This window comes from Tachypleus tridentatus, chromosome 11 (assembly GCF_004210375.1).
Source record: "Tachypleus tridentatus isolate NWPU-2018 chromosome 11, ASM421037v1, whole genome shotgun sequence".
NCBI classification, from domain to species: domain Eukaryota; kingdom Metazoa; phylum Arthropoda; class Merostomata; order Xiphosura; family Limulidae; genus Tachypleus; species Tachypleus tridentatus.
This window is the reverse complement of record NC_134835.1, coordinates 47,866,643-48,010,821: the sequence shown is the minus strand read 5'-3', so window position 1 is coordinate 48,010,821 and position 144,179 is coordinate 47,866,643. Positions and strand designations below refer to the sequence as shown.

Genomic DNA, 144,179 nt, shown 5'->3' with positions numbered 1-144,179 from the left:
TCGTTCCTAAAATAACAGTTCTCTTCTCTGGAACTGGTTCGTTTGTAAACATATTACTTATTTACTATACATAACTAGAGCATGCAACAAAATGAAACAAGTACGCTTAAAACTGATAATAAATATATTTTTCTTCAGAAACCTATAATTAATATGAAAAATAATTATCATATATAAATATGTAAGAAACTCAAGTCACTTGAACTTATATTTTCTTCCAGTTGCATAACAATGTTTATTTATAATTAATGAATTATAAACTTTACACACAATCTGCATTAATTTACTTTTTTATAGCTTCCCAAGTCCTTATTAGTCCAGTACAAAATATTATTGCAAAAACAATCGAACGACAGTTAAGCGTATGTATTACTCAAACCACCACTTTTTGAAATAAACGTAAATAAAACTTAAACAACTAACATCAGCAAAGAGTAGAAATAACTTAGTCGCGATTATAAAGAGTTGCCAGTGACTCAAAATCTTATTTGAAATTAAAGATGACTGAACACCAACAAAAAAAATGTTATTTCTTGAAACTGTTATAATTGTATTATACCACGAACAAGCTAATAGAATTATGTATATTTCGTTAAATAAACCAACTTCGCATTGTCACCGTATTCTATTGTTTGTTTGTTGTTGTTTTTTTCAATTTCGCGCAAAACTACTCGAGGGCTATCTGCTCTAGCCGTCCCTAATTTAGCAGTGTAAGACTAGAGGGAAGGCAGCTAGTCATCACCACCCACCGCCAACTCTTTGGCTGCTCTTTTACCAATGAATAGTGGGATTGACAGTCACATTATAACGCCCCCACGACTGAAAGGGCGAACATGTTTGGCTCGATCAGGATTCGAACCCGTGACCCTCGGATTATGAGTCGAACGCCTTAACACGCTTGGCCATGCCGGGCGCCTGTATTCTATGTTACCATAAACTTTGTAACGAGCCCTTGATTTTAGAATTCTAAATGGCCCGGCATGGCCAGGTTGGCTTAGGCACTCGACTAGTAATCCGACGGTTGCGGGTTCGAATTCCGATCACACCGAACATGCTCGCCTTTTTAGTCGTTAAGGCGTTATAATGTGACGTTCAATCCCACTATTCGTTAGTAAAAGAGTAGCCCAAGAGTTGGCGGTGGGTGGCGATGACCAGCTGCCTTCTTTCTAGTCTAACGCTGCTAAATTAGGGACGGCTAGCACAGATAGCCCTCATGTAGCTTTGCACGAAACTCAAAATAAACAAACTAAAGAAAAGACAGACAGTTAACGCCATCTACTACTAACTCCTGAGCTACATTTTACCAACTCTAAATTGGATTTGAGTCTCACACTTTAGTCCCCCCATCTATGGCTGAAAGGTAATGTTCGGTAATGAAGATACGAATCCGCGACCCATGTTGCAAGTTGAGTGATATAACAGCCAGATCATGTCAGACTTGAGCTAGGAAGTATACGAATATATATTTTTCATAGGGATAAACTATAGTAGATATTCCAAGTATGAAACAGCTGATAGAGAAATTTCGTGTCCTGAATGTTTTAAATGTTAATTAGGTTGAAGTGCAACATTCCAAAACACCTAAACAAACTATTTATTTATATACTTTTAACAAATCAGAGTATTCTATGAAGAGTTTAGCTCATAAATCTATTAAGAATAATGTTTATTGAATGTTGCATTGTTGGTATGAGTGTTGGAAATTTCAGTTCACCTACTTCTACCCATATTCATTGTTCATAACGTACTGAAGACTGCGGAAGACCGCTGAAGGTGTTAACGTAAGAAATCTGGTTGGCCACTCAAAATCAGTCACTTTTCAATCTATTCTGAACTTTGAAAAATGTTATAAAATAAAACTATACATTTTACATTAAATTTAACAACGAGGACTATAAAGATAATTTAGGATTATAGGCAAACACATCTATAATTCTGAATTTTACAGTTGGACTGCAGGTCATCCCGTTTACTACATTGGTTTTCACAGACATGTTGCAGGACTTTCCATTCACTGTGATGATTTCATAGACAAACTATAGGTCACTATATCCACAATGCAAAACTTCACAGACAGGCTTTAGGTTAGCACATCTACTACGCTGGATTTCGAGCTGCAGACCATTCCATTAACAATGCTGGATTTCACAGTGGTAACTGTTATGACATTCTAATAATGTTACAGTGTCTTAACTGATGTAACTTTTACGGAAACTTGCCTATTTAAAGATGATCAAACAACTTCCCACACTACACAGTTTTTTCGGGTAAATAGCATCCACAATCCGTAATGGTCAGCCTAGAGTCCTGACCACTATTGAACGTTTTGGACTGAAATAAAAATTCTGAAATCTCCCTCACTTGAAGCTGCTTGGTAAGATGACTGGGAGTTTACTCCATCACATTTGTATCAACAGCTGGTAGCAAAATTAGTAGTAACAGAGCTCGGTCTGCTAATAATATCCATGGTGCTCCGTTTTCCACTTTTTAAAATGAAACTCCATTTGTGAATACGAAACTCTTTTCTCAAGCTGTGGCCCGTTGGGACAGCGGTAAATTTTCGTATTTACAATGCATTTTGTTGTAATTTCGCGCAAAGTTCGAGAGTTATCTGCGCTAGCCGTCCCTAATTTAGCAGTGTAAGTCTAGAGGGAAGGCAGCTAGTCATCACCACCCACCACCAACTCTTGGGCTACTTTTTTACCAAAGAATAGTAGGATTGACCGTAACATTATAACGCTCCTATGGCTGAAAGGGCGAGCATGTTTGGTGTGACATGGATTCGAACTCGCGACCCTCAGATTACAAGTCGAGTGCCTTAACCACCTGGCCATGCCGATCCCTTTCCTTTTGTATATCACTACGAATTAAGAACGTTTAGTGCAAACAGTTCTTGAATAGCTTTGCACGAAATTCAACAAATAATAAACTTCTTGAAATATCCTGATATGATATCAAAGTCCTTACAAACATGGTAAGTGGTATCACACCTAATTTGATTCACGGAAAGAATCCACAAGTTAAAAGTTTATTTTATTAAGTCTCAATTTGAAACCAAAAATACACTTAACATTCAAATTAATGATTTATATTAATAATATTCATTGTCAGTTGCTAGGGTTCCACATACTATATTAATTAGTTTTATCTTTTGCTTGTTATAACATCTGTAATAATTTACCTAAGTATTTCAATGAAATAATTCATTTCTGTGTAAAATTCATAAGAAACCCATCACTAATAACTGAAATTAACTAAAATATTGAGGGCATGTTTGTTTTTAAAGTGTTATTCATACGAAGTTAGAAACCCTGTAACCTACAAAATAATATACTCACAGAAACAATTTTCACATAAATATTTTCTAAAATGCGTTGAAAAAGAAAATGGGCTCCAAGAACCCCATCACTAGTTCTACGGTTAATGAAACTTGTAATTAGAAAGACTTTGAACTTAAAATTTGAAATTATTAAAAGATATGAGTTCACAAGACGTTAAAACATATAACAAACCTAATAATAAAAAATAGAAAAGGAAAAAAATTAAACCGTAAAAACTAAAATAAATTTCAAATTCTAGAAAACGATTCAAAAGATGATGATAGCACAAGTACAGTATAATATGCCCACAGTTGAACATAGAAAGTGTCATGTCTCAACCTCCGAACTCTCAATCTGCAGCTCGACATGCTACCCGCTGTTTATGAAGAACGTTTATTTAAGTATACTATGTGTCTTAGTAGTTTAATTTTATAACTCTATTTTGAATAACTTGTCTAGGTGCTTTTAGTATCATCAGTTGTTTGAACAATTGTTTGGATGTGAATTAGATTAAATTAGTGAATTATGATTTTATTAAAATCAAATTATTTATTTTATTTCAATAAGAAATTGTTTATTATTAATATTATTTTTTTATTCATTTGACTCATGATCTGATAATCTCGGGTTCGAATCTCCGTAACACCAAACATGCTCGCCCTTTCAGCCGTGGAGGCGTTATTATGTAATGGTCAGTTCCACTATTCTTTGGTAATAAAGTAGCCCAGGAGTTGGCGGTGGGTGGTGATAACTAGCTGCCTTCCTTCTAGTCTTACACTGTTAAATTAAGGACGGCAAGCGCAGATAGCCCTTGTGACGCTTTGCGCGAAATTCAAAACAGACAAACAAACATTTTGAAGAACCATTGAATGGAAAGCTACAATGTGAATCTGTTGTTATAAGATATTTCATTCTGGGTTTAATTATCAGATGAAAACTGTTCAATATCCAGTCCACTTAATGAAAGAGAAACGGTTGATATTCTCCTTTAAATATGTCTATAAGCCTGAGCCAATTTTACATTGTCTTAAAATGTTTGGTCCTATTTACAATCTACGTAAAAATAAACTTATTTGCATGTGTTTTTTCTTATAGTAAAACCTCAGCTGAGTCCATCGAAGGGAATCAAACTCGTGATTTTAACGTTGTAAATCCATAGAATTACCGCTGTACCAGCGGGGGACTTAACTCACTTCTACAATGCAGCGTGATAACTCTTTTTATTTATCTCGATTTACTTGATGTCTCATGAAGTTATATTTATAACTTATATTTGTTCTAAATATATTCTTCAAAAAAAGAAACGCAAAATGGATAATTTTCTTATTTTAAAGAGAAATATATGTATTAACGTTACAAGCTCAGAGTATGTGATGTTACACGTGTTAAGGCACTGATTGTCAGACCAAAATGACAATAAAAGTTGTGCACTTTGAAAACGGAGGAAAACATCGGATTTTTCGCCAAAACACATTCGTGTCCAATAAATTTGTTTGAGAGATCTGCATGTTCTGCGAGTGCAACATGTGCAAAATCCCTATAAAAGTGACGAGTTCTCGGTTTCCATAGCTCAGTGTTAAGCCACCGACACGCAATACAGTTACGCCAAGACTGACTGAAGCACAACGCAACAACGCCATTGGTCGCTTGGAAGCAGGCGAATCTCGATCAGATTACCAGAGCTGTGAATGTCCATCCAAGCACCATCAAAAGGCTATGGAATCGTCACCAACAACATGGATCAACTTGTGACCGTCCACGATCTGGCAGACCTCGTGTGACCACGCCCGCACAAGATCGCTACATCCGGTTACGTCACCTTCGGGATAGGACCACCACTGCGACGTCTACTGCCTCAACCATACCAGGGCTGCGAAGGATTTCCGATCAAACCATACGCAACCGTCTACGAGATTCTTAGGCCCCATGTGCAACCCATCATCGTGAACGTCAACGACGTTTTTCAACATGACAACGCCCGTCCTCACACAGCCTGACTCACCACTGTCTTCTTGAGACACCACAACATCAACGTTTTTCCCTGGCCCTCCAGATCACCAGATGTAAACCCCAACGAACATCTTTGGGACGAGTTGGACCGACGTCTGCGACGGCGACAACCTCAACCGCGGACTCTACCTCAGCTTGCAGCAGCTTTGCAGGCTGAGTGGACAGCCATTCCACAGGATGTGATTCGTCATCTCATCGCTTCCATGGACAGGAAGTTATTGATGCTCACGGGGGGCATACTCGTTATTGACGTTGAGTGACGTTAAACTTCAACTAGTGAGCGTGGACTTCGCCTTTGCATACTTTGGATGTTCAGCAGTGAATGTGTAAAGTTTCACACATGTCATACAGAACTACCCGGAATAAACTTGTTAACAATATGTCTCAAATTTTGCCTTTTGCGTTTATTTTTTTGAAGAGTATATTCCTAAGACTACCAATTTAAACTTAATATCACATTACATAAACTAAACCATGTAGCTCTGCTTAGCAAACACGCTACTACAACATTTAAAAAGCCCGGTTTGCAACACTATATTGTATCGTCAATTTGCAATCTCAGGAGGAGAGTTTAACAACTTGCTGCTCCCTTAAATTTGAGAAGACAATTTCTTTTGCAATTGTGAAAGCTTACTGAACATTAAAGGTTTAGAAGCGACACAAAATAAATAATTATTCTTTAAGATGAAATATGAATCATTTTTTATCAGTAACATAGGCGAACGTAATAACATTTTTATTCTAAAAAAAAATGTTTATCGTATTATGTATCTAAATGCAAACATTTCACCCTTAATTTTTAAAACACTGCCGTAGGAAGGGTGCACGCGTGCTTTCAGATACGGTATAAAGCTGTGGTCAAATATGGCCGACAGACCTGAAAACGCACCAGAAGGTAAGAAGTTTTGTTAGAGGTTTTGAATGGAGAATATAATGATAGTTGTCAACTTCAAAATTGATGCTGAATAGTAATTTTGAATTAATATAAACTTTAGATATTAATCCGAGTCTTTGCGAAAATAACATCAAATATATTTACTGGGTGTTTCTAAGTGTTATGATTAGGTATCACAGTCGCTTGCAATTATTTAGTAGCCATACTTTTAAAAGGTTTCACATTTTATTCATTTTAAATATAACATTATAAGTACGATAAATTTATAGCCTACCAAAAAATTAGAGGTATTATTATTGAAATTAATAATAACATAATTTCATGAATATGCAGTTAAAATTCAAAGTTAATATCGTGGACATAATTTGCTAACTTAACACAGCAAGCCAAACATTATTTCACAAATGACAGAAAAGTAAATGTAATTGACCAATGATAAATTCTAAAGAAGTTTATTAGACCGAGACAAATGTACATACCTAAATATTAAAGTTTATATCTAGTAATCTAAAAAGTAATTGTTGGACTGCACAAGTCATCATTGATCACTTTATTGATTTGCATAAACCTAATTATAATAAATTTCAAGTGCCAGAAAATCTCTTTAAAGAATTTACCAAATTTTTGTACTTTAAAAAACCAGTTTAAGTTGAGCAATATATCTCATTGTTTCTGATTTATACTGTGCCAACTTATTTTTGGTTGATTTACACAACACCAACAGTAATGCTCTATATTTAAAAATAATTTACCAAAACTCAACGTTTTTAGAAGTACATTTGATTGAATAAGGTCACCTAACCCTACCTCCTTTTTTTGTTTTTGCTTGTGTATGGTCTCAACTATATAAATGGTCATATATAATCTCGCCTTTTAATATATTCTTGTGTAAAAACTACATTATATAAACATTAAATACAAATCATGTGCCTATTCAAAAGAAGTTTCAAAAGATTTGAACTAACAGTACGTACCACATCAAGTATATCCTTGTAACAATGAACTATTTTGTCAACACACAGATCTTATTTAGTTGGTATGAAAAAGCTTTAGGAATATTGTGATAGCAAAGCTCTCAGAACAGATTTCATCTTGGTATGTTGAATAAGCTATGAAGAGAGTTGATAAGAATGTTAACTTGTTCTTTAAAAGTATGTTAACACTTTACAAAATCCAACAAAATTGGAGATTGCCATTAATAAAATTTCTTAGATATTACCATCTTATTTCATACTCTGTTAATTCTGTGTTCTGATACAATGAAGTAAATACATGTAAAGGTTTGTTACATGTGTAAAAGTTAGTATATTAATACAGAACAGTTGCATGTATTTGATACAGTGCTGCATTTTAGTTTATTGAAAAAGAGCATGATTGTAATACATCCCAAAGTTAACCTTGTCCACTTAAATAACACACTATATGTTTTTGAGATATGTGTGGTTCATTGTACTTTGTTTTGTAATCAGATATTTTTATCGTTAGTTTAAACTGATACTGTTATTAAAATTTTGTGGCTAGGAAGAATTTCAACTTAAAAACTTGACATTTTGGTTTTGTAGTAAAGAAGTTTTGCCTATGAATTTGAAACTTTAAGGAAACTTTAATGGGATCATTCTTGATATTTTGTGTTATACAGAAATAATAAACTTGTAGTTGTGAAACACTTTAGTGTATATTAAATTCATGAATTTTAGAAAGTGTCAAGAAAGTATAGGATATTTTTTCAGTTTATAAATATTTAAAGAATGAACTATTTAACTTGTTTAATTTGTATTTTAAAAGTATCTTAAAAATCACATTAACATGCTTCCTTCATTAACAGAGTGCCCTGGCACCCAGAGTGAAGCTGCAGGAAAGGCTACACCTTGTCAAGGGTGCCCTAATCAACAGATCTGTGCATCAGGTCAAGCTAAAGGACCAGACCCAGGTAAATTTCCAAAGTTTTATTTTATTATTGTGCTCAAACAAGTGTTTCATATGTATTAAATTGTTTAACATTTGCATAATCCTTTTTGAGTAATTCTACCAGATTGAAAACATGTTCAGGTTATGGTTAGGCTCCAGTTTTTGTTGAAGTGATTCACTTGCACTCTGGCAATCTTTCACTCCTATTAAGCTTTTTGACAATTAATGAAGTAACCAACTTTTTTATCTTGTTCTAATAATAAATGAAAATTTAGTATACAGTGGTTTTATATTTAATTTGTAACAGTACATTGTATCATTAAATCTGATATTTCTAAAACTTGAAAAAAATTGTGTTTAATGCTGTAAGCTTGTTTGTTTGAGAAAAGGATTTCCATAGAATAATTGTACATACAGATTTTTTGTAAACCATTTAGAATTTCATATTACATCTTTATTGAGTACACAAATTGCAGGGAAATGATTGTAGTTGTTTATAACCCAAAGTAAGACTGGGAAATAGAGGAGAGAATGGCCATTATTATAAAAAAGCAGATTTAATATGTTGCAAAGAAGAGGTTAAAAACTTAGAAATTTTGTGTGATATGAAATTTGCACTGTCATGTAGTAAGATGAATTGTCTGCATTCCACATGTATATTTTTGCTAAACATTGTTTTTGTCAGAAACTTTTTAGTAGTATATGTATATAGTAATCTAAATATATGGGTGTCTTTAAAGAAGGTGTCTGACTTGGTGATAAATTCTATAATAAACAAAGAGCATGAACTCCATTTGTTTTTAAAATAAAACATATTTGAAACAAGTTAAACATGTATACAACAATTCATTACACTGTGAAGTTCATAGTTTTATCTTAAACATTATTCAGATCTCTTCTTCTCAAAATGCACTTAGGCCAATTCATTTGCTTTAGAATTCGGTTAGCATATATGTTTATCACAGTAGTATCTGTGTATGGTTCACTTACACTTTCATGTGAGTTACCACAGATGTATCCTGAACTTCCAATCATTTTTAATTTTGTGCTCTCCATACTTCCAATAATTATCTGCCTTTTGTCAAAGTCCACACAGAGGAGCTTAGTTAATTTGGAACATCTTTTTACAAGATAAATTTTTTTTCCTTATCTCTTTCAAACTGTTATTGTTGCTATAACATATTAACCATTAAGCTATTCACTCCCATGATAGTTAGTTTTATGGGTTTTTTAACTTTTTCTCTAACTGAACTTTAACATGACTTCACTCTTACTCTCTTTCCATTTGTTTGGTCACAGTTATTGGTATGTCTATCACTTAGGTCTTTTAGAAACCTTAGCCTTAACATAAATGAATTACAAACACAAAATAAATTAATTAATAATGGTACCTATAACTAAACAGTCTTTTTTTTTTAATCTGACAGTTGTAGTTAAAAAAAACTATGCTAGAAGAAAATCTTTGGGTTTTTGATGTTACATAGTTCTTTGTTTCACATTAAAATTAAACATACTTTTATGAAATGTTTATGTACACTTGTACCATTTTCAGATATTGAAATAATAAAGAAGAAATTATTGTCTGTTCAACACATTATCCTGATTCTTTCTGGAAAAGGAGGAGTAGGAAAGAGTACTGTTACATCCAGTTTAGCCCATGCCTTTGCTGCTGACAATGTGCAAAATGTATAGTATATGAACTTGAACTGTTTCCTAATTTAAGTTTGGTGTTAAATTTTGTTTTTAATCTACAACAGGTTTTATACAAAGTGTTTCTGTAAATTTTTTATAATTAATTGACATTTTTTTTTGTTTTAGTAGTTACTTTCTTATAAGATGATGGAAAATTTTATTGATAAATAATATTATAAGAAATAGACATGTTTCAGATTCAAGTAATCCATACAAGTTACTGTGATGTGCTAAAATAAATGTTGTTAGGTTTTTTTTGCTACAGGGGATTTTTACACATCATAATTATGACTTAGGTTGTGTTATGATGTATTTGACCTAGTAAGGTTTGTTTAAGTTATTTGATCTTTCTTTATTTTTCTTATACAGTAGAAGAATCATGTTGTCATTATCTGCTATAAATTTAATAATGCATTTGTCTGTTTATTTGATAGTTCTAGTGCCAGTTAATATAAATAACATGTTTGCATTTGTCTGTTTAGAACTTTTTGCACACATTTTTCATCAAATGCTAGAAATCTGATACTAGAAAGGCCTTTGTCCGAGTAGTTCAGATTGCATGTGGGCCTTTCCATTCAAAATCACTTCACCTGTTTTTGTTTAGTCAGATGTTCTAATGGAACAAGAATGCTGCCATACTATTGCCATCACATAATGACTGGCTAAATGTTGTTAGGTTTTTTTTGCTACAGGGGATTTTTACACATCATAATTATGACTTAGGTTGTGTTATGATGTATTTGACCTAGTAAGGTTTGTTTAAGTTATTTGATCTTTCTTTATTTTTCTTATACAGTAGAAGAATCATGTTGTCATTATCTGCTATAAATTTAATAATGCATTTGTCTGTTTATTTGATAATTCTAGTGCCAGTTAATATAAATAACATGTTTGCATTTGTCTGTTTAGAACTTTTTGCACACATTTTTCATCAAATGCTAGAAATCTGATACTAGAAAGGCCTTTGTCCGAGTAGTTCAGATTGCATGTGGGCCTTTCCATTCAAAATCACTTCACCTGTTTTTGTTTAGTCAGATGTTCTAATGGAACAAGAATGCTGCCATACTATTGCCATCACATAATGACTGGCTTTAATTTAAACTGTAGTTGTTGTTTGTTTTTTTATTTGCAAAGTATTTGACACAACACTTAACCCATACATAATTTCTTTTAAAAAATGACCATTACACTGTGGGCTTTCTCATCAAATTTAGGTGTAGATATGCATGCTCAATTCTTTCAAAACTATGTGCTCATCACTTTGTCAGCATACATTCAGACATTTCTACACATTCAGCTATGTTTGCTCTCATCACAACTTTACATTTACTTTGCAATAATTTAGCTTTAATTTATTTTATAACTTTTTTCAGTAGCGTGGGTTTAATTCTTCATTTTTGTAAGTTTGTTTCAACTCATAAAAATGTCATATGTTAAATGTTCATAACTTTTATACTTTGTACACTATTATAAATACCATTACTTTATCATTTACATCTACATGAATTTGTCTAACTACATAAACATTTTCAAGTAGTCCAGGATTAATCAGTCTTAATACATGATGTCTGCAAGAAATGTAGCATAAATGGCTTGTGTGGAAGTGATAGAATAAGGAAAAACTACTGCATGTGTTTTGTGAGTTGTCAGGTTTTATAGAGCCACAAATCTTTACAGCAGGTGTCTGTGTCTTGTTGGTGATTAAATTTCAACAATAAACGTATAGAACACAATCCACTTGTTTTAATATATTAAAATGAAGCCAAACATGTGTAAAAATGAAATTCTTTATACTATATTTTATTACAGTTGTATCCAGAATTTTAAATAATTCTTTTTTTTTTCTTGTCAAAGTCTACACAGGCAAAATCAATTAGTGTAGAGCACCCTTTAAAGTAATTATGCTGCTCTGTCTCTGTTGTTAGAAAACAAGCTGTGAAACATACTCCAAGATCACCACAGTAACTGTTGGTTATCATAGTTATATTCAGAGCTTTAATTTAGTTTCCATTTTGGCCAAGACCAAATAAGCTGGTTAAGTTACTCTAAAATACGGTATGGCAAGACAAATCCTTGTACTACAAACTATGAAACTTTTATTTTAGAATTTTTCTGTTATGGCTAAACTGACAATTATACAGTCTAACTTTTCTTGCTTTCTCTATCTGCATGTATTTAAACCATGTAACAGAAAAATCTAGAAAAGTTTAATCCTCTAGTAACAACAATTTTAAATATAATGAGAAAAACTTAGAAGTTTTTGTATGAGGTGAAATCAACAATATTACAACAGGCAAGTACAACACTAAACTGTATACAATTAATTACTCATGCAGAGTTATGTAATAAACTTGTGATAACTAATTTTTTGAAATACTTTGAATAACTTTTAATACTCCTGTTATAAAAACTAAATTGTCATTAAATATTAAATCAAATAAACAATAACTCTTAATAAGCTTAAACACCATTAAAGTTACTGTCATACAAAATCTCTACTTTCTTGACATAGCTATGTTGTGACATCCATCAGCATGCTGTCATTCATGCTTTCAACTGCTTGTAGCTTTAATCAGGAAATCATGGTTGCATATGCTTAGTAGAATATATGTATCTTGTAAGCCCAAAATCAACAGTCATTTTACTTTATTAATCACATATTTCTCAGTTTTTTTTTGCTTTAACTCGCATTAAGCCATTATTGTATTCCTTGTATTTGGTATATTACTGACTTGGTTGATTTTTTTCCTACCACAAGTTGGTTTGCATTACAGTTGGACTGTTTCATTAGATTATTTGTGAAAGCTCCTGATTTCTCACCTAAATCTGCCTGGAGGTCTAACCTACTGATTTGCAGTTGTTTTTTATTTTACTAACTAAGACACTGTAGATTATGCATGATTAGGTAATCAGTCTCTGTTTCAAGTGGGGCTGTCTGCATGTGCCCTTTCAGCCTGATAGACAGTGTATTATTGATGTACTGCTAGTCTTATCAAGTATTTTCTGTATGTATGTAAACCTTTGTGTAACTTCTGTTGGACATACATCTTAGACAGGAACTGGTATATGTGTCATCTTTCTGTCCCTTGACTTTCTTGGATGAAACTTTTCTTAGAACTGTTGATAATTTCTTGTCATAAGAATCAAGCATTGTTTTTCTCTCTACTTGTACTGTATGATAACCTGGCAGATTTGACATTTGTAGTTACATAAGAACATAATGAATGTGAGTGCTTGTGGTATTTCTTTGTGTCCCAGACCACTTCTGTCATTTTCATGTAAATAACTTTATTGCAGATTTTCCTACTGGTGTCCTTTATACTGTTCAACAGATAGAATCTCACATTCAGAATCTTTTCGTTTGTTTCTCCTTTCTAGGGCTATTGATGTTTTCAGAAAAGTCATGCAGCACTTTGAGTTTTTGTTTTTTTTTTAAGTTGTTGCCTCTCAATACCATTTTGTTTGACATCCAAGATATCTGAACTTGTTTTCTTAGCTACATTGTTTGTATTTGTAAGTTTTTCTGTCTCACACTTCTACAGTCTTAGTTTCTTGAGTTGCATTTATGTTGTTCCTTTCCTGAAAAGGTTAATGCTTACTAGGGTTTCTGGTTTATGTGACATTTACACTCTGATAACCAGCATGTGTATAATCTATACACTTCATGTAATGCCACTTTGTATCTCTATTTTAATTTTCTGTTGACAAAATTTGTCCTCATTCTAAAGATACAGCAGATTATCTGATTTCTATATACAGGGTATTTGGAAAGTCACTGTGCACTTGTATATTTATTAACAGACATGGTTCAATATAGAATACAGGAGGTAAATATGAATCACAATTATAAACAATGTTGAAAGTGACCCCCATTGGCATCAATACAGGCCTGGATTCTTATTTTGTTTCTAAACACTGCTATCAGTTGCTGGCTTGAAATAGACTGAATAAAATATGATTACAAAACTGCACAGTGACTTTCAGAACACCCTGTATAATTATCTAATTTCACTAAAATTTAAATCATTAAAACATCTGTTTGTTTTGTTTTTTGTTAGGTAGGTCTACTTGACATTGATATCTGTGGACCATCCATTCCAAGAATTATGGGACTAGAGGGAGAACAAGTATGTATGGTCTAATAATTGAAGCCTAATACTGTTTGTGCAAATGTAAGATGTTTGAGACATGTGCTTAAAGGTTGGCTTAAAAATGACAATTACTAAGTTGCATCAAAATATCACTAGCCTGAGATAATTCTTGGCCAGAAGTTGGTAGTAACAGAATAATGCATGGCCATGTGGTTAGGGCAATCAACTTGTAATCTGAGGGTCATGGGTTCGAATCCCCATCCAACCAAACACATTTTTTCAGCCATGGGGATGGTATAATTTGACAGTCAATCTCATTGTTTGTTGGTAAAAGAAGCAGCCCAAGAGTTAGCAGTAGTTGGTGATGACTAGTTGCCTTTGCTCTAGTCTTACACTGCTAAATTAGGGACAGTTAGTGCAGACAGTCCTTGTGTGGCTTTACTCAAAATTTAAAACAAACAGGATAATGATGATTACCATTTGATGTTAAAAATAAATTGAGAAAATGCTTACATTCATAGGAAAAATTATGTTTAGTAGTAGATATAAAAATAACACCAGTTTAAAGTTTTTCTAAATGTGATAGCAGAATAATGAAATATTTATTAAAATAATAATAGGCTAAGTCTTATGCAAAAGTTGGTACCAAGTAATTATGTTAAATAATAGTACTGCAGAAACTTTGGCCTGAAATTTATGCTGTAGTTTGTTATATGATAACAATATAAGAAATCACTATTTTGTTAAAAGAAAAGCAGGTTTCTTTTACTAAGTCTTTAGAGAGATTAATGTACCTTTATTATGTAATTTACTAATTTTTAGCAACATATTTTTTTTCAGGTTCACCAGAGTGGCTCAGGATGGTCTCCTGTTGTAAGTTTTAAAAATTCATATATTTTATGGTGGTGACAAAAGAGATATTTAATGAGTATGTCATTATGTTATCATAAGGAATCAAACAGTATAAAGTTACACCATCAAAATGTCTTAAAAAAAAAAAGGGCCCAGCATGGCCATGTGGTTAGATTGCTTGACTCGTAATTTGAGGGTCATGGGTTTTAATCCACCCCATCAAACAAGCTCATCCTTTCAGCTATGGGGGTATTATAAGGTTATGGTTAAATACACTACTTGTTGATAAAAGAGTAGTCCAAGAGTTGGTTGCTACAGAAAGTCTTTTAAAATTTGTATTGATTTACTTTTTCATTTACTGGTGTAAACTAGATATAAAAATTTTATTTAATGCTATTTACATTTTTATTTCAAAAGATAAACTTTGTTTCATTTTACCTTGATTCCCTTTTATGAATTTTAATAACTTTAATTTTAAAATTTTTTTTTACCAGTTGTTTTCACTGATAGCCTAGTTACTTTGTGCCATAAAATGCCAACTAGTGAACTAGTAGTTGGATGTGGATGGTGATGACTAGTTGTCATCCCTCCAGTCATTGCTAAATTAGAGACAGCTAATGATAAATAGCTCTTATATAGCTTTGCACAAAATTCAAAAACAAACCAAAAAATCTTATTATTTGCTAAGATGGACTAATAAACTACCCACAGTACACTTCTCTCTTTCTCTGTTTTTTTTTTTTTTTTAACAAATACAAACTTGTAAGAATGTTAAAGTTAAATCCTTTAAGAAATTCATTGAGCTCTAAAATCCTTTCTTCATGTATTTTGTGTATTGAATGTAGGCTTAGCACTTTTACTTTATTTATCCATGTTTTGTATTTCCTGATTTTTTGAAAATATCTAAAATACTAGAATAATCAAGTTTTTTAATCCTAATTTCTTTTGGAAAAATTAAAGGATAAAATATCTGCTTAGTCATTAAATAGTAAAATGTTATAACTGTAAGTATGCTTCTCAGACATTAGTTTCTTTGTACACACAGTATCTGTAATTTCTGGTCAGATGCTCTTGAACAGTTATTTGTATGTATAAGGTACATTGTTTTATAGAATTGTTTTAAGAAATTTCATGTAGTATAAATGCCATTTCTGCAAATATGTCTTAAAATATTTTGCTCAATTGCAGTTTGTTGAAGAGAACTTAGGAGTGATGTCAGTTGGATTTCTTTTAGCGAGTCTTGATGATGCTGTCATTTGGAGAGGACCAAAAAAAAATGGTATATTTTCACAAAATACAGAAATTAAAATAGCTTTTATAACTTTTATTTTTTGGTTAAGTATGATGTGATATGTGGAAGTTACATGTATTTAAAACACTGTGCTGTCTAAACTGTGTTTTTTCTTCTACTGTTACATAAAGGTTTTAAATAAATGACTTTTTTGCAGGTATTTGGTACAGAGACTTATACTATGTAAGGACTTAAATCCAGATAGCATTAAGAATATCCATCACAAATATTTCGATGTGTTTTGCTATAAAACACACACACACACTTCCTGCAGGTGACTCAGAATAGGACTCACTATGTTAAAGTTTTTGGGCAACGTTCTAAGAATTTCTTTTTAGTTTTTAAGGAAATATTTTCTGATTGTAACATTTACAACTGCCATTATTATTCACTAGTTTTTAAAGTTGCCTTGTTGCTCCATAATTTAAACTTATAACTTTATACACTTAAGTTTTATAAGATATATTGTTGAATTTTTTGTTACATAGGTTTGATCAAGCAGTTTTTAAGAGATGTGGACTGGGGAGATTTGGATTACCTACTGATAGATACACCACCTGGTACTTCTGATGAACACTTGTCTATAGTTCAGTACTTGAAAGGGTCTAATGTTGATGGTGCTGTGATTGTCACCACACCACAAGTTAGTAAAACTAATGCATGTGTTCTGTGTGAAAAAAAATACACGAGACTTGCTGAATAACTGGCCATGTATTACCAAACATTTTGGTAAACAAATCATATTTAAGGATTTGTTTTTTAATTATTTTATTCACTAAAATCAATTTTAAACAGATCACTATGACCTACTTACAATATAAGTATGTATGTAACTTTCATGAAAGTAGTTGATGAAATAGTTTTTAATTTGATTTGAATAATCCTAAAATAATGTAGTTTTAGAAAAAATAAGATATTGATTTTTTTCTACTATTTATAAATAAAATATTTATTATTTAATGTAGTTATTTGCACCTAGATTAAATAGTTCAAATGCAATATTATTTTCATTTTAAGTATAAAAGTACTATTTATCTTCTAGTTTTCACATTTCCTTTGCATAATCTCTAGAATCTCCTGAATGAATATCAAATGTTTTTTAAAGTAAATGTTTATGATTTATTTTCCATTTTCTGTATTATATCATCAACTCTAGATATTATCATTAATGCATAATAAAATTAAATAATTAAATTTAAGAAATGGAAATATATATACATTTGAAATGTTCCTAGGATACTTTATAAACATCCTTTTGTCATATGTATAATATCACATCTTTATATCTTTTCACTTACAGTTTATATTTAATTTTCCTTTCAAATTCTTTGCCTTTTATTATTGATGCAGGTATGCCAATGTGACCCTGAGGGGCCTGGCATGGCCTAGCACGTTAAGGTGTGCGCTTCGTAATCTGAGGGTCGCGGGCTCGCGTCCGAGTTGTGCCAAACATGCTCACCCTCCCAGCCGTGGGGGCGTTATAATGTGACTGTAAATCCCACTATTCGTTGGTAAAAGAGTAGCCCAAGAGTTGGCGGTGGGTGGTGATGACTAGCTGCCTTCCCTCTAGTCTTACACTGCTAAATTAGGGACGGCTAGCACAGATAGCCCTCGAGTAGCTTTGTGCGAAATTCCAAAAACAACAACAAAAAAAACAACAACAGTGACCCTGAGAATATTATAGTTATTGTAGGTCAAGGGTCCACAAATTCTTTCACTTACACTTGCACCCAAGAATGAGGCCATATTTAATTAGACCTTTCCACAAGTCAAACTACATCAAGTTGAATGTATACAATCATAAAATTTTCAAATATGCATATATAAACACAAATAATATACAACTAGTTAAAATATAAGCAGAAAACACAACCAAGTTGTTTAGCAAACTAATACATATAAGACGAGAAACACTTGCCAAACACTAGGTGCACCTTAAGAGAACAATGGACTAAGCTTCTTTTCTATCTCATGCTGTAAATCCATACACTGGTAGAGGTTTCTTCAGGCTATAACTAAATAGTGTGAAACCTGCTGTTTTTATTGGTTGTAAGCATGTCTTTCAACTTCATACCATCAGCTAGCAACACAGCTTTGACTTTGCAAGTGATTGTGGCAGACCTTAAGCTTAGACATAATGTAAAACCTCCATCAACAAGTTCTTGGAAATTTTCTAGACACAATTGAAAGACAGGTAGAACTTTAATTTGACCTTCTATGTCAACAGTCTATTCCATTCTCACAGTATTGTGTATAATAGCTTATAAAGCATAGATTTGTAATTGTGAACAGATTACTTTACATCAGAAACTTGCAGTTTTAATTGTTGTCTTAAATGTATCTGGAATAAAACTTGAATAATGTAAAACTTTAAGTTATAAAGTGGTTTAATTAAACTTTGAATCTAACTCAATAACAGACACAGGAGAAGGTTTTAAAATGGTGTCTGCAACAGCCATGATCATAGGACTAAAAGAGCATATCTGAAAAAATTATAACATAATATGTAAACATTTGTTAAAATGTTGGAATTTATATGACTGTATAAACGTTTTATTTTACATGCAACAATATGGCACTGTGTAAAACTTGTATGACAATATTTAAATTGTTTCAAGGTTATATATTTTACTGTACTGTTCACCAAAACTTAGTCCCTCAATAATTGTAAGTGGAAATTTAACATTTGTTAGCTAAACCCAAATTCTGGCAGTCACTCAGAATTCACATATTTTGATACAATAAGAGGAGCTGTTCAAAATGCTACATTCCAGTTGTAAATAACTTTTGATTAAGTGTATATTGATCATAACTAAAAAAGTAACCTTAAAAGTTATAAGTCTATCCTACAACAAATTATTCAACAAAAAGTGCATAATACCAAAAATTTGTTAGAATTATAATGGATTCTGTCATCACTGGGAGGACCTTTGTTACTAATATTCAAAAAATAATCATTATATGTGCTAGTTTTAAATAAGTGAGCTTTGAGCCAAAGATTATGAAAAAGAAGACATTTAGTTAAAATTTTTAATGATATAAAATAAGGAAAGTTTACATCATTACATCTTATGACATTTCATAAGTCATATTAATAGTGCTACTGGGATTGTGATACTACATAAGAAATGCTAACAACATTACAGTCGTAAATTATGATATGATACAAGGAATGTGATATTATTATGCTCTGTCAGAATGTAAACATGTAATACCCATCATGGTTTGTGCTCTCTTTCAGTAATATTATAACTGTTCAGATTTTAAATTATATTTGATTTACCAAAAATAAATGAAAATAGATTAGTAGGATGGTTTTTATGAGACTGTCTACATTTACCCAGTTTGAACAAGAAACTTAATTTCCAATATACCTTACCATATTTTTTAAATGATTTATTTTCCTTATAGCTTTAAAGTGTTTAAAGTAATAAGATTATAACCATACTGATTATTATTGAAGTATACCTAATTCTTAAGACATATATGGTTTGGCAAAAACTTTCCATTTTTATTATTTTCAACAGTTATTTTACAAGTGGAAAAGTAGTGGTAGTTTCAAACACTTATAAATGTTTCCAAATATTCTTGTGCATTGATCCATAGCACTGTCTAGCAAATCTTGAAATGTTTTGAAAATCTCAGTATGTATATAAAACTTAACTATTGTTTTGTAGTTACATTTTGGCTCAGTATTTAGAATTTTAATTTTTATAAAATGGTAGGATTTGCTAGAAATTAATGTTAAAACAAATATTTTACTGCAATCCAACCTAGTCAGGAAAAAAAGTAGGTTTATGAATTTTTCATTGAAATGCATATATAAATTATGTTAAATGTCTAAAGAAGTAATTCAACAGTATTTATTTAAAACCAGAATTTATGAAATATTTAAGTACACTATAGTTTTAATCTTGACAATAGTTTTATAATCTGTTACCATCATGTTGATAGAATGCACGTCACTACTATTTCTTGCGTTCTCTTTTGTGTGTGTGTGTGTAACAACCAAAACGTCTACATGGTTTCTTGTATTAACTTTTTAATTAACTTTATTCATGATGTCCATAAGCTTTGGCAGATCATGTTTTTGGCACCTCAGAAATGAAGAAAAAATTTAAAAAGTAGAACTCGTTTATAATTATTAATTTAAATGAAACTAGGTTCAGTATTGGAAAAAATAATTTAAGAATTGAAAAAAATATGTTCATACTGACGTAAGTAGTGACTAATTTGGTAAGCTTATTTTGATTTTGTTTAGAAACAATCCATTAAGATGAGGAGAGTTTTAATAGTTTTAAAATGGAAAATGGTCTACTCTAATAGTTAATGGTTGTCAAAATAATCAATAATCATCAGTTATAGATATATCTTAGTTTCTTAGTTGTGTAGTATTGTTACTATTTGGTATCTACTACCATGTGAAATAGGGTCAGTTGTTGCATTAATTCAGTTTATCCCAAACAGCCTATAACTTAACAGTCAAGTAGAAAATACTTCATGTGTATTATCCAGTTGCTATGTTGGTTCCTGGAGAAGGTATAACAGATATTAAAAATTACTTTATTTAGGAAATTATACTTTTGTTTTCAGTTTCTTTCACAAAATATATTTTTAATGATAATTGACAATAATTAAGCCCTTGGTCATTAAGAGCTTAATACTTACACATAAGCTAATATTGTGCTAACTTCATGAACTTTTCTGTAAAAGATAGTATATAATAGCTTAACTGTGAGTAAATGGTTTAAAACTAAGCACAGTGTTTCAGCAAGTTTCCATTGTGTTATTTTGTAATTTTTTAAACTATTTAGTTGTATCTTTTACTCTTCTATTAATCATTTTATCTAACTATTTTTTACAAATTTTTCAAACACAAAATATTGTACATTTTTTTGACAACAGAACTGGCATTTAGTATAACAGACATCCTACAGATGTGTGAACTTTTATTGTGTTTCTCAGAAATTGGAATAATCTTTAAAGTTCAGTCTTCATTATTCATAGGAGATTTCATTACTCGATGTTAGGAAAGAGATAAACTTCTGCCGGAAAGTTGGCATTCCAATAATAGGAGTCATTGAAAATATGAGTGGATTTGTTTGCCCTAAATGTAAGGTAGGTTCAATTTATTCCATTTAAGTAGAAACTTGTTTTGATCACTTGGTATATAAGGGTATTTAAAAGACATTCTGTTTAGTTTTTTTCTTTTTTAGAAATTTTAAATATCAGTTTCTGATGATTTAAATAACTTAACCAAGGATGATATGGCATAGTATATTCTATATAAGCTAAGTTCATTTGTATAACACTTCTGGATGATCTTCAATTGTTGTCAGCTGAGACTCACCTCAGCAGGAAAAACTTAATATTTTACATTTAGTTTGAAACAGCTTTGATGTAAACTTACACAGATTGTAATTCAGTTTTTATATATAATCATGTCATATATAATCTATATACATAAAACATCAATGTACACTGCAAACCAAAATCTTACAACCAATGAACATAAAGAAAAAATATGCATTTTGCGTTGTTAGACTCAACCACTTGTTCAAGTGAAAGTTTAAGGCTATACTGAAATGAAACGTTAATCGGTAAAAACGTAATGAAATTTAGTCATTTGTGTTCAAACATTAGCATTGTCAACATCTCCCACTGACATCTATGTTAAATTGGGTAAAAACATGGCAAAGGCTAAAAAGTTGACAGAGTTTGAACGTGGCAAAATTGTTGAGCTGCAAAAGCAAGGTCTCTCATATTGGGGGGGATTTTTAAAAATGGTTTGTTTCTCTTTAGTATTGACCCCTTTTCTATTTTTATCACACTTTTAATGTTCATTATATTAACCCCCAGCTGCAGAAATAAATTATCAACCAATCAAAATTTAGTATTCAGTTGGGTGTGTTCTGCAGGCTGTTGCTCAAAAGAAATTAAAGTGCACCTTGTGGTGTGTTCTGCAATTGCTTGTCAGTTCACATTCACACCATATGGCATGTTCCACAGCTAAGGGGTTAAGAAAAAAAAAAAAAACCACTATTTCCTGTCTTTTGTTACAAACAACATTTTACTTCACCTGTCCAGTGGACTGGCACTCCAGATACCACATTATATATCTGTTACAAGTGGATAGCTATAGTTTCACCTGGAACACAGTTAATTTTGATTATCTGTAAATGCATTTTAAGTTGTTTTTTATAATAAAAGTCAAATGATGTACAAAAATAGTAAACTGTCATTTATCAATAATATAGTGGCTCTCTGAGGGTAATAATTAAATGTTTGGTATCATCTTATGTCCCTAGGATTGTTTTGTAAAACACAAATATTTTTCTAGAACTCCTTAACATTTTCAGTATAATATGTATATATATATCAAGTTTATATAATTTAAAATATAAATACATTGAGGTAAATTTATACATGTTTCACAATAAGACTAAAGTATATAATACTTTGAAACTGCAAGTGTTTTAACCTGTAATAAAAACATAGTTTTATTTTCTTATCAAACACAGTATTTAGAGACAGATGGAATGAAAGTAATCACCTGCCATAAAATCATACTGGCTACATGCATGTACAGATTTAATGTTTTCCAAAAAAATAAGCTATTCTTCACTTCCACATTGTTGTATTGTATAGTTCTGTACTTAGTTAATTTAATGATTGTAATGTAAAAGATTTAATAAGATACATAAATAGGAAAAATTTCTATTTAACTCTATGCATGCAGATGTGGTGATTTTGACAAACTCTGCAATAACTATATAACCATAAAACTATTACATACTATGTTTATCCTCAGGAGAAACAGTTTGGGAAGAATTTCTTGATACATTTTGGTAAAGTCAATCTAGTAACAAGGAAAATTGTCACATAAGTGTGATATAAAAGTGTATAATTTTACAAAAGTAACATATAAATTATTATTCTAACCTGAAAAATCTGCCTGTCAGGTACAGTTAGTATATCAAATTATCTTTTGAAAATTGAACTTGTATGAAATGTAATATTGTTTGATAACCCTTAACCCTTTAAGGGTGCCTATTGCTGTATGATAACTACATAATGTGGTTTGAATTTCATGCTAGAAATGTGAGACAAGCACACAAAATCAATATACAAAGGCTAACCTGAACAGATTCACATCCAACATAGCATAGGTTGCTATTCAAAACACCAGTAATATTTGTGGCTGAATATTGTTTAATTTTTATGAGAAAACAGACCCAAAATGGCATCAAATCACTCAAGTATTTTCACACTTGAAGAGACAATCAAAATTGTGCAAACTAACAATGATTTTGGCTCTTAAATCTGAATTATCACAATATGATTTTAAACATAATACAACTGAAAAAAACACATATAAAGGGTTAATTTATGTTTCTGTTCCTTTTGGTTTTTTAAAATTTAAAATAGCTGAGAAGCATGATTTTCTTCATTGTTTTTACCACCAGACAGAGTCCCAAATCTTTCCTCCAACAACAGGAGGAGCAGAGAAAATGGCAGCTGAAATGAATGTTCCATTTCTTGGTAAAATTCCATTGGATTCTCAAATAGGTGAATTCTTCCATATGTTTTTACTAATTTTAAAACCTTTATTAGAAGCATTACTGAAATTTAATAAAAGATACATTGAAAACTCATCACAGAATAACATAGCTTTGGGCTATTTTTAATGAAGATTTATGACACAAAATTACATTTGAATAAAAACAAGATCTAAACAAATTGCTATTCAAATGTAAATGTTTTAGTTTTTGGACAAAATGAGAAATAAACTACATGTGGTGCAAACTAGAGTAGATTATAGATTACTGCCAACTATAAGTAATGCTTTGGAAGTTGAAGATTATATAATATTCATATACTAAGTATCCTTGGAACTTTGTATACTCAATTTCTTCTTATTAATGATATTCGCTAAAACCAAATATCATGTAGGATTATTTTGCATACACAAAACTACTGACTGAAATCAATGTAGAGTTTTTTTTTATTTTAATAAGGAATAAAAGTGATAAATTAATGAATGATTTGATCAAATTGTAAAATTGTAAAAAAAGGTCTAGATTTGTTTCTTAAGTTATTGTAAAACATCGTTTTGTTAATTAAGTTAATACTGATGCTAAAATATTAGTGCAAACTCCATTCTAATAATTGCTTAAAGCATTCTATAATAATTTTGTACTTGTAGGTAAAAGTTGTGATGAAGGAAAGTCATTTCTTAGGGAAGTCCCAGATTCTCCTGCAGCCAAAGCATACCACATGATACTTAAAAGTAAGTTATTTAATTATAAACTGAGAGACCAGAAACAGTGACTGGAATTACAGGGGTAAATATTATTTTAAAAAATTGCAGATTTTTCCCATATCCTCAATTGAGACTTAACATTTATTACTAATTTGTCACCATACTGTACATTAACAACAAAACTATGATTACATGTTTTCAACACCATAACCCAAAGTCAATAAGTTTATTTTCCTTATTTTTCTGTTGCACCTTTTCCTTTTCTCACTCATCCCCTCCTTTCCTTTCCAATTTTTACTCTTTCCATGACACCAAACGTTCAGAATCTCAAAATTGTTCCTCTACTTTTTGGACACTTTTTGGAAAAATATTTATCCCCTGTGGAATTTGAAGTGTAGATTTCATCAAAGACGCATTTCACTGAATAACACACAAAAAATGTTTTTTATTGTTACTGTTGTTGTTATTATCAATTACCTTATCTTTCAGGTGTTGAGTGCAGATCTATATATCAAGTTTTGAAGTAAGAAGAACAATTCTAATTACTTAAAACCATTTTCTCACTCAAACATATTTTAAAATTGATATATTGCAACCTTGTAACATTTTAATCTTTAATGTAATTCCCAAAGAAAAGTTAAAGGTTTCCAATTTCATATCTCTGTACCTTGGAGGTGTCACACTGTTTATAGATTTTAAAAAAATTATTTTTGTCTACCACAAGTTATTTGTTTATATTTACTAAAAAATATTATCCAATGAAATTATTTATTAATGCCTATATTCTCTTGGGATTTTCATTCTTATTGGTTTTTGTTTACATGTTGTTTTTATGATGTCATTGCAGGTGGTCTGAACAATGAATATTAAAACTCGGTTTTGAATGTTACTATAGCCAGTATTTAGATACAATTAGATAGAGCAAATTATAAACTACGTACATCAGTGGAGATTGTTCTTTAGCAGTAATTAATAATTGCTTAAGATATTGACTAGTCAGAATATTTTCCTGGTTAAAATATCTGTTTGGAATCTTACAAAAAAATTTAATCTGTGGCAAAGTGTCAACTAAGCCTGGTTAGTTGTAGCAGGTACAACAGATAAACACAAAATACACCAGTGCCTCCAACCATCATTTATGGATTGTTATTTAAAACATTATTTATTTTTTTGGAGATAAAGTATATTGATTTAGCATGATCTGAACCAAGAAAATTGTTAGCAAAAATTACCCCTCTTGGGGGAGGTGTGTCAACAGTAAGTTTCTGGACTTGTGATGCTAAAACCTAGATTTCAGTCACCCATATTGGAAAAAGAAAGAAACTGCCTGTTATCTAGATTTGCCAAAAAAAAACACACAACAATAATGAAAATCACAACACATGGTGTGAAAAGTAATAGTTATGGCATTTTAAAAGGGTGAGCCACAGGTCACTAATAAATCTTTATCAATTTGTTTAGTTTATAGGCAAAAGTGATAACTGGTGCACTTAGCAAAATAAAGTATCAAAAGAGATATGTTAAAAATATTTAACCAAGACGAAACTTAAAGCTTTGTGAATAACAATTAAAAATTTAAATTTAAAAATGCAAAGAAGTATGTGTTGTTTTTTTCAAACTGTATCTCATTAAACAATATTTTGGAAATTTTGACTTGAAATTAAATTTTAAAATCATACAAAGTGTTTTTGCAATTTGGTATTTCCACTTTGAAAAGGAGGGAAGGATATTGGGATGTCAGTGATACCCCTCTGGGTCAGCAGTGGTTAATTCTGCATAAATTACATAATGATATACAATATTTACGTATGATTTATAGCTTTCTCATTACTGAAATTTTTCAGAATCTATAAACCATCAGTATGTAGTTGTTTTTGTGTGTGTGTGAAACATTACCATAAAGACAGTACATAAAGCGTGTTTATACATTGTGCTTCAAGTAATCTTTTACATGTATAAAAAAAATAATGGTGTGCTGATACTGTTTAAACAAACATTTTCTAGAATAACTTCAACTGGTTAACCGTGATTGTTATGAAACACATTGGATGAAAAGTTAGTTAACTCTTTCTCAACAGGCTTGATATAATATAAGCAAGTTCATATACACATTTGCACACGTTAAGTATTTGTACTATAACTTTTAATGCAGTATGTATATTTTCACAAAATTCAGTAGACCTTTTGTAAATATTACAAGCTTTTTGTATACGACAAAATGATTTTTTTTAATGAAATACTTTTACCAAAGATTTGTTTGTGAAAATATCCTGCATGTTTCATCACCAGACCAAACATGAAGTGATTTTATGTTATGATTTTTTTATAAAATCCATTCTTTGTCCCAAACATCTCAGATATCCTTTGTATAATCTCTAAAAACCTACTAAATACATTTCAAATATTTGTTTTCAATAAGATTTTATCTTTTATTTTCTCTACACTATGTGGGGTCTGTCAATTTGATTGACCTCGTAACCATCATCATTTTAAATTTATGGTGTGTCTGGATTTGATTGGTTAAAGATCTCATCTTTATGGGGACTGGAAGTGTCATTCTTGTCTCTGGTGGTTTGAGGATGGAATTGATCTCTGGTAGTGAGGACCTCTTCCTTCCAAGGACTGGGCATATTCCCAGTGTCAATGGCTTGAAGATTGAGTTTATCTCCTGATAAGTTGAAAATCTTTTCCTCCTGGGAAGTGGATGCACCAATCCTTGTTCAAGTGGTTTGAGGATGGATTGATCTTCCAATTATGATCAGATGCACTCTAACCACTATTTTATGAATGTGCCTGGCATTGATTGATTCGGGGACTGGATGTATCTTTCCCACTATCAATAGTTTGAGGATAGAGCTGATCTCCAAATAGATTGGGGACTTTCTTTCTGGAGATATGAAATATCTTTCCTGGTCTCAGTGGTTTGAGGCTGGAGTTGATCTCTAAAACACATAATTTCCAATTCTGATGTTGTTTACCTGACTGTCCTGCTTCCTGACTTGCCTTGTCTGTTTTTTTTCTCTTGGGGCATTTTTGCTATTTATTATATAGGCATTCTTTGCTGCCAATTTAGCAACAGTTTTTCATCAAATGTAAAAATATATCTGGTTCAGATGTATTGTGTGTGAGTGTATTTTCCTCTGAATATAGATGTTACACTCCATGGGTTCTCTTTCGACATACTCTGAGGTGGATCAATCTAGGTGATATTACACCAGTCCCTCCACCATATCAATGTAGGATTCTAGCTTTTATATGAGATATTCTATCAGCAGTTGTAGTCTTTCTATAGTCCTCCCATCTTTTATCCCCACTTCCAGAAGTTTTGATCTTGATGCTTGTTCTCAAACTGAGGTTAGACTCAATAATTCAGATAGAGCTAGCTACACAGGAAAATATGCTACTGGCAGAGGGTTGTCAAATGGTTATTTACATGCTACATTGCATCTGAACCACATTAATGATGTGGGGGTAGATGGGGGAGTATCAAAGTTAGTGGGAAGCATTTGAGTGTATTAAAGGCAGTAATAATCAAGAAAAACTTTTATGTGAATGGAGGGTATCTGTCAAAAATACATTTTCTGTGTAGGAGAAGTGGAAGAGTGTGAGAGTTCTTGGTGAAGAAATTAATTTGATGTGTACATAGATGTTTGTAAATTCCATACAAGAAGAATTTATCTACATGTATACAAAAGTTTATGGAAGTTCTCTGTCAACAAAATATCTGGATATGTGTGTAGTTTGGACAAATATGTGCATCTACAACCATTGTATAAGTAAATTTGACATTTTATTATGTGTAAAATAACTAAGAAATTGATTACACTATATTATTCACAACAAGAAATAAAATGGTAGATTCTTATTTAACAACTTGCAGTTTTGTAGATAAAAAAGAAAACTGTTAAATGCTGAATTCTGATTTGATGATGCAAAGATATCTTTTATAATCTGTGTTATGAATCACACAGTAAAATGCTACATGTTTAAATTAAGCAAAATGTTGAATTTTAATTTATTACAGAGGACAGCTTTTTATATATTAGGGCTTATTATGTAATTCCTCTTTTTGTTGAATTTTTGAAATATCCGACTTAAAAGTAGACATAAACTGTTAGAACCTACTAGCAGCAACTTCCACAAGTGTGTAAGAAGTGTATTTTGTATGACGAGCAATTCAGTCAAATGTTATTTTTGCAATAACAAAATATCTTGATTTTCATGATATTGTTTTATGAATAATTCATGCATTTATTGTCTTTTCAGGAATAGTGAACTCTATCAAAGGTGAAATAATGGACACCAATTAAATGTCACCAGAAAACACCTGATCTTTTGTGTATCATATTCAATGATCCTGTTTATCATGATTCTCTAGAGTTGCAAATTATTTTGTACTTCAATTTTTAATTTTCAATAAATGTATAGTTCATTTGAAATTGTTCAATGAATGACCCCATTAATCAATTGCTACAGTTTTCCTCAAGCCATGATATACAATACATACAAGCAAAAAAAAACATTGGAAGTTCGGGCTACAAGTCAGCTCCCTTCCCTCTATTCAATAGATCAAGAATAAGTGCAAGATACTGACAGTGGCAGATATTTTAATTAGTTTTTCCATAACAGAGACAGGATGGACAAGTTTGGTAGCAATGAGAATTGTACCCAAGGGCCTAGGATTGCAAGCCCTTTTCAAATCTCCAACACTGAATAAACTTGAAATAATAAAACAACATCAAGTTATAAAGCTAAAATTGGGTGAAGTATAGATAGCCCATTTTGGAGCTTTCTGCTTATCAACACAAACATAATGGCATTATTTTGATTAGTTAACTATTTTCAAGACATTTGATTTAATTATAATTTTAATTAATCAACTGCTGTAATAATCAGAACCATTGATCACAGCAAGTTGATTAATTTTCTAAAAATCAATTTAATCTTACTTTTAGTGAATCAATTGTTGGAATAATTGCAAACAGTCACAACTAGAAACACTAATTTCAATTAATTGATTTAATCATTTTAATTAACTCTGTAATTCCCGTGTAAATAATTTACATAATCAAGTAATAACTGCTCATGGCAAATCATTTGTATCAACTGATTAAGTCACCCATTTCTACTCATAAACAACTTGTACATATTTCACAAATACACCTACATCAGTTAAGGTTTAAAGTTTTTAATGCTACTTACAATAGAATCTACAACTGTTTCAAACTTAAGACAAAACTGGCAGAGTAGCTTCACATTGTATTAATAAATTATTTATAGCCACTGACCCCAATCTGTACAATTAAAATAAGCACCACAGTTTTAAGTGCTCACTAATGAGTGTATAAGTGTAAGAATATCTGTTAGTTTTTCAATTCTTTTTATTTCAAAAACTGGAATTTTTAAAAAACATATTTCATAAGTTAGAAATCGTCTTCTTTAACTGTGTTGAAACAAGAACTCTAAAACTATCATTACTTCTAACTGAAAATGAAATATTTTACATATAATTAGAAAAACCAAAAAATGTTAAGTGTTGATTAAAACAACTCTAAATAGAAGGTTTGTTTCATTCCTGAAGGTTTGACAGATGGCTTCTCAGATAAAAACACATTTCTGTTGATTTAGAGGTAGTGCTATAATGGTATAACTGTAGGTATGTTGAACATGAAACATTTTGAGAGTATTTCAAATTTACAACAAAGCATAAAGTATGAAAGACAAAGTATAGACATACTAATTCAAGAAGTTATATAGGATGTTACAGCAAAAGTAACAAATTGGAAAATTTTTAATTTTAGCAACAGCTTCAATAGAAAACCAACTTGTACGTATGTAATATATATATACACACACACACATACAAGACCAACTTTATCATACACTAACCATAATTCAGGAGACTAGAAATACAAATTAATGGTTATTAAGAAAACATGAATTAGAAAAGTTTTTGTGGAGGGGTGTCAAAACTTTATATAGATCAGAGTTTGTTTGTTTTTTGTTTTTTTAATTATTAGCAAACTTTCTATAATGAGAAATTGAAGGTCTGTTGGTCAGTTGCAGTTGTCCTATAGTAACTCAGGAGTTAAGGTTATAAATGCAGTGTGGCTTTGAGCTAAAAAGATAAACATTTCTCTGACTGTATTGTGTACAAAGCCTGTCACATAGTTTGTGAAGTATGTGTATTTATTTGGCTGTTAATTTGTTGTTTAGTACTGACATAACCTCTCACTCTTGTTGCCTACAGCATGTGAGAGATAGCCTTAATTCCATGCAACAGCTGAATTTTTGTAAAAATCTAAAATAAAACTAAACTGTAAAAAGAATTAGGTTGAAAATGAGATCTATAACAAAATGTTAATTTTAACTTAGGATATGCACTCGGGGGGGGGGGGGGGGGAGAATGAGGTTTATCCAAAAAAACCAATAAGTTATTTCAGCTTGATAATAATGGTTAACTTATTGGCATAGATTTCTGTAAATATTTAATCTATTACAGTAGATACATTGAAAAATCCTTCCAAGTTTTCTCTGTTAATCTCTATTTTAATTGTCTGCCCAATATTTTAACACCTCTCTAAGATAAACTAAAAAACTGTTTACTTGTTTGACAGCACAATGTCACTGAAGGTAGCACCAGCTACTCTATGAGGTTTACTTACTACTTGCTTGTGTACTGTTCCAATGAATCTGTCTGTATCTCTACAGCCCCTATACCATAGTAACATATAATAAGAATGTGTCTTTCTCTTGGACATATAACTATTTGAGCAAGTAAACAATACTCCTGTGTATTTAGTAATTGTACTGATGTTGATATGAGTTGAGCACTATAAGCTAATAACTATTCACAGGAAAGAATTCATGTTTACTGAAGAGACTGTTGATTTTTAATGATAGTAACTATTACACTTTGAGATAGTTTTAGTAGTGCCCATATAAATTGAAAGCACTAACTTGCATCCATGCAACTTTACAGGTACTACAAAGCCATATTTGGCCCTATAAACATCATACTAATCATCACACCTGGAGATACAAACAAGTGTTTCCTCTCAGATCAATTGATAGGTCTGATTTTTGGCTTACTTATAAAAAGAAAAAGACCTGAAAAGCATTTACAGCCTGTCATCTCCATTTAGCCTTTTGGTCTTTTGTATAAATATGTGGAAAGAACACCTATGTCAGAAATAATCAGATTTTTCACAGCTGCAACAGATATTATTCTAATTTATCTGAGGCAAAATCTCTTTCCAATTATATCATTAGTACAGAAGACATGGAAGGTCCATTATTTTCCCATTTATCTAGTGGCCACTTAACCTGAATCAAGCTGCTATATGTTATTTGTAGATCTGATGCTATCTGTTCTGGATTCCCATAACAAGGTGTTGAACAATGCTGCATTTCTGGTAAAGCCACTGCAGCAACCATTGACAATTTGTTTATTTTGTATAATTTGGTCAAAGTTACTATTTCATACATCACTGCCACAAATACAGTTTCATGAAGGTCATGATATTTCAAATGATGATACACTGACTTATTTTTACTAAGAATTGTTCTGTACTAGCCATTATGCTGGTGTTCACTTTTATATTTATAAGCATTTCTGCTCATTAGTATATACAATTAATATTTTTGGGCACCACACTTCAAGTCTTAAATCCTGCTCAATAAAAGTCACAGTTTTTATTAGTGAATTGTTGATGCAACTCTGTAATCATGGCTTTTTAGCTATAAAGTTCCAAGCCTTACATGAGGTCTGTTATGTTCCCCACTAGTACAGGGTATGTTTACAAATTTAAAACTAAGATCAGGTAATTCAATTCACCTTAGTGGACTCAGTAGATAGCCGAATGGGGCTTTGCTATAAGAAAACACACATCTATCACTAGACTTTCCAAACTATGCAGCAGATGCTGTGTCACTTGTTCCTGGAATTCTGCATAGCTATTTGATGATGATGCTTAATGAATTGTTGAAATATAGCATTTATTCTCATTATTGTTTTGACAGTTATAGTAAGGTCAAATTCAATTCTTTAAGTTCTTTTGTATCAATGACTGCAGAACTAATATTAACACTAGCATCAACTTCTGTAGTGGCTAGAATTCTTACATAATGCTGAATGTTAAACTCCTGTTTATAGCAACAGTGTCAAAAATGCTGGTTGGTACAAAGTACCAACATTTCTCCACATAATGAAAAAAATCCTTTACCACATAATACCTTTTGAAGCAGCTAGTGATAAACTACAGTGGGAGGAATGGTAGTCTTTCACAGGTCACACAATGATGTGCCCTGAACAAATGAGGACCTTTTTCATTATATACTCAAACTAGTTCAACTGTCTGTACACCAAGCTGTGGTCAGCAACTCCTTTCTTGGTGGCTTCCCAACTGTATCTTCATGCTTGACAAATCTGCTGATGATAAACTGAAATTTTAGTAGCACCTGAAGAACTAAATTACAATTTAATCATTTCAGCAGATAAATAAAACATAAAGCCTGCTGAAGTGCAGGAGAGCACTCAGTATTTATGAGAAGACTTCTCCAAGTCAATCAGGGTCGTATGTCCTCACCTTCAAATTGGCATGTTTTCCTCCCTACTAAAGTTTTTTATCAGAATGCTGAATCATCTTGTGGATATTTTTTTGCTAAGAGCACAAGTGATAATGATCACTTGGATGAATACAAAATATAAATTGACAACACCTTCCACAATACCAGTTCTTGGTTGAAGGCATCAAACTTTGTTCAATCCAGTTACACTGTAGTGATTCAGGGATAAACCATGTACACAGCAACCAGATTTCTAGAATAACTAAAAATTTGAGAATTTAGTATGTGGAAGAACAAATGTAACAGTGTGTAGTGATGAAGAGAAGTAAAGAAAACAATAGACCTGAAACTTGAAATAAAAGTAAATATCTTAAAGAAATGAAGATAAAATCTATGCAGTGAAAAGGACTGATGTGAGATAAAGATGGAATAAGTAAAGGTTAGAAAAATACTCTTTATTTTAATAAAAAGAAACGTAATTTCACAGAAGAGTATATCAGTAGCAAGAGTGTTAGAACAATAAGACAGAGAAGCAAGTCTTGTTCCTTTGACACTTGAGTCTGCTCTTCTCAAAAAACAAAAATATAATATCTGTGAGACTGGTAAAAACTATATTCAGAATCTCTATTTTCTACAGATGATCAGCCAAAAAAGTATGTCACAAAAATCCAGAATTATACATTCTCCATGTTCCATCAAACAGATGATACAGTACAGTAATATCATATCAAAGAGCAGATAATTTCCTTGACCATCTACATAAAATAATATGTCAGTAAGGAATGTAGTACTTTCATACCATACCTAAATGAGTTTAAATACGTTTTGGCCAGCATACAAAATATTCACATAAAATGTATCCTATATTTATTCTTTTTTTCATATCTGAAACAGTTTATACATTTGCTAGTTTTCTTTCTCTTTTTCACTCCACAGGTGTGATATCCAACTACAAACTATTCCTTTTGTAACTTACTATATGAATATATTTTTATTCATGTAATTTATATTAAACTTTTAATACAGGTTTCTGGATGTAGTTGTAAGTTCTAGATAAATAGGATGTGCCAAGCCTTGAACTCACCATTCTTTCCCTTAGAAACTATCTTTCAGAATGAATATATAACTAAGTTCAGGGCTTGTCTATACACCTCATCTGGCCTGCTTGTTAGATAAGTTGTTGAGCTATTCTCAGCAGTTTTCTAAATTAAATCCAAAGAAGAAACTGGAAACACTAGTTTCCGTTGTCTATTAATTGTTTTTGTTTAGTGTTGTGGCTTAGAATTGAATTATATTATGAATGAAGTTACTTCTTTCTCAGATAACTAACAAGCTATTCTCAGCAGTTTTCTAAATTAAATCCAAAGAAGAAACTGGAAACACTAGTTTCCGTTGTCCATTAATTGTTTTTGTTTAGTGTTGTGGCTTAGAATTGAATTATATTATGAATGAAGTTACTTCTTTCTCAGATAACTAACAAGGCAGAGCTTGTCTAGAGACAATATGCTACATTTGTATAAAGTTATATCCAGGGTATTATTTTATTGTGAAGCACATTTATTTCTATTTCGTTTATTGTTGAGTTTAAGTTGTTTACACTTGTATTTTTTTGTTATTGTGGTTTGCTTTTACCTGCTTGGATCCAGTTTTACTTGATAATGTCATAAGTAATAATACCTCTGATACTGTAAGCAGTTATTTGTTTTGTTTTTCTTCTTTTGTTTTAACTATTTGCACCATATATATATATGTTTGAGTATGTGTTTTGAGTGAAATAGAAATGTATTTTCCATAGTATTGAAGAATTTATGATGGAAAGAAGCAGCAACATATGTAAGAGTGCTTAAGTGCGTGCATGCATGCAATGTTTAAATTTATAATGATAACTATATCCCTGTTTGTTTTTGAATTTCGCACAAAGCTACTCGAGGGCTATCTGTGCTAGCCGTCCATAATTTAGTAGTGTAAGACTAGAGGGAAGGCAGCTAGTCATCACCACCCACCGCCAACTCTTGGGCTACTCTTTTATCAACGAATAGTGGGATTGACTGTAACATTATAACGCCCCACGGCTGAAAGGGCGAGCATGTTTGGCGCGACGGGGATGCGAACCCGCGACCCTCAAATTACGAGTCGCACGCCTTAACACGCTTGGCCATGCCGGGCCCGATAACCATATCTATCTATACTAAATAAGCCACCCTGCATCAAGATGTCTTAAGCATTTTGGTGTTTTTTCATAAATATTACAATAAATATGTGAATAAATAAACGCAATAGTTTCTAACTTAATCGTATCCATATTCAAAGGAAATGTGAAACATAATTTATGTGTTTCTGAGTGAGCAACAATAAAAGACACAAGTCATGTACTTTCATCTTTTTTATATGTACAAATTTTACAAGAAGTTGCATATTTGTTGAACATCAGTTTGGCGCAAGGGTTTTAAACAATGAATTTTATATTCACTCGCGTAAGCTATTTAGCAAAAATTTTAATTTTTACAGTAAGTTTATGAATATTGCAAGAACAAAAATAACTGGATAGTTCTGTACATCATATTCCAGTATCCTTGAATTAAAATTTTAGTGGCCTTTTTTTTACAAACATTTGATATAGCCACCTGTTACTTAAATAATTCAACATTTTTAGTTTAATGAAACTTCCATGCAGTCTTTTGATTTACATTATTTCATAATTTTCACTTTCAGGCCTGGAACCTCCACTTGAGCTGTTGCAAGAGGCTGTGAATGGTATATACTTATGTGTTTTCATCATCAGTAAGTTTTCATATTTGAGAGCTCTGTTCATTCATATTTTTATCTCTACTGTCCATTTGTTTGCTTTCTGTCGCTATAAGCTCCTTAGGACTCAATTAATCTGTGCTTCCATTCACACTATGGTCTCTGATAGTTTTCCCATTTAGAATTTTATAGTTTTCTATTGTTATGAGTAATTATGGTTTCGGTTTGTCCATGCTTTCACCTTCATTAATTTATTTTTTAGTTTTCAATTCCTTAGATAAAGTTCTTTCTTTGTTAATATATATGTTTCAACATTCTGCTCTTTTGTAGTTTCATCCAAAACAGTTTTATGTTTTCTCTCACTGATTTAAATGCTCTTGTTCCATTAAAATTGGTTTCTCAGGCTTTTATTCACCTTCTATACTGTGTCCTTTTCCACTTTCTGGTAGGTAGCCTCAAGCTTCATTTCTTTCTCTCTCAGTACATTTCTTAGACCCCATTCACCCGTGCTTTCATCTGCATTGTGTTCTATGTTAGGTTCAAGTTTCTATTCTGAATTTCATGATCTGTTCCGATAAAGATTTTTTCTTCTCTATATTTTCGTTTTCATTATTTTGCTCTTTAGTTTTTGTTTTCGAGTCTGAAATTTGTTATTGCTCTGCTGCGATGGATATTACAGCAATATGTTCTTTTGTAGTTTCATACAGAATAATTTTCTCCAATGTTTCATTTGTGTGATCTAAATTTTCTTGTTTTGTTAAAGATAAACTCTCAGGCTTCTCTTTGTTATCTACACTATGCATTTTGTTATCTTATGACTGCTGGCTTGGGGCTTCATTTTGTTCTGTCTTTTTTTTTTTTAAGCTTTTATTTTCCCATGCTTCCATCTACATTATGTTCTATGTTAATTTTAGGTTCCTCATATAGAATTTCATGTTGTTCTTTTATAACGAGTGCTTCTGGTTTCTGCTTGTCTATACTTTTGCCTTCACTACTTTTGTTTTTTACCTTCTAATTCCTGATCCAAGATTTCTACTTGATCTACAGCAGTAAATGTTTCAACAGTTTGTTCTTTTGTATTTTCATTCAGAATAGATGTCTCTACCATTTCACATCTCTTATCTAAATCTATTTGTTCTTTTGAATAAGTTCATCAAGTATCTCTTTTCTTCATATTGCCTAGGCTCTTCTGATCTATCTTGTTGAAGTGAAACTTCTTGTATTGAAATTAACTTTTCAGTCCTCAGTTCTTCCATGATTTCATCTGGAGAAGGGTATTTTGTATGTTGTTCTTGGACTACTTCTGATGTGATTAATTTCTCACGCTTCTGTACATCAGTTTTTTCTTCTGCATCATCTTTTCTTTTAGTTCCTATATTCTGGTTTTTAACATCGTTTTTTGCAGTTGCGATTAATATTTCTTTCTTCAGTTTGTCCACTATTTCCGCTACACTCTTGTCGTTTATAGTGCTCAATTCCCAATCTGGAATTTCATAGTTTTGTGTCTTGACGAGTTCTTCAGACCTTTTTTCTCTACAATAGTCATTTAAAAGTTCCAGTTATTTGGTACTTCATCTTGTTGTGTCATGATACATAATGCAGACTTTTCTTTGTCTTTCCTTTCGACTATATTATGCTCTTTATCAATTTGCATTTCATTGTTTCGAATTTCAACTATTTTTGTCCCAATGAATAATTCAGTCTTGTCTTTGTCTTTCTTTTCCTCTGTTGAACTTATCATTTCTTGATTTGGAATATCTTGTTCATCCACGGTAGGCTTGTTGATAGTCTTTTCTTCCTGACTACATTTCATTATTGTTCTTGGTTTTCTGACTATAAATTCTTGTTCTGTTGTGTGAAGAGTTTTAGACTGAATTTCTTCTGCATATTTGTCTTCATTATACTCTCTTGAAATATTTGTTTTATGTTTTGGAATGATACCCTCCTTTGCTGCGATTTTCGGTTCTTCACCTAACACTTCTTGTTCTGCTACAATGAATATTTTATTGTGTTCTCATATTTTATCATCATGCTTACGTTTTTTTGTTTGTATTACAGTTTCCTCTGCTTTGACAGATTTTTTCTCTTGTTCCCGATAAAATGACAAAGTTTTCAGTTAGGGTTTACATTCAGACAACACAGTTCGTGCTGATTCGCTATCTAAAAAATGGAAGCAAAGTACTTATTTTTCTCAAAACAATTAAAAGTAATTGATATTACATAAAACATATTCCTTTGTTGTTTTTAAGCTTTGAAAAGCATTTTAGTAAATAACTAACATAACTTCAAGTAAAAATAAGTATTACTTTAAAGAAAACAATTTTCTGTAATAGGTTTACTTTGCCAACTCCCGGTAATTTCGAATTTTAGCTTTAGGGTGGTTTAGGGTCTTATGAACTAAAGATTTATGTTTCTTTGTTTTGAATATATGTATGAATATATTGCGCCAACAACTATATAAAGTGACTAGCAATTTGCCGATTATGTTTTTCTTGTTATTACAATTAAGAAATGTTTCATAGCTTTCCTTCTAAGATTATCTTCTAATTTGTAACACAGTGCATAAACTTAAGTTTCCGTTTTACAGTTCACAATATTAAAATTACATACTTAAAAACTTGCATATATATAAAGAAACACGTATACATAGAAAGCGTTTTATATTGTACAAGTGAAAATACATGTGACATATATAAAGTGGAAGTTTTTTTAATAATTTATATATTTAAGAAACCATAATAGTAGAAAACCCATAATAATAATAAGACACTTAATATACGGAGATACTTATAAAAGAAGGGAAAACACATTTTCGTTGACACCGTAGTGTATCTAGGGGTGATTCAGTAAAAATTACCTTAATGTGAAATTGATTTAAATACAAATTAAAAATAAAACAAAAATATGAAACTAAAATATTTTCAATACCATTTGCAAAATTCTTGCACGTAAACAATTAAAATAAAAAGTAGAAATCGTGACCAGCAGTTATTTTGGTGGTTTAGGGAACTGAGATTTTCTGCTTTGATCTATTTTTTCAATGCCGAAAAACGCTTTCTGTACTTTGAAGCCATATGTGCACTATAAGCGTGACAGTCAAATCCTACTATTTAGTCTGAAAGCATTAACTCTAAGAGTGGTGGGTGGTGTTGACTAACTTCCTTCCTACTAGTCCATAGCTTTAAAATAAGCGATGAACTAGCGCAGATAGATCTAGTGTATTTTTGCACGAAAATCCAACAAAGAAACAAAAATGAAATAAACGCCACCTGGGTTAAATATCATCAAAAGGAGAGAAAAATGATACCTACATAAGTACAAAACCTAGGTTTAAAAAAAATAAAGTTTAAAATATAATAATTCATACGCATATGTGAACACAATCTGTCAAATACAAAATCGATAAAATTATCCTTTAACTATTGCACTACGCGTAAAATACGTAATAAAACATTCTACCTGAGCACATAAAAATACATAATAGACATATTTTACACTTGGTATTAAAAGAATAGGTTGACACACACGTGTAAAATACTCGAAAAAAACGGTCAAAACCAGCAATACAAAATAGTAAATATCAAAGCACACTAGGAGTCCAGTAGGTCCGCTCGAGGAGGGGATAAGTAGGTTATCTATGGTCGCAATAGATTTCCATCCTTCTGAAAACATATATCATATCTTTTTTTTTACGTGGCTCAATGTTTGTTTTTGCCAATCCTTGTGACTCGGTAAAGCTGCTAAGCTGAAGTTTTTATTATTATTATTCTGATAGCGCTTCTCTTCTCTGAATGTGAATGCCTGTGTAGCATTCAACATCCCATCTTAACAGTGATACTGCCAATGCATCACTGTCTTGGAATTATATTCTATTGAGATGTTGGTTACAAGTCTCTGCTGGTTAGTCCTAGGTCTCTAGTCATCTTTTCAGTGAGGTTACCAGATGCTTTTCGGAAGTGGTCCAGGCTGTGATTTCTTTGGACAATTCACTAATTCAACCTATCTTCCTATGTTGCTTAAATAATATTTTCTATAGCCGTATCTAAATGTTTGATACAAAAATTAATTCCAGGAACGCATGAAAGAGACAAGGAAGAATATGTTAGGACTAGTAGTCAAAGTTTTCAGATAAGCTACATACCAAGTTAAGCTAATTATTTATTATTATTATTATTACATCTTGTTATTATATTATTTTTAGATTATTTTTTGCATATTAATAAACATTGTTTTCTGTTTCTGTCATAGGAAAGCTGACATGCTTTTTACTAAAACATATGGCATAAATTGTCATTTTTGATGTTATATAGTAAGAGTGACATAACTAAGTTTCTTTGATAGAGTGTAGTGATAGACAGAGAGCAAGTTTCCGTGGGCATAGGAACTGGACAATAATTGGATGCTTTATTTAGTATTTAAAGCTGCACAGTTAAAACTAAGTCAAGAACATTTTCCATCCATAATAATGATAAAAATTGGGACAAAATTATACCTGTCAAAATCACAACGTTGAAAAACATGGTTGGCTTCAACTGTAGCTTGAAAAGTGCAACCAAATATAAACATGTAATCAAGACATATAAGACATCATTTTCGTTGCAAACCAGGGGCGTATATTTTTTGCACCCGATGGGGTGATGATTTTTGCACCCACTTATGTAGACTGTTCAATTTGCAAATTGGTGATCTCTGATTACGTGAACCTGAAAGCTGTAAACATGCGATCACAGAGTAATCTTGTTGCCACGATACTTCAAGGTTTCCATGTAGGTTTGTATAAGTGAGGTGTTGTGAACAGTTTTCAAAATGTTAATAGAATAAAGACAAATGTGTCACAAAGTAACTGCCACATGAATTTATTCCTGCACACTGCACAGTATAAAAGATGGCCATTATACTTGACAAGGTAACAAATAACTTTCATTGCATGAATTACGTTTTCAAATATTAATAAAATTAGTAATTACCCTTGATAAGTTTATTTATACTGAAAAACTGTTCATGTTGTTTGATAAAAATAATTAAAATGTCTTTGCGAACTCTTGACAATTACACATCAGTACAATGTATCACATAATTATTCATACTTTTCATTGAAGTAAGATTCATTTAGTCCTCTAGTCTACATGTTCCCAAACGTAGACATTCTGCAGGAAGTTCCCCTCCGTATCAGTATGTCTACGTAATGATAAACCTGGACGCAGTAAGAGACGTAAACTTCTGAATATTTTGGCTAGACTTCTTTTGCATTCTTCCTGCTGCTTCTTTTTTCCTTCATGTAGCTGGACAGTCACTGGAGTTACTTCAAGTGAACCTTCTGGAGATATAGCGAATCTGTGCTGAGAGGAGGATTGGTGTTCGTTAAATTTCTGTTTTGCCTTTTTCCGGTTGCAAAAACCGGTGGATATGAAGGTATACTCCACTGGACTCTCCAATTTCCCTGTAAAAAGGCCTCTATTTTCCGCCTTAGCACAATGAAAGCATATGACTTTTGAGTCTGATTGTCGAAGTGCAGCCATGCGAACTTATCAAACCACTTGCCTTGGAAGTTGATATTTTGAGATTTTACTTTTTGTCATGGTATTAGTTGTGCGCCTGGAAGATATGGCTTTCCACACTGTATCTGTGGAGTGTCAGATTTTTAATTACTGTACAAACTTGTTTCACAACTATCTGGTGGTTCATGATGTGCAATAGTTGCACAAGCATTTTCAGACTCGTCCTCTGATGAATATGGTATTTCCTCTGTATGGCAAGTTTCTATTCCTTTGCCTGAGGTTGTTGGATTATCTGCATCTGCATTGTCACTTGTAGTACTAGTAACTGGCTTGCAGAACTGTCTAATATCGGAAAGTTTCAGATGCTTGCTTGTCACAATTGGAATCTGTTTCCCAGATGACAGTCTTTATTGAAAAACTCTAACGTACAACGAACGAAGATAGAACAGAATGGAAGTAGGACTGAAGTGTACAATGTATTTAAGTCGAACGCGCGAACCTCACAGTGACTACCGAGCCGACTGATCGCCTGGGCATCGCTGGGACAATAATGTGTGCTAGTTACAACACAAGTAATTGCAAGTTTCTCGAAAAATACTTAAACAATCACAAATATATTATATTCCTGTTAAAGCTCATCAAAAGGCAAACACGTTGTGATATAATGACTATAAGCACGTCTATTAAATAAAAACACCTAAACAAAAACTAGCAATACAATTTGAGTAGAGGCTTCATGCCGTTGAAATCGCTCCTTCTGTGTTCTAATTATACAAGAAAATACAATATTTTTACTATCTATGACAAGAGAATATATTGTTCTTTTACCATAAAGCACCAGCACTTTATTAGAAGGCGGTGATAATCTGAAATTTCATGGATTAATGAGGACCACAAACACAGGTCTAATGAGCCCTGTTGTAAAATCGAGGTTCAGACTAAAGGGAGCGGAGGGGGGATGATGTAGTCTGGATCCGAGAGGCCCGAATCTGTCATTAACGGTACACTAAACGTACACTATGGTCAGCGACTTCGGCAGCTAAGGAGAGTGAAGCGTTTGACAATAAAACCGGCTAGACATGCATAAGAACAAATGGCGTAGGAAAACCGCACAATATACACCTAAGATTGATACAGCTACAAGCTACAAATGGCCTGCCAGATCTAGATCACAGGAGTTTACGCTTGGGAGTAATATTTTCGAATTTCATGCTCTGTTCAATCTGTTGTGATGAAAATTTTACTTAATCTTACACTACGTACAAGACGTAGGTAGATTCTGTGATAGTGCTTGCAAGCCTTGCATGTATACTTAGGCCTACTGACTGATACTTACGAACTATCGCTTAGATCGAAAAGCTTAGAAGCACGCCTATATTAAAAATGTACATTTCGGCTACTGAAAAAGCCTACATCTAGGCCTAATTATGTAATTCGATTGGTAAGAACAAGAGAATCACAAGAACAAACTCACAATTTGTAGGCCTGTGATGCAATAAAACAATTCAACAGAGCAAACTGTAGGGGGATGTATCCCACCATCCCGCCAGGATCTACGCCCCTGTTGCAAACCACATGATGTAAGTTGTAGTGTGTATTACACAGGTTAACAGCATGACTCAAAACTCATAAACCTTCTTGGATCCTGAAATTAGTACTGACGCTACCTTTGTTCATACAGTTTGACCTACTAGTGGCTAGAAGCACGTTACAGGGGAAATAAATCAGCGAAATCTTCCCAGAACATTGAGCCATGTAAATAGACAAGTACTGGCATGTGTTTACCCGCGCAACCTCATCACGCTTCTTTTGTTTCTAATGGTGATAATCTTTATACAGGACCAATTATGTTTCTAATCACTAATTTTACTCTCTGTTTGTCGTAATTATATGGCATGATAAAAATATACTTTGACTTTGAACAATAATTGTCTGAACAAACGTAACTTGTTTTGTTTTTCTCAAAATAAAGGTGTCTTAGCTATCACTTCATTAGCTCATAGTGCAACCTAAGTTGTTGTTTTCAGAATATTGCAAAACACTTGTAAGTTATCATATATATACTGGAGTAGTCTGCTCTGGTTTTGGTTTTTAAGGTTTCACTTCAGAACTTAAGTCACTTAATGCATAGACTATACTTGCAGGTAATTTCTATAAGTCATCTAAATATAAACTACTAAGATATTAATGTTAATTCTCTACATTTAATGACAAAAACAGTGACATAGTGCCGAGTTTCTCCATCTACTGTTTCTTTTTCATTTTTTTCTTTACGAAAGCCACATTAAGCTATCTTCTGTGTCAACTGAGGGATTTCGAAACCCTAATTTTAGTAATAAAAATCCGAAAACTTACTTTTGTCCCACCGGACGACCTTCATCCACTGCATGTACTCTTATCTGTTTTCCATGTATTTTTACAGTTATATATTAGGTCATGCTTGACACTGTAGGCAGTTACATAACTATCATATCACAGGCAGATTCACGTGTTTCTTCCATTCCAATAGTTCAGTTAATGTTATAATCTAATACTTTGGCACTGTTAAAAACTTCAGATGGAGACTTGCATACATACGCACAATTCCTCCAGAAGTTCATAGACTTGGGCAGTTTCTCAATTGGCTGTTGCTATGTTGAGATATGGTTTATAATATAAACTTATCGGACCATCAACATACACAACTAAGTTTGTGTGGGCACGATTTTTATGAACTTTAAATTTCACCTGGTAGGTACCTACACTCTCTAACAGAGTGACTTGCTAATATAACTCTACTACAATAGTTTCTCAGCTGCAGCGTTAATCAGGTTCATGCTTCTGCTGCACTATTTGCTCTTAAACACAAAATTTCCAAGTAGTTACCTGGTAAAATGGCGAAAACAAATCATCTAAATCCTTAGTTTCTAAAACTCTAAAAGATAGAGGAAATATCTATTTCGCCCTACTATATTATGCTGATTTAGTGAGGTATTCGCAGATAAAACTAATTTATCCCAAGAATGAAAAAGATGGCTGTGCTATATAATGGGAGATTCGTCCAGGAAACATTACGAGATAACTGTAAATATCTCTGAAATAAGCTGGGTTTGTGCAATGAAAGAATGAATACAAGTATAAACACACAATAAAAATCATCTTTATTTAATGACAAACCACAGTGAATCTTTTCAACACACAGAACAATCATATATGCTAGAGAACTGTACAGGTTTAATACGTGCTGGATATGTCTGTATCTCTGTTCTCCAAATCTGGCCTTGCATGGCCAGGTAAGTAAGGTATTCGATTGGTAATCAGAGGGTTGCGGGTTCGAATCCCCGTCACACCAAACATGCTCGCCCTTTCAGCTGTGGAGGCGTTATAATGTCACGCTCAATCCTATTATTCGTTGGTAAAAGAGTAACCCAAACGTTGGCGGTGGGTGGTGATGAATAGCTGCTTTCCCTCTAGTCGTACACTGCTAAAGTAGGGATAGCTAGCGCAGATAGCCCTCGTGTAGCCTTGCGCGAAATTCACAACAAACCGAACAATTCTCCAAATCTAGTCTGAGAAACAACGTTATGTTATTAAAATCCATAGCATTATACTTTCCCAGGATGAACAGTGCTACCCACATGATTGGTCATTCTCATCAGAAGGTTGTAAGTAGTTTCGATATATCATCTGACCTAACATTGGAGAAATAAAAATACTATCCAACCTTATCTAATTTTACATGTGGTATCCCAGAGGAACAAATAAAGGATAGAGTTATCTAGGGGAAATTTAACTTAACGACTTTCTCGACCACGCATTACGTGAGAACATGAAATTATTATAATAAACAAAAACATTTTGGAAAATTCTATATTAATATAAGAAGATATGAATTTCATCATTAATATCATATATCATTTTATATGAATGACAATAGATTTGGTGTTACCACAGGCACCGAATTATCTCTAGAAGTTGGAATTCACTTATTCTGCTGTAATTCAAACTCCCACATTTGTCTATTTTACAGATGCATCGTTGTGGATAGCTGCGCAATCGTTCTAACATATACGTATGTAGTCAAGTTGTTCACTCACTGCAACTTCTATCGTACAGACAACATAAGATTACATTTGTGCTTGGTGCTGACCAATGTGACTCACTGTACAAACTATCTCAGGATACTCAGCATAGCCACAGTTGGTTATTCCTCATCATTAACTCTTTGTTCTCAGGCTCAGGTGATTAGACAAACAGCTAACATTATCAATGGTTTCTAGTGGACCAGACTGCGATTCAGTCGTCTTGGTGAATGGGGAGAACATGAAACTGTAGAACCCTGATGAAGTACTAGACAGCATAAAGTATTCAAAAGGTGGGTTCTTTTAGCCAAATGAGTCCTCTGATCCTTGTCGCAGATAAGTTTGACTTTCTACTATAATTTCTTCCAAATATCATTTAGACATACCTCACAATAAGGACAAAACAGAAATAACACATAAGGATCAGAGACACAATACTAATATTGCAGTATTGATATGTATCTTCTACTTTCAGTATATATTTTTTTCAATTAAAAATATACCAATTAAGTCAACTAATGATTTGTTTAACATTATTCTCGTGGCTTACCGATTTGCTGGTCCCGTTTAATAAGTTCAGATTCGAAGTAGCATGCTGCAAATTCGATCAAATCATTTGGTTGTTGTATAAGAACACTTCTTACAAAAGGCTTGATTACGTCATAGAATCCCATCGGAAGAAATACTCTTATTCTTGGTGAAGAGTACATTGTTCTTAATTTTGAAGGGCTATGTTTAAACGATAAAATGTATATATAATAACTACCTTCTAAGTATTATACATATACATTATGCTGTTGTATGGTTCTGATATAAGAAAGCTAAAACTGTCATAATCTATGTGTGCGTATCTGTATTTTTCTTACAGCAAAATCACATCAGATTTTTTGTGTCTACCAAAAGGAATCGAACTCCTAATTTTATCGTTTTAAATCCGTAGACTTACCATTGTTCCCTATGCACTCAGATGGAAGGATACTGTCTTAAGGAATGTTTATTTGTTTATAATTAAGCACAAAGCTATACAAAGGACTATCAGTGCTCTGCCCAATACGGATATCGAAACCCGGTTTCTAGGGTTGTAATTCTCCAGACATAGCGCTGTACCTCTGGGGGGCCTTAGAAGAGGACAATATCTATAACTATAATCGAAATTCAAACCAAACACCAATGAAAAAACAACACAAAAGCAAAACGTTTCAGTTCTTCATATTTATAAACTTAAAATATGTGAATCTAGTTTCATAGCTTTATATTACATCTAATACAGTTGACTAACGCGATTTTGTCTTGCAATAATTGGTCAGTCGACATGATTAGGACCGACTGCATTTCAAAACTCGCGTCTCTTCACAAAAATAAGGTGTCTGAACGTCATCCTAGTAAGAGAAAGATAGGTACGTGATATTTTAGTTCTCTAATGTGATTATTTTCCAAATACGCCAAACCCATTGGAAACATAATAAAGCCAGTTCATATGCACTTAAAAAAAACAGTACAAACGAGAAATTAAAATCATTTAAGAACATCACTGATTTTCAACTAAGCCTACTTTCGATCATTTTATCACAACACAACTTAGTATAAGTTATTGTACCTACCCTCCCCCCCTCCAGTTGGAAGCAGATTCTGTCTAACTTCAACAACAAAACCATGATTCAATATTTAAAGCTTGTAAGTGTTGTAGAACTGTGAAAACAAAAGTTAAGTTTAATGAATGAAGAAATGAAAATTGTTAAACTTTATACCAAAATGTAAGATTTATTTCAATAAAACAAAATAACGTTTGTTACATACAGTTCATGCCAAATCCTCACTTTATGAAAATCACTACCCTAGCAAAGAAATAAAAGAGCGCTTACTAAGCGTGTTATTTTTCCTCTTCAACATATGATGTTTGTATTAGAACCTTTTAACCATAGTATTGTGTCCATCTGTTTCTCCGACAAAGGTTTAAATGCAAGTATATACCACAAAGTATTCTAAGTTTTTAATTTGGCTTATCGATACAAATAAAACGACACACTGGCCAACTTATAAGCTGAAATTTTTATCATAACAAATGTTATGCACCCCTTGCGAAGCAAGAGTTCACTGTAGAAAAATACACTGGTCCTGAGGTAAGAGTTCTGTATTTCGGAACTGGTGATCCGAGTTCTAATATGTTTACCACAAAGTATTCCTCGCACTTTAAGCTATGGGTATATTATAAGAGTTGTAGCCAATCCTTCAACATGGATGTTAGGTAGTAGGGTGCTGTTGACTAGCTGGCTTTCCTCTGATCAGTAGTTCAAAATTAAGGATGACAACGGATAGGTTTAGTAGTTTTACTTTAAATGCAAAAATAAAAATATTACTCCACCATAAGACGTGTTCTGTAAATTTTAGCTAAACGAGATTCAAGATAGCAAACAAAATTTGACCCTGAGCTTTGCGATGAAACATAAAAACAGATAATAACAGATGACTAAAACTATAGCCCGAAAGATTCAAACTAAGATTAGATAAAGAATAGATTTGGTACTTTAAATAAAATACGCTGCTAAATTAAAGATGGCTAGCGCAGACGGCCCTAGTGCAGCTTTGCGCAAAATTCAAAACAAACCAAAACTTATCTCCAAAGGTTTTGTACACCTCCTGCCCGTCCATCGTAATTCCAGGCCCACCCAAGATTTCATATCTATCTGCACCACTGGTTCGTCTAAAGCAGGGGTGTGCAACAGGCGGCCCGCCAAGCCATTTAGTGTGGCCCTAGTTGTTGTAATCTAACCATGTGGCCTGATCTGTAATCCAACGCAAATGGAATATTTTTAAAAGCATCGATCCTACGGGATTCCCAGGCTTCGACTCGACAAACTTCTAAAATTATCTTTGCTAGAGAGGAGCAGGCCGAATTCGATTGGTCGGCCTCCTTAGGGCATGAATAGGTGACGTGCACTAGCACTATTGTCTACGACTCAACGTCATGTCCTGAACCTCGCCTTCGCCCGCTGGATGACAATTTTCCCTAACCTCTGCTGTCCGTCATTCATTATTGGTGAAAATTTTATTACCTTTTACAGTTACTACAAGAGATTGAAGGTAAATTGATTATTATTTAGCATATTGTTGTGACTTTACTGAATTTATTAAAATTTTTGCTTTCAGATGCATCTGATTCTATGTACAGTGTGACCTCGTTATTCGCGGGGGTTACGTTCTTTACCCTCCCGCGAATAGCGAGAAACCGCGAATATTGGATGCAGTTTTAAAACGTATATGTATGCGATTATATACTATATGAAATGCTTCCCAAACACTAATGATACTTATACTCATTGATGCAGTAATAATGTAGCAATATTGCATACTGTTATGTATTTCACTAAATTGTACCGGGCTGTGCTTTGCCGTTTGCGTTGTTGGGGAAGCTGAGGCAGTCAGCCAATAGCAGTCCAATCTTGTTTGGTGAAGACGACAATTGATAAAAACGGCTTGATTGAGTAAATACAAGAGAAATCTCCTCGAAAAGCCCTTTCAGTCTCTGTGACCTACAAAACGCAGTTCGCGCATAACCCGCGAATATGCGGGGCCGCGAATGGCGAACCGCGAATAGGCGAGGTCACACTGTATTTTGCTGTTCTCAATTAATTTAAGTACCGGAAGGCTATGATCGGGATGCCAATTTAGAAACATGTGTTTCTGTCCATAAGAGGTTCCATGTGTAAATAAATTCTATGTTTTTTTCTACTTTGCTATTTTCGTGAGAATAATTTTTGTTTTGATTTCAGGGCTAGTAAAATGTCAGCAGTTAAGAAACGAAAAATTGATGATGAGGGAAGGTTATTCAACAGTGAATGGTGCACAAAATATCTTGTTGTCCCACATAATCAAGGTGTTGTCTGCCTCGTTTGTCAAACTACAATTGCAGTCATGAAAGAGTACAATATTAAGCGACATTACGCAACTAAGCACCTCCCAGTTTGATGAAATTGTTGGTCAGGCACGAAAGGACAAAATTGAACATTTAAAAACATCCATTGAAAAGCAACAAGGTGTTTTTACCACTTTCAAGAAAAATTCAGAACTGGTAACAAAACTGAGTTTTCAGCTTTGTGAATGTATGGCAGAAAAGGGAAAGCCTTTCAGTGATGGAGAATTTATTAAAAATTGTTTAACAATATTCACAGAATATGCATGTCCAGAGAAAAATATTTGGTGGAGCAAACTAGCCTTTCCCGCTTTACTGTCTCACGCAGGACAAAAGATCTTTCAGAGGACATCAAAGAAACTTTGAAAGAGAGATTGAATTCGTGTGAAGCTTTCAGTCTGGCTTTGATGAAAGCACTGATATCAATGACACATCCCAACTTGTCATTTTCATCAGAGCTGTTACTGCAGGCTTTGATGTTTTCGAAGAGTTTTAGATATAGCAAGCCTTTCCTCCACAACCACAGGACAGGATATTTGTGAACAAGTGCTTAAGGTTGTAGAAAAGTTTGAACTGAATCCTTATAAATTATGTGGTGTTACAACAGATGGTGCTCCTTCCATGACAGGTGGGACAAATGGATTCACCAAGAAATTTCTAACTGCAATTGGAGCACAAGACGTAGTTGTAAGCCATTGCATTATTCACCAAGAGAGCTTGTGCACCAAAGTTCTGGATTTTGCAGAAGTCATGAAAAATGTCGTCCAATGCGTAAATTATATTCGAACACGAGGATTAAATCATCGACAATTTAAAACTTTTTTAGATGAGCTGGACAGTGAGTATTCAGATGTTTTGTACTTCTCTGCTGTACGTTGGCTTAGTAGAGCTGCTACTTTGAAGAGATTCTGGAATCTGCGAGAGGAGATTAAGTTCTTCATGGAGAGCAAACGTCAGAATGTGGACTTCTTGAGCAATGAGAACTGGCTGAATGACTTAGCATTCCTCACAGACATTACACAGCATCTGTCTGATTTAAACTTAAAACTACAAGGGAAAAGTCAACTTGTGAATAAGTTGTTTGAGCATATTTGTGCTTTTGAGAAGAAATTGGAACTTTTCCAGGTTCAGTTGAGAAGAGCCATATTGACCCATTTTACATGTCTTGCAACCAGGAAACTGGAATTTCCTAATCTGGATTGCACCAAATATGGAACCAGTGTACAAAAGCTGCGTGATGAGTTTGCAAACAGATTTCCAGATTTCAGACAAACTGAAATTAGATTGAAATTGTTCGCTCAACCTTTTGATTTGGCAGTGGAAGACAGTCCTGATGATTGCCAAATGGAACTCATTGAACTGCAGGCTGACATGGACACTAAAAGGAAATTCTCTGAAAACAGTTTGCTAGACTTTTACAAACTCTGTGTACGTGAAAAGTTTCCCAATTTGTCCCGTCATGCACAAAGAATTGCCTCCCTTTTTGGTAGCACCTACTGCTGTGAGCAATTTTTCTCCAAAATGAAGCTCATCAAAACCAAATGTAGAAGTCAGCTGACTGATGAACATTTGACCAGTCAGTTAAGAGTGGCAACCACTTCTGTCAAAGCTGATATTGACAAGCTCTGCAAGGACTCTAAATTTCAAGTGTCGCACTAAAATGATCACTCATGCAAAAATATAAAATATTATTGCTTGCATTTTGAGATTTTTTTTAAATTTATTGTGCATGTACACGAATAAGCTTGTTTTTTAAGTGGCCCCGCTTGATTGATGAAGTTGGTTATATGGCCCACCGACGAAAAATGTTGCACACCCCTGGTCTAAAGAAATACGGAGAAAACCAACCATGATTGAGTAATACCTTGCATTTTTATTAACCCAAATAAAAGACACACGCCAGAAATATAGCTAACATGTTTTAATAAGTTAAGTTTTTGATCTTATGCAGAGTTTTAATGTATTTGGATAACCTTTAGTAATACTGTTACTATTAAACTTTGCAATTAGGCTCTATACATGTGTGTAAGTTAATACTTGTGCTGTAGCTCAACTGCGCTTGTTTGCGAATTAAAATAAATGTAACTTTCTTTTTTATTAATTTTAACCGTAAACCGACTGAACATAATTCACATGTTAAGCTTAACATTAAGGTATAAATTAAATTTATATTTGCTTAACCATTATTATAAAAACCCTCATAAACATTTTGAATACCTATTTCGGCCATAGACCTAGACCTATCATACAGGTGTTGTTTTTAATAACAAGATTACCTTCTGATAGTATTGGCCTAAATATTTTAAAATACTAATAACCTAAAGCGAGGCCTATTCTTAGGTTATTTTAACATCTCTCAATTCTCAGAAGCTTTTGAGTGCCGTATTTGTTAGCTTACTCCATACATTTTATACAAATAAGGAAATTCTCACCAGCCTGTAGAAATTTCACTTCAAAATCTTAAATTAAGAAAATTTTGTAAAATAAATCAGCGTTCATATTTGTAGACCTTTGCACTATATGATGTAGCCTACACAAAATTTTTAAGCTTATTTGACAGACGAAGTAAAGTTTCTTCGTCTGCTCATAACAGATTTCGTAACATTCAGTATTTATAAAATTAAGTCTTGCTTTCTCAAAATTTCTTATTGTATTCTGTTATTGCCCTCGAGTAGCTTTGTGCGAAATTCCAAAACAAACAAACAAACAAACTATTACACAAATAGGCCTAATTAGCATTAAAATAAGCTTATTACGTAACTGCTATTTCCATTGTGAGTATTGAGAGAAAATCAAAGCATTTTTATATAATAATACTATCAAACACCTTTTATATATAACATTAATGAAAATTTTAACTAGACACTAAACCAAAACAAAAAAGGTATAACACAACACTGTTTGTGTTTAATAAAATGGATTATGAAATAAACTTGTCACTCATATAGAGATTTAATAATTAGAGTTGAAAGATAGAATATATATATATATTTCACAGTCATTTCTAAAAAATAAATATTTAGGGATAACCATATTTAAGTGCATTTTATATTCGTCCTTTATAACAAATTAGTTAACTTAAAATGAAATAACAAGAATTTAACATAATATTCAGTTCAATACGTTGCTCACTAAACATTACCTTGTGACAATATGTGTCTTTTAATGTATAAAAAACACCACTGCGTTTCTGTCATAAAATCTATGTATATATATACAGCTTACTGTACTGATGATTTTCTTAAACGTGTAATAACTGGGAATTTATAAATACTTGAAGACACGTTCTTAAACTAAATGCTTGAAAATCGATCCAAAAAGGGAGTTGCAACAAATGTTAAAACACAGGATATTGTAAAGTAATTAAAGAAAAAAAACAAATTAGGTTGTAATATTCTTAAACTTAATTACTTTACTATTGTACCGGATTTATTGTTATTTATTTTAATATCGACGTTTGTGTGAGTTTAATATATATTTAAAAATGCATGTTACTTATATTGTTAAATGTGTATCGCGAAAGTCTCGCCTGTTCTCTAAATTTGTAGAAGATCCTCGAGTATAAGAGTCAATAATATTTGTTTTACATTGTTGCAATTGAGCTTTCGAGAACATCGCCTAAAGTTTATAAATCGACGCCCTAAGAGTCAGTTTTCAGAATATTGTTGTTGGTTTGTTACAGTTAGTATACTATAAATCTTGGAAGCTATGACTACTATAAACGCTGATTAATCGGAAAACTACAGGTATTTGACCAGAAACGTTTATAGATTTCAAACATTACAAACCATTCAAATTTAGAGAAGTAACTTCGGACGTTATTATTTCTACAAGGACATTAGATATCTTCCTAAGTGAAAAGTTAGCTTGTAATCTGTGTGAGGTTAGCTAATATTATTGCTACCTAGTTTCTCGTCAAGAGAATTGTACCTGTGTATCAACACAGAACTAATTTGTTCATCGTGAACCGTCGATAAAATATTCCGTTCCAGACCAGATAAAATGTTTGTAAGTTTCTAAAACTTTTATATATAAATCAATAAGGGCCTGGCATGGCCAAAATGTTAAGGCGTTCGACTCATCACCCGAGAGTCGCGGGTTTGAATCCCGGTCGCACCAAACATGATCGCCCTTTCAGCCGTGGGCGTTATAATGTGTCGGTCAATCCCACTATTCGTTGGTAAAAGAGTAGTCCAAGAGTTGGTGGTGGGTGGTGATGACTAACTGCCTTCCCTTTAGTCTTACACTGCTAAATTGGGGACAGCTAGCGTAGATAGCCCTCGAGTAGCTTTGCGCGAAATTCCCCCCCCCCAAAAAAAAAAAAAAAAATTATAAATCAATGTTTGTAATAAAGGATATTGCAAATAGTATTATTGTTTGTATATTAAAATATATTTATGTTATGAAAGAAACTGTGTATCAAGCTTATTGGCAAGTGTCATAAATTTGATACATATCGACATTCAATTAATTTCTAAAAAAATTAAATTTTGAGATATTTGAAATCGAAATACTTGACGCATGTAGCAAAATAAATCGGAGACTTGTCTTGGATAAATTATAGCACGTAACACTGTTCATTCTCCAAAATGATAATATACATGAAATTTTAACGTGCTTAATAAAATTAAAACTAAACTTCTACATACTAATTATAATAAATTTCAAGTGTATTTAACTTTTTTCAATCAAAAATGTAACATAAAAAATCGCAAAAAATACATAATTTTCCCAATTTATTTTGTTTGTTTTGAATTTTGCGCAAAGCTACTCAAGGGCTATCTGCGCTAGCCGTCCCTAATTTAGAGGGAAGGTAGCTAGTCATCACCACCCACCGCCAACTCTTGAGCTACTCTTTTACCAACGAATAGTGGGATCGACCGTCACATTATAACGTCCCCACGGCTGAAAGGGGGAGCATGTTTGGTGCGACGGGGATTCGAACCCGCCACTCTCAAATTACGAGTCGAACACCTTAACCCACCTGGCCATGCCGGGCCTATTCCTAATTTATAAAGCTTTGTACAATTTTGGATGTTTGTAGAGATAACTGAGTTCAAGTAATGATTAATGAAATTAACAAAGAAATGTTTCAATTTGTTAGTAAAAATAAAGAAATTGCAATGAATAATTTTATTGATACTTCAAAGAAACGAATTCTAAAACAAATCATTATATATATATATATATATATATATATATATATACCTTAATATTTATACACACACATATAAATCCATTATATCTAAGTTACACAAATATCTTGTTAAATTTAGATTGTTTTTAGCTCAGCTTAAGTAATTGAACAACCAACCATTGCACTTGGTTAAAACTAAAGACTTGTGTTTCATAAGGTTAAAAATAATGATAAAAGTAAAACACGATAGAAAATAATCAGCTTATTTTACTTAAACTTAAATGCTTAAATCAAATTTAATTAGCTAAGTAACTATAGCCTTTTGATTTCACTAATTTATTCACAATGATTCCTTTAAATTATCTTGTACGTATTTTAAGCTTATTAATAAAACAATTTTTTATTCATATACTATACTAAGTTACAAAACATTACCGCTATAAAGTTTTTTGTGATTGTAATAACTTTAATTTGTTTGAAGATCAATTTTTATAAATAAATATTACGTAACTTGATGGGTACAAATTATTTCATCCCCATCGCCAATGTTTATTTCTATGAAAATAATATCAAGGATTCCGATTTATTTAACATCACTTTCAAAGTCCCATCATTATCTCGGTACTTACGCGCCTGTTAATTGTGCATATGTTAACTTCATCTTAATTTATTTTCTGTAATACCAACATACGCAACATAAACAGCGAATAGCTGTATTCGTGGATTTCTTTTTATTTTCTTATGCAATTATTATCAAGATCAACATTTAATCAAGCCAAATCTTCGAAGTTTTTGTTACGAGTGGATAGTGAACCAGTGTAATATTAATCTAAACCAGGAATACCACATACAAAAAAAAAAAAACATCAGAATCGTTTTCAGAAGTAAATAACGCTTTTATAATCACAGTAATTTTCAATATAATATATCTATATATGTTTGTGTTTTTGAATTGTAAACTACACCAGGGCTAACTGCGCTAGTCATCCCTAAATTAACAGTTTAAGACTGCAGGGAAGGTATCTAGTCATCATCATCCACAAAAAGTGGGATTAACTAACACATAAAGTACCCCATACACCTGAAAGGGCTAGCATGTTTGTTGTGACTGGAAGTCGAACTCGCAACTCTCAGATTAGGAGTCGAGCACCCTAACCACATGACCATGCCGTGCCTAGATAATAACATGAGCCGTAGAACAGAGACCCATAGTCTAGTTTTGATCGAATAAGGGCACAATAGATTTTTAGCATGGAACAGCGATCTGTCCCAAAGAGGTGAAAGAGAAGACAGAGTGCATGTTCAGTGCCCTTATACGCTTGACGCGTAGCTGCTTGATGTGTGGAATAAAGGTCAACTTACGGTCAAATATAAGCCCCAAGAACTTTGCCCCAGGGACCATGGGAAGCACAGCATCACCAATACGGAGTTCATGATCAGGGTGGATACCCCGTTGACGGAAAAAGTGCATGCAAACAGTTTTGGAAAGATAAAGGTTGAAACTGTTTGCTATGGTCCACGATAGTAAATGATTAAAGGCAGTCTTTAGCTGCCGCTCAATATACTTCATATTTTACGACTGACACGAGATGTGGAAGTTGTCGACAAAGAGACCGTTTGCAACTTTAGGGGATAGTTGTCGATTGATGCCATTAATCTTTATAATGAAACGCGTGACACTCACAACACAACCCTGTGGGACTCCAAGTTCCTGTTGGAAAGAATGTGAAAGTGTTGAACTCGCACGGACCTGGAATCGCTGATTCATTAAAAATGTTTAATACAAATCTGTAAATTGCCACACAACCCATACGAGTGAAGGTCTCGCAAGATACCATATCTCTACGTTGTATCATAAGCTTTCTCAAGGTAAAAAAATACAGAAACCAGATGTTGTCGTTTGAGAAAGGTTTCCCTGATTGATGTTTCAAGTCGAATCAGGTGGTCCATAGTGGAGCGCTCTCTTCGGAACTCACATTGGATGGATGGCAGGAGGTTGTTTGATTCGAGAAACCAAACAAGACGAGCATTAACCATCTTCTCTAAGATCTTACAGACAGCTCATCAAAGCAATTGGACGGTAGTTCAAAGGAATCTTGGGATTCTTCTCAGGTTTAAGAAAAGGGAGTGCAATAGCATGGCGCAAAGCATCGGGAAAACATTCTTCTGCCAGATCCAGATGAAAACAATCAGAAAAATAACAAGAGATGCAAGAGAGAGATGGCGCACTATTTTGTAATGAATATCATGAGGTCTGACTGATGTGCTACCAAACCAATGAAGAGCAAGTTTAAGTTCCACCAGTGTAAAGGTGTGATTATAATAATGGAGGCGATCAGCCTGAAAGGAAAGAGGTGATCGTTCTGCCCGTGTTTTGATGGCTAACAAGAAGGGGGATGAAGCAGAAGTGCTAGATGCATGAGAAAAGCTTTCGTCGAAAGTATTGGAGATATTCTGGGTACAAACAACTTCCTGGCCACCAGAGAACAAGATTGAAAGGGGGGGGGTAAAAGGATACTAGCAACTAACCTTTCGAATTTTGTCCAATATGACTTTGTGGTTTTGATATCTGACCTGCCAAACATGTGCACAGGCCTGCTGAAATGCAATGCGGTTTAAAACCCGTTTTTGAGCTTTTCTTGTCATGTGGCAGGCAGGATTCCACTAAGAACAAGGATACTGTGGGAAAGGTGTCGAGATTTTAGGAATACACTGAGTAGCTGCCTGGACAATATGATCAGTTCCTACTGCCACACAGTCTTCTATCAATAGCTTACACACGATGGCAGGACCAAGTTCTGAAAGAGTGGAGAGTGGTCCAACTTCCATCGAGGCATGCGGGTCGAATGGCATCGATCACGCCCAGTCTCTCTCAAAATGATAGCAAAATGATCACTGCCCCGTGGATTACTGTCGATTCCCCAAGAAAAGTAAGTGAAAAATGAATGGGAACAGATAGAAAGATCTATAGCAGTAAAAGATTGACTAGGTGCCTGAAAATAAGGACCCATATTAAAGAGAGATGGGTTGTGGTCCAAGAGCATACGCTCTATAACACGACTCCTCCCATCAATACTAGCACCACCCCAAAGAGGATTATGCCCATTAAAATCCCCCAGTAGTAAGAAGGGAGATGGTAACTGTTCAGTAAGGGCATCAAAATCTTACTTATTATAGATCTCTTCAGAAGGCAGGTAGGGAGAACAAATAGTGATGGTATGACCCAAGGAAACACGGATGGCTACAGTCTCCAAGTGTGTATCAAGTGACGAGGACAGGGTGGGCATACGCTGATCAACCAGCAATGCCACCCTACCATGCACTCGTCCACCACAAGGAATATTGTCAAAGGGTGACTGTATCAGCAGGTTTCAGAAATGTTTCCTATAAGGAGAGGCACATAGGATGGTAAGAATCAATAAAATCATTAATGCCATCTAAATTTGATAGAAAACATTGACATTGGATGAGCGTGGCCATTGTAATTCATGTGGAGAAGAATGTGGTGGGGAGATCTGTTTGCGAGCGCGTTTTTTTTTCGTTATTAGACGAAGATTTTTAACCTCCATGGATCCTGTCCTAGGTCGGGTCTCTGTCTGTGAACAAAGATTTTAGTGACTGAGGGCATGAACGAATAGTCGATCTACTTTTTGGGGCTGCAAATGAAGATGGACCTGAGGAAACTTTTGAACCTGAAGGAAGTGAAAGTGGGCAGTCACTGAAAGGAGTGGTAGGGACAGAAATGGAAGTAGACATAGATACGTCAACTTTTTTTAATTATGAAAGGCACAAGATTCTAAAGATTTTTTGCAAGCGACTCTGTTGGAGGCATGAAAAGATCCGTCTCCACTCCCATTGTGGTAGTGGAAAGGAATGCAGCGGCATATGTCCGAAATAGAGTTGGGACAATAATTTCCAAGCGTCTGAGTAGGTGATATTATTAAGTCTTTAAGCATTGCATCTCTTTTTCTTCTACCCATTTAGGGCAAGAAATAAGGTAAGAGGGGTATGGGCCACTACAGTTAACAGTGTGGTTCCAGATTGCATTTGTAAGAGTTGTGGCCTTTACCTCCACAACGAACACATACCAAAGAATCACGACCTGATGTTTTGAATAACCAAATTTCTGACACTGGAAACATCTAAGAGGGTTAGAATTGTAAGGCTGTACCTTGCAGTTAAGATAACCTGCTTTGACTGTGCCAAGAGGACGTGGGGATGTAAACATTAGTAGGTCCATAATTCCGTCTTTATGGGTGAAGATTCGGCAGACCATAGTAACACCTTGGCTGGAAAAACCAGCGAAGATTTCCGACTCGGGAATGTTCTTTAAATTCCTCTCAACTATAACTCCTCTGGAATAATTCAAAGTCGTATGGGAGTAACCTCAATGGGTATACGCCCAATGGCTTTTGATTTCAGGAGGAGTTTGGTATGCTGTTGTAAAGATGTTTCCACCAGATTGTCTCCAGAGCGCAACTTTTTTACTAACTTTGGGAAGCCAGCAAGTACCTCTAATTCCTTCTGGATGAAAAATGGAGACATCTGCCCGAAGGATTTCTCAAATACGGAAAGGAGAATCAAAAATCGAGGTGTAGAATTTGGCTTTAATACTGACTGTACAACAGAGTCGTCCGTACGTGGTCGTTTTTTAATAAACTTTTTTTTTAACTTCTTTCATTTTTACTTATTTTGTTGGAAAGAGAGGTATCCATAATAGAAACGCTACATTTCATTGCCCACTGACCACACCCACCATGGAGCTCTACGAAGAGACGAATTATAATGCCAAACAAGGACACTGCAGGAACGCCAGGTTTTCGTGAGCACTATACCCAAACACCGGCATCAGATATAATGTCCACAACACTCCTCTTCGTATAAAAAAAAAAAAAATCTCAACCCAAACGAGCCGTTTTTACATATATATTTCTCTACAAGTGGGTTTTCTCGACATCACTAATGTCCAAACTCTTGTTGAAAATATCCAACACTGGTATTTGGTTGACCCAAGGCCGTTCGTCTACAGGAATTCAAGGTCAAAGTGGTGTTGTAGGGTTGGACCCATCAACCACCAGGATCCTCTTCTCCCCTTCACGGGTCACCACTTACAGGAATCTATGCTGAGGGGCGTAGCTTTGCGCTTAACTGCAAACAAGTAAAAGCTTACCTACCTATTTTCATGGCAACGTCACACCTATGGAAAATAAAACATTTCTAGAACTAAACTTATCAAGAACGCACTGCAAAAATGAGAATATTCACATTTCTCTACTTTTAAAACTTTCTTGGCATTAGAAAGTAACTCTTTCTTACATGACAAGGTAGGATTTACAGAAGTAAACTTTACTACACCAGCTATAAAGTTCGCATTTCGCTTGACTTCTATCATACAAATAATTATAAGAACTGAATTTGTATAATATTCAAAGCCAGAGATGTACAACATAATGCCCATTGTCTAAAAATGAAGTTACAGCGCTTCGTATGCTCAAGCGTCATTATTTTCATAGTTTTGCAAAGAGATAACATTTAATTTAAAAATATAAAGAAATACAAAAGTAATGTCCTCTCATTCGTTCAGATATACATTCCATCCTTTCATATAGTAACAGTTTTACTTATGCAATTAATGTGCCTTCATAAAACATCTGCAAAATTATTTCGTCTTATGTTCATTATTTAATTTATATCATGACAAAATATATCAAAAATAAAGTATCATTTAAATGTAAAATTATTTCGTCTCATGTTCATTGTTTAATTTATATCATGACAAAATACATCAAAAATAAAGTATTATTTAAATGTAACACCTAATGTGTATACGTTATACGTGAGAAGATTGGTGTGAGATAGCGTGCCAAATAAGACCACGCTATATCAGTGATATTCAACATTACTTAACAACCGCTATAAACCCAAGTATAACAACTAACTATAAAACTTATGCCATTATGCAAAAAATAAATGTGATGGTGTCGAAAGTTTTAAAAACACGACGTTGATAAAACATTCGATACAATAGTGTTAATATTATTATTATGGTGTGAACGCTTTTGTCAAGCTGGAAAAATACGATTACAATTATTTTACTTGTCATGCGACATAAGTATTAGGTCTATTATATATTTTACGCTTCATTCTTTATATAATTCCTTAGGGGTCTTCAAGAATTAGGAAATTGTAATTTGAATCATGTTCGCTATATCCATTGCTGCGACACGTTTAACTCAGTTCAGAGCTTGTCAGGCCTGCTAAGTACATGAAAACCGCAACCCTCGGGTCAAACTAAATGTAAATATCACGGAATGACAAAGGGCTCACAACATGGTAATACATCATGCACAACATTTAAAAAAGCGATGAATGTCCTCATTACAAACACTAAACACACAACAGTATAAAGAAAACCATTAAAATGAGTTGATTATTATGGGCCATATTATACCAACGAAGAAAATTAACATGAGAAGTGTAGGCAGGTCATTAAATTTAGGCAGAATTTACAATTTAAAGACCATCGAGTAAAATCATGTACAACATAAATTGGGAAAAGCAAGACAGTACAAGTTCACAACAGTTTATCACACCAATAAGATTCATAAGAATTTTTATCTCAACATTCTTAAACAGTCCTATACAAGTTTCCAGTATTCTTCCATTGCTGGTTATTCCACACTGCCAATGAAGCTCTTTGCCTCATACTATAGCACATAAAACAAACAAACAAACAAACACACACACACACTTCTCCATTAGGTACCATACTTTACCAACTTCTTTCAGCAATGTATGCACTGATCATTAATTATAACGAGTTTCCTACACACATTTAGCAAGATATATAATAAATCCAAACGTTCAGCAAATATTTTTATTGAACCAACGAAGTACAATAAATGGATAGTACAAAAATAAGCTTCTACTCGACAAGTAAACAAGTGGTGGTGGTGGTGGACATATTTTGTGTAACCCATCTACAGTGGTCAAATAAACTTAGCCTATAATACTGTCTCTGTATTGATAGCAAAATTACGTGCTCTTTGCATACACGCAAATTTTAATTTAAAAAAATTTAAATTCATAAAAAAATTTCATAGAAAAGCAAACATTTCTAGTCTATGGAACCAAATCTATCACACTGGGTTGAAAATTTCTTTATGATAGTCCTAAACTTTCTATTGAAGGTTTCTTATATACACGTATGAATACTGTATACACGAAAACACAAGTTGCGACTTAAACGTGTATACGTGTGTTATAAATTACGCTACATCTGAGTTATTTATCAACGTTATATTAGGCATAAAAAATGTTGATTAAAATGTATGTTATGAAATTACTGAAAATTCTGGAAGTATTACTTGAGTACTGTTGTGAAGGGTAAAGAAAAACTTCTATTAGCAATTTACCAAACAAAAAAAATAATATACAATTTAGATGTCAAAAATGATGTTTTCATGAAGTTTTTTGCACAACACAGTACAATGAATTGACTTATACTGTATCCAAAGAGTCTGCTTTATTTGTTAATATATAACTACAAGTTGCATTAAACAACTCAGAATATATTTTGTTTCCATACATCCAAACAGGGCTTATTATAGCTGCAGAAAGAATTAAACAATATTCCTACTATTTAGTTACTCAATTTGTGTACAACAGCACCATCTTAGCAGATGTAGCAAGTTAAATACTGATTATCACCTTAGCCTGGACTATACCTTACAAAATATTTTTACTGTTGAATAAAGTTAGTTGTCCAAAGGCCAGTCTCACAAAACAAAAATACTACAAGTAGTAATTAAGTAATGTTTCAAATCAATTTTAATGTCAAAAAGATTTAAAACAAACTGAACTGTATTGAAGGTGTTTAAAGACAGAAAAAAGTCGTACATCATTTATAAAAATAGCTTTCTGTGATCTACCACATAACTTTCCATTCTTCATACAAAAAATTTCATGTGTTCGTGCTTCTTCTTCCCATTAATTGGCTCATGTATCTTTATCGTTTTTAACAGATTGGTGAGCAAAAGTAAAAATCAAGCCTGCAGTATAAACAACTGAAACCACTGAAACATTGCAACCTGATGCTGGTTAAATCTAAAATGTTCATTTAGTGATTATGATATTTTAACTGAAAGTGTTAATATACTTTGAAAAGTAACTCACCTAAAAACATAAAACATCTAAACTTACTTACAATGTTCTTATTTTCTGACATTTTTGTTAGCAAGCTCTTACTAATAAATTATAATACACTTAAAACCAATGTTAAAATATTTCATTTACATCAACCTATATATATTTTCCATCAACCAGCAGCATAACTTTCAGCTTACAGTAATATAATGTTTGAAACTTTATGTTTTCAGAGTACAATTTTTAAATATATGGAAATACACAAACTATTCATGTCCAAATCTATTAAACTAAGGCACTAGAACAATTATGTAAAGCATGAACTAAACATTATTTTTAATACAAAAGACACAACACATTTCTGCAGCCCATGATTGCCTTCTTCAGTGGAAAATTTGTTCTTGAATCATATCTTGTTACATTCCTTTGAATACTTTAATTTGGTATTCCTAATTTGGCAGAGGTAGACTAGACCACCTACTGCCAAATCTTGAGACTACTCTTAAACCAATAAATAGTAGTATTCATTGTTATACTTTAATGTTTCCAAAAGTAGAAAGTGTAAGCAGGTTTTGACATATTCTTTGCCACTATTTTCTATTATTCAATAACAAAATTTATATTGATTTTTTCATGACACTTAAGTTTAAGAATATCAAAGCATTTTCCTAATACAGTTATAGATGAATTTTCGAAGTACCAACAACAAAATACCACTGAAAAATGCAACAGAAAACCACCAAAAAGTGCAAGGTCCTTTACATTAAAACTAGTGTTTTAATTTACATTATACAACTTTGTTTTCATACGTTATTCAGATACAACTGCTTTTGCTAAGCAAGAACTTTAACACATACAATATTATAAACTCCTGCTTATTCTCACTATACTTAGATCAATGTTTAGAAACTCTTACAACACAGGTCAATGTATACACATGCAAAATTGTCACTACAATTAAATACATTCACACCTAATGTAGAAAAATTGTCACTTTAGAGTTCTGTTGAAAATGGTAGTTTTTTCTCATGAGTTCAGTTTACTTGCTGTTTGTTCACTAATAAAGATGGTAGTATTACTAATTCTCCAACAATTAAAACATAGAAGAGGTATTCCAAAAACCAAAAATATGTCACAACCTTATAGTACAAAATATAGGAAATTTAATTTTAAGTTTTATCATTCAGCTCTTTCTATAACTGGCAGGAAGAGGAAAAACATCATAATTTTTACACTATACCTCAGAAGGTTGATTGTTGTAAGAAGCCAATAATATTTAAACCTACATGCAGACTCAAAACTACATAATTAGGCTTCAGTAAGGAATGCTCACAAGTTAATATTGATATAAAACAGTTCTTGGTACAGGTGGCTAAAGGGAATAATAATGTTCATATTTCAATAAGGTATCTGAATAGTAACAAAATGTAAGCTAAGTAAACACCTTTCCAAGTTTTAGGAATGTTCTATTAAGATTGTTTAACAACCAGTCTTCAGTCCTTTTTTTAGTCTTCCTTATCCACATACTTTCCAGTCTCTTGTTGTTGTTTTTTCATATTGTAATACTCAGGTGGTAGTCCTGTGGCAACCAGACCAATCAGGTGTTTCATTAAACATGACTGTCGTTAGTGGGGGATTCATCTTGGAGAGAGAGTGTGATGTCATCTACACCACCAGAGGAAGTTAAAGATCCTCGTTTAGTTCCTAAATAGCGAGAAGTTGGTAGAGATGTGGAACTTCCTCCAGACACACCTGCTCCTCGCCTGAAATGTAAAGAGTTCACTTCACAAAAGAAAATTTGTTTTCTGTACATATACAAGTAAAATCTTGAAGATAGTTTTCCCAGCTGCTTGACCAATACAAAAAAGCCTACCAAAAATAAGTAACTGTTACAGATTTTAAGAATATTTTTATTCAGTTAACAAGATAATACCAAAAAGGATTGTATATTCAAATGAAATATTTCATCCACACACATCTAAACACAAGCTTTAATCCCTTCTGCTTGTTGCCTGAGGTAATTTGAGTAGCCCTCCATGTTTTAAAAGCTATTTGCCCAAGATAAGTCATTACTTATTTTTAATTACATGCCCCAGTTAACTTATACATTATCAATTAAAACGGTGTGTTTGTGCTGATCTTTATCAGACTTATTCTGAATTATGTGAGAAACACTGACGAAAAGGGATTCCTATTCTTTACTGTAATTCATTGAAATAATATATAACAAGTATAAATTCAGATACATATTTACTTATTGGGTACATTTTATAAAGAAATATAAAGAATCATACAATAATTTTTGTTTCATTGATATGCAAGTATAGGATAGCAAAAAAAAGCAAAAGAAGTTAGGTGAAAAAAAATTCAAAAAATGTTTTAGCTACACAATTATCGACATTAGTTTATAGTAATTCCACAAATTTATTTGTTATATGTTTTACTCTTACATAACTGATTTTAAGAAATATTCATTCTGTCTTTTAAAATTAAATCAATCACACCTTAACTTATTCTTCAAATTTAATATTTCTCGAGACTTTGCTTCATTAGCTTCCATTATGTCTTCCACCTCACGCTGAGCTTTACGACGCTGGGCTTTTTCCCGAGAACATTCCTCTTCAGCTTCATCCAACTGACGTTTCAGAGCCTTAACCCGACTGTTCACTTTGTCCACCTGAAGGTTACATTATAAAACAAACACTTAATACAGCTAACACTTTTCATAGCTACTCCACAGAATGATGCTTATTATGACATTAAAAAGTAATGTACACTGAGACATCTAATGTTGTTTATATCCAAATCCAAACATAAGGCTGTTTAACTAATTTATATCACATTATGTTGAAACAGACATTTTAAACCCACTTCTTTATATTTCCAGTACTTTCTGTTATTTTCTGGGGTAAGAAACATATTACAAGGACATGCACTATTTTTTGCCAGGATATTAAAATGTGTTCTGCATATTTTCAATGTTTGACTATAATAATGTTACTCAAAATCAGGGCTGAGAACAGCAAGTAAAACATTTGAAGGGTTCTAGGTCCTTTGGTCATAAAGGTTGACAGTCTGAAAGCATAAGCAGACCATGGAAGTCAGAAGGTTCTGTGTAATTTAGTTAATCCTGTATTATTCAGTACTGTTATAATCTGTAAGCACTGGACTTCTACCACTATAACTCACATTACAATGATTAAAATTAGAGATATATTTGAATACAAACTGGTCATACCCCAAAAGAATTAGACAGATACTACATTACAATGCTTATAATTGCAATGATTGGACCAGTACAAGCTGGCTATTTCATTAAATATTGAAGTAATATTTATACATACCAGTATGTACGAGGGTCTTTTTTAAAAAGGTAGACATGAATACTTCATTCATTTAATATAAAAAAACACTATTTAAAATTACACAGTTATGTGATTTCAAGTGTCTGGAACTTCCTGGTTCCACAATTTTCCACTCCCACAAACAACATGAGGAATGAAATGTTTTCAGAATATACAACGTTTAATATGCTTGAAATATGTTTGCATTTGTAACCAGAAAAGTAACTAAAACAATTAAGAAGTCTGTCATATACCTTTCACTGGGTCACATCTTTCCTGTGAAATTTAGGATCCATCTAAATAATTTCACACACAAAATTAATGGAGAATGTCAAAGTGGATTGCAAAAGACTTAAAATATACCTCTATGATGATTATTTTTTATTCTATGCCATTTCACTTTAAGTAATTTCTGTATTTTGATACTTTTAACTCTGTTAATCAATCAGTTAAACAACACAATTTCAAATCAAGTCTACTGGTAATAGTATTTTGTCCTCCCATCCAACATTTTTCTCAATAGATTCCAATGAATTAAGTGGATGGTTGTTTTAACAACAAAAATGGTAGTCAGTTTTCATCCATCGACATAAAAGTTTAGCCTTTAGATAAATAGTTCTAATGTCCAGGAAACAGATAGTTTTCAACCAAATAAAGCTTACCTGGCACACCTTTATGTAACTGTCATATTAATGGCTACATATGACACCTAAAGTATATTATCCTGTGCAACAAGTAAAATGTATCCTGAGAGAAGTGTATTATATATAACACCCAAACTGACAAAACACAAGTGATTACTTCCCAAGCAGCACAAAAACCAATCAATCATAAAAATTAAAGTTTTTGTCAGTATATATATATATATGTATATTCTCCTAACTATTATCAGCTGATCTCTTGATTACCATTAGTTCACATTTGGTCAAATTTGTTATTAACGGTTCCTGCTAAGATGAAACATCTTTTAACTATATTATTTGACACCCTAATTAACTAGCTTTTTAAATTACAATACAATTATCTTACTAAACTAAGTATCATAATTTGAAACTTTCTATTGTAAATGACAAAATAATGATTTGACCTTCGATGTTACTTAAATAACATCAGTTAATCACTGGTTGTTCACATACACAAACACAGATTCATATAAAATTATACAATAAATAAAAATGTAAAATAAAACTGATCACTAAGTGTTGCTCCAACTTTTTACATATTTGGTTCAAATCCATTAGTTGTTTTTTTTAAAAAGAACACTTCAGAAAACATAACTCAGTAGCTACAACAATAATGAACACAAACTCGTGCTTACAAAAACATGTGAAATCGGTCTTTAAAGGTTAATATAAATTTGTCACTATCTAATTTTTATATTATTGAGAAAATTTTAGTCAAGGATATTTAAAGCATTACTTGTCAGTTATTACTGATCTAGATGGCACTTAACACATTACTAACTTTACTGAAAGAGTATTTGAAAAATAATTGTCTAAAGAAGTACACAAAAACATTAAATAACTGTTGAGCAAAACACACTGAATGATCATTTCACTCCGTCATTCATGGTAAACAAGCTTATTCTCAAGTATTTTAATAATAATCATAAAACAAGAATTATTTGGTCCAATAACACAATGTGGCTCACAAGTCCAGGAAGTAGTTTCATTTAGAACAATATCTGTTCCCACACACAAATAGCTTATGAAATTGAAAACATCCAACTAGTGTCAATGATTATTTTACTTCCCAAGAACTCACACTTTACAACCATGAAAAGACTTCTAAACAACACAGTAATATTTTATTTTACTATCTTAATGCTCACAAAGAATTACCTCACAAGAAACTTACTTGTTCTTTATACTGGACTTCTCAACAACACAGAGTGATGTTTTACTTTACTATCTTAATGTTCACAAAGAATTACCTCACAAGAAACTTACTTGTTCTTTATACTGGTCAGCGTGGTGTCGTTCATCTTCAAGCTGCATCACCACTTCTTTCATCTTCTTTTCCATCTTCCGACAGGACTTTGCTGCAGCTTGTCTCTCCCTAGCAACAAAGGTATCCTACATTATTTATGAAAATAACTAAATTTTGGTTAATATACTTTTATATAAATAAATAATGCCAACTTCAGTTGTCAGTGCAAAAAAAGGATAAAATATTTTGTTCTATTAAGATGCAATACCCATCAACAGTTTATGTTTCGTAATGGCATTAAATAATGACACTTATTAAATGTTGCACAAATAAACTCGACAGGACACAAGAATTAAGAAATAATAATACTTTTTCTATAATTTATGTGTATTAAGTCTTTATAGCTGTTTAAAATGCACTATGGATATCACACAGCATAATGTCTCCCTTTAGCTCAAGTTGTCACTCAATTTTTAGTTTGTAGCATTAAGGTTGTGCATTCTCTATTTTAAACCTTCCACATTATTGGGATGTATGATAAAGAACAAATATTTTGTGTGGCCGTAAAAGTAAATGTATAATAGTGTTAGATCAGGACAGCCCTAGAATCCTCATAGAGTAGGAACATTTAAACATTTTAGTGAACTTAATGTCCTCTCCACCAATTATTATAGCAAAAACAAAACAAAACAAAACATGACCTTTAGTGAAAACAAACATTAAAAGAATCACAGTAATGGCAGGATTTAGATATATGATGATGTTGCAAAATGTTTATATTAACTTGTATGGTACTTAAATGATGATAATACATCATTAAATGCTAAATAAATGTTGGTGGGCAAATAACAGAATTAAATCTTAAAAGGTATCATGCATTATAAATTCACAATATGAATGGCTAACCCTAGTTCTATATATAGAAATAAATAAAAATATGCAAGATCTCACTTCGTTTCCAGTTCTAATTGTTCTTCCAGTTGAGCAACTTTTGACTCCAAAGCAGAAATAGCAGATTTTGTCTTGGCACGTTGACAGGTTTCAAGTTCTTGAAGTTTAGCTCGCAATTCCTTGTTCTAATAAATAACATACAATTCATATGATAACAAAACAAATTACCTTTACAAAATATCAACATACATTTATTTCTAGGGTATAAAATATTCTGAAAAATGTTTTTTTTTAAGTGTTTATTTTGTTTTTTTCATTTCAAACATAACCATAATAGTTCTAAACATCATATTTACAGTAAACAAACAATAAAGTCAAGGTTTTTTTTCAGAAATACTGATATTACCAGCAGCTGGCCTTTGAGAGGCAGAATTATTTTTGAAACATAATTATTACAATTTTTGGTTTTGAATTCCTTTCACAACAGGTTGTGGGTCAAAGGTTATGTCATCACATTTGTTGGCTTGGATTCAAAATTTTATTGAACTACTATTTTATGAATTTGTGTCAATACGTTTGAAATCAAATTGTAAAATATAATTCACGCTATAACATTACATAAGTAAATTTTAAAAGAATACACCAAAATAGATTTTATAGAATCACATGATATGTTGAATGTAGCACTATTTAAAATTAGATGTTTCTGATGTCAAAATACTAAGTCTATAGTTTTGCACAAATTAGAAACTCAAATTACCAATATTAACAAGCTAGAATATAAAATAAGAACCTTGTATCTTTTTATTTTGCTGAAATATGGCTTACCTACTGAATCAAAAACTGTTGTCTGGTTCCCCACTTTTCATTTTTGAAAATGGTTCCTTATATACACTTATTTCAATATATGAAACGTGAATAACCAATCAATGGTTTATAATGTCACCCCAGTGGTTTTCTCAGCTATTTTAATCTGTGAAAAGGCTACCACGTTCTTTCAACCAAAAATCTGGGAAAGGTAGGTTGTGTCTTTAGTCTGCTCAAAGGTTCATATTTGTTTAAATTTAAGTACATCTTAGTTACTAAGCTTAATAAATTATAATGGAATTGTATAGTATCAGTACTTATGATTTTTTTGGTTATTCAACTCTAACTGTCTCTGTGTGTGTATATATATAGCATGAAAAAAGCAAAATTTATATTTATTCCCTAATATTTTATGATGGTTAAGAAGTTGGTCAACTGACATATTCCACATACTTAATATTGTCTCCATTACAACAGTATTTGCTACTAATATTACTATCTCCATCAGAACTTCATTTTTGTTACTAATGCTATGATTTCCATTACAATAAGGTGTTGCAATTAACTCTCTTAGCCTAAATTTACTTTTATTATAAAACACTTTGTCCACTATCAAGTGCTAACTTGGTTATTGCTTCCACTTCAATAATACAGCAGCTGCTACCAGTTTGGAATAGTAAGCCTAAATCTGTTTTATCAAGCTACAATACACATTTTTGGTTTTAGAACACCCTTAACACTGTACAACATAAATGCTTCATCCAGATTGACTTACCTGCCTTTCTAGTAACATTCTGTTGTTTTCCAATTTCTGAGAAGTAGAGCGTTCACTTGCTAGATCTGTAGTTAGCTGCTCAATCTAGATTTGTAGTTAAATAATATATACAAGAATCTGTAGAGTTAATACACAGTAAACAGGAATTCTTGTTTCAAACAATAATTAAATAAGCTCTTTTATACATACAACACTCTCAGAGCGACTATTATTTTTCCACCACATTCACAAACAATTTACAATTTAGTCCTTTTCATCAGATAACCTGAATCACTGGCTTTCAGTACTTACTCAGCCCTTACCTATAAGCTCTCAAGAAAACAAGTACCCACTTTTTTGAAACTAAATTAATTTTATTTATAAAAAAACACAGAAAAATTGTACTTTAAGTGATGATTGAAAATCTTCTAACAAGTTTTTTTTATCCAATGTATGTACTGGGACATACTAAGTAACAGCTACAAAATCATGGATCAAAACTTGTCAGTTGGATATGGGCACAAAAAATTCAAATATTTAGTTTAAAAATTTGTTCAAGCACCAAAACAAAAAATTGTTTTATTTAATTTTTATTTGCAAAATGTAATAAACTGGCAGAATGTTGCAGAAAACTTTATTACAGATTACTGCAAAATATAATATTATGTATTATCATAATTTTAAAGAGCAAGAAATTTAGATATCTAATTTAACATAATTTTTCAATAGAGGCATATTTTTATCATAACTCTTCTCAAATATATTTTCTTTGTAGTTTTAATGATCATTATATCAACTGCACTCAAGTTCCCAGCTGAATCCTCATATTCTGACTTGTGTAATTTAGCAAGGCCTATAAAATCAATATTTGAAGAGAAATTGAACTCTCACATTCATTTACCAAAACTTTTGGTTTCTAAATGCTGCACAAGTTCTACACATCACTTTGAAAAGTTTAACAATACTTACAATAATAAACTTATTATGTATTGTAATAACATGCAGTATTTTATTATTTTTTGCTTTTAAATTACCAAAAGCTTATAACCTGATTTTTGCATGGCTTTCAAACACACAAACATTTCAATAAACCATCCACTGAGCCATGTTATACAGAGTTATGTAGATCAGGATACTGTGATGTTCGACCCTCAGAATTCATTAATCAAACAAAAGCTTGGACCTTACAGTCTTCAGATTCAAAACAACAACAACAACATGGTTGTCACATACATTACACAGTTTTAGTTTGGAGCTTGTGAGCTTAAAATATCTTGCAGCTTTATGATTTAGATGCACTAAGACAGATACCTGGGTCTGGGCCTTCCGGGCTTTCTCCATCATGATCTCAGAGTTGCTTTGTTCCTCTTCCAGTTCTTCTTCCAGTTGCTGGATTCTAGCTTCCAGGCGTCTTTTTTCTTCCTGTAGGAGTGAGCTATGACAAAAGTAATATCAAACAAATGCTTCAACAAAAGATTTTAACATAAATTACTTCGTAAATCTTGAGATGGAAACTATGAAACTTCTGCTTCAGTTTTATTTTTTAATTTTCTAAAACTAAATATTCTTGGCAAACTGAATAAACAATTCCAACCCATTATATTTCAAAACAATGTTGCCAATGCTCCAATTAATTAGTTTAATTAAACCTTTTAGATACTTTATATATTTATTCTTTATTTCACTACTGATGCTATGTGTTAATGACATCCCACATGTGAAGTATTTTATTTGTTGAATATCTCTACTTCTTTTACATTTAACTTCATAATATCAAATTAATGATAACATCTGATAATAATTATCTTTTGTTATCACTATCTCTAAATGTAAAACCTAATCAATCTCTTATTAGAATGTTTCTCTGTGCTATTCTCTGTTGTATACATTGAATGTACCATTTTGAATTTCTAGATTAAGCTTATCTCTGACAAAGTATTTTATTGATTATTATGTTCAATATCTAGGAGAGTTCAGTCTAATATTAAACAATTAAAAGTTGAAAAATGTTGGCCAATTCAGTCTAGTGTTACACACTTAGAAATATATAAAATGTTGGTCTATTCACTCTTATGTTATACAGTTTAATGCTGCAGAATGCTGGCCAGTTAAACTTCATGTTATACAGTTTAAAACTGTAAAACAATGGCTTGCTCAAACTTTTCTCACATCTGTTCAATCTCATGCTGTACACTAAGAGCTATACAATGGTGACCTGTTCAATCTCATACAGTTTAAATTAAAATCTCCCCCCCCACAAAATCTAAATAAGGTCTTTGAGGTTAAAGCAATTTGTATGTAGACTACTCAATAAGTTTTTTGTATGCATAAAATACTTATTTCAGAGATGCAAAAGGAAGATTTAGTTGTTCTTAAGATATATCTTTACGAAATTTCTATATCTAGAGCTTGAACAATTTATATACAAAGTAGTTACTATATTATACTTTTGATCCAGTAATTAAAATTAAGTATCATAGCATCACATTTTATTCTTTATTTCATGCACTTCAATAACATAGCAAAACCAAACATTCTGAAGTTGGTGACTGGAACCAAGCAAGCTATGTATATCTTCTGCAAACATGTATTTAAGAGAAACTTTGCCACTGACATATTTTCATTGTGTGTGAAAGAACTGTCTGTTTAATAATATGTTTGTTAAACAACATACTTTTGTAGCAATAACTATAAAATGGGATAATAAATGTGTGACTGTTCACTGTAATTTGTTTCATGGATAATGCCACAGCTCATGATATACAATTGTTGATAGTCTACTTACCCATTCTTCCAAATGTAACTATAAAATGGAATAATAAATGTGTGACTGTTTACTGTAATTTGTTTCATGGATAATGCCACAGATTGTGCCATGGCTCATGATATACAATTGTTGAGTCTACTTGTCCATTCTTCCACATGTAACTATAAAATGGAACAATAAATGTGTGACTTTACTGTAATTTGTTTCATGAATAATGCCACAGCTCATGATATACAATTGTTGATAGTCTACTTATCCATTCTTCCACAGGTGTGTTCAAAAGCAAGAAAAAGTAGTGTTGTTTACAAAATACCAAGGAAGCAATGAACAATTAACTCCTGATGATGGCACCATAAAGCTACCACAACATGTAGACTCTTAATGTTGGCCATCAGCCTCTTTTTTTTTTTTTAACATTGTTCCTGCTTTTATTTCAAAAGTAAGAAAAAACAACCTGGATAACAAATTTTCTAAAGTGAGCAGTTTTAAGTAAAAATATTCAAATTTGAATTATAAACTGGGTTCTGATGCCAAGTTTATTAACATATACTAATAATAAAGTTGAACTATATTTTGAATGTAGCTTTAAAAAAACATCATGTTGTGCACCCTTTGATGCCCTCACCCAAACCATACAAATAGGCTTAATAATAAAAAAAACAAAAAAGGATAACTTAAAAGTGTAAAAAAATTTACCTCCGAGAACTATTATTGTTAACCTCTTCTTGTAATTCGTCTCTCTCAGTTTCGGCAGTGCGTCGTGCTCTCTCAGAGTTTGAAAGATCTTCCTGAAGCTGGATTGTTTCAGCTTCCATATTCTTTAACTTCTTTTCCATTTCTTTTGCCTGGACAATCAGATCATCCCGGGACATACGAGCTTCCTCAGCATCACGCTGGTAATCCTTTAACTGATTCTACAAAAAAAATTTACCATCAAATTAATATAAAGCTCCAATTTTCTTCCAATTTGTACAGTGTAATGCAATCAAAAATGATATTCATTTTTGGTGATTGTATAATTATCACTGTCTACTGGAAAGTACTTGTTTTACAACAAACCAAATTGGTGTCTTTCTGAGCTTGTTTAAATAGTAAAACAAAAAAATAACGCTTGTGAACATAATAGAAAACATTCCACCTAGAAGAATTCTGTATACTATCTATACATGAAAACATAAATGAAATAAATTTTTCAACCCTCTACACATGATTCTTCAGTATCCAGTTCAGCTTCATAATTACTTGCTAGGGATATGTTATAAATACTGCTCAATGTGATAACATAATAAAACTTATGCTTACAACTAAAACTACAAAAACAAAAGGAGTCACATTAATTTCAATACTAGGTAAGTTGTTTTCAATATAAAATTACTTTTTTGTGATCATCAAAAGTAAAATAACTTACAGAAAAAAATCATATACTTGTATAAACACCTGGTAAAACTGTCAACTATGTGCAAAAAATAAGATAACTTCATTTTTTGTAGCACCTGTAACATTCTGATACAAAATAGTAATAAATATTTAATACTTTTACTGTTATTTAGTTGGCCTCTCTTTTTAGCCCCTGTCACAATTAAACAAGGTATAACCTATGACACTAAAAAAAATTTAAAAAATGTTTTTAAATTTTGCACAAAGCTACACAAGAGTTATCTGCACTAGCCATCCCTAATTTAGCAGAGGGAAGGCAGCTAGTCATCAACACCCAGTGACAACTCTTAGGCTACTCTTTTATCAACAAATACTGAGATTGACCATCACATTATAATGCCCCCATGGCTAAAAGGGCAAGCATGCTTGGTATGACAGGGAATCGAACCTGCAACCCTCAGATTACAAGTTGAGTACCTCAACCACCTGGCCATGCCAGACCAGCAAAAAAAAATTACCTGAAGTTTCTTCAGTTGTCTAATGGCATCTTCCTTAAGGCGGTTAGCCATTTCTAGCTGTTGCACTAGGTCTTTAAGGTCTCCCTCTAGCTTCTTTCTGGCATTAATGGCAGCTCCTCTTTGTTTTCTTTCATCTTCGAGCTCTGCTTCCAGGTCCCGCATCTATAATGAATAAATAAAACATTACTAACTAATAACACAGTTAAAAACATAAAATGAACTTATCAAACACTGCACATAATGTTATAAAAAGGGAATCAATTATTAGCATATTGATGAGCACAACTCAATCAAAAATAAATTATGGTGACTACATGAATAAGTCATGATTTATATTAAAATCACATTATGTAAGTAACAAGAGAAAATCTACTCTGCTGTTAGATCTGATGTCAAACATATTCTAATTACAACTGATAATATCTCTTAGCTTGTTTTTTCTGCTCTTACCAAAGTGATTTGAATAGTACATTTTACTGTAAATGAATACATAACTAAGAGCTGATAGCATACATGTACCAATCTTGCTGAATATAAAACTGAAACACATTAAATTAGTACAGACTGCAAACTTATAGTACAGAGACAAATTTAAGAAGAAAAATTATTAAAATTAATATAATTACACAGCTACATGAAAAATAGATATACTTACATACTATGAGTATTTGAATATCTAATCAAATACTTCTTTTATGGGGCTTAGCATGGAGCAGAAAACATCTAAAAACTAAAAGAAACAGCAGAAGAAATCTATCGAAAAATCATTTCAACAAGTTAAGCTATCCCAGCACTAATTAAGTGTATTAAAATTATTATCCAGTTATTTAATACTGAATAAAGTAGTATTAATATTATTATATTTTATTACTGTTGAATTGGGTAAACTGATTTGATTATTTGTGAAAACAATAATAAAAAAGAAGTTTTAATAATACAGATGTAAATGTATACTGATCATCTTGTTAAACTAATAAAAAATATCAAATTAATACCAGAGAGAAATTTAATTCTTAGAGCTAATCAGAAGAGATGAAAATATTTGTTTAGACTAACAAACCTGCTTTATTAATACTCTTCTTTTCTCTTCAGCTTGTTCCTCCTTCGCTTGGAGGTCTCGTTCAAATTGTGACTTAAGAGCTTGCATATTAACTTCCAACCTCAACTTAGCATCCTCTGTCAGCTGAAGTTCATCCTCAAGCTCCTCTATCTGTGTTTTCTGTTCTGCTAGTTGACTCTCCAATACCCTCTTGGCCTTCTCGAGTTCATGCACCTGGAAAACATTAACAATTTAGAAAATATATCTAATGTTTCCAAAAAAATCAAACTAAGAAGATGCTCTAATGCTAAAATAATATTGTTCAAAAGATACTTCTGTAAACAAAAAGTACAAAAGTTGATAAATATTATTTAAGTTGTTATACTCAGTAATGATGACACTTTCAGATAAAACCAAAATTTTGTAACAAACAGTAGAAAAATTGCTTATGCCATCAATAAAAATGAAATGTCATAAACTGCAACTGTGAAATACATTAAAGAGGATTAGCCTTTATTAAAGATGGGTTTCAAAACTCACATTTTTGTCAGCAGTGCCCTGATTATTCATCAGCTCATCCAATTCTGACTGCAATTGCTTACGAAGTCGTTCTTGTTCTTCCAACAGATCTTGCTTTTCATCCAGATCATGTGTAAGAGATAAAATCTTTGTCTCCTTCTCTCTGACTTCTCTTTCAGCATTGTCTCTCTCCTGAGATATTCTTTCAGATACAGCTTTTTCTTCAGCTAACATCTGATCAAACTTCCTTTGTTTCTTTTCTAGCTCTGATACTTTGGATCTCTGACTATCCAGTTCTACAGTCAAGTCCTCTACCTACAAAAAATAAAAATTTCAAAATAATATTTAATGAATAAAACATATCACCTGTTTTAAAACTAGTTAATTTAAAAAAGGAAAAACTTTACAAAATAATCATGAATTTTTTAATTATCAATTTAGAATTACACTCCAAAAGTTTCCAAAGATGAAAACAATATTTAAACCAGCTTTATAAAGTACCAATAAAATATTTTTTCTACAATTCCTTCGTATACTACACAACTTTTTTTAATTTTTGCACATTAAAGTATTTCAACAACAATTTTTAGAGCTTCTGAAAAAAAATTAATAACCTTACCTCAGACTGAAGTTTTTTCTTAGATTTTTCCAGTTTATCATTTGCAGTCTTTAGTTCCTCAATCTGTCTCTGAAGGGCTTCCATATCTTTGTTCATCTTCTTCCTTTGTTCTTCCAGCAAAGTGGAAAGTTCATCTGCTTCATCTGCTTTTTTCTTCAAGTCTTGCATCTGTTATAACCATTTACTTTTTAAATTTCTTTCATCTCTGATGAAAGAAACTACATTTTTATTATAATGCAGTTATTTTCAAGAGTTTTTACTGAGACTGTCTAACAGTGAAAATAATACAAGTTGTTTCTTTTCTATTGTAAAAAATACAGATTAATATTATTATAAACTAGACTTAACCATTTTTAACTGTGTAAAAATGTTTGGTATATTTCATTCTAGAATATTAATAAATTTCTGAAAAGGTTTATGTAGTGATGCGAAGAATCATTAGATTTACATGCACTATAAAAAGAAGAAAGTATCAGAAATCTCAGTCATGATTCTCATATTTATTGCTAAAACTCCACAAATCTTTATCCATTACTTTTTATAAAATATATTAATTTACAAAAACTACACACAGAAAATAACAATATACCTGTTGACTCATTGTAGAAACTTGCTTTTCTAAATTATTTTTAGCTTCTTCCTCCTCTTCCAGTTGTTCTTGAAGATTGTCTTTGTCACTTTCCAACTGTCTGAGTTTAGAACTGAGGGCCAGTTTCTGTCTAGTCTCTTCTTGTAGTAGATCCTATATAACAATAAGTAAAAAATTATCTACTTTTAGCATGTAATAAAAGTACACAATTATCCACTAGTTTAAAACCTGTTTCATTTTTTAGGTGATCCTGTATAACATGTAAATGATTATTCAATGGTCAGGAATTAATTACAAGGCCATCTGTACTACATCTATGTCTGTAGTATGCCTTGAATAACAACTACTAGCATATGTAATGATATTCATGTGCATACAGAATGCTAGTTGCTACCAAGTCTGTCTTAAAGTAGATCATGTGTAGCAGTCATTCACAGTGTTAACCACTAGCAGATATAAAGTGCAAGTTCCTGTCAGATTTCTACCTGTAGTGGATCCTGTAAAAATCTATAATGTAAAGTGTTAACCATAGGCAGATATTCATTTGGCTTTATGGATGCTTCAGTTTGCCACACATATTTCTTCCAAATTCAAACTAAATTCATATTACATGAAACATAGTACACATTTTCTAAATATTATATGTTGTTTCAATATTAAGCTTATAAAATTTACAAAAATTTATGTCAAACATTTTTTATATAAAAATAAAAACTTCCTCTGCATTTAACCTCCTACTTTTCTCTACATAAGCTAAAATTCTTGTAACTGTATCCTTTTTTTCCCAATAAAATTACAAATTGTTATTTTTATTTTAATAATACCTCATGTAATTTTTTGTTTATGTATGAACACTACATAAACGATGGAAAAAGCTGTTAAGAAATGACAGAAATAATTTAACCCAGATTTTATCAAAACAAAGTTTTATTTTATATGCAATAAATTTTTACTTGTTTTGTATTTATAAACATATTTTGTACTACTGTCCTTTACTACATTATTCAATAACTAAAAATAAAACAATGATTTACAATAGTTACATTACAAATACACACTGCCCTTCATATCACTATATTTGATACTAAGTATTATTACCTGTTGTAGAATAATATTTCTGTACCATTCATATGGACATAGCTCATACAGTAAAAAGTAAATTGCTATCAGAAGTCATCAAAAAATCCTATGTTTCTAAGAAGTTGGGATCTATTTCAAAAATACAGTGTGTTCAACCTTCAAATTCATAATTACCAGACTATTCTTCAAAACTTGTAAAGGTAAAAATGCAGTGGAATCAATGGCCAAGTTTATACACAAAATTTGAAGCTTAATACTTCTCCTTCACAATAATTTTTAGCAAAAAAGTTCACCTATTTTCAAAGCTAGGATGCATGTCAACTTTTCAAAACTATCTTTAAGAGATGCATATTATGCATGTCAAACCAACCAATAAACTTATGGCTAAGCTTATACCATCTCCAGGTGCTAGAAATATATATATACTTTACTTTTTAAGCTGTTTATAGCAACTATTCAAAACAAAGGAAGAACAAAAACAGTATGCAATTCAAGTGCTAATGGAAACTGGAAAATTTGAAGTGTAAACATTTTGTTTAGTTTTTACTTATAAAATAACAAATAGCCGTTACATTATATTTTCATAACATATTTACACCACTTTCTTTCAGAAAATAATTGAAATACACTAAAAATATATTTTCTCATTAAAGTTTGAAGGTAGAAATGCAATTTTTAAATCAGAGTATCATTACTTTGACCAGAATTGGAAGGAGTTAAAAACACTATCACAGGTTTATTCCTAGAATATATCCCATACAACACAACCTATAAAACGATTAATTCAAAAATGTCTACCTGAGCTTCACTGAGCTGACTCTCCAACGTGCTTGTGCTCTTAGCGGCCTGTGTGGCTTTGCTGTCCATGTCTTCAAGCTGGGAATTGACTGCTTCAAGTTCAGACTAAAAACAAATAGAAAACTGCTTATTATCTTGGTTTTGCATAAGTATATAAGAAAGAAAATACTTCCCTACCAATCACAGGACATTACAGTACATCTAGTTCATAAGTACATAAATTATAAGATTTGTCTAAACATACAACTTGAAAAACAAAATTAAATTTCTCTTGAATAACGGGATCTTTAAATTCCTGTTTGAATCAAGAGCTACAGAATTTCCCAACATGTGAAACTCAAAAAAACAAAAACTGTAAAATCTAAAAGTAATATTGTTCAGTTTGTGTATTGTTATTATTGTAATAAGCAACATATGATCCAACATGCCTTTACTGTTATTTTTCACATGAAAAAAACACACTGAATTAAGGAAAAAAGTTATACCTGCAATATTAATTTTGCAATATCTCAAAAAATGCATGGAGAGTAAAACACATAAATATAAAGATTAAAAACTTCGAAGTCTAAATTTGTTTTAATGCAGTACTTGATAACAACCTTTTTTCTCCTTTACTACATACCAGTAACTTCTGTATACGTTCTGTAGCATCAAGCTTCTCTCTCTCCAGATCTGCTAGCCTCATCCCAATCTCCTGTACTTGGGATTCAAATTGTTTCTTCTTGCGATCAGCTTCTTGTCGAGCTACAGCAACAGTTTTGAGTTCATTAGCCAATTCATTGTTCTCTGACTGTAAGTTGGCAGTTGTTTTTTCTATGGAAGATTTGGACTAGAAAAATACAAAATAACAGTAAAAATAGTTTAAATTTAGTTTTGAAAAGTTTTAAAATTATATTCAGATTAATGTGTTTTATGAGTCTCAGGACAGTTTTATGTTTTTTGACAAAATAAGTGAACCTAAACATTACTACACAGTTCAGTTTAAAAATCTACCTCTATAATCAATAAAAACAGTTGCAAAATTGTATGTCACAATAAACAATACAAGAACTGAATAAAAAAAAACTTGCATAAGAGTTAAAGGTACTGATTTATAGTTACTTAATTACTTTAATCCAAAGCTTTTGCTTTGAACACAGCTAGTAAATGACATTAAGTTCAATATTAGTATTTGAATTTATATATATAATTAGTGAGCTCTTTCCTTGTCAATGGCCTGTGTTCAGGCATCTCCTTGCAATTACAGCAGGGACAAAGAATCCATGACTGAGAAACTTCAGAGAGATAGAAGAGTAAGATAAATAAGTGACAAAGTGTGAATGGAAATCAAGATTGAATAGCCTCATGGCAAAAGTCACTTTACTGAAGTTCCTTTGACACATTACAAAATTCCCTGTTGCACCTAATGTTATAGTCTGTTGTCAGTCTATGAAAGTCTCATTACAAAAGAAATTTCCACCCCAAAAGTAAAACTGTTTATCATCAAATTCACTCTAATATTATACACGTAACTAAACTGGAAATTATATGGTGGTTTTCTTAAACTATTCACAAATTTACTTCTGTCACTTAAATGTATATCACTTGATTCTTTCACCTTCTACAAAAAGAAAAATTAACTATTATACACATATAAAATATGTGAAAAGAAATATATAGACAGCATTTACATGTATTATTTCGAGCTTTTCAACAATACTTATTCTAACATTTTTTCACATGTTGATCTATATTTCATTTTATTGTATGAATTTTAAACCTTTAAACTATTTCACTTAAATTTCCTATTACTTTATTTAGTATCAAAATTAACTAAATGAAATGTGTTTTGCTTCTAACAGCAAACAATACTGAAATCATAAATTTATATCACCCACTACATACTTTTAATTGTTACTCTAGTAATAATGCTCATTACGAACAAACATTCAAAAACATAGTGAAATACATACAATTCTAATTACTTTAAAAATAAAAACAATCTGTTGTTTAACTTCCAGCTCAATGGTATCATGCACTGACCCATTTGTAAATGGCTTACAAAATGTCACTGCATCACATTGAATCTGCCAAAAATCATAGGGATAAATTAGATACCAATAAATTTACTGCTGTTTTTGACATCATCTACCTTCACATTTTACTCTTTATCTAGCAAAGAGAGCCAGTTAAAGAAGTCAACTCTGTCACTAACTTTTGACAACCTTAATCAATCATACTTTTAGACAAAACCTTTACAATTAATTTTGGATATTCTTCTCAAAACTTTATACAAAACCTATGTATGATATAAACAAGCTCTGAGAAAGAAGGTTATAAACTGTTCCCTTTCAAAGATGAATTGCTCACTACTTTCTTGAATTAAAATCTTTAAAATTTCCCTAATACATAAAAATTACCAAGAAACAATTTCATAATTATATAACTAAAACTAAATTTCAAACAAGCTACTTATTCAGAAATAATTTAAAATTTATATTTATTTAACTTGTTAAAAAAAAGTATCATTTGCACTTTTAAAGTAAAAAGAACAAAAGAGGGACACTGAACGTGATGTGGCACAAGACACAACAAAATATACAACACACAAAAATCTTGTGAAAAGTGTCTTAACATCAGTGAAATCTATTCTTAAAATTTACATTTTCTATTCCTTAACCTTCTAATTACAAGCTCAGATAATTCAACTTAAAAATTTACCCCAAATTGACCTTTATAGTTTCCATACTATAACTTCTAAAATATATAATGTATCTTCACAAAATTTAACAAGCTTTCAGTATGCTTTAAATCATTTGTAAACAAAAAGACCAGAATTTTTAAAATAAAGTATTTTCTACAAAAATTTCTTCATGAATATATGAAGTTGAAATGTTCTCTGCAAAGTGACTTATGTTAAGATTAAAAATACTGTTCTTTGTCTGAAAAATCTCAAATTTCATTTCTTTAATCTCTAAAATCTCCTAAATACATTTCTGAGATTATTTTTAATAAACTATTTTATTTGCCATTTTCTCTACCATATGTCTATACGAGGTTGGTCAATTTAATTGACTATGTAACCACCAAAAAAACAGTTGAAATAAATTATCAGAAAACAATATAATAAAATATATAATTTGGTAGATTAGAAATTTGAATTTCTGTTGATTGTAAGTAATATAGTATTAAACATATCAGAGAAAACTACTGGAATTTCTAAAAGACAAGAAGTGACAAGAGGAGCACGAGTTTTTCTATTTTTATAGCTAACTAAATAAAATTGAAGGCTATCATCACATCATGGGTAATTTTTACATCAAATTTCCTACTTTTTGGGAGAAGAGTATATAAATTAGAGAAGACAGAATACCTAGAAGGCAAATATCACAATCCTCATACTAGGGAAAATTTGGGATTTTTTAAATATTGCCTTATACAGTTAAAAACTTGAAACTTATTTAATATTAAATTAGGGAGTGTTGGCTACATTTTTATGCCAAGTGTATTCACATACCATGGTAAACTAGTAGTTTATTTCAATTTTGAATGCAACTCAAAATAACCTTGAGACATACATAGAAAAGAATGCCCATACCAAGAGGGTTAAAATGTGCAATTTTTGTTTGCAAAAGTCATATAAGAACTTCAATTCTGCATTTCCTTTATACTACCAATCAAATATTTATAATATGTTACTTAAAGCTAATAATGTAATCATAACCCCAAGTTATTATAGATGTAAAAAATTCCAACTATTACTAAAAATGATCAATAATTCTACAACAAGGTTAGGATTTAGAATCTCTTACAGTGAAAAATTATTCCAATCTTTAACCAGGAGAAGTATTTTAAATATGAAAACAGAGTATTTGAAAAATAATAGCCAGAAACCCAACTATTTCTTCAAATAATGAAGAATAACTGACTTCAATTATTCAGTTCTAATTTCAGAATTAAGAAACCATGGAAGAAACAATTATTGTTTGTTTTTATTGGAAACATTCAGTTGGTCAGTTGTAAATACAAGACAACAACTTACCTTTTTAAGAGCTTCAAGTTGTTCATTAAGTTCTACAATGGTATGATTGTACTTTTGTCTAATTTCACTGATTTGATTTTCATGGGTGCTGGCTTCTTCTTCCAAAGTTTTCTTCAACATGGCTAATTCTTGTTCACGTTTCGTCCTGAGATCCTGTTGGGCAGCAGTCGTGTCCAGCGAGTCCAAAAGTTCATTCTTCAGTGCTTCAAGTTCCTTTAAAACAATAATTACACAAGACATTTTATTCACTCCTCCTCAAAAAGCTGCAAATCAGCTGCTCATCTGATTTTGACTAAATGGTTAAACTGGTAGATTTCATACTTCAGAAAGAATGAAATTCCCAAACTTTCTTTGACTACAATGTTATTCTTTGGTCATCTGATCTATGCTCGTAATAAAATGTGAAATTACAAAATATATTTGCATATTTTTTAAACAGAAACAAAACAGGCCATATTTCAAGGGTCACAAGTGTCATCTTGCAAAGTTTCAACACAACTGACTTCCTTTAATATATTATTTTAAAATAAAAACTGTGCACTTTGTTTATTTTTGAAATGCATTGCTAACAAGTCACAGATACCTACAGTAAAAGCATCCAGCCTAGAAAAAAATCTGACAAATATATAACAATAATTATTATTAAAGAAAAACTACTCACCATTACAATAGCTTATTCCTGATCCACTTCATTAACAAATTTAAAACATTATAAGTGAGTTTAAAAATGTTTTTCTAAAATAGCTAAGTTAATTAAGATTTGGTAATTCATTTATTTCTAAAGTAAACAATAACATGACTTAGTTTTGGAGATACAAATTTGAACAGTAAGTGACCATTATTACCTCATTTAAATCTCGTTTCTGCTTCTCAGCTTTCATCCTTGAATTTTTCTCTGACTCTAGATCTTCTTGAACTTCTGCCAACTGACTTTCAATCTCTCGCAGTAGCTTCTGGGCTTGTGCTTTAGCTACAGCTTCCTCATCTCCCCTTTAAAATGTTTCCATTTATTATAATCAGCTATTAAATATAATGTTCTTAGACATTTGGTCTATCAAGTTTCAAACTTATCCAAACAAGGTGTTGCTTTCAGCAAAACATCATAAATAACAATTAAATTTAAACATTGAAACTAAAATTAACTTGTGTTTGGAAGAGATTACAGGTGTGTAAGCATGTGCATGTGTGTGTATGTGTGCACTTTTGGAATAAGATTACTAAAAGTTTACATAGGAAGGGTTCTGTATATATACATTTAATGTTTTTTTCTTTTTTATGTTTTCCATTTTGCTCTAAAAAGTTAGGCTTGAAACATCATTGTCCTATAGAAATGAAGGCAACTGTCAGGGAGGAACCATATATAGAAATCCCAGTAGTCTAAAAAAACTGTTACTTTTCTATATCACTTTTCCCAAATATTAGGCAATTTCTGAGAACTTCTGCACATTTTGCTTTTCTGTATAAAAGAATCTTTTCTTGTTCATGTGGTAATTGACAATACTTTGTTAGAAATAAAAGCTTTAAATCAATACCATATACATTAGAATGTAATAATAATAGCATTACATCGAATTTTCAAAATCTATAAAAGCTTGTATTTCTCATTTCAGATATTTAGATAAATGAACTTGCATAATTCAGCTTTATAACAATATTTGTGTTATATTCAGTATCAACTTATTATTTATCTAAGTGATACAATACAGAGAAATGTAATGACTAATATTATTCTGTATATCATAATATTTTCAATTACAAAATAAAATCAACTTTAAAAGTGTTTCAAAACATTAAAAAAGATGCCATGAATTCAAAACACTACAACATGAAAAGTGTAGTCATTAAGTTGCAACTGATAAAATTTTTTATAACTTTAATTCAAAATTACAAAACCTAACATCATTAATTCCTTATCACTAATTTTTTAATATTCCATTACATAAAGCTACTTGATATTATGCTTTTAAGTAAGTCAAATGAAAAAATAACTACAATCACATAAATAACATACTTGAACAGAAGTATCTGGATCAATGTTCAGTAAGATGATTAAATTTAGTTACGTTGTAATATCCCTGCTTATCCAACTGATACATAACAGTGGGTCAAACTCTCTCGATACAGGTTTCATCAAGATGACTAACCACCCTCCGTACTCATGTAAAGTCCTCATAGGTTTACTGCTTCTAACTTATTGTGTGTGTAGCTTCTTTACAAAATTTGGCAGTATTTCATTTAACATTATAAGCCTTTCACATGCATACAAAAAATCATTGTTTTGGATAACTTTTAATAAACAAAATAAAGATTCGTCATGAATATACTATGTATTTGTTTCAAATAGTCAGTGTCTAAAATAATTTTCTTTCAGGTTAAGATTAAAAATACTTTACCTCATTAAACATTTTAAATTTCCTTAAATCACTAAAACCCCCTAAATACATTTGAAATGTTTTTTTTTTTTTTTCAGTTAAACTCTGTATTTTATCTGTTATTTTCTCTACCCTATTTCAAAACAGGATTGGTCACACACACACAAAAAAACGAAATAAATCTAAATCATTTTTTCTATCTAGAATTACTTCAACTTGTAACATGAAGCTAATTTTTTTTTATCAATCATAAGCAGCTTTAAGTTCATAACAGCATACATTTACAAATAAATTTTATTGTTTTATTGCCCTTTTGATTACCTTTGAACCATGTACAATTACTATTCATGCCATTATAAGGTGTAAATAAACTGGGGCATGTGCAGTTCAAGTAACTCCATCAAATTATATTACGCACAACCCACTACAAGCTGCTCATGCACTCACATACCTCGTAAAACACTTATGTTATTATTACTATTTATTTTACTTAATCTTAACTTACTTAAAAAGATCCCTATTTTTACATTTTTAGTCACTTTTGTAGTAATAAATAAATTCTTAGTGTCAAATGTCAAGAACACTTAAGACTATTTTTTATACTAATAGTAGTGACACACTAAATTTTAATTTAATTAAATAATGCACCAAAGAACACAGACTAATAACATGTAAAATGCAGGCAATATCCTCCAACAACCACAATTTTCCTGGCTTTTTAACTTTGCGACAAAAGCCGTTACAAATGCACCCAAGATTGTTGTTGCAATTCCCATGGGAACTGACATTGATACTTCTCTATTCAAAATACAAAGTAATACAAAACATCACTTGATAGCTGAAAACCTTGACTTTATTGGATATAGGTAATATATAATTATATGTTAGAGAACTAACACCAAATCCTGATGTAACAGGAGGGGTTTGAGTTTTTATTTGATAGGTCTGTAACAAACAAAATTGAAGACTAAGAATTATGGTTTGTCAGAGCAATGATGCTTTCATAGTGAGGGTTTTACTTTTAATTTTGTACTTTTTAAAGGAATGGTGGATAAAATAGAGAAAAGAAGATGCCTAGAGAAAATGTGTCATATTTGTCACACTAAGGAAAGTTCAGGAATTCTTTTAATATAGCCTCATAGAATTAAAAACTTGAAATTTAACTAATAGCACATATTTTAATAGTATACAAGATTCTATTCTATACTAATTAGTATAACATAAGAAACAGTAATTTATAAAATTGAATCTAAGACACTAAAACTTTGTTTCATGCACATTAAAGGATACTGGGGTAAGAGGGTTACAGAGACTTGCCATTATTTGTGAGACAGGTTACCTTTTATATTCATACCAATTTTTATTGCACATATTTTTGTCTATATATAAATTATACAAATAATTATTCTGTCAGAGTTCTACTTTAGTTAACGAAATATAACAAAAGGTAGGCCATTCATGACAAAGGTTCAAAGGGAAACCTTCATTCAAACTCACAACATACATCTTACATTCACAGCAACAGTTAATGCTCTTTACAGTAGAAGTATGAAATGACATTTATAAATCACTAAAAATAACCTTTATAGTGAAGTAGAAACTTACAAAATCTTACATCTGCTTAAAACATGCCAATACAAGTATTTAATAAAATTCATTAACAAGTCTGATAACACTGCACAACAATTTTTTTTTGTAAAGTTTTGCTTCCTGTAAAGATTTTTCTGATTGTGACAGGTACCTGGTGGGTATACACAAATATAGTTTTGGTTTTGCTTCTTCATGTAGGAACTCTGAGAAATAGACAGTTAACTGTTTACCGGCAATAACATATTTAATTGCATTTATGTTTCTAATACGCTATTAAGTTCAACATAATTAAAAATGTTTTGCTCCTGATTTTAGTTTGTATTCAATGTATGGTGCATCACGTTGCAGTGTCCAACAGTAGTCAGCAAGCATTGATGGATTCCAGTTGCCCTGATATCGTTTTTCCATTGTAGCAATGTCCTGATGAAACCTTTCACTGTGTTTGTCACTGACAACACCGAGATTTGCGGAGAAGAAGTCCAAGTAAGAGCAGAGGAAATGAATCTTGGGTGACATGTTGCACTTCATTGTTTTCTATGCCAACTCAGTCTAGAATAATGTGACTCTTTGGCCCGACTGCCCCATTCACAGATGAAACAACAGTACTTGGTATAGCCGAGTTGCAATCCCAGTAACAGAGCAATGACTCAGCCCTCCACAGATATTCCAGTTATACTTGCTGTACTGAATGTGCTTCAGCAACATTTCTATGTTCTCAAAGGTTTCTTTCATGTGTGCTGCATAGCCAACAGGTATTGAAGGGTGAATGTTGTCATTGTGTAACAGAACAGCTATGAGGCTTAACATTGATGGATCAATAAAGAGACACCACTCTTGAGGGTCATGGTCATAACCCAAAGCAGAGAACAATCCTTCAATGTCAACACAAAAACAGAGACTGCCAACTTGTGCAAAGAATTTGGTTATATCATCTTGGCAGCTTCAAAAAACAGAAATTTTCTTAACTGGTGACAGCAAACACCATTCCTGCAGTCTCAAACCCAGAAATTCAGCTTTTGACAGACCCAAATCTCTGACCAGATCATTTAATTTTGACTGTGTTATGAGACATGGATTGCCTGAGAAGCACGGTTCAAAATCCAGATCAATGTCACTGCCAGTTCTCTGCATTGCAGTTTCTTCATCTGGTTTGTCTAAGGTCCATTCCTCTGGTGGTTTTGGAATTGGAAGACTGTCGTCATGAGACATGGGTATCATTGCTGAAGGCAGATTAGGGTATTCAATTGACTTCTTGTTTTTGGCAGAGAAACCAGACACATTAGTCAAACAGAAGTAACAGTCGATCACATGGTCTTTCTGTTCTCCCCATATCATCGGGACAGCAAACGGCATTGTCTTTCGAGTGCCTCTGAGCCAAGCTCTGAGACAGACAGCGCATGTCACACAACAAAAAATGAGGCACCCATTCCTGGTCTTGATCACAATTTTATAGCTGTAGTACAGATGATATGCTTTCTTCACAAAAGCAGCCATTGAGTGTCTCTGATGAACAAGCGTATATTCACCACAAATATAGCAGAATGTATCGAGGCTGTTACAACATTGAAGAAACATATTGAACGACACCAATCATCCTGTAAAACGTCTATGACATCTAACTTACTTGTTACTGAGGCAATGCTATATTCTGAAACAATGCGTACACAATATAAGGTCTATATTAATCCAATGAGCAGCATCTGTGTATGCAAGCCACTTTTATAGCCTGCTGAGACAGTGTCAAGCTGGCTCCAGCCTGCCCAGGCATGCCCAGGCTGCATACTTCCACAGAACAGCTTCCAACCTGGCCTGATTTCATATCCTGGACATGGCCAGACTGCACAAAACATTGTTCATAGGTCTCTTATAGAAACAGAAATTTTTGGACACAAATACAAGAAAAAAACATGACAAAACTGAGGAATTCGATGAAACAGTACATGATGGGCAAATTTGGATATGATTTTTGTGATCAGCAGCCAGAAACCTACAACTGTTCAAGAAGCAAAAACTTTGTTGTGCAGTGTAAGTTTACAACTCAGCAAATAAATTCTGTTAAGAAAATCCAATAACAGCCTTCACATTAAATATTTGCTTGAGATAGTTTCTAATCCTTCTCATTAAACCTCAAAATATAAATGGACAAAAAAAATGAACCTGGGTAGAAATTTATTTCAGTAAACACAAAGCAATTTTTTGATACAATTGTTTGAATTTGTATATATAAAATTAATAGGTATCATTTCTTGATTTGACATTTTAATACCTGACAAGGGCTTGGTTTAATTCTTCTTCACGTTTAGCTAGCTGAACCTGCAGATCATCTACTTGTAATTTCTTTTCACTGAGCTGTTCCTTTACATCATTCAGTTCAGTTTCAAGTCTTCGTTTCATTCGTTCTAAGTCCTGTCTTATCTAGACATTAAAATCAATAGTAAAAATAATTTTAAAAATAATTTTCACTTTAAATTCATTGTGTTGTTTTTAATTAACACAAAAAATAATTAAAGAAACAACCACAGTTTGCCCCTTTATAATCATTAAACAAGAGCAGGTGGTAATGATCCAAATATAATTTATTTTCTGCTTGTTAATCTAGCAATTGCTGTATTTAATCTATTTACCCTTGTTGTAACGTGCCCACAACATCAACTACTCATATATTGAGCTTACAAGTGTTAAATAATGTTCGTCTCTTACTACCGATTGGGCTTGTCACACATTAATACTTCATTAGAATAATATGTTCAAAGTGTGCAATTTCTCACTGAACACCCAATTACATTATATCTTTCCCCTTGAACAATCATTTACTAATATCATAGATATAATAACCACTAGTAAAAAATGTAAAATGTGATATCATATTGGCCCATACACAGATTGATAACTGATAAATTAACATGAAAATAAGGTACATTCTACTACAAAGGCTTCAACATGTGATGCAATAAAATATTTGTATACCCATACATTGGGATACTTTCCCATTGTTCAATTGCATTTTGGTAAAAATAATGTACTAATTGAATTATTGAATAATTTGATTTCATTGATAATATTCAATTCTACCAAATTACAGCACATTTATTAAACAAACAATTTAATTTATATGATATTATAAGTTGCACCTGGTTCATTTTTTAATTTATTTACATCAACTTGTGTATGGAAGCACATTATGGTAATAAGCTGGCAAAACAATGATTTATAAGAATGTAATTTGGGGGAGAGAGAATATACTACTTATTTAAAAATAATGTATGGTTCTTCAAATATAAACCACTTCATTAAATTTATAAATCATTGTTTTGCAAACTTATTTTTATTTTGTAGTTAAGGGAATGGTAGCATATTAAAATTTGAAATTAAAATATTTTCAATATTTGGTAAATTGTAACTACTGTAACCTTTTTAATATTGTAATAGAAAAGTGATTAATAACTTTAAACCTATAACAACCTATTTGTTTTCCAAGTAGTTTACACAACTCTTGTGAAAATTCTTTACAGAATTGGAACTAATGAATGAAATTGTGCAAATTTGACAATCTTTCCAAACAGTATGCAGTTTCAGAAGAAAAAAAAATCTACTATTTTAATAAAAATAATTTTAATGAATAATCCACATGCAGGGTGATTGTTATTTTTGAGGGTAAAAATACTATATATTATCTTACAGCTTTCACACTACATTTGTGTAATCCCTAGAATCTTCCAAAAGTGAGTATTAAGTCTTTCAGGTAAATGTTCCCATTTTCTCTACCATATCACTAATTAGCTGTCACCATCAACATACATAAAATGCAAGAAAATGTTTAAAAACAGATAAATGGAAACATGTTCATACCTTTCAACTGTCAATAAATCTAATATGTATAAGATGAGAAAGTACTGCCACATGCTAGGAATCCTGCTCTCAACAACAAATTTAAGACTCATTTACCTCACTTGAAAACATGTATAAATGCACATTTCCTCTTACAATAATAGCATTCAAGAGCAAAATTTTCCTCTTTTTATTGATTATAAACATGTCATTCAACTTAAAACTTGACTTAGCAGCACAGCACCTACTCTGAAAGTGGTCATAGCTTATTTTAGACTATGGACTTTTTCAATAGTTTATATTTCTTGCAGCAGTATCTCAAATTAGAATTACAAGAACTTGTACAAGATGCACTTTGGCCATCTGAACCAAGGCATGTCTACATTCTTATTTGTGTCCCCGGTATAGTTCTAAAAATGAGATTTTTTAACTGTGGTCACAATAAAGGCTGAAGTTTCAGTTATTTTCAGAGACAATTTTTAAATAAAGGAATACAACTTATCTGATACACAGCTATAAATATTAAAATATACTTATAATAAGGTTTAAAGATAGCATCACTGTCATAGGATTGAAAATGTATAAATAAAAGCAATACCATATAATACTAAATGCTTATGTTTTTTCTTTTACTTTTCACACACTTTTAGTTGTTTACTTCTATCTTATCTTTACAGGAAAATAACACTATCAAAAGAATAAAGATGCTGACTGTTTTTATACTAGACTTGTGAATTAACTTTCTAATTTTTTAACATGATTCCCTAGTACAGTCATTCTTCATTAATTAAACCTTTTCTCATTATTATTATTATTATTCTATGACTCTTGTTATTTCCTCTCACAGATAAAAATGTACAACCTCCAGTTTCCTTAGGAAATATACAGGATTAGGTTTACCTGTTTTTTCAACATGATGATGCTTTTAATCTTTCCAGGTTAAGACTAAATAGTGTCTTAATTCCTGAAGTATGTTCATACCTGTTGTTCCTTTCGAAGCCTTTCTTCCAAATCTGCGATAGTGGCTTCATGTTTTGATTTGAGTTTACTGAGGTGTTTTGATTTTTCCTCTTCTTCAGCCAAACACTGAGAAATTTCAGACTGGCGGTCCTCAAACGCTTTCTTTTCTTTAGCTAACTGCAAGCAAGGTAAACAAAAAAATAACTAAAAACCAGCTAAAAAACAGTACTTCAAAACTTGAAAAACATCTATCTAAAAGTTGCTCATGCTATGATAGTTTTAGTAACATACTGGTACTTGTTACTTTAGCATAAATCTAGAAAAGATAGACTTTGATTTACAGTAAATTCCATACCATTTTACTTTTATAAACAAAAATAGTACACATTTTTTTTCCCTTAAAACATCTCTTTTCAAAACGTTTTCATTGCAAAAAAAATTATAATTACATAAATCGTTTTGAAAAACTGAATTTTAAGTAACTTCACTGATTAGGCCTCACCTTCTGGTTGGTATCCTCCATTAAAGCAAAGTCTTCCTCTAACTTCTTTATCTTGGCATCCAAGCTCACCTTCTCCAACTGAAGCTTCTGACGAGAAGCCTCTTCTTCTTCTAACCTAAGATGATAAACAATGCCAACAAATGAAAGTTTCTGGATTCAGTTTAAGTAACACACTGAGATTTATAGAAGAGAGTAAATTAACTTAACAAAATGGAAACAAATGTTTCCTAAATACTTACAGTAACACAAAATGTGATATATACAAACAATATTAAAACTGATTAACACACTGTTCAGTAAGAACATCAGGCATAAATTGCTATTACAGTTATTATGGTGCCTGTACTGACCTATATAATTACTGACAACATTACGAAATAAAATTACTAAACAATACAGCAGATATTAAATTTTAACTGTACCACCATGAAAAGTGCTAGATACAACTAGATAAGAATACATTCTTATTAAACTTTTAAAAACTTATGCAAGTGTTCTACACTTAATTATCATCCTTGTGAACAGGGTGTGAACACTTGTATACTTGCATTAATCTCTCTCTTGGGCTTAGCTTACAAAGAAAAATGACCACTTCACAAACTTACCTTATTGACCATGCTTCTGCAATAATTCTTTGGTGTGGGGCATTTCCCAAATGAAAGAGCAATTAGTAAAACTAGTAGTTTAACTTGCCTTAAATGTGTACCATGGGAATGAGTGATTAAATGGATACCTAGAACTGTAGAGACAAATACCACACAAATCACAAAGAAACAAAAAAGGATATAATATACTTACTGTTCCTCTAGATCTTGAATATTCAACTGTAATTTCTTCTTCTCAGCTGTAAGGTTCTGGTTCTGTTCTTCTTCCTCTTCTATTCTAGCTTCCAAATCATGAAGTATCTCCTCAAGCTCTTGTTTTCTTGAGGCAAGCCTTAACCTGCTCTCTTCAGCCTCGGCACACAACTCTGTTTCAGCCTGAAGTTGTTCTGCCAACATGTTCTTCTCATTATCAATCTATTCAGGTGGAAAATAAAAGAACCACATTAAGAAAATATATTGCAGACAATATACTTAAATATTAAATAAGCAAGGTCTCTTTCTCTATATTAAAGATGTGCAAGATTACAGTTGTGTTATTTAAAAGGCTTTCTCAGCAAGACATTTTATTTTTGAAAAATATACATTGTATAAAAAATGTCAAACTAAGTTTTGTTTAAAGAATTATCACAACTTGTTTACCCAGCTACCTTGAAGATGCAAATATGAAGAAAGTTATATTACTCCATTGGCTAACAATTATACTTAAAAGTAAAAAAGGACCAAAATAGTTTATACAGTTATAAATGTTTTGAAAAGTTTTTGTTTCTGGATTAGAAATAAACCTAGACTTACTATTGAAATATTTCAAATTGCATATACACACATAAGGTCTGATACCTGTTGAAGTTTCTTTTCAAGATCTAAAGCTGCCTGTTCAGCATGTTCCATTTTCTCTTTGACTTGTCTCAGTTCATCTTCCTTAGCACTTAGTTTTTCCTCTTGTTTTGTAACTTGAAGCAATGGTTTGACCTGCTTACCAGAAGAACAAAAACGTTTTGGTGACGTCTGAACATTTTATCTAAAATTAAAGAATCTTGGTTATGTTATTTTTTTTTAAATAAGTAATTCCATTATTATTAGAAAAAAACATTAAAAAATACAGCATCACTAACTTTCAAATTCAAGTCTCCAACAAGGTCAGTCTAATCTACTTAATGTATAATCCCTTACACTAGAGTTAAATCTACAACTTAAAAGCAGTCTTATTTGAGTTTACTAACATTTAAATAGTGTTTAATCACTAGCTCAAGTGTATACCTAGGAGATTTCAACCACTTATTTAATATTTAGTCACTAATTATGATATAGTAACTAGGAGACTTTAGACCATTCATATTGTGATGTCAAACTCAGGTGTAAAATCTAGGAGATTCAGACCATGTATTTAGTGTTTTAAGTCATCAAAGATGTAAACATCAGATTTATACCATTTATACAGTTTTTAGTTATTCACATTTACACATTGCTTAGTCTCCACCACAGTTGTTACCATTTCTCCAGCGTTCAGTCGCTACCTCAGGTGTAGTCTCCACCAGTTGGTATCATTTCTACAGCACTCAGTCACTACCTCAGGTGTAGTCTCCATCACAGTTGGTATCATTTACACAGTACTCAGTCTACTACCATCACAGTATCATTTACACAGTGTAGGTGTAGTCTCCATCACAGTTGGTATCATTTACACAGTACTCAGTCACTACCTCAGGTGTAGTCTCCATCACAGTTGGTATCATTTGCACAGTACTCAGTCACTACCTCAGGTGTAGTCTCCATCACAGTTGGTATCATTTGCACAGTACTCAGTCACTACCTCAGGTGTAGTCTCCATCACAGTTGGTATCATTTACACAGTACTCAGTCACTACCTCAGGTGTAGTCTCCATCACAGTTGGTATCATTTACACAGTACTCAGTCACTACCTCAGGTGTAGTCTCCATCACAGTTGGTATCATTTACACAGTACTCAGTCACTACCTCAGGTGTAGTCTCCATCACAGTTGGTATCATTTACACAGTACTCAGTCACTACCTCAGGTGTAGTCTCCATCACAGTTGGTATCATTTACACAGTACTCAGTCACTACCTCAGGTGTAGTCTCCATCACAGTTGGTATCATTTACACAGTACTCAGTCACTACCTCAGGTGTAGTCTCCATCACAGTTGGTATCATTTACACAGTACTCAGTCACTACCTCAGGTGTAGTCTCCATCATAGTTGGTATCATTTACACAGTACTCAGTCACTACCTTAGGTGTAGTCTCCATCACAGTTGGTATCATTTACACAGTACTCAGTCACTACCTCAGGTGTAGTCTCCACAGTTGGTATCATTTACACAGTACTCAGTCACTACCTCAGGTGTAGTCTCCATCACAGTTGGTATCATTTACACAGTACTCAGTCACTACCTTGGGTGTAGTCTCCATCATAGTTGGTATCATTTACACAGTACTCAGTCACTACCTTGGGTGTAGTCTCCATCACAGTTGGTATCATTTACACAGTACTCAGTCACTACCTCAGGTGTAGTCTCCATCACAGTTAGTATCATTTACACAGTACTCAGTTACTATCTTAGGTGTAGTCTCCATCACAGTTAGTATCATTTATAAAATGTTTAGCCACTAACTTAAGTGTTTGGTTTTCATGTGAATTTAATGTAAAGCTAAATGAGAGCTATCTGCAGAAGTTGTCTCTAATTTACTAGTGAAAACCTAGGGAGAAGGCAGCTTGTCATCACCCCTCCCCTAATTGGGTTACTCTTTCTTCAACAAATAATGAGATTGACCATTACATTTTAACATCCCCTTAGCTAAAGAGGTAAGCATGTTTTTTGGGACTGGGATTCAAACTCACAAATCTCAGATTGAGAGTCAGGCACTTTAATCACCTGGGGAGCTTTAGTGACTCATTTACAGTATTATTTCTGTATTCTTTAACATAGTTTCCATGCATCTCAGCCTCATTTAAGTAATTTTTAATTATTATTGTTTAATCTGTTACAAACTCCACTTCGCTGAAATGTTTCTTACGCTTGGATGATTAAAATTCAGCCAGCTAGTTTAATCTTACAAATTCCTATGAGCAAAGTTAACTTACCACTTTTTCTGCAGAATATTTGACACTGTAAAGGTAACAAACTGAAGAACTCTCAATGAGTACCTTCAAAGTTGGCTTCAAGTTTTGGAATACAATTTAATCATGCTCTAAGTAGGGTCTCTAACAAATTCAATATCATGATATTTAATGATTTTTTACTATCTTTTACAAACTCTCCATAAGTGCAGGCTAATCAATCATGAATAACCTCAACAGAGTGTTTTCAACATCCAGTCTAATATGTAGTATTTCATTACTAACCTTAGTGTATAATCTCCACCATGCCCAGTCTCTCAGCTTCAGATAAGCAGAACAATTTCTCTGGATGATACGAATAGCATTCAACTGTTGAAGTCGCCTCTGATAGTTCCTGAAAGCAAAACACTTTGTTAAATCTTTTTACACTGAAGAAGTAAGAGAAAAATGTATTATGTTGATTTACTCTCACATTTTATATCACACAAGTCAGTAACACTACTAAATAAAATTTATAACTCTTTGACAAACATAGATATTAACTTTCAATGCAGACTTTATATGTGAAAATATGTTTTATGTAGAATATCCTTATATAAAGAAATAATAGTAAAAGCATGAGTTAACACTAAACCTTAAAACCAATATGCACAAATAAATAGGGGAAAAAATTCTACAATAAGAGTGTAGTATATTTAAAGGTATTTCAACTTCAACCTGTATCAGTATTTCCTGAACCATTAAAAATTATGAGCCAAAAACTGAAACAACCCAATCTTTTAATCAGATAAAGTTTACCCCCACCAAGTATTAGAAACCTTTAGTCTTTTTAATATTTATTCTAATGTAACAAATCATTAGTTACAAGCTCCATAAATAATAAAATTTTAACTTAACTGAGATTTTACTAGAAATCATAAAATATTAAATATTTAAAATTTTTGTATTTTTTGTCTGAAGTTCTAAGCCATGCTGTGAAAGCTTCAATAAAAAAACTAACTATAATTGATTAATAACATAGTTTAAAAAGTAAAATTTTATCACTTCTCTCTTCTGAAAAACTTTTTACATTATTGTTTAAAGTTTCATATTTTTAATCTTTTAATAGAATGATTTTTGAATTAAGAGCAAAACAGTTGTTAATAATACAAATATCTTAATTAGACCAACATGGCCATAAAATTAAATTGCCAACTTCACTTAACTGCACCTAAATTTTAAATATTTAGGCTAATTTCCAAAATTTTCTGCTCTTAGCTAGTGGGTGTAGTTAAAAGTCTGGTTCACCTGACTAAAGAGGACCAAAACTTTGGAAGAGATAATGTCTTGGAATTAAAAACCAATTTTTTTAAAATAAAAAACATAAGGTAATACAACCATCAACATTTATCAAATCAGCACTCCAATCTAAAGGATTGGTATTCATACCAAAGCTACCTAACCACCATTATTTCATTTTCTAAGTTTGGTATGGAGAAGTTCAGTACCTTGAGCACTTTTCTTGTTTCCTGCATCAATAATAAATACTGACATACTAGGATAATAAAAGTGAAATTATTTACCTTAAAAATTTTGCTTACAGCAAATATAAAAATAATTGGAAAAAGAAAATACCAACAGTCATCATTTGACAATTATCCATGCCTGTACTACACCAAATTGTATGCCACTTCTTTCTTAGTTGCTTAATATTAGAGCAATTTTTCTGAAACAACATATATAAACCTATCTAAGCAGGGTTCAAAAATCCATCACTATAGTGGCTTTATTAAATTCAAGTCATTCTGTTTACTTACCAAAATATCTCAATTCATTAAAGAGAAAATCAAATACAAGCTTTCTTAAAAATGTTTTCTAATACATCTTATGCATTATATCATTGCAAGAAAAAGTCTCAAATTTTACTTGCATAATCAGTAAAATCTCCTAAATAGATTTATATTGGTTTTTTTTCAGTAAAATTTTTTATTTGTTATTTTTCTATCTTAACTATGTTTGAGAGGTATACAAAGTTTTGTTTTGACAATGAACTTAGAAAAAAGGAAGCTACCCCTATTTAGCTTTGTGTTTGAGTGCAAATATCCCAATATGATCTTGCTGTGACATTTTTGCTTTTCACAGATGAATAAACTGCTTACACGAGTACAAGTCAAGAAAAAACCTCAAAATCAAAAGGATATTAAAAGGTTAACAGTTAACATTTTAAATATCATTAACCTAAAATTAGCACCAAAAAATAAAGAAAAAAGGTGTTATTTTATTTCATAATTTTCATATTACTGTACATTCATGATTTAGTTACAGCTAGTGTTAAGGTAGTAAAATAACAGATAAAATACAAAGATTTACCTAAAAAACTTCTGATATTTATTCACATTTTCAAAATTATGAAAATTAAATATGAAATTTGTAACATGAAAAAAAAAAATTTATTCATATAATGAACATTACCATACTCTCAGTCTGACTCAGTAAAGACTGGAAATTAACTTAAATATTTAGTGTAAATACTTCATTATTAATGCTGATCTTTTGTGCACAACAGCTTTTAATGTTTACTGAAAGTTTGGCAAATTTTTAAAGATATAATTAGTTTGTTTGTTTTGAATTTTGTTCAAAGCTACACCAGGGCTATCATCACAAGCCATCCTTAATTTAGCAGCATAAGACTAGAGAGAAGGCAGCTAGTCATCACTACCCACCAACAACTCTTGGGCTACTCTTTTACCAACGAATACTGGGATTGATCATCACATTATAATGCTCCCATGGCTGAAAGGGCAAGTGTGTTTGGTGTGACCAGAATTTGATCCCACAGCTCTTGGATTACCAGTCAAGTGCTTTAACCACCTGGCCATGCCAGGTGATACAATTAGTAAACTCCAAGTTCTAGTACCCACAAATTTATAGATTCACTAGTTAATTAACTCTTTGATATGTGGTTAATAAAGAGAAAAAAAACAAGTTTATAAACATAATAAAAAATTATAGATACTTACCTTCGAGCAAGAAGGCCACGACAGAATGCTTGGAACTGAATAATCAGATCAGAAATCTTCATGTCACGCTCTTCCTCTAAATGTGCCAAAACTCCAGCCCTAAAGAAGATCTTACTTTGACCAACCCTATAAAGGTTAGGGTCAAGATCCAGGGCCTGAATCTGGAAAGAGTGACAGTAAAAAAAATAAACAATGTTGCATAAATACTTACTTGTTACAAAACAGATACACAGGGTGAAATTAGTCTTTTTAAAGGCAATTTCTGTATGCATTTCTTTCATCTTTTAATGAATACAAAGAATTGTTACATTAACTTATGTTAAACCAAAGCAATTCAACCTAATTATATATTACACTTCAAATTAAAGAAAATGTGCAACTATTAGTTACAAAATCCCTGGTTATTTATGACTTTGTACATAACAATAACAAAAATAGCCATTTATTAGATACTACCACTTAAGAACACCATTATCAAATGAACAGCATTTTACAAATGGTTTATGCTGGTCATTTAATACGTAAGTACCAACCACTTTACAAATACAAATTTCATTAGCTAACAGTGATGTAAGAATAATTCTAGGATGATTATTTTATCATTAAGTATGGACATAAAAATGGAGTTTTTATATACAGACTGAAGATTAATTAATTTTGCATAGTGTGGTTATATCTAAAAGTTCACAGGAAAGGTTTTGTAATGAAATTATCAGTTTTTTTAAATAAATCACCAAATCATGAGTTAGTCAATATTTTTGTTGGGCTCTAAATTTTCAAAATGAACATGAAAAATGCAAACAGCAAAGTAAGTCATAAAACAAATTAACAGATCATATCTGTGCAGTTTTACAGTAATGTTTATTTTACAAAAGTATTTTAATCTTTTCATTGCATTTGTATTGCATAAAAATAAAATACAAAACATAATAAACAGTGTAACATAGGTAATATAAAAAAATCTGGCATTCAGAATAAATTAACTTTACAAAATATTACTAATTAAAAAATTAAATAATGTGCCAAAATACTAAAATAAAAATAGTTATTCTTTACACAAATTAACAACAGCACTGATCTAATAAGATTTAAAAGTTGACATTTAAATATAGTTTAAACTAACATGAACTGACAACAAGCACTGAATTATTTTACAGGTCATTAGTATAAAAACACTTCAGTCTAACATGAAATGATGCCAACATTAACTGAACTATTTTAAAAGTCCTACCAATAAAGTCTAGGCCTATACCACAGTTAAAAGTTAGAGCCTCAAACACATAGAAATAATCTGAAATGTGATTTTTAATATAAGAGACACTGTCTTTTTGACCATATCTCAGTCAATGCTGTAACAACCATAGTTACATCACAGTGACTGTATACATGACATTGTCTTTACTTAAAAAAATATATTAAATGTTATCTTCCAGCTGAACATTCAAGCCATATATAAACTTCAAGACCAAACTGAATATATCTTTTCTTTTCTTAACATCAAAGACCAGAATTGGCACTTATATGAATAACAAGATTTAGAATGATTGATCTTGACAACCAGTTAAAGCAAGCAAAAACCCAGTAACTGACAAAGAAATTGCTAAAATTAAAGGTGATTAGTCAAATTGAAAATATTTTCATACAAAAGAACAGTTGATCATAAAGCCAAAAACAGTAACCTAACAGTAAGTAACAGTTTAATAGCATGAAACTTAATCTCTAACCAGTGAAAGTATGTATTATGATCTCAAAGTTTAATGCTGCTACTTTCCTTCCCATCCAAGATGCACGACACAAACCTAAAGATCGAGATTTAAAGCATAACCTTCAAATTACTGCCTTCCACATAAATCATGAACAGTGAATACCTGGTATTGAATAATCCTACGTTTTTGTGTATTACAATATTCAGTGTAGAGAACCAAGTACAGAAAATTAAACTTTCCATGTAAATTACACAGATGTGCTATCATTGATAATTTCTGGTTAAATTTCTTGCTTATCTCTTATGTCATTAGGAACTCTGTAATCAACAAAACAATGGACTCACAAACAATTATATGCATAAATATATTTTTTTAAATGAATTTAAAAACCTAATGACATCCATATAAGCCTCACTGGTGTTAACGATTATGTAAAACTATAAAACATGACAAGTAACTGAGCAAACAAGTTCACTGTGAAGCAACTTTCACTGCCTGAAGGCAAATTTTACTTTCTCTCTGAACATTCAAAATTTATGTTAAAAATTAAATTTTAATTTCTATTTTGAAAAGAAAACATGCTCACCATTTTTTCACAAGCCAGCTTGCCATCCATGAAACCTTTAGGAATGGCATTAGGAGTAAGAAGTTCATATCTGAAAAGATAAAGGATTTTCATTTCAATCATCAAATTGATAATCAGTAAGTACTTATTGCAACTATCTTTCATCTTTTTGTTATCAAATAAAAAATTATCTGATTTCAATTTTTAAATTTCAAAGTTCAGACTTGATATATATTGTCTGTGCACAAAACCTTTACATAAACTTAAATAACTAAATAAAATAGACATTTCACAACATCATGAAGATCACCCTTGTAGCATTTTCTAGCTAAATAAAATTACTGTATTTAGTTGAATAAAAACCTTTGTAATGGCTAATTAAAAAAAAAGTATCTAATAACTTCATGTCTTTTCTAATAAGAACTAAAATAAATGTGTGTGTGTGTGTGTGTGTGTGTGTGTGTGTGTGTGTGTGTCATCAGAGAACTAAACTTTCTTCCACTTTTCTATGTTTCCATGTTTGGTGTTTCTCAGCAATATTTAACCGAGCTGTTTCCTGGTGTGGAAGGAGGTGTGGACTTTGAAGATGTTTATGGCTTTTAAAGCCTTTCTCTTATAGATGCCGCCTTATTCTTCTAGAGATGCATTCTGCGTCCGTAAGGGCCTTAATCTGGTTTGATGATCAGCTGGTGTCTTGCCGGACAACCCAATGAATCCTCCTGCTCAAAGCTGGTGACATTTTCTTTGGACGACCACTTGAAATTCTCATTCCATATCCCTCAGGGTGTTTTAAGAAATTTGCAACAGCAGTTTTACTATGCCCAATCTCATCAGCGATGGTACGTTGAGAGAGACCTTGCTTTTGCAGCTCAACAATTCTGCCACATTCAAACTCTGTCAACTTTTTAGCTTTTGCCATGTTTTTACCCAATGTAACACAGGAGATGTCAGTGGGAGATGTTGAAAACGCTAATGCTTGAACACAAATGACTAAATTTCGTTAAGTGATTACCGATTAACGCTTCGTTTCAGTATGGTCTTAAACTTTTGACCAGCTAGTATTTAGGCTAATTTCATAGTGTTCACATATTCCTTATTAAATGCGAAAAAGGTTTTCATTATATATATGCACACACACACAAAAGCTTTAGAAACTGGTCTTCTTATGAAAACAAAAAAATTAAAAAGCTAAGTAGTCCTAGTACATGATTTTTCCTAAAAATGTAAAGTATAAAACAACTATATATTATACAAAAGTCCTAGTAGGTGGACTTTTTCTGAAAACAAAAACTACATAAAACTAGATAATCCAATAAAATTCCACCTCTGTCTGAATTCTTGAAAAGGTATCCTGTTAGGGAAACCTTGACGACAGATCCTGATTCCTTCCAAAACACCATTGCAACGTAGCTGATCCAGTACCAGAGATGCCTCAATTTTACCTGCCTAAAAATTCAAGAGATTAGTTTTGATTAGATATGGCAAAAAACTTCAAATGTTCAGTTCTGTTTGGTTCCACAAAGGTTCAATTCTTATTTTATAAAAGTACACAGATATAAGGTAAATAGTCAAAGAAGAAAAAAATTTAAAAATAAAATTAATCACTATTTCTAGTGAAATGTTTAATATACATCCACAAGTTTTATTTGTCATTGTGCAATATTATTGAAATAGGCACTCTTTAATTTAATTTACATTTTAATATTCAATTAATATGAGTTTGACAAGTAATGCTAATCTATCCAATAGTGTCAAGTCTTTAAAATTATGTGTAGTGTCCTCTTGATAATGAAATTTTAAGCAATGATTTTCATAAACAAAACTTAGTTAGTTTTAAAGTTTAAAATATATTAAATATTCACTCTTAATTGTTAATACATATTCTAACAGCAGGGCTTTTGTTTCAATATTCCTGCTTAATGCTCTTGAAAAATTAACTAATAATTTTCCTCCCAACACTGAATGAGTATTTTGATGACATTAATTTATAATTTGAATGCTAAAATTTGGCAAAATATTGGGAAACCAATAGGCCTAATAATTACATAATTTATTTTTCCACATTCCTTTTAATTCATTCATTGCAGTTCAAAGTAAAAGGAGAGCAATGCTACTTTTTACCACCTTTGATTGGAAGCTACAATGGATAAATTATGAAAATTGTGAAAAAGCATATTGCAAGTGTAATAAAAATTTTATGCAAATCAATTTTAGCAGCTTTTTTAAATATATTAAACACAGCCTTTACTCTCTTTTCCAGATTTGGGATAATGCATCGAACAAAATTGGGGTTGGTGTTTCGTAGAGTAACCATCAGCTTGGCCAGTTGATCTTTATACAGTTGGTTGACAGTTCTGAACATTCCTTTTCTAGTTCGAGAACCAAATACAGTATCAGTCATAGTTGCTGCTCCCATACCCACAATCTCAGCTAGAAAAAAAATATATATATATATATATATATATATATATATATATATATATACATATCTTTAAATAGAGAAGAGGAACAAACATTTCAAATGCTATATTTGTATGTGCATGTGTCATATATATATATCATTTGAAATGTTTGTTTCTCTTCTCTATTTAAAGATGGAAAACAGAGAAAATATACATGTATTAAAATGGCTGTTTCCACTCTTAAAATCACAGGTACATAATAATAAAAAACACAAATACATACATAGATTAATGAGTAAAACAGACACCCCTGAAAATACAAATAGATAACCTGCATGATGCAAATAATTCCAACACAATTGTGGGTTAAAAAAAAAAACTGATAAAAACACAAGAAGCCATGCCGAAGACAAAAAGGATTCCTGGAACTGACCAAAAGTCAATTAGACATGCAAAAGAAGAGCAACCAAAGTCAGAGAGAAATTGTCAGATTACTCACAATACTGCTGTCTGCAGTGACACTGCAGTTCCAGTCATATCAGAAGACAATCTTTTGTGTAGTTTGAGTACTCAATGGAACACTTTGTACTACAGGAAGAGTGGAGAAAGATTCACATCAGATGGCTGCTACTTTTGTAAAACATGTACAAGTATACAGCAATACCATCAGAAGATATGTTTACAGTACAAACTATAATAATAGCTGCATGGAAACTACCCTTCATTCAAGATAATACTATAAGTCAACAGAAATTAGCATCACAAATCTTGTAAAACCTTCTTGCCTTTTGGGACACAGTAATTTTGTCCAATTAGTCTGTATTCACAAAATCCTCACGTAGTTAACAAGCCTAGGTTTAGAGCCATCTTTGACATGGTGAAGAATTTCATTTCAAGAACTAGATGACAATAATGAGGGTATAAAACAAATACAACTGGTGCTGCTTAATCCAAAGTTCTAGAGCAGTTCCTATCAGTCTATGCTAATAACCAGATTACCAGTGAGAAGAATGTTATGCAAGATGGTACTCTCACTCAGTGTAAATCAGAAAATGAAGGCTCAGAAGATAAATTATCATCACTCTCCTGTGGCTGAGCCAATGACTAGACAAGAAAGAAACCTGCTGAACATGTTATCCTTGATTTCTCCCTCTAAAACTATGTTTAACAACAAACTTCTAGGAACACCCTCATATTAGTTATTTGTCACAAGTAGAGTGCAATCAATTGGACTCAAAAACAATTTGAGTTTGATGCGACTTACATGTTACAATATTTTATTGTTTCATCTTAGTTTTCATATTTCATTTTAATAACCTCTAGAACCTCTTAAATGAATATACTTTTTTTCTAGTAATATGTTTCCTTTATCTGTTACTTTCTCTGTTAGCATTTCAAAAGCCATGTATCAGAGTTGGGGGTTGATAGTGCTCTCTCTCTCTCTCTCTGTGTGAGTGCAAGTCCAACCAAGGAGGATTGAACTCCTAATGTTAGCACTGTAAATCTGTAGACTTACCACTGTACCAGCAGGGGAAAGCTTTATGCAAACAAACACCCTAAAATCAAACTACAACCATGCCACAAGATATGCTAAGATACTAAGTATTGCAAATGATGTTATTTTAGATCTTTTTCATTTAAATTTTCTTATTTAAAATAAGTTTCTAATATTTATGTTTTAATTACTTCTATAACAATAAATTTAACATATACATGACAAATAAAAAATTTAGTACTTAAGACTGGACTTCAGGCCTTTTGCCATTCACAGAAAGCATTGTACAGCCAATTTTTTTTGTAGTGATACCAGCAATCCAAACCATTATTATTTATTTCAAATATATGATTTATAACACAAAACAATGTTACACAGAAAATCACAATATCCTAAAACCTCTATAATTTAACCTGTTTTCTACTTAAACTATACAGATCTTAAAAAAAAAAAAACATCCAATAGCTAGTTTAACCAAACAATGAAACTGGAACTACATATTTCCTAACCTGGTACCAAAACAAACTAGATTTTGAATTAATATTAAAAAAGAACAATCTGCAATTTTTATTGATAAATAATCCAACAGCAAATATAAAAAAATTACTGAAATTTATCAATAGACAAAATGAAAGAGGAGAGGTGTGGTAAGATGGTTTAACTTTCTCATTTACCAATATCTATAGCATTAGTATGTATTTGTCAAACACTCAAAATATCATATAGGGGAAAAAATAAAATCTGAAATGGGCAGTTTGAATTGTAGAATCCTTGCATGATACACAGAAGTAAAGGCTGAGAATTTAAGTATTTCCTTTAGAAAGTAAGGAATTATAACTTACACAATAATAAAATTTGAATTATAAACTATGTCTTGATGCCCAATTTACTGACATACATTAATAATAAGATTAATCAAATTTTGAAGGTAACTCTTTCAAAAAAGGTCGTAACTTGCACACTTTAACCTATCAGTGCTCATGGGGTTAACATTATTCCATAGACAAGATACCAAAAGCAGATAAAATATTAAAATATATTTTATACTACCTGCTTCCCTACAACAAATAGTAAAAACAAAGTATCAGTTACATTAACTGCTTCTATCTCTGGAATATCAGTTAGAAGGTTGAAAAAATAAAGAGTCTGAACTGTGGTGGCTGGTCCAATCCTTAAACTTAAACAAAGAAAACATTTACCTACAAAAGCTTTTATAACATTAGTTATATTTATTTCAGTATCTATAGTAGGAAGGGCAATGAAAATAAAAACAATGAATCTATGGAGTCTTAATAATATGAGGAAATATTGTTATCTATTTTACAACTTTTATAATAAAAGTCTCACAACCAAAGGGTAAGTTAGTGTTAGTTGTTACCTACTTTAAGAATAACTTACCATCCTTCCATATCTGCACTATAAAAAGGATCTTGGGAACACTGGAGTAATAACACCACGTTCTCATTTAGAGGATCCATATTCTTCATCAACCACATGCTTGCTGAGTAGTCCACCTGTTTAATCACATTATCACTTTTTACAAAAACACTGATTAAAAGTCATTTGTATTCAGAAATTTATAAAATAACTATTCTTATAATATAGATATGCTATAATGTTCAGCTACTTTTACAAATATAATGTTTATACTCAAGAGTGTAAACAATCAAATAATAGTTTTTAAAAGGGCTACAATCCTAAAAAAAAAAAAACTAATTTTAGTTATCAGTACACTATCAGAAAGACTTAATACAAATGTACTGAGCCAAAGAGTCACTCACTTAGAGAATCATATTATGCTGAATACAATTACCAAAACAACATATTGAGTTTAAAGATTTGTATAAATAAAGTAATAAAGATACATTTTACTACAGTGGCAGATATAGATAAAATTAAACCCTTCATAAAGATGGTGCAGTGATATTGGTATTTTCTACCTGAAAAGCATCTCATATCATAGACTTTATCTGAACTGAATGCCACTTTTATAAATATCCACAGTTGAAAGTGCAGGGCCTGCCCAGGTCACATCTGGCATAAAATGATGTACCAAGTGTAACAATTTATTTTATTTCACCCAGTAACTCCTAAATTACTAAATACCACATGGTTAAGAAACAACCCGTTATCAGCACCAATACACATTATATGCAGAGCATTCAAGATTGTTGCAGCCTCATAAACTGCCTCTAACCTAAATGCATTGTACTCACTTTAAACCCATAAAATAAGAAACAAGTTGTCATAAAGTTTATCAAAAATTTTGTACTCATGTGTTAGTCAAATGATCACGAGTATTTCTCTTCATTACTTATGGATATGTAAATCCGTAAGATATCCATGCATGCATATATATACCTTGAAACGTATACAATTCGTAAAAGAAACATCTTTTCATAAGAAGTTTATAAGTATAATAGCACTAGAATTTATCAAAAACATAACTACACAATAGAGATTAAATCAAGTGTTATAATCAAGAAATGTAAGTTCAATCAACAGTCAATACAGAGGTATGTTGATTATTAGTCTAAATTACTTATACATTTCATTTAACAAAATTTCATGGCTTATCCAAACTTTTTCAGGTTTAATTGAAATTCCTATTTCCATAACTTGTTAGGCTGACACAGCAGCACATTAACATTATGTACCACATAAAATGTAAAGTTTACTTTGAAATCAAGCAAAAAAAACATTTTTCACCTTGCATGGTTATAATCTCACTAAATATGTAAGAAATAAAATTTTGATAATTAAATTTTAATTCAATAAATCTCACTACTTATTAAACTACCATACTTTTAACAAACTTCTATAAAAATGCATTTAAAACTTAATGGCATTTTATTTCAAAATAGTTCTTGCACCTCATATATCTAATCCAATTCAGTAACAAGCAGTGAGCTGTATAAAGTCATTCATTCTAAAACAGCCTGTTTGTTGTTTACTAACAGAGTTCTCTTATGAAATGCATGAAGCTGAAAGATGATTTGAGTCAAATATATTAAGAAGCATGTCTCAGAGCAAAGATGTATCTGCTGTAAATTAGTAGGCACATTAACTACACTTCCTAACTATTAAATATCAGTTTTATTGATACTTAATGAATCTTCTGGTCAATAAAAGGTGTGCAATATCAGTAATGGTACATTTCTAATTTTCAGCTACATAAAATTGATTCTTCTATGGTATTTGCATCAAAACAAAATATATTGAAATGTCTTTATAATTTCCTAGAATTTGATAAACCACAAATAAACAGTACAATATTATTAGCTATTTACAGCCAAAATTCAAACTGTCCTACAACTTATTAGACCAAGTGACAATAGTAGAATTTTATTAACTAGATTAATAGTCCAAGTTCTGTAAAATTTTGGAAGTAAAATAATACACCATTTGATTAGCAATAAGGAATTGTTATCTTAAAAATGTCCATGTCTAGTAATATCACAGAACTCAATGGGCAGGTATGATCTTCTTAACTAAGTTATAAAACAATTGTACAAGGGGGTCATCAAATAATGTGTAATTAATCATAAACATCAATATGCAACTTTCAACAGATTACTAGATTAAACATTTTAGCTGCAATTTCACCTAAATTTAAATATTGTTATGTTACTAAAACAAACAGTTTTACCTTGCCAGCATAATGTATAATACTGAAATCTGCTACGCCACGAAAGTCTGATTTAACAAACTTGGGGTGAGTGTTGTGGGCATTAAGAAGTTTGTCCACAAAAGTTTTGTCAGTAGCCTTAGGGAACCAACATTCCTCATCCACGAGAGCAAATATCCCCATGGGCTGCAAGAATTCAGTTGATTTAATGAAGATCAAATTATCAAAACACTCTGAAGAACAAATATACAGCCTTAAAATCTATACACACAAACTATATGTAAACTTAAAATTTGTACAATAACTAAATGCAGACATACACAAAAGCATGCAAACGTACAGAACTTCTTTAAATCATTGTTTCATTGCAAGAAATATACCTAATAGATAATACAACTACAAAAAAATGTTATTAAAATACCTATCAGACAAAAGTTGTCACCTTAATTCTCAATTTTTACAAGTCACTATTAGTCAGATGCATATCAGTATGAAATCGAAGAAATCCATTTTGGTTACTAAAAGGAAAAAGTACTTATAAAAACCAAACCATAAAACAAATATAATAATAAATATAGTAATTTTATAAGAAAAAACTTAAGTTGCTGCCACCAAGAGTTATTACATAGAAAAGTAACAGTTTAAGCTTGTTTTAATTAAAATACATACTCCTCATGTAACAACTGTGATGATAAACTCCCAGAAAATTTATGTTCACAAAATTTCATTTTTTAAATCAAGTGTAGAGCTGAAACAATCATTTAAAAATCATTACTTTCAAATTCTCACACTTGTTGCAGACCTGTGCTAACTAACCACATGATCAAACGAGAAAATCTGTTACAAAAATTTATTAAATTATCCTCAAATTTCAGTTAAACATCAAGACTAAACGTATTTCATTATATAAAAATAGAAGAGTCTACAACATCAACAGTTCTTTAATTCGATTTCATTGTTTTAAGAAAACATCAACTGTTTAACTCTAAAAAACCATGAATGAACTACATCAAGAAATTAATTAAATTAAAAAAAGTCACTACAATGCACCTTTTCAATGAGATCTATGGTAGGCTGTAAGTCGAGTCCAAAATCAATGAACCTCCATTCAATTCCTTCTCGCTGATATTCTTCCTGCTCCAGAATGAACATGGTGTGGTTGAAAAGCTGCTGCAACTTCTCATTGGTGTAGTTTATGCACAGTTGTTCAAAAGAATTCATCTGTGGTTAAAAGAAAATAAATGTTCTTAATTTTATCTATCAGAATGGGCTCACAACTTGTTGTCTAATAAAACCATGAATACAGATGTTTGGAACTTGAAAAACCACAGTGTACAACCTAAAGTAATTCCTAAAATATCTATTATATTAGACAAATTCTTGAGCTTTGCTCTAGTAAGCTCACAGGTCCTTAATTAAATATACCCTACAACCTTCAGGAGCAAACAGATAAAGCTACATGCTAACATTTAAAATAAATTATGTTTTGTTTATTTTAAGCTTTAAAAATACAGAAAAATACTTGAAACTGTCACAAGCTTTGTAAATTGATTATGGTTTATATATAGGCCTTTTTTTTCAGCATTTTCAACCTATGTGTGAGAAACTTAAAAGACAAAATCAGAGTTCATCTTTAACTCTTACTGAACTTGAAACATGTCACTGATATCTAAAGATTGATTATTACTATTTTTTTTTCTTACAATGGAGAAATACTTAAATTGTGAGAAACTTAAACTTATCAAACAGTACCAAGAATCTGCTTAGACATTTCTCCATTTTGTAAGATTTTCCAAAAAGATGTCATGTTATATTTTCAAGATTACAAAATAAATAAATATTTAGGTAAAAATTTTTTTTAATGTTTTATTCTTTACTGGAGTTCAATATCATATAACCAGTCAGTTTCAACATCACTTAACATATCTTTTTTTTTTTTTGACAATTCCTTTCACAAGTTGCAGATGCAACTGAAAAAAAAAAAAAAAACTGAAAACTATCAATGATTCATTGATGACTTAAGACAGTGGTGCCATAATTACCTTTGCCAGGTTAGTTAACAATATGTTTGCAAACAATATTCTTGGCAAAGATCAATTCACCTAATAAACATACTGTCATAGAAAAAAAAGAATTATGTAGTTTTTTAAATAAAAACATCTTCATGGATGAAAAGAATGTTGAAATGGAACAACAAAAACAACAAATAAGGTTTGTTCCTAAGTCTTCTAAACTTCCTATCAGATTCCTCTATCCATCTGTGCAGGAGCTCTGTTTAGTCATTTTCCTATAAACACCATAAGTTACTGCTAAAACAACTTTACTTACTTTATAGTGAGATGAGTATTTTATAATCTATTCTATCCAATGATATTTAAAAACTTTGTCTGTAATGCTTTTCAAAGTTTTGTATCATTACTAATATTTCAGACTACACGTTATGACTTCAAAAAAAGGTGGGAACAAAGGGCTGTGATAAAAAAGAAAAAAGCCTCCAACAGAGAAGAAAAAATCAAAAAAGACAAGACATTGATTATTATATTCTCAAAATATTATATTTTCTTATTAAAAACCACTAAACCAAAATTCCAAAGAAATGTCCATAACTGCATTGTTTAGATGTGATGTTCCTGAAATCTGTGCAGCAAAATTAAGTTTGAATATTTGTTATTGTTTTGTGAATTACACAAAATAAATGTTACACAATGATGAAACATCAATTTTGAAATATTTGTGAACAAAATTTCTTGAAATAGTTAAAATTATTTTACTTAAATTTTGAAATTTAATATGCAGAACTCCACTCAATACTTACAAAAATTCATTTAAATATATTAAACAAGTTACACTAAACATAATATAAAGGTACTTGTAGTACCACACCACTTTTGTCAGAGTATTTTATTACAAATGCAATTTGCTGTCGTAAACACAGAAAAATTAAATGATGGAGTGGCATTTTTTGTTTACAAAATAAGTTTTTATATGTCTCACTGTGAAGAAAACTAACCAAACAGCATTTCTCTAGAACTATTTGATGTACACTGATTCTAATATGTAGTTCAAATCTCTATAATGCATGGTTCAAGTTCTCACCTCAAAAATCTCAAACCCAGCTATGTCCAAGATTCCAATAAAGGATGCACCTTGCCTCTTAGTTCGGTCAAGTGATCGATTTATCCTGTTAACCAACCAACGAAACAAACGTTCGTAACATGCTTTAGCTATAGCTTCCACAGCAAATTCTACCTGCAGGGGTAGAAAAATCAGCAATCTGAAATGCAATTGTTCTAGTTTCAGAAAATAAACAAAAAAGGTTACTATCAAGGATTGAGTTCTGATTTTCTTTTACATTGTACATTTTTTGGCACTATTTTTTAATTCGTGTTAAGTATATTATTTCAATTTTCTTTATCAAATGAAAGGAAACTGAATAAATTTGGGATTTATCTAAATCTCAGAAAATTTATTTATTCTTATTCAATAATGTATATCATCAGATAATTAAAATATAATATTCTCTACCTGTTCTTTGGTCTGAGCTTTAGTCACGTTGTCTCTTCCAACTTTCAATCGTGGTCTTAAAAATGCTTTGGTCATCTCAGTTACATTGAGACCAAGCAAATGGCTGACTTTCTGAGCAACAGTATTGTCAGGTAAAGTTGCTTGATCTGAATTTCTTTCTTGTTTAAATTTCATATTCCCAAACAGTACAACAGCAGAAATCACACAGAATATGGCTAAAATAAAAACAAAGTATTAAAAATATGTAAACAAAAAAATCATATTGGAAATTATATATCAGAACATTTGTAATACTCTAACTAAAGGCCTATACTGACTCCATCACAAAGATATAAAGGGCAACATTTTCACTATTTGGGGAAACAGTAACCTGATATTTTAGATAGAGCTGCATGTCAAATAACAATTAAAAACGTTTCAAAAGTACAATAAGAAATATTTCTTTTACTATAGTACCTCATTTAACCATCTTCTAATAAGCAATATTCAACAGTATTCTGAATAATCACAAAAGTTCGAACTACAGAACACAACAATCAAATATAAGGTGTTTTTTTTGTAATAGAACAACATTATATACCCAAGAATGCATTATCTTCACAATCAGAACATAAACTAAAGCAATATTATAGATTAAAAGCAAGCAGAAACATAATAAAAAAAATTATATATATAAAATAGTATTTAACACATCTGTATTCCTCACTTTTGACTAACTAAATATGTTTTTCTTCTTGAACAACAACAACAACAAAGAAATGGTTGAACACACATCACTGAAATATTTTAAAACTAAAAATCTTTAGAAAACTAAACATAAAACTTACCACCTAAATCTTCCTGGGACAGGCCCATAATATCCATGGCTTTAATTGTGTTTCTAAATTCCTGGCTATCAACTACTCCAGGTACAGGAACATTCCCATATGTGAGGAATGTGTAGTTTTTTATGTCTTCCAAAAGATATTCTTCTATTTATAACAAAAACATTATTCTAATATATCATATAAATTCCAAGTTTCAATAACCTAAAAAAAAAACAATTTAAGTGACAAAGTCAACTGTATGCATTTCATATGAAGACAGAGGGACTAGTTAAACTAATTACTGTTAAAGTTTTAATTTTATGGGAATGTTCATTATATGAAAAAACTTGCTCCAAGATCCACAAAATGCAACCAACAAAAACAAGGTACTTAAAAAATATCCTGGTAAAACCCATGTATATCTCTGTTATACTATAAATTACAGCAATATTTCTTATGACATTATTTTGCTACAAAGGAATAAAGAACTTATTTGTACAAGTTATTTTAGCCAGTTTCTATTTGTTTTTTCTTTCAATAATTATTGTTGATCTAACCTTTCATTCCTTTCATGGTAATAAATAACAAGTTTCTTAAACATTACTTTTATGAACTAAATGTACCCAATACAAGTTACAGCTAGTATAATATCCTTGGAATAAAGTGCTTCTAAAGGTACAGTGTACCAATAAGTAAGCTACACTTGTTACTTCTGGAATTTCAAAGTATAACATTTGTCTTCACAAGCCATTCTGAAAAATAAGATATTGTGTAGCTACACTTGTGATTATGAGAGTTGTGTTCAATGCTGTTCAATGTACAGCAGTAAACTTTAGAAAGACATTCCACCAAACAACTTCACTGAAGGACATAACTGACAACACTAAAAACATCAAATGTTGGCTAAGTGGTTGAAAAGGTTTGACACTGATAATGAGTTTGTTTGGTTTCCAATAAAAAAAAAAAGGAGACAGAAAGAAACCTTACAAACACATTAAACGGAAATCAATTAATTGACAATCCTAAAATCCATGGTTTCAGAATAACTTTTTGACCTCAATGAAGATAACATTATTGAGGTTTTTAAAATCAAATCTGGTATACATTTTATTAAGTTTGTTTTGTTTTTCATATAACTTCACTTACACATTTCATGCTATGGTTTCATACAAGTCTTTCCTCTTTAAATGTTTTTACCTTTTTCTTAACCAAAGTAAACTTTTCTGTAACTCTTCTTACAATTTTATACATTTTATAACTTGTTTACAGTTTTAAAAAGTCTTAAGCTTCCTTTACCTTGTTTTTTGAACTGTTTAGCTTTTACAAGTTTTACTAAAATGTGTGTTCAATACTCATTTATACACTTCCTGGTTCAGTGATGTCATACATAAATTAATACTTACAGGATTAACTGTACACTAAAGTACTTTGTTGCTTATACTAAACAACAGGAAAGTGTACTGTTTACATTTACTGTGAAAAACATAGAGAAAATGGTTATTACATCAAATGGGGATTACACTTAAATGTTATTATTACAGAATTAGCTATTCATAGGTTTCTTACTTTTCTGTTCTGGTGCAGCTCCACTAAGTAGCTGATAAAAGATGTGGAAAGCACGTTCATCCCTAGCTTGACGAATGGCACGAGACTTTTCTAATAAATCTATAAAAATCTTGCTTAAGGATTAATAATTACCATATTACTAACAACAACAATAACAATATTTGTACACCAGAGATGCTTAATTTGAGTTTATAAAAATTAACAAATTAAACCAATAATTTAAGTAAAAGTTGTGCAACTACTTAAGTTTTGGAGGTATATAGACAGAAGCACAATAACTAATTTTTAAATTTCATAAAGACAAGTATATGTGTGTATGTGTGTTTGGTTATAAACTAGCCAGCTAGCTATGACAATATAAAAAGTTTAAGTGTTACAAAAAAGTACTGAAGAAGATTAATACTAGGAAAACTGAGTTACTTAAAATGTAAAAACATTTAATCCTACTTTGCCTCAGATTAATATAATTATAGCAATTGTCAAAGCATGGAAAAAATGTTTTAAAATTTAAGTGTCTACCTGTGTGAAATAAACATTACAGTATAATTGTCACTGTCAGTCGTAGTTATTTGAAGCATTAACTATCTTTTACATTGTACAAAGAAAAAAGAAAAGAAAAGAAAAAAAATGTTGCATTCCAGCTTCAAAAAACATTGAAATGAAATAATCTTTAGGAAACCAAAACACATCAGGTGAAATACATTAAGAAATATACTTAGTGCATTAGATTAAAATTACACTACAAAGATTATTTCAAATTATTTTTTGTTCACATATTTACACAAACTATAACACAGTTAAACGTTCCTCATCAGGACCACATAAAATACACAACCTTGTCTGGAGAATAATACGAGTGCAAACAATACATACTATAACCCTTTGATTTCTTAAAGTATTCTCACAAAAACTGGTAAGATTTTGTTACAAATTATAAGTATCTGTACACAAAGAATAACATTTTAATCAAGCGTTTCTACTAAAAATGTTATTTATTTATTTTGGTTATTTGTACTCAATATTGCACTTAATGGTTCAAGTGCAAGGTTATTTTCAATTTAAGTATACAAATATTTTTTCTTCCATCTTACAGTTTGAATTTTATTTGTATAAGCATTCGAACCTTTTAAGTGAATATCAAAAGTTTTTAAAAGTAAATTCTACATTTTTTATTATTTTTTGCTTTCTCTAACATACCATTAGCTGTACATATTAATATACAGTAAAATGAGATTTAAAATTAAAAAATAAATATATGTACCTTCTACTTTTTTCGTAATTTTAAGTCTTTTACTTTTCACAGTTACTTTTTGAATGTTTTATTTACTTTTCCCATTCCTTACCTTTTATTACAAAAGTCAGCAGCACCCTCAGGCTGTAATTACAGTATCTTCAGCAGAAATACACAAGCCTTTGGCAAAATTATATTACCCTTACGCAAGATCTTAGGCCTTAAGAATTACCACAAAAAATGATGTATATTTAAAAGATATAAAAGTAAAACCTAAATACAATTTAACTAAATAAAAAAACTTAAAGACTGTAGGAGATCAAGCAGCCAGCAACACTACAGGCAGTTACATCTATCAGATGATAAAAACTGCACACCAATTTCAAAGTAACTGTTAGTGAATTATAAGATAAAATGAACTCTTTCTAATGACTATGTACATGTATATCAAGCAATTACATGTACATTATAAAGCTCAAACAAAAGTACAGAAGGTGGACGTAACACCCATTTAGGGTTGACAAAATGTATTAATTGTATATTGTAATACATATACAAAAACAAGGTGTTTTTTTTAACACAAGATGTTCTAAAAGAACTGAATTGGTAAATGAATTATATATAATACTTAAGGCAGTTAACAAGTTAACCAGAGAACTGTGAAACTTGTGTGTCAATAGGAAAAATAAACTTATTTGTCTAAAATACATCTACAGGTCTAACATTATTTGAGCCAAGACAAACTGTAAAAGTTGAGATCTGTCATAGCTTAAGAATCATGTGTAACAGAAAATAGTATTTATTAAAGGTTACTTTTGAGATAAATAAATTAAAACTTAAATAACAAAATTTTGAATCATAACATACATTATAATGTTAATTTCATTCACATACATAGATGGTAGTGTTATTTAAGTAAATTTTGAATGTAACTCAGGAACTTGCACAAGTGTTTAAAGAGGGTAGCCATTGCAAAAGAGTTAATAGATTAAGTTACACAACTTGGCACCATACACAAGTACCTAAACTTTGAAGATATTAATATAGTAATGTTTCACATAGTTAATTTGAAAACTATATTCTTCATAATGTTAGATAAAGTAACCAACTTTATATATCACAGTGACATACTAAAATGAATAAAGCTGGTAAACAGCAACCACCAACAACTTTTGGATTATCTTAATACAACAATGAATCAGAGGATCCTTGGTTCATGTGCTATTACTACACAGTCTTACTCCACACAGTCTGGCACAATAACCTCTAGGCCACTTCATGTAGTGAAAAAAATTAAAGCTAACGAAAGAATAACAAATCCACATCAAAGGATACAGGTTTCAATATTAGCACCCGCAATAAATCCAGAAGCATCAAAGTTAATGCGAATAAATTTGCCCTAATTGACAAGAAAAGAAATATGCCATATTTAATACCATATCAGCACTAAAAAAATATTAGTTGAAGTATTTCAAAAATAAATATTGAAAAACAAATTATGAAACAAAACTTATCAGCAAGTCACGTAATACAAATAATGTAAGATTTATTAATATGTTTAGACAAAAGTACTATAGTATATGAGAACATACTTTGATGTAGAAGCATACAACATTTTTCCAAATCAACAATATATTCTACAAGAAAATTTGTTCATTTTAACAAAATTACAATGTATTTTGTTGAATAAATGTCTATATATACACACTATTAAGCAGCCCAATTCTAACACAAGTGCTAATAAAAAAGGCAGTATTTCTACTTACAAATCTTGATGAGTTATCATTTTTAACTGTTTTTGCATTTCCAAATGCTTCCAAAATAGGGTTAGCCTGAAGTAGTTGCTGCTCCAGTTCCCCCTGACATAAGGTAAAGACAAAAACAACTTTATTAAGCTTTACATGTATTGTACATTTTAAATATTACTATAACCTTAAAGTGAAGCCCATACATACCATTTTTTTAAATTAATGGAATTCACACACAAAAAAAGGCTAAAAATTTAAGACTGAGACCATGAACATATAAATCAACAACTATTCATAAAATACAGGCAGTTAGAATCATGCAGAAACTTAAAAATACAACCTAAGATTGGTACTTCTAGTAAACAATTATGATTTCAATCTTAAAAACATGATAAACAGGGCTTAAGAATAGTTATGGTTACGATAAACATCTTGAATAATTGTACTATGCAACAACTGTAGTTTAGTTTTTAATCACAAATGTTAGACGTACTGAATATTGCAACATACATTTAGTAATTCATAATTGATAAAATACAATGAAATAAATACATATTACATAACAAAATTAAGGAAACTTAACCATTTCCTCAATAAAATAGTATAAAGTAGTAATCTATAATATTTCTAAGTTTCACTTGCTTCCTTTTACAATCAACCTCTACTTCCAATTGTTCACTGTAGTACAAGAGTTCTTAAGTAATTGTAGTTATATTTTAATGTCTATTGTAGTAATATGTTAAAAATAGAACCTATATACTCTGAAACATTCAATAAATATGTTCTTATTCACAACTTGTATGGTTTCATTGTTCATCATCATAAAATAATAATAGTTTGTCTCTAATTTCTATTGTTTTTTTTAACATCTTTTGAATACAACTGTGCTCTTCATGTAAAAGGTTTGTTACCAAGTCAAACGTAGAATATTTGTAATTAAGAATTTGACATCAAAGGTTACCATGAAACAAGAGTCAAGAAAATTGTATATTCTAATGAGGAAACATCTTTTAAGAAAGTGTTCAGGTAAGTATTTAATTAAACATACCAATGATGAATGGACCCAACAGGTCTTGTGGATATATTTGTTTTGAGGGTTTTAGTTAATCCTTAAAGAATACCAGGATGAGAACCCATACGATGCAATCATTATAAAAAGATTCAAAAATATTTTTTATGCTTTATTAAAAACTACCTTCTTGTGAAATAGAGATAATTAACATTATGTTCTATTTTATGCACATGCTCAACTCTGATAAGGATTATACCACCATTACCTTTATTAGATGCAATAACAATATCCTTATTAGATTTTACTTGTTTTAAATGAGACATTTCATACTTGCTGAATAGACTGTTTTTTTTCATTGACTGTAGTTATGGAGGCAATAAAGATCAGTACTACTAGTATAAATCGTAATGTTAATAAATGTTAGATCTCTTCTTGCCCAAACTAGATTATACCTAATTATAAAATAGTCTCAAAAGAGAGTAAGTGGGTCACACTGCATGCAGTTTTGAAAGTGGTAGAGCAAAGGATAAGGATCTATGAAACCTTTGCTGCTGTGTTACTGGGTTACTAACTGGACAAGTTCTTAATAATGTTATCAGGATTATGTAAAAAGCTACCAATGTAGCCTAAGTTACCAAATAAATGTAGTTTTTTTAGATGTCTGAAATTTATCTTTTTAAAATTCTTTTATGTTTCCAAAGAAATTGTGTGCACATGAAATGGCCATCTGAAAAAGTTCAAGATCATTAAGCTGTATTGTAGGTCTTTTGGGAGCATCTCTTGATTTTCAATTTTATTTTTAATTTCAGTCACTGAGCAATCTTACAAGCTTGGCTGGAAATTACCTCTTTATTTGCCAGTTGAACTGTTAAGTCAGGTATAAGGTTATAGGTCTGAAAACTTTGGAAGAAATACAAGTCAAGTGAGTTTTGTGATATTATAAGCAAGTCTTGTCATATATCCCGAGAAAAACCTTCAAATGCATATTACACATATACTGTGTCTTGACTTAAATGAATACACATATATGGGAAGTCAGATTATTAAAAAAATGATCCAATGTAGAATAAACCACAACTGAAGTACTTAATTACAAATCCAATTTTCTAGTTAAATTGTTTTAATTTAAGAAATAATATCCTGTTACTGTTAATTAAATAAGTAGTTTACATTAAGCTACTGGTACATCAAAATTCACAATATCCAGATTAATGGTAGAAAAAAAGATGTCTTGTTACAATAAACATAAAATACCTTCCACTACCTAAAGCATTTCCACTATTATTAGGGCTAGGTAATCAACACAATTAATCAATAAGTTATGAGCATCAATTATATTGATTAGTGTCACATAAAATAATCAATTCACTGTAATTTTGACTGAATTTATTAATGTACTAACAAAACCAACTAACCAAATTTAATGTTTGATTATTTAATCAACTCAGGTATTGAAGATGAAGAAAAAAAAACTTTTCTTTCAAACTGTTTCATGTTTGTTTACCTTAAACGTTCATGATTCTCCAAATAATAATCAACAAATCAAAAATTATTGTTTCCAAGTATTACTATTTCTGATTATTCCAATCCATTTATTGTGTGACAATAATCACCAAGTTGAATATCATCAATTAAAAAGCCTGGCAAGTTATCAGTTATCAAATTTCACTAACCACTATGCTATTATTGTTGTTAAGCTTTGTAAAAACACAAAAACACTGAATGTTACATTTACCCTTGATGAAAGTTTAAATTCATTTTACAGAGACCCCTAGAGTCGATAAAGAGCATGTTTCATTTTTTTTTTTTTTATATATTCACAACAAACATTTTAGGGATAAATTGTCTTTATACTGTATCAATACAAATAATTTATTTGAGTTTAAACCTGATAATAAGTTAACTAAAACTTAAGATTCCCAATACTGACATTTCTATTTCAAGAAAGAATAGGTCTTTCTGCAATACAAAATTGCTATGCATATTTTTAAGACTAAATCTCAATGAACTTGAGGAAATATATAAATCTTGTAACAATTAAAATAAGAACAAAATTTGTACTTCTATCAGAATTTGGAGAAACTAAATGACTAACCATGTAAATTCATGATTAATGAAAGGTTATCTTAGGACATGAAAAGTTGTTTCCTTTGTATATAATGTTAAAAAACCCAAAATACCCATAAAAACCATAAAACACAAAATGCCAAATTTTGGGCAAAGTAGTGAGAAAAAACAAACAAACCACATAATGCAAAATTGAAAATTTGTGTATATTTCCCCATAGATCTAATGAACCGTTATACCAGTTTTGGTGAAGATCCATCCACACCCTGTGAAGTATCTACATAGATATACAACAGACAGTAACATTATATTTACATAGATGGTGCCAGTGCATTGAATCTGTGAGTGATTTATTCATGACCTCTTATCTCCACCCTGAAAATGGAGAAAAATAAAGTTCTCCATGACAGGAAATGAGGAGAAATGGGAAAATAATGACCCCTATTGCAAATATACATGCATACAGGATAACAATTTCATGAAGTTGGGGGTTGCACATTGTGTAATAAAAAGGTTTTCCAGTTTCATTCAAGCCAAGAGTTCCATTATAGTACAATTTAACTCTACACATGGACTTGTTAAAAATTGAATTTCCCTTAATAAAACTTCAATTTTGCCATACAAACTACAATATGGCATTTTGTAATTTTGCCATTACAGTATTACATTACAGAAGAATACTATGTATTCTTCAGTACATAGACTAGCAACAATATTAGGTTAAAGTTTTGTTCCTAAGCAGAATGACAAAAACATTGTTGGATGGCTGCTTTACCAAGACAGGTTGGCTTTTCTATACATTAGAACTCATTAATCTAACTGATTTTTTATTAACAGTTATTCTGTTAACATGCCATAAACTCATTTCATGAATGATCTTAATTTTGATTGGCTTGCAAAGAAATTTAATGACATTTGACTGCTTTAACTGCACTTTTCTGTCTCTTTGCTGATCAAGCTTGAATTAGCAAATTTATTTATTTATGTTAGCTATGAAAAATGAGTTTAGAGTATATTTTTGGGAGGAGGTGATAATACTTGTCCAGTCATTTGTGATAATACTTGTCCAGTCATTTGTGATAATACTTGTCCAGTCATTTTCTAAATATCACTTTTGAAACTTTGAAAACTTCTTACTTATAGCATGTTTGAAATATTTTTAACAACATCCTTTACATGATCAACCAATTATTTAGTGTACAAATAAAATGTCTAAAATCAAACATGGTGGCATATATTTGATATAAAACTTTGGTCAGCAACAATTACTACTCTGAGCATTTTTTAAATATAAAAATTGAAACATACTGGCACAATTTATAAGATGCACGAATATTATGTATTAAAGCCCTTTTGTTTAATAATAACTTCTGCCTTTATGTTCCAGTTTTCTTTAACATAATTAAAAAAACAAACATGCTGACAGTTTTGAAGATACTACAGCTACATTACTTTAATGCTTGTGAAATTTCTGAAAATGCATCTCATATCAACAGCTTGTTATAAATTACTACTTTCTACAAAAGTAAATACATCATTACAGCTGAACTTTATTCTGTATAATGTTAAGCACAAAGCTACTCAATGGACTATTTGTGCTTTGCCCACCACAAGTATTAAAGCTGTTTTTAGCATTGCAAATCAGTACTGTAATATGGTGGAAGAAATCAGCTGAGATTTGATATAGATTTCTGAGAATAGAATGATGTCTCAATGCTAGAATAAGAAAAAAATTATAGTTTAAGAAAATATAACAAACCTAAATTGTGGCTTCCACTCCTAAACAAGTTCCAAAATTCAAGACTAAAAATATGTTAGGATCATACTATTCAACAAATAATAGAAGTTACTTATACTAAAATATCTCTGTTCTAACTATACTGAATTTTTATTTCATCTTCACAAATCTTAAGCTCATGTTTGAATACTATCTACAGTCATTATACTGACTTGAAAACTAAGTTAAAACAATAGTTAAACTCACTACAACAAAGCAGAATTTTCACATTAAAATATCTCTCTAACTGTTTACTGACTTATTCCTCAATCTTGAATCATCAATCTCATACATTTGAATATTCTAATCACATTTCAAGAAAATTTTCAAGTTATTTTCAATTTTTCTTTAATGTTACTTTCATTAACTATATTTTTTAGGATTCTAAACCTTCTAAAGTAATTAAACAATTAAGAACTTATTCAATGATTCTCATTCCTCAATAAATAATGCTTACCAATGTAGCTGTCATATCTCCCAAAACATTTACAGCTGCAAAGGATCATTTCAAAATGTATCCCATAATGCCTCAAATGAACAATAGCTTTCTTAGCTGAATGTCTGTGGCTTTAAGATACCCATCTTTATTATTCCTTATTTTGATTATAAAGATTGATTTTCATTGTTAGTCTTTAATGTTACTTTCATTAACTATATTTTTTAGGATTCTAAACCTTCTAAAGTAATTAAACAATTAAGAACTTATTCAATGATTCTCATTCCTCAATAAATAATGCTTACCAATGTAGCTGTCATATCTCCCAAAACATTTACAGCTGCAAAGCATCATTTCAAAATGTATCCCATAATGCCTCAAATGAACAATAGCTTTCTTACCTGAATGTCTGTGGCTTTAATATACCCATCTTTATTATTCCTTATTTTGATTATAAAGATTGATTTTCATTGTTAGCTCAATAAACTGAACAAATTTTGATATATTATTCAATTTATGACCAAAAATCATTAACAATGAAAATACCCAACTAGTTAACCAATACAATATTTAGTTCTACTCTGTGTGAGTAACTAGCTTGCTTTGACCATAAGTTAATATCAATAATCCTTAAAAAAAGCCAAAATTATTCCTGCCTACATAGCTTACTTAAGTATTTCAATCATTAACATAGTATAACAAAACACCTATTTGCCAAATTTACAACATAGAATTATTTAGTCTGCAACTGTGTTTAAGAACAGCAGCTTTTTTTCTTAACACTTTTTACAAGAAACAGTTTACCAACCATTAATGGTGTATTACAACCAATAAATATGAATGAAGGGAAAGGTCAAGAACTAATACTACTATGTTGCAAGTTTCATCAAATCCTAAAAGGTTTATTTAGCTGTTTCAATATTCTGTTTTCCAGACAAACAGAACTGTTTTATAAACCCTTATCTTACAACAATTAACATAGCTTGTGTTGTCCAATGCATATGATATTTTAGAGTAAAAAAATATATTCAACAAAACCCAAGTGTTATTAAAGCCAGCTGCCACTTAAAAATTCTCATAACTATTGTCATTAAAAATACAATGTGGTTTTATAGGCTTAGTTCTTAAGGAAAGTCAAAAGTTAATTCAAAGAATCAATAATGCATTAGTAATGGGAGGCTACTCATTCTAATATAACAAAAACCTCACTGTAACAGCATGTGACAAAAAAATTCAACTGGTATTAATTAAAGCAGCCCATAATTAGAGGTGTTATTCAATTTACTTCATTTTCATCACAGCCTCTTACTTCATATGTTCAACAGATCCTTCATAATATAAACTGACAGCTGAGAAAATAATAAAAAAAATAAAAACTAACTTGTACAAGCCCCTTTAGAAATAATATGAAACAAAAACATGACAAGTATCTTTACAGATTTTTTATTTAGTAATTAAAATAAAAACACAACATCAAACCACAATCAATCAAAATTAAAATGTATAAACAGGTTGCACAAAACTAGACTTCAGAAATACATACCCACTTAAACTTGGGTATACTTACAATTGCATTACTAGATGACTGGGCATACTGCTGTGGAAAGTGCTGTCACGTGCAAGGAATTATGGGAACACGTTGAACATAGTGTACATTAGGAGAAACATCACGTGTACCAATCACCACGGATGTACATGCAACAAGCAACAGAAGGTAAGCAATAGGTGAAAAATAAGAACAGATGCATACCTTAAAGCAAATACAATGTGCAAAACCAACATCCAAGTTTACTCCAAAACAAAGGAAAAGAGGGAAAAATCATGAAACAATGTACATTTTCACTCACCACTAATAACATAACAAATCTGACAGATCCATTATTAGGCTTTCAAAATACAGTGACATATCAGATACAAAAGCAATGATGTACATATATTTAGAAACGGCTGGTATGTTTGTGAACCTAATGATGATCAAAGAAGGTCAAAACGTTGTTCGCTCCTTTATTAGCGCTTTCTCTATCCATACCAGCCGTTTTTAAATATATAGTTTTCTCTACAAGTGGGTTTTCTCATCATCATGAATGATGTGCATACCATTACTCAAGAATATATATAATAAAACTTTAAAGTGAATTTTTTTTATTCAACAGCCACATTATGAAAAATTAATTCAAAATTATAACTCGTTTATTCATTTGTTTAATGCCAAAAATATGTTGTTAAATTTATCTATACATAAACAGACTTTAAAAGTAAACTATCTTTAACAGGTTTAACATAGCATCTGTGGTATTATTCCTGAAAAATGAAATAAATGGTGGTTAGGAGATACTGTAATTTACTTGATATTCTATGGAATTCTTTTGCAGGTTTAAATTGAAACTTCTTGCAGGTTCTAACTTTCACAGAAAGATAAAATTGAAATATGCATCAATTATCAATTACATAAATTTAGAGAAAGAATTGGAAATCATTCTCTTTTTTTTTAAGCAGCATTTTAATACTATAAGCCCCTGGAATTACACTGTGCAACTGAACTGATGTGTTAGTATTCTACCTATTGAAAGGAATGAACTTGTCTGGTCATGTTACTGCAGGTACTGAACTGACACCAGTAGTCAGTATTGAATAATGAAGTAAAGAATAAATAATATTTGCTTGTGTATTTGTGATTGGGTTTCACTTATCACTAAAAGGCCTTTTATTTTACTGGAACTACCATTCATGGAAACTTGCGTACTTCAAAAATAAAGTTAATTCCACGTAAATATGTAATTTACAGTGAGCTATATCTAAGAGATTTATGATATGTTAAATGTTTAACAGGTTACTTATAAAACACATTTTCTTGCCTAGAAAACAGGTAACATTAGTCTGATGGATGACACAAGTAAAATACGTAACTTCAATGCACAGTCAATATATGATAAGAACTAAGGTGCGTGTAAGTAAAGTAGACATGACAAAAACAGTGATTCAATATACAACAAAGTTAATATATCCTAAAGGTGCAGCATTTCATAATTAATTCTTCATCTCAAATGAACAGAGCTGAAATTTCAATGTATTGACAATAAATAAAGTTATTTATTCATTTTCCTTGACCGTATATTGATAGTTAAAGCATTGTAACATAAGCCTACTCAAATTTAAAATAATCAACAATACAGTTTGATTGAATCACTTTGTCTGAAAGTCATATTTCTCAAAAAAATGTAGTAAAGACTTCTGGGTCCTCATGGCATGACACAATTTAGGGCAAACTTTTTGATCAATCACTTAATAATGCTAAATGTGATCTTGTCGTATTAAGCAAACTCTGACTCTGCAAAGGCTGGTGAGTTAGACATTATATACAGATTATTTAAAGAGGATCTGGAAACGTCATAAGAGATTAAGGTCGAGAATTTTTTCTTGACTAATCCATAATTCCTACAGCTTAATTTTTAGTATTTTCTGTTACTGTCCTAACAGTATTATCTTGCATTAGGACAAAGTCTGCTCTGATTGCATACACTAAGGATCATACAACTGGATAAACTAACCCCATTAAACAGACCTCAGAAGCACAATAAACACTCTACATTCATCCTTTACCTATGTTTTCCCACCTTGTGAGATACTATTGGGCTTATGGCTGGAAATATAAATAAATGGGGTACCCAACTATTGAAACAATGCATTTAACAATTATCTTTAAACAAAATAAATAAATAATTAGCTATAGTCATTATCAGTACTAGGTTGCATTTTAGTTTCATTCCAAGCAAATAGGTTGTTGTAATCAGAACTTAATGTTAAACATGACTCACCACAGGTATTGGGCATTATGATAAAACTAAGGTACTAGATAAAAAGAATTAAGTGTTGGATTAAAACAAATCTTTCCCTGTTTGAGGGTTATAAAAAGCATACATATATTACTTTAGTTACACAAGCCTTGTAAATTTCATTTTATGCTATTTGTTACTCAACACATTGAAACCTGAACATTTCATCCTCAACAGTTATCATTTAATTAGTACTATAGTTTTTCATAGGGTTTACTATACTTTTGCAAATACTTTTATGACCATAAAAATTATTAGACACATATATTGTTTAATTTTTTTGCTTGTTGGATGTTCAGCTCAAAACCAAGAACTAACATTTCTTTTATTTGATACAAACACGCTACATTTCATTTAAAAAACAATATTGTAATTATAAAATAAAGCATGGGAAAAGCAGCATGATTTTACACAGAATATTCAAACCTCAAAGTAATTCGTTGTAATATTACATAGTGTATTCTTCACTTTCTATATAATATATCAAGTAGGTGGGAGCACTGTGTGAGTGAATGGCTTGTTCATTGAAACAGTATTTTAAATATCTCCTCAACAGGTTAACAGAACTTTACAGTCCAATAGTTTCCTTTTATAACAATATTTACATATCAATTTCTGGAAATGTCTGTAAACATCATGACCAAAGTTTGAATTTCTTGTTCTTCATTCTGTTTTTTTATTACATAATAACTCAAACAAACAAAAAAAAAAAGGTGTTGACCAATTTCACTGAGGTGACAGTTTCAGATGGATAATTTACTTTTATATGTACTGTTAATAACTGGTAATTTTAAAGAAACATTTCTAGTGAAAATATTATTATCCCTAGAAAATAGCTCTCATAAAGAAATTGGCATTCCTTTGAAAAGCTTAGAGCATGAAAATGAAATTTCCAACCAATAATTGACAAAAAATAAATAAAATATATAAATATTACAGTTGGAACTTCAAAGTATTTAGAAATTGGTTATAAAAAAAACCTTCCTATGTCTATTAAAACACTGCATTAAAAATAAACAAACGAGTAAAAAAAAACTTTTAAAAAAGAGAATATACAAATGACCAATAAGAATCCTTCAAAAACAATGTAAACAAGATAGTAGGGATGATCTTTACATCATCCATACATAACAGAACAGGCAAGAATTAACACAAAGCGATATGTAATTATTTGATCACAACCAAACTTAATGTCTTCTATTTTTGTCTGTTAACATTCTATTACACTGTGCAATTGTTATTATATATGGATGATGCAAATGCTATCTCTACTATCTCGACTGCATTGTTTATGAAGGACTGATGGTAACAATCTGTACACTTCCTTTTTTGACACCTCTCTCTCTCTCTCTCTCTCTCTCTCTCTGAGTATGTAACTATGAACACCTTGTAAAAGTAGTTGTTAATGTTTCAAAGAAATTATTGATTTTTTGCTAACTGCTATACATTTTTCCAGCTCATATATTCATACTTTTATAATGTTGAGTTCAGTTTTAATTAATCAAGTTGGAAACAACAGCACCTTCCACATTAAAAGGAACAAAATTTATAACTAATTGAAATATTTTATTTTACACTGATGGAAAGTGTTAAAAGGTGCATATGAAATTAAAATTATTCTTTTCTATAAATAAGGCTGTGCTGGTATATCACTGTCATGTTTAGTAGTCTGGTGACTGTTTAAGCTACTATATATGATCATATAGGTTACTTACTGTGAAAATTCTTTTTTTTTTTAAAGATACAAGTATAGAATCCAATTTGACAAAGTTGTGGTTAAAATTTAAGTAAATGTAACTATAGATTAAAATTGCATCTTAACATTTTTAATAAGTAATATTTAGTTAACATCCTTATAAAGTTTTTGTGAGGAGATTTTAAAATAATTACATTAGATTTTCTGTTCTAATATATATTATCTGGAAGAAATAAATCTAATTATAGAATAGAATAAATCCTCCAAACTCGTTTAGGTAGAAAAACAGTGCAAGAAAGTAAGAGTTAAAATAAGGATTGTTACAGAATAGTTGAATTTAATTAAAATTTATTACACTCTTTCTCACTCTCAACATTTCCTAGACAAAAATTAACCTTCAGATAATAATGAAATGTCACAACACCACTTTCAGAAATGGTAACTTTTTCTTAGTATTGACACAACAAACACTGAAGCAGATCACATAAAACCTTGCACACAAGGGCCACAAATATGTATATTAAGAAAGGAAAAGCAGCAAGAAAATATTTATATTAATTACCTGGAGGAAAACATCGGGTGGAAACTGTGTCTGTGGAAAGAGTTAGTTAGAGAAGATGTCAGTAAAAAGTACAGGTTAAGAACGTTATATTTAAAAAACAGATTCTAAATATACACTTCTTACAAAAACAAAGTTGGTTAAAGCAGAAATATTTAAGTTTAAAGACCAAAGGTAAAAAGATATTTCATGCATAATAATGAATTTACACCAGTAGTAAGTTTTAAATTATACAAAACAGCTTTACAAAACAAGAAAATGTGTTAATAGAGAGTAAATTTGTGGTTAAAGTTAACATGAATAAATTGCTCACACGGTACATGAGCAAAATCTGATCTTAAAATTGTAAGTCTTACTAATACTATATGTAACAAGAATAAAAAAATAATAACAATTCTCATTCCCATTAACAAAACTATCAGCAATCCCTAAAAATAAAAACATACCACAACTAAAAATAATTTATCTTTTCCAGTTAGTAGTGGCATATAAAGAATTCAAAGTTTGATAAACTTAAATCTAACAGCAACAAACTGGTACTATAAATACTAAGAGAGAAGAATTTCAAATTTTGTAAATCGGAAAATAATATAGTGTAAAGACAAGCACAAACAGTAGTTTTCACAGTTTATGGGCAAGAAATATTGAAGAAATAGATGATATACTTTTACATACAAAAAGAAAGCAAAAAAATAGTGTTAAAAAATACAAATATAACCATTTCATATAAAACCATAAATTCACAGTGGCCAACTCAACAATAACTTTTTTAAAGTCTGGTGAACATGCTCTGTAAAGTAAAAGGTCTCAGGTCATTGCGAAAACATCACTACAAATCAGTTAAGAGTTAACACATTACAGCAGTTGAACACTACAAGTACATACAGTGTCATCATGGAATTTACATATTAAAATATATAACCTTGCATTTAAAAATCCAGAGATAAGCAAAAAACAAACAGACAATGTGTTGTAACAGTACAAGAAACTTTTGTATGTTTTTAACTTTAAGTATTACAAACAACTTTCACACCTGTTTAGACATTCACAATAACCAAAGATAAATAGTTTTGTTGTTATAAAAAAACGATCAAACCAACAAAGATTTTCCTATTAAAATTAAAACAGACAGATGTGATTAGACCTAAGACTTTTTCAAAAGTATACCAACAATAAAATATAACATAAGATAACCAAGATTAAATATAATTAATCGTTTCTTTATCTCAAAGAAATTACAAAATACTTTATCAATTTAAACAATGTAAAGAGACACTCTAGTTTACTGTTATTAGATATCATTAGTTACTGTTAATAACTCTTACTACAGTGATGTTATCACAATAGTTAGGGATATCAATTCATTAAAAACAGCAAACCCATGAGACATGTGAATGTTGTTTTTGGTTTTTTTGTAACCAAATACGTACCAACAATGACCGTTTTTCAAAATATAACATAGCTGATCATTACTTAATGCTTTATGACACCTACAGAATTACGTGCAACTTAAAGTTCCAAAATATATTAAGGAATTAATGTCAGAATCTTGCATTTTTAATAGAGAATAAAGTTAAAAACCTCTATTAGTCTTAAAAATTTAATGAATAGTTTTGAAATAAATTACTGTTTTGTTTTTTTTAATCATAAATACTGTCCCAAATCAACCAAACTGATATGTAATTGTCACTTCTGGAATAACAGTAATGTTATAATTTACGCTACAGGGTAGGTAAAATAAAATGCACATTTTACAGCAATAAAAATAAATATACTTAATTTGAAAAAACAGATGAAAAGATACTTGAAAAACATGAATATAGTGAAACAACAATTAATAAAGAAACATGAAAATACTAATGTTGTCAGAAGATAAAGTAGTCCCTCCTGTTTGAAAGGAAACTTAAATTACATTTCGACTTCAGAAATTTAGCTTTTAAAGTATCAAACAAATATCTTAACAATAAATTGAATGTTATTTTTATAACAAATGCTATTAATGAGAAACTCCCATTTATTACTAAAAAGTTCAAACTTTAATACAGCCTATGCTGTATTCATCTAATGATGATAAAAACTAGTAATTAAAACACACTGTAGTTGTCACAGGTAAAATAAAATCACTACGCCTGTCACATGACATCTTCAATAAATTTTTTTAAATATAACACACTGCTTGTGTTTAACATAAATATTTTTCGAACTGATGAGTATGGAACCAGAAGTGGCTTCCTTGTTATCCATGCGCTATTGCAAACTCACAACTTTGTGACAGCAAGAAGCCTTTCCATCTATTAATAATTAATGCCTGAGTAAATCATTCATTTACATGGCAAATACCCATCAACATTATTTTTTGTTTTTTCTTGCACATTAGTTACTTTTGTCTGCATATTCAACATACCAAGCTGAAATTCAGAATTATCATTAAACTGTGTAGCAGTTCAGTAAAAAAATACAATACAGTGTTATCCAAAGGCACGAGTTTGCCAAATCTGTACATGACCACATTAATAAGGTAAACGTATTTTCAATCATAAAACCAGAACACGTTTATTATTATTATTCACTTGAAATGTATCTTTAATTTCTTAGTTTCCTCCCAAATTAAATTACTTTGAATTATTGGTAGTGGGTTTGACATAGTCATGGAAATAGTTGGTCCAAACACCAACTAATTTTTTTTACTTTTACAACTTCTTTTAAAAGTTTGTATTTACTATTGTTTCGTGTTTATTTGCATTTAAACATATCCCAAACTAAACAAGGATCTCAAATGAAAACAAATAATTATGTGTAGTCATACTAAAAACATCCACTTGGGCCTATACTTAAATAAAGGGTTCTGACACTTACCTCAAGAACCTTCAATAAAACTAGCTAACCTCTTCTACTAAAGTCATATGTGTGAAGTAGGCCCTACTCACAATGTTTTCTTAAATATATTCATAGACAGTTGTGGACACTTGAGAAAACTTTTATAGCAAGAGTAGTGAACAATAAACTGCTTTCAGTATTTCCAGAAAACAAACACAAAGTTCACTGAATGTACATGTGTGATGTTAGCACCACCTAACATCATACTTCAGAATGATCAAATATCTACTGGTTGTGCATTTTCTTCCTGTAAAAACTTTATATTGGCATAACATTTGAAAGTTTCTCACATTATACTTTTCATGCTACAAAACTAACTTACACGTATATATTAAAAATACTTTATTATTACAAACATTATATTGTAATTCAAGTGCATGCAATAAAGTTGATCCTTGTTTCTCAAGCAATTGTTGCAAAGAGCTTCAACTGTAGTATCATGACATGGAGGTATTAATAATACAAGTATTTTCCAATTATACATACTACACATTTATCACAACCATTTAAATCTAAATGTGAGACCGCTGTTAACAAAACACAAGTTTTAGGTGGGAAAAAGAAAAGAAAAATATTTTCACAATTACTAAATTAAATAAAACTTTTTTTTCTATATACAAAAGCAGATAAACCATAAAACAAAATTTCCTCTGCAAATCTACTTTTCTAAGTACTTGTACACTATTTTCATGACAATACACTGTGAGCAAAAAAAAAAAGTCTATGAACAAGTAAGAAAACCTTTACCGAATGCAAAGTTGAAGTGGATGATCTTGGCTTAGATGATGCCACTTATGCAAGGTACTGTATAACTTTCTTAGTATTTTCTGTTTTCCCTGCTCCAGACTCACCTCTGCAGAGATAAAATGCATACTTCCAGGAAATAAAAATATTTTCAAAAACCATGAAAAAGAGAAATATCATATAAAGCCACTAAATAGTTACTGCAAATTAAGTGCTCTCTTCAATTAGATAATTAAAAGTGAGATTACGGCTGAAAATATCGTTTAAGCTGACGTACACAAGTGACCAAACAATGCATTTCTATATTTTAACCAGAAGCATAGAACATTATATCTAATAGTTATTCCAGCTGCCATGTTGATTTTCACTCTTAAATACGTAACTTGTTCTAACTGAATGTGATTATAAAATGTAATATATTACCAAACCCATTTTTATACTCATGTTAGTTGTTAAAGAACAAATTTCTACAAATGATTTTAGGAAAGTTGGAAAGGAACAAACTTCTAACAACATTTGTGAGCACTTTCTTCGGTCAAAAATTAGTAAAGTATGTAAAGAACGAAAAGACGTTTCATAATAAAAACTCTTGATGTTGCATACCAATACTAAAATATATAATACCTTTTGAATAATACACTGTCTGAAAGTTGCATACAAAGTGCCTAAATTCCTTTTAACAAAGGTTTGTTTGTTTGTTTTTTTCCATTTTGCACAAAGTTACAGAAGTAGTATCTGCACTAGCCATCCTTAACTTAGCACTGTAAGACTACAGGGAAGGCAGCTAGTCATCACCACCCACCGCCAACTCTTGGGCTACTCTTTTACAAACAAATAGTGGAATTGACTGTCACATTATAATGCCCCCTCGGCTGAAAGGACAAGCATTTTTGGTGCGACAGGGATTCGAACTCACGACCCTCAGATTACGAGTTGAACGCCTTAACCCACCTGGCCATGACGAGCCTTTAACAAAGGTGTAGGATTGGGTTAATTTTGAAAGATAATTTGGATAACAGCATTAGTTTTCTTATTACTTACTTTTATTTCAATGAATAGATGTATTGCTAAATAACTATAAAATCATTATGAGTCAATAATAATGATGCTAAAAAAAGCATGTTAAACTGTTTAAAGGGAGGTAGAGAAAAAATGACCACAACTTCTAAACAGAATGTCAAGCTTGTAAAAAATAACACAAACAACTTACGTGCATAAAATAGACTGGTCCTCTCGATCTGAAAATAAATATAAAAAAAAGAAAAGATTGAGTACTGATATTTGAACATAAATACGTTGCCCAACCAAATGTACTTAGGCACCCCATTAAAATATAACAAGAACCCACCCGTTCTTTAAAGGAATTCAAGTGAGTTTACAATCACAAAATTTATACCCATCTAACAAGAGTCTAAGCCTAATCAAGATATCACTGCATTGTAAATTAGGTAAAGTATGAGTTAACTGAAATACACCTAATGTTTGATCACATGCAATCTACTGTGCACGGGAACACCCACCAGTATCCGATACTGAAATTTGAAGAAAATCATTATCTATACAACATGAAACTGACTGTAATGTTACGACCACCAGAAGTGAACACTATCAACTAAGATTGTTCAAAATGATTTTATTGGATATAGGTGCTAATGGAGTACCCTATATCAGAAATCGTACATTAAAACTAATAATGCTTCAACTGATACAGTTCAAACTAAAGCGAAGCATCGTTCGCTCAAAAGGCCACTGGGTTGTTCTAGCGAGACTATACTCCCTGCCATAAAGCATAATATTTGCCTTGAAAAAACTCAACAAAAATGTAGCGTCAACTATATAAAACATATCAAGAGCCATCTGGAGGAGATAATTCAAAAGATTAAAATATCAGCTTATCAATACTCGTTAAACAGTAGCTTTTGAAACAACAATAGAGACACATTGCATTATCTTCAAACCACATTAATGGGAAGGTAAACATGCAATTGCTGTGCCCGGCCCTATTCGAAGAGCCTCACCCAAATAATATAAAGAAATATTCAAACACCGGATATCATGGTAAAAAACATTAGTTTGTATATATGTCACAATGACAACTAAAATTTTAATTGTTTCATATAAACATACTATCATGTAACTTCAAATTAACAAGCCCCTACAATGTGTTCTTTCATAAATAATCGTTTGTTTGTTTAATAAATCATTGTCATGACTTCATTGTCATGAAAAAAATATTCAAACACCGCATATCATGGTAAAAAACATTAGTTTGTATATATGTCACAATGACAACTAAAATTATAATTGTTTCATATAAACATACTATCATGTAACTTCAAATTAACAAGCCCCTACAATGTGTTCTTTCATAAATAATCGTTTGTTTGTTTAATAAATCATTGTCATGACTTTAATAAAATTATTGTTTTGTGTATTATCTGAGCATCGTTTGTGTACTTAGATTGATTGAGCCGTAGTTAATAGACAGCAATTACATGCATTTGACTTAGTTATGAAACTCATGTCTGTGAGCTTTCCCAAAATTTGCCCTGAGAGTGTTCCCCCATGCCCTCCATCTGGCTCTGCAGACAACCTTTCGGAATGTAGCTAATGCTACCGAATAATAACATCGTTATTCAGGCCAAGGGCAGTAGTACATAGCATTGGGCCAGCGATCTATATCCCCCCCTCTCATGCTGTGATTGCATATTTAATAAGTAAGCAGTTTTTATACCAACTGGAGCTATAATATTGCATATTTAGTCTCACCCAAATCATGTATTTTATAGAACAATGAGGCCTACTGCTGAATGGATCCATTCTACAAATGCCCATATGAACACAGGTTATTGTAGTGAAAATATAATCCTAGCCATAAACACGTACACATCTAGATTTAACCAAACAAATTTTAACATCAAGTAGTTTGTTTTGTCAGATTTGATGACGTCATGTAAATCTTTTTAGCAATGTATCAATGCGCAATTAACAAGTACAAGATGTCCAAAAATAAACATCCAAAATGACGGTTGAATAACTATTACTCGAGATAACAAAATTCAAAACAAAACTTCGGAAAACTTAAGTTTTACTGTAATTAATTATTACTTAACGTTATTATTCAATAATTTCTTTTGTTGCAGATTTCAGAAGTGATTATTTTTTAGCAAAATGACAACTCCCCATTTCACCCGTTTAGACTTATCTATGGAGCTTTTTAAAAACAAAAATCTACCATAACAAAGGGATTCTTACGGAACTGAGACTCCGCGATGCTGACTTAATCACCCCTAAAGCTGTGTTAGAAATGATGTTCTCAGAATTTCGACGCACAATTAAATTGGTTACAGCTAATAACGTAAGATAGGCAGAAGTGTATTTGATTAAATTAAATGTGTGTGTTTCTTATAGCAAAGCCACATCAGGTCATCTGCCGAGTCCACATAGGGAATTGAACCCCTGATTTTAGCGTTGTAAATCCGTAGACTCGTTGTACCAGCGAGGAACTTCTGAAAATATGTGGCTTTGATCGTTTGTTTGTTAAATTTCGCGCAAAATCATACGAGGACTATTTGCGCTAGCTGTCCCTAATTTAGCAGTGTAAGACTAGAGGGAAGGCAGCTAGCTAGTCATCACAACCACCGCCAACTTTTGGGCTACTTTTTCTTAACCAACGAATAGTGAGATTGACAGTAACATTATAATACCCCCACGGCTGAAAGGGCGAACATGTTTGGTGTGACGGGGATTCGAACCCGTGACCCTTAGATTACGAGTCGATCACCTTAACCCACCTGGCCATGCCGGGCCTTCCTGGAGATTATATTCGAATTTAATTAGCATTGATATCTTTATGTCAAGCCCAGCATGGCCAGGTGGTAAGAAAGCTCGACTCGCAATCTGAGGGTCACGGGTTCGAATCTCCGTAAAAAACATGCTGGCACTTTCAGCCGTAAGGTAGTTACAATGGGTCGATCAATCCCGCGATTCGTTGGTAAAAGGGTAGCTCAATAGTTGACTAGTCTCTCACTACTAAGTTAAGGATAGTCAGCGGAAATACTCCTCGTGTAGGTTTGCGCGAAATTCAAAAGAAACTTTTCGTGTCTTTCTTATTTTCGTAAGAAATATACTCTTCAAAACAAAAACGCAAAATATGAGACAAATTGTTAACAAGTTTATTCCGGGTAGTTCTATATGACATGTGTGAAACTTTGCACATTCACTGCTGAACATCCAAAGTCTGCAAAGGCGAAGTCCACGCTCACTAGGTGAAGTTTAACGTCACTCAACGTCAATAACGAGTATGCCCCCCGTGGGCATCAACAACTGCTTGGCATCTCCTGCCCATGGGAGCGATGAGATGACGAATCACATCCTGTGGAATGGCTGTCCACTCACCCTGCAAAGCTGCTGCAAGCTGATGTAGAGTATGCGGTTGAGGTTGTCGCCGTCGCAGACGTCGGTCCAACTCGTCCCAAAGATGTTCGATGGGGTTTAAATCTGGTGATCTGGAGGGCCAGGGAAGAACGTTGATGTTGTGGTGTCTCAAGAAGACAGTGGTGAGTCGGGCTGTGTGAGGACGGGCGTTGTCATGTTGAAAAACGTCGTTGACGTTCACGATGATGGGTTGCACATGGGGCCTAAGAATCTCGTAGACGGTTGCGTATGGTTTGATCGGAAATCCTACGCAGCCCTGGTATGGGTGAGGCAGAAGACGTCGCAGTGGTGGTCCTATCCCCGAAGGTGACGTAACCGGATGTAGCGATCTTCTGCGGGCGTGGTCACACGAGGTCTGCCAGATCGTGGACGGTCACGAGTTGATCCATGTTGTTGGTGACGATTCCATGGCCTTGTGATGGTGCTTTGGTTGACATTCACAGTTCTGGCAACATCTGATCGAGATTCGCCTGCTTCCAAGCGACCAATGGCGTTGTTGCGTTGTGCTTCAGTCAGTCTTGGCGTAACTGTATTGCGTGTCGGTGGCTTAACACTGAGCTATGGGAAACCAAGAACCCGTTACTTTTATAGGGATTTTGCACATGTTGCACTTGCAGAACATGCAGATCTCTCAAACAAATTTATTTGACACGCATGCGTTTTGGCGAAAAATCCGATGTTTTCCTCCGTTTTCAAAGTGCACAACGTTTATTGTCATTTTGGTCTGAAAATCAGTGCCTTAACACGTGTAACATCACATACTCTGAGCTTGTAACGTTATTACATATATTTCTCTTTAAAATAACAAAAATATCCCTTTTGCGTTTCTTGTTTTGAAGAGTATATATTTCAGTGAGTTTAAAAGCTATCGAATGGATTATATCTCGTCTAATAAAATGGTTTATTACAACACGCATTCCTTATCTCAAATTTAAAAACAAAAGAGTTGAACTCTACAAGTACCCTTGTTAGTCCCATTTGCAGATAGCATACTTCACTGATTAGTTAACATGTATGAATAATTATCCAATACTGTCTGTACTGTATGCATATCCAAAGCGAATACAACAACTTTCAGTTTAACGTGTAAATTTTCAATTTAAAATAAAATAAGGCCAAGATTTGACATGTCCTAATCCTGTGACCCTCAAGTAGATAGATCAAAATAAATTATTTATCTTGTAATTTCTTACTGTTTTGATCACCTGTCTAAACCTTACGCTACTTAAATAAAACGTTCTTTTTTTCTCATAGAATACTAGGTGCGTCTGTGGGTTTGGCAATGAAATATTCGTAAGTGCGTGAGGTAATTCCTTTGTACAATTACAGTTTAAAAAACAGTCCATTCCAGTTTATGGTAACTTGATAGCCTAAATCTCAATAATAAACGGAGCACGTGCTTAAATTAACCAGCGTTCTTCCGCTGCATTCTTCAATAAATATTAACATAATAAAATACGACAATTTACAGCCACGACAGAAAACGTGACGGGAACTGTCAACCGTGATTCTTCCCAAGCATGCCTGCTATATTAGTATTTCTAAACCTCTGCAAATAAAAGACAACTTATTACCAATGCGTTTAAAACAGCTAAAATATGCAAATAGAAACTATGAACAAAATAAAATTGTTAGACTGCAAAAACGATTTCGATTACTTGAAAAATGACAACAAAGGACCGCAGTGTGTGCGTGTGTTCGGTTTCGACAACAACAAAAAAAGAAGCTGACATTATTTATAACATTTTTATTTGCTTAATAAATTAAGAAGAAGCTGAACGGAACAAGTTGGCAGACAGTATTTACAAGTGTGCAGAAAATAAAAAAGTTTACCACAACCAACACTAATTCTTTGAAATGTATATCACTGTACTTCAAATAAAGAAAGTTGAACGTTTCTTATCACAAACTATTGTAACACTGCATTTGTACAGAACAGATAATAAATCACACAAAATAGTTTATGGATTAGTGATATATAGTCTATACCAGGCACGCAGGATAGATTTCCCAGTTGCGGGGTCAGTACCCTGACCCCTCCGAAAAAGTAACACCATATATTTGTTAAGAATCAAAAAAGGTAAACAAATTTTCAGTGCCCTGACATTCTATACATTCATTATTCAAATGAACCCCCTGACTCCCCATGCCCTAATTAGACTAATATGTAAAAATTGATGTTTTAACTGAAATTATTCACAAAATATAGATACATTTTAGATCAAAATAAACATTTAACAATAAAATTAAGAAAACAGATCTTTTATTAACTAATTAAATTACAAAAACTAGGCTTTCTTCTAAAAACTTTATCAAAAGATAAACATTACTTATAAAAACAGAAAAAAATATTATATATACTCGTTATCCAACCATAACGAGACGTAAAAAAAACTTACAGAATTACATTGGTCATGTAACCTCGCTTCATCCACTGATCAATTGTTTACTGACATGCATGCGCTCGCGCTTCGACAGTAAAAAAATACGAGAAGAAAACAAAAGTCAAATCTTAACCTTGATATTCTTAGTGATTTTTTGTCTCTGATTCAGACTTCTTTCCTATTCCATCCATATTTTCTTTCCTTTTTCCTCCCGTTTTTTCTTTTCTTTCCTTTTCTGACCCACTTTTTTTTTCTTCTATCTCCCTACGAGATCGTATGGTTTTGACCGAAGCAAGGGTTCAAATGAACCCTATGACCCCCATGACCTGCGGGCATTGTTTAGACCAGGGGTCGGCAACCTACGACCTGTCAGCCGAAATCATCCAGCCCTCAGTTCCCAAACGAAATATCACATCCACCAGGACCGTGGTGGTTCTACAAAAGAACTAAAGTGTCTAACGTACTATGGCCCTTCATCTGCTAACAGACATTATTGTAAACGTTACAATTCTCTCTGTTCGGACTGGTAAATGACAAATTTATAAGTGGGTACAGCCCCTTTTAGTGTCGCTCCTGTCTCAAAAGTCATCAAAACTTCACAAGTAAACCTTTTATTTCACTAAGGAAGTAAAGTATACTAATATAATGACAGACAGGCAAACAACGATTTAGGAACATAAGTTGTATCGACGGTAGAACATACTATAATTAGCATAATATGCTTCCTCACTCAATTATCGACGCTGTTTACGGGGCAAGAAGCAAATGTGTTTTCTACACGTAGTATGTTCCACCATCATTAAAACATGCTCAAACTGTTGTTTGCCTACCTATTATTACATCTTTTGATAACCAGTGAATGCCAGTGTTAAATCGTACACATCATGATAATTTGACAAGTTAAAAATTACAGTGCAATACTGTGTGAGTTGTGATAGCTTAACCAGATAAGACTAATTACTGCACTACCACATATGCTGCGAGAATTTTTTCCGTTAGAGATATTTCCACTGTCGTAAATGTCGTTATAACACAATCACGTACGACTGGTATAAACTCAGTGAAAGAAACCCAAAACCTGGCGAGACGGTTATTATAATTTATGAGTCAATCACTGGTACTCAGTGTATTAGAGCCTACAGTCATCACTTAGGGTTACTTGTTCTTTGGAATAACTATTCCTTCCATCGTCGATAAATACTTGTTCCTCAAATTTCGCACAAAGCTATTCGAGAGTTATTTATGTTACACGTCCATAGCTCTGAAGTGAAAGAGAAAAAGGATGACAACCAATCAGCACCACCAATCGTCAACTCTTGGACGACTCTTCACCAACGAAACATGGGATTTACCATTACATTATAATGACCTCACCGCTGAGAGTGCAAATATGCAGGGCGACAGATTTGGATTCCCAGACTCATAAATTTGGAGTCGATTGCTTTAACCATCATGTTATGTTAAAACCTCATCGATTATATTCAATATCAGTCATTATTATGAACTCCTGTCCCTCACCATAATTATTATAATAAACTTGTATACAAAGGCAAACGAAGTTAATCGTTCAACACAATTCATGAAACAATTAGTGATGTCGAGAAAACCCACTTGTAGAGAAATATATATGCAAAAACGGCTCGTTTTGGGTTGAAAAATATTTTACGTTTTCGACCTTCTACGTAAAATATTTTCTCAACCCAAACGAGCCGTTTTATATATAATTCATGAAACAGCTTCCAGCCTCTCTTCACTGGAAGCTTCCAAAAACACGTTTAGCAGACCCAAAGCACAAAAACTCGAATGAAATTGCATCAGTTATATGAGCGAAAGGTGACAGCTGTTATTTCAGTTTTGCTGCCATATATTTCATGGAAACGGCAACTGACTGAGGTGTGTGTGGCTACATGTTTGTATACTTTTGGCTTTGAATCTTCGTCGACTTTACATTTTTCCTTGTTATCATGAGACAGGCATAGTTTTACTGCTACTTCCTTAAATAGTTAACAACTAAAGTAGGAAGTGCGCTCGGGGTGTGGTTAGAGCTTTTGTACTGAATGGTCCCTTCTTCGAAAAGATACGTTCTATCGCTGCATATGTTTAATAATCTCGCTATTCGACTATCTGTACTCGGAAAGAAATGTAGCATTTCCTCCGGTCACTAACATGGCAATAACGTGGCTCCAATTATATAAAAACCTAGCAATACACTACAATTTCTCGGTAATAATTTATTCAGTTAAAGCCTGTCCTTTCACATACAGATAAAACACCCACACCCTAGTTTATAATCGGTCCATCACAATAGATTTAAATAGTTCTAACATTACCAGTCTTACACACAACACCTTAGTCATATAGTTTCCTACCCCATTGCCTTTGATCCATTTTTAGAACATTACAAAATGTTTACTTTAAGTCATTCTATGATCGCATTATCTTCTGCTGATGTCCACTATTTCATAACTGTGAAAACTTCGACAGCCCTCTATCACCCCTAATAAAATACATCTAATTTTAATATACCCCACAACAGCGTTTCCTAAAACACGGGTCGTGATCTCCAACTGGGTCACGAGGATATAACATTTATAATTTCAATTTTACAATAAAACTAAGCCTATTCAATCCATAGTTTTAGTTACGTTCATTGCTTTAATAAATTACTAAAAGGGTTATAAACGTAATATTCACAGAAAAATGAGAAATACAGGCTAAAGCAAAAAAAGAAAAAAAGAACAACATGGTTTAGCAAATCCTTCCTTTGGACATTTGAAGATCACGACCAATCTTCAAAACAATTTTATACTTTCTGGATCTGTTTAATGAGGAATAAAAAGTTGTATGTTACAATTTGTTTACATGGTGCTGAGTGTCATTTCTATCCCTTGTCACAGTAGAGAAAGATTAAATTCGAATTCAAAGATACATAGTATCCTGTATACATTTTTTTAAAAATTATACAGAACATTTGGTATACAAGTTAAATTTAGCATCTATCACAGTTGTTTTCGATATAGCAACACATCTGTGATTAAACGTTTAGTGACAAACGCCTCACACAATTGTTGAATCACGACATCGATACACACATATAATCTTTACAATAATGTGATAAACTGTGTTTTGTATTATTTAATATTACGTCACCTAGAGGGTACATGATGTAAGATCGAAAAGCTTATCAAGGTAAGCAGAGGACATTTAGAACGTTCTACAATTAACGTTAATGATCTAATCAGAGAAATTAAATCAAAATTGGCGGCCGATCTAATAGCTATACTTATAGCATTAATAAAAAGTTTACAGCAAATATCCATTCATTAGTTAGCTAGGATGAATATTTTATTTTACCCATCATCATGCCCAAAATTGAACACTAAATGTAGTGAAGTATCATCAAAAAACAAAAAGCTTCCTGAATAACCTTTACTTTTTTCTCTTCTGTTCTGGTATTTAATACATCATTTGTTATTTATGGGTAAAGAAATATATATATTAATCTAAGATATTGTACTGTTATATATTAGGCTAAATTATTGTCTGAGGGCTTTCGAAATTTTAAGGCTAAGACGAACCATTCTAGTTTTACCTCTTTGAGTGTTCACGGTAGGTTAAAGAAGGAGAAAAATAAGAATATAGTTGTTAATTCAGCGGCTCCCATCATTAGTTTTTGGTCATATATGGGCAAATATAAACTAAGTGATGCAAGATACCAAGCCTAACTCACAGTTTATTAGCACTCCCCCCCTGTAGTGGTGACAGACGAAGTGTGACGTCGTTAGAAAGGAACAGTTACAATGTCTCATAAACACACACATGCTGGTGTAACGAGATTGAATGTTTACATATGGTAACTGTGAAGCATTTCAACATCAAGTACAAACAGCATTACTGTGTAACTTTAAAATCCCAGTACACTGTAGCAAGTTGTATTCAATTCATTTCATTACCAGCCAAAAACAACTTTCACGCTAGGAGCTTTACGACACCTGCATATGTAACCAGTATCACGAGCTTCACGTTAGAAGCTTTAGGACACACCTGCATATATAGCCAGTACCACTGGTTTCAGGCTAGGAGCTTTACGACACACCTGCATATAGCCAGTACTACTGGTTTCAGGCTAGGAGCTTTACGACACACCTGAATGTAGCCAGTACCACTGGTTGCAAGCTAGGAGCTTTACGATAACACCTGTATGTAGTCAGTACCAGCGGTTTCACGAAAAAAGCCAACAATTTCAAAAACACTTTATTCCTACCAACGCAAGACCGACTCACGCACACCACAAATATAGGGAATCTCCAAA

The 144,179-nt window shown here is 31.6% G+C and overlaps 2 protein-coding genes and 1 pseudogene across 4 annotated transcripts in view; 1 reads left to right on the top strand and 2 right to left on the bottom strand.

Moving 5' to 3' along the window:
- Positions 1 to 17, bottom strand: part of LOC143232107 (uncharacterized) — a 72,436-nt gene extending 72,419 nt beyond the window's left edge. For both annotated transcript variants that reach the window (XR_013017379.1, XM_076467182.1), the window contains exon 1: positions 1 to 17. This exon is cut by the window's left edge and continues 134 nt beyond it. The gene's annotated coding sequence lies outside the window, so the exon portion shown is untranslated.
- Positions 18 to 6,070: 6,053 nt separating this feature from the next.
- On the top strand, positions 6,071 to 28,761 carry Nubp1 (NUBP iron-sulfur cluster assembly factor 1). Its single transcript, XM_076467181.1, has 11 exons — positions 6,071 to 6,225; positions 8,051 to 8,155; positions 9,686 to 9,819; positions 13,884 to 13,952; positions 14,757 to 14,789; positions 15,957 to 16,047; positions 16,548 to 16,702; positions 21,067 to 21,177; positions 23,526 to 23,628; positions 24,266 to 24,349; positions 28,589 to 28,761. The coding sequence occupies exons 1-11, from the start codon at positions 6,195 to 6,197 to the stop codon at positions 28,630 to 28,632; spliced, it is 960 nt and encodes a 319-aa protein (XP_076323296.1). The 5' UTR covers positions 6,071 to 6,194; the 3' UTR covers positions 28,633 to 28,761.
- A 32,343-nt stretch (positions 28,762 to 61,104) lies between these two features.
- On the bottom strand, positions 61,105 to 129,450 carry LOC143232105 (uncharacterized; annotated as a pseudogene). The gene is made up of 37 exons (XR_013017378.1): positions 129,429 to 129,450; positions 124,905 to 124,946; positions 118,064 to 118,156; positions 117,633 to 117,696; positions 115,067 to 115,165; positions 113,522 to 113,665; positions 112,695 to 112,909; positions 112,266 to 112,418; positions 110,220 to 110,390; positions 109,191 to 109,355; positions 106,940 to 107,055; positions 103,893 to 104,074; positions 102,969 to 103,090; positions 101,666 to 101,735; positions 99,374 to 99,534; positions 96,660 to 96,768; positions 94,133 to 94,264; positions 93,489 to 93,709; positions 92,691 to 92,805; positions 92,210 to 92,365; positions 89,667 to 89,815; positions 84,284 to 84,428; positions 83,439 to 83,651; positions 80,040 to 80,246; positions 79,418 to 79,522; positions 77,540 to 77,692; positions 76,951 to 77,118; positions 76,353 to 76,646; positions 75,834 to 76,046; positions 74,774 to 74,935; positions 73,575 to 73,792; positions 71,423 to 71,546; positions 70,133 to 70,216; positions 68,611 to 68,735; positions 67,680 to 67,788; positions 64,891 to 65,063; positions 61,105 to 64,149 (listed from the first exon to the last, which is right to left on the bottom strand). The product of XR_013017378.1 is annotated as an uncharacterized LOC143232105 (transcript).
- Positions 129,451 to 144,179: the final 14,729 nt, after the last annotated feature.

Bases quoted from the DNA above. Each gene is read 5' to 3' on its own strand.
- Nubp1 (XM_076467181.1), top strand. From the start codon at position 6,195: ATGGCCGACAGACCTGAAAACGCACCAGAAG. The intron at 13,953-14,756 runs GTATGTATGGTC...ATTTTTTTTCAG, and splicing joins TGGGACTAGAGGGAGAACAA to GTTCACCAGAGTGGCTCAGG. The intron at 23,629-24,265 runs GTGAATTCTTCC...TTGTACTTGTAG, and splicing joins TCCATTGGATTCTCAAATAG to GTAAAAGTTGTGATGAAGGA.